General features: G+C 31.1%; 13 protein-coding genes, 1 non-coding gene and 1 pseudogene across 29 annotated transcripts; 2 read left to right on the top strand and 13 right to left on the bottom strand.

Annotated features, from left to right (window-relative positions):
- Positions 1-19787: 19787 nt before the first annotated feature.
- On the bottom strand, positions 19788-23834 carry LOC105768693 (GDSL esterase/lipase At3g27950). Its single transcript, XM_012588793.2, has 5 exons — positions 23474-23834; positions 23197-23397; positions 21748-21920; positions 21139-21406; positions 19788-20207 (listed from the first exon to the last, which is right to left on the bottom strand). The coding sequence occupies exons 1-5, from the start codon at positions 23721-23723 to the stop codon at positions 19957-19959; spliced, it is 1143 nt and encodes a 380-aa protein (XP_012444247.1). The 5' UTR covers positions 23724-23834; the 3' UTR covers positions 19788-19956.
- A 7460-nt stretch (positions 23835-31294) lies between these two features.
- On the bottom strand, positions 31295-35057 carry LOC105768697 (L-aspartate oxidase 2-a, chloroplastic). 7 transcript variants are annotated; one of them, XM_052633658.1, is made up of 9 exons: positions 34658-35056; positions 34475-34534; positions 34075-34219; positions 33558-33915; positions 33237-33479; positions 33088-33144; positions 32878-32958; positions 32734-32795; positions 31295-32537 (listed from the first exon to the last, which is right to left on the bottom strand). In XM_052633658.1, exons 3-9 carry the CDS (start codon positions 34206-34208, stop codon positions 31514-31516), a joined length of 1959 nt encoding a protein of 652 aa, XP_052489618.1. In that variant the 5' UTR covers positions 34209-34219; positions 34475-34534; positions 34658-35056; the 3' UTR covers positions 31295-31513. The 7 variants fall into 7 exon arrangements, with proteins under 7 accessions (XP_052489618.1, XP_052489619.1, XP_052489620.1 ...); XM_052633659.1 differs by having other exon boundaries at positions 33558-33925; positions 34475-35057; XM_052633660.1 differs by lacking the exon at positions 34475-34534 and having other exon boundaries at positions 33558-33925; positions 34658-35057.
- An 8239-nt stretch (positions 35058-43296) lies between these two features.
- LOC105768715 (hypothetical protein) lies at positions 43297-48907 on the top strand. 2 transcript variants are annotated; one of them, XM_012588832.2, is made up of 14 exons: positions 43297-43536; positions 43610-43754; positions 43860-43927; positions 44069-44122; positions 44213-44296; positions 44400-44485; positions 44642-44722; positions 45406-45536; positions 45947-45988; positions 46524-46600; positions 46669-46759; positions 46838-46919; positions 48183-48255; positions 48398-48907. In XM_012588832.2, exons 1-14 carry the CDS (start codon positions 43448-43450, stop codon positions 48564-48566), a joined length of 1272 nt encoding a protein of 423 aa, XP_012444286.1. In that variant the 5' UTR covers positions 43297-43447; the 3' UTR covers positions 48567-48907. The 2 variants fall into 2 exon arrangements, with proteins under 2 accessions (XP_012444286.1, XP_052489467.1); XM_052633507.1 differs by lacking the exon at positions 44069-44122.
- A 728-nt stretch (positions 48908-49635) lies between these two features.
- On the bottom strand, positions 49636-54698 carry LOC105768722 (carbonic anhydrase 2). The gene is made up of 10 exons (XM_012588845.2): positions 54627-54698; positions 54309-54538; positions 52829-52890; positions 51976-52113; positions 51731-51779; positions 51519-51635; positions 51343-51396; positions 50831-50916; positions 50643-50748; positions 49636-50000 (listed from the first exon to the last, which is right to left on the bottom strand). Exons 2-10 carry the CDS (start codon positions 54498-54500, stop codon positions 49836-49838), a joined length of 969 nt encoding a protein of 322 aa, XP_012444299.1. The 5' UTR covers positions 54501-54538; positions 54627-54698; the 3' UTR covers positions 49636-49835.
- Positions 54699-56992: 2294 nt separating this feature from the next.
- LOC105768748 (phosphoglucan phosphatase LSF1, chloroplastic) lies at positions 56993-61654 on the bottom strand. The gene is made up of 10 exons (XM_012588895.1): positions 61340-61654; positions 61142-61248; positions 60235-60691; positions 60015-60083; positions 59357-59478; positions 58908-59123; positions 58280-58388; positions 57846-57958; positions 57475-57619; positions 56993-57384 (listed from the first exon to the last, which is right to left on the bottom strand). Exons 1-10 carry the CDS (start codon positions 61601-61603, stop codon positions 57265-57267), a joined length of 1722 nt encoding a protein of 573 aa, XP_012444349.1. The 5' UTR covers positions 61604-61654; the 3' UTR covers positions 56993-57264.
- A 2239-nt stretch (positions 61655-63893) lies between these two features.
- On the bottom strand, positions 63894-64829 carry LOC105768754 (uncharacterized). The gene has a single exon (XM_012588910.2). It carries the CDS (start codon positions 64744-64746, stop codon positions 64042-64044), a length of 705 nt encoding a protein of 234 aa, XP_012444364.2. The 5' UTR covers positions 64747-64829; the 3' UTR covers positions 63894-64041.
- A 7244-nt stretch (positions 64830-72073) lies between these two features.
- Positions 72074-77862, bottom strand: LOC105768734 (probable phospholipid-transporting ATPase 8). Of its 3 annotated transcripts, none has more exons than XM_012588866.2 (11): positions 76973-77860; positions 75511-76835; positions 75251-75361; positions 74899-75175; positions 74599-74687; positions 74408-74510; positions 74130-74330; positions 73901-74026; positions 73611-73709; positions 73222-73413; positions 72074-72816 (listed from the first exon to the last, which is right to left on the bottom strand). In XM_012588866.2, exons 1-11 carry the CDS (start codon positions 77375-77377, stop codon positions 72325-72327), a joined length of 3420 nt encoding a protein of 1139 aa, XP_012444320.1. In that variant the 5' UTR covers positions 77378-77860; the 3' UTR covers positions 72074-72324. The 3 variants fall into 3 exon arrangements, 2 of the variants coding, with proteins under 2 accessions (XP_012444320.1, XP_052489867.1); XR_001125900.2 differs by having other exon boundaries at positions 72667-72816; positions 73597-73709; positions 76973-77862; XM_052633907.1 differs by lacking the exon at positions 73611-73709 and having other exon boundaries at positions 76973-77862.
- Positions 77863-93654: 15792 nt separating this feature from the next.
- Positions 93655-95666, bottom strand: LOC105768761 (uncharacterized). The gene is made up of 7 exons (XM_012588920.2): positions 95460-95666; positions 94925-94972; positions 94753-94799; positions 94542-94608; positions 94417-94460; positions 94201-94258; positions 93655-94081 (listed from the first exon to the last, which is right to left on the bottom strand). The coding sequence occupies exons 1-7, from the start codon at positions 95517-95519 to the stop codon at positions 94031-94033; spliced, it is 375 nt and encodes a 124-aa protein (XP_012444374.1). The 5' UTR covers positions 95520-95666; the 3' UTR covers positions 93655-94030.
- Positions 95667-96952: 1286 nt separating this feature from the next.
- Positions 96953-97726, bottom strand: LOC128042424 (photosystem I P700 chlorophyll a apoprotein A1-like; annotated as a pseudogene).
- An 851-nt stretch (positions 97727-98577) lies between these two features.
- LOC105768777 (universal stress protein A-like protein) lies at positions 98578-101291 on the top strand. Of its 2 annotated transcripts, none has more exons than XM_052633588.1 (4): positions 98578-98906; positions 100314-100435; positions 100525-100630; positions 100757-100798. In XM_052633588.1, the coding sequence occupies exons 1-4, from the start codon at positions 98714-98716 to the stop codon at positions 100774-100776; spliced, it is 441 nt and encodes a 146-aa protein (XP_052489548.1). In that variant the 5' UTR covers positions 98578-98713; the 3' UTR covers positions 100777-100798. The 2 variants fall into 2 exon arrangements, with proteins under 2 accessions (XP_052489548.1, XP_012444398.1); XM_012588944.2 differs by having other exon boundaries at positions 98593-98906; positions 100512-100630; positions 100757-101291.
- A 329-nt stretch (positions 101292-101620) lies between these two features.
- LOC105768770 (50S ribosomal protein L12, chloroplastic) lies at positions 101621-102441 on the bottom strand. The gene has a single exon (XM_012588933.2). It carries the CDS (start codon positions 102344-102346, stop codon positions 101777-101779), a length of 570 nt encoding a protein of 189 aa, XP_012444387.1. The 5' UTR covers positions 102347-102441; the 3' UTR covers positions 101621-101776.
- Positions 102442-102820: 379 nt separating this feature from the next.
- On the bottom strand, positions 102821-102892 carry TRNAP-UGG (transfer RNA proline (anticodon UGG)). Its single transcript has one exon. It is a non-coding gene; the product is annotated as a tRNA-Pro (tRNA).
- Positions 102893-116972: 14080 nt separating this feature from the next.
- LOC105768791 (MYB-like transcription factor EOBII) lies at positions 116973-119568 on the bottom strand. Its single transcript, XM_012588970.2, has 3 exons — positions 119320-119568; positions 118999-119128; positions 116973-117573 (listed from the first exon to the last, which is right to left on the bottom strand). Exons 1-3 carry the CDS (start codon positions 119453-119455, stop codon positions 117213-117215), a joined length of 627 nt encoding a protein of 208 aa, XP_012444424.1. The 5' UTR covers positions 119456-119568; the 3' UTR covers positions 116973-117212.
- A 5149-nt stretch (positions 119569-124717) lies between these two features.
- LOC105768803 (ADP-ribosylation factor) lies at positions 124718-127946 on the bottom strand. 5 transcript variants are annotated; one of them, XM_012589017.2, is made up of 7 exons: positions 127782-127945; positions 126962-127132; positions 125891-125961; positions 125446-125565; positions 125210-125328; positions 125025-125106; positions 124718-124900 (listed from the first exon to the last, which is right to left on the bottom strand). In XM_012589017.2, the coding sequence occupies exons 2-7, from the start codon at positions 127107-127109 to the stop codon at positions 124895-124897; spliced, it is 546 nt and encodes a 181-aa protein (XP_012444471.1). In that variant the 5' UTR covers positions 127110-127132; positions 127782-127945; the 3' UTR covers positions 124718-124894. The 5 variants fall into 5 exon arrangements, with proteins under 5 accessions (XP_012444471.1, XP_012444452.1, XP_052489718.1 ...); XM_012588998.2 differs by lacking the exon at positions 124718-124900 and having other exon boundaries at positions 125013-125106; positions 127782-127946; XM_052633758.1 differs by lacking the exon at positions 124718-124900 and having other exon boundaries at positions 125013-125106; positions 126962-127127; positions 127782-127936.
- Positions 127947-128776: 830 nt separating this feature from the next.
- LOC105768785 (polygalacturonase At1g48100) lies at positions 128777-131967 on the bottom strand. 2 transcript variants are annotated; one of them, XM_012588958.2, is made up of 6 exons: positions 131659-131967; positions 131024-131155; positions 130757-130942; positions 130356-130400; positions 130062-130269; positions 128777-129637 (listed from the first exon to the last, which is right to left on the bottom strand). In XM_012588958.2, the coding sequence occupies exons 1-6, from the start codon at positions 131896-131898 to the stop codon at positions 129054-129056; spliced, it is 1395 nt and encodes a 464-aa protein (XP_012444412.1). In that variant the 5' UTR covers positions 131899-131967; the 3' UTR covers positions 128777-129053. The 2 variants fall into 2 exon arrangements, with proteins under 2 accessions (XP_012444412.1, XP_052489735.1); XM_052633775.1 differs by lacking the exon at positions 130757-130942.
- Positions 131968-144179: the final 12212 nt, after the last annotated feature.

Here is a 144179-nt window from a genome sequence, read left to right as displayed (position 1 = left end):
ATGATCGCATGTTTCAATTACATGCCCTATACACAATCAAACTTTCACTTTTATACCCTACACTACTTCATTATAACCAAATATCACATAACATTTCAATTTAATCCATACTAGCCATATATGTCAAATTCACTAATTTTCTAAATTTGTTCACATATATAAATGGAATCAATGTAACACCCCTTGCCCGACCTGATCGCCAACATTAAACTCAATATATTTTCAAATCAACGTATGATTCCTGTCAGTCAAATGTAGTCCCGAATAATTTTGTCTCTATCTTCTGTCTCTCGCACCAAATTTGTTTTTGCTATCTTTCTTTCACCCAACTATGATCAACATAACAATGTTCAACATTTACGAACATATAAATCTTCTTAAGGTGCCATTTTGATGCTCAATTGGTAGCTATTGTTGTAGGAAAATTCAGCCAACAAGAAGAATCTTTCCCAATTTTCTTCAAATTCAATAACTCAACAACGCAGGTTGTCTTTAAGTTCTTGGATTACTAAATTCAGATTGAACATCAATAAGACCAAGAGAAGATCTATATGCCTAGAGTGAGATCAAAAGGAGAACCTAGGTGGTATCTTTTAGTCTAGAATGAGACCAAGAAGAGATTCTTAGCTAAGAGTGACAAACAATATAATCGACATAAGTTTATTAGCTTAGTTAGCGATTAACGAATCAATCAACCATCATTTTATCATTTTCATCGTCGAAAGCAATAAGGAAGAAAATTATATTAGTTAGTTTAATTGATAATTTAAATTTAGTTTATAAAAAAATATTTGAACTTACACTAATAATTTTGACTCAATTAGATTGGTAATTGTTTAACTTGTAATTAACTTGGTAAACACATTTACCAATTTGGAAATCTTTTGGGTTCGATCCTTGGAATACTCAAATTGTTCCATTGTAACACTTGTAAATATTACAACTGACCTGTCACACTTGCAACATACCGATATATATTTTGCATATTATGTTTCCTTTTAACTGTACACATATCTTTCAAAAACGTAGCATAAGACAGAACTTGTTTAATCCCATCCAAAAAGGAATATTAATCTTAACTTGTTTGAAATTTTCTAAAATTTTAGCATTTTGATTCAGATTCTTATTGGTTTCAATATTTTAGGAAAAGAAGCAGAAACCCCACATTTTCTTTGTCTAGGTTGTTAAAACTTTTAGGCCTACCATCACCCTCACCACTACTTTGTGAAGCGAGAGAGGGCTCTTGGGATTTGGAAGGAATGCTTTTAGCAATGACCTTCCCACTTTGAAGAGTCGTGATAGAGTTCACATCTTCTTTTTGAATTTTGTTGGGATAAGAAACATGACATTGAGTAGAAAGATTAGGTTGAGGTTGATCAGGAAATTTACATTTTTCTTGAATGCGTAATGAGGTTGTCAACATAAAAAGTGTGCTCTTGATTTCATTGATATCTTGTGAAGTCTGATTGTTGACATTTGTTTGTGTCTGCATGAATTCTTGCAATGTCTCATATAAACTTTTGACATGCGAGTGGATGGGTCATAATGGTGGGAGGTTTTTAGACTAAGTGAAGCGAGCACAATTATTATCCTACCAATTGAAGTTAGGATGGTTTCTCCATTAAGAGTTGTAAGTGTTTGAGTATTGAGTGAAAGGGGTTTTTTTGAATGTTTTCACAATAGTAGCTTGATCATGCAACATTTCTTTGAAAGTGAAATGTTTGGACATTCAAGAGTAGAATGTCCCATGATTTCACAAATATGAGAAATTTCTTTAGTTTTTACCAGTTTAATTTCTTGTACTTTCCGAAGCTCTATGGTTTCAACCTTTCTAGTTAAACTAGCCATCTTAGCACTTGATAGACAGTATATTAGCCTTTCAATCGATTTGCTACCTGGGATAAAAAAGACAGCTCGGTGTCGATTTTCGTGAATCTTGACATGTTTGAAAGTCAGAATCAATATATTTGATAGGAGTAAGATCTATTTCAAAATACACAAGAATATAATCTCTTGTTCTACGTAAATACTTAAGTATATACTTAATTGTTTATCAATCTCTTGGTCCTGGATTCGCCTTATATCGACTAACCAACCCCATTGCAAAACATATATCTAGGCGTGTGCATAACATAGCATACATGAGACTTCCTATTGCCAAAGCATAATAAACATTTCTTATGTTCTCTCTTTCTTCCGCTGTCTTAAGACAATCCTCCAAAGATAGATAAAATCTTGATACGAAGGGTTGATTCCCCTTCTTCAAATCGATTATTTCGTAACACTCCAATATCTTGTCAATATATGAATCATAATATAGTGCTATCACTTTGTTCTTTCAATCCCTTAGGATTTGAACGCCTAGAATAAAATTAGCTTCTCCTAAGTCCTTTATGCTAAACTATTGGGTTAACCACAGTTTAATCGATGATAATGTCCCTACATTATTCCCAATGAGTAGAATGTTATTGACATATAGAACGAGAAAAACCACATTTCCATCCCTAAACATTTATAAACCTGTTCAAAAACACTGTCTTAACATCCATTTGTTATATCTCGTAACCAAAATTCGCTGCAATGGATAGCAATATGTAGATTGACTTGAGCATGGAAACTGAAGAAAAAGTTTCTTCATAATTGATACATTCTTTTTTAGTATAACCTTTTGCTACAAGTCTGGCCTTAGAACTTCCCATTTTTCCATCCATATTTCTTTTCCTCTTGTAGATCCACTTACACCCTATGTGTCACATTCAAAGTCTGGTGAGTTCAACATTTAGGCATATTCTAGTAAAATAATCTATTTGGTGTAGTGTGATTCATCCAATTGTTTCTTTCGGCGCATATATGTGGGCGTATAGTAACCGCCATGTAAGCAAGTGAAGATTTTATTTCAGATTGTTTTTTATCTAAAGAGAAATATTCTATTAAATGGAAAGGTAATTATGGTATGAGTTAATGTCAAAGGTATAGTACGCCTTGTTTGTTTGAAGTATTGTGCTAGTTAGATTGTAAAGTGACTTGGTTAATAACCAACTGGATAGACTGATCTGATATCTATAATGCAGGATTCTCATTTATGTTTCACTCGGAAACTGTAGACCATTAAGAAAGACAAGTTCTAAAATTTGTGACACTTGTTAAATTTCACTAAGTAGGATGGGTCATATTTATATGTGTGAAAAGGGTTTTGTAAAAAGGTTCTTCTTTCTTGAATACGCTATTCTCTAATTATTTTCCTTAGTTCAATGACATCTTTTTCTCTTTAAGTTGGAAGCTAGGGTTTTTGGTTTAATCAGTGATCATTCCCTCTCTAGTTGTTACTGCTGGTTCGAGAAGGATGTTTGAGTTTGGAACTTGAACTACTTTAGGGGAGTATCAGGTGAGTCTCTAACCTGACTTTTATATATGAAATGTTCAAGTAGAGGTATGTATATATATAAAAGGTGATGATATCTATGAAAATTGCTAAGTGTATGAGTATAATAGTGATGAGATATGTGTTGTAATGATATGTTCAAATTTCTATTGAAAGGAATGATAATTGGTAAGCATGCAAGTAACATAATTTCATACTATGTCATGATATGTGTTGTAAAAAGTTTTTGAACCTGATCTTCCAACAATATTTTCATACTATGTCATGATATGCATGATCCTATATAAATCTTTTTTATTCTTCTCATATTTTACATTTTATTCAATTTAGTCTCGAGCTTAAGATAAACATAACTTTCAATTCCTAACTTTGGATTAAAATTTAATTTCACATATTCTCATTAAGGACCTTATATGTTCTATTTCTAACATAATTTCATGATAGATTTTACATTTATTAAATTTGGTCCTTAATGTAACAAAGTTAACAAACAAGTTAAATTAACTTTACAATCTAGTCCTTTTTCATAATGTAAGCTTAAAATCTATCAATTTCAAGCCTAATTCTTCAAATAATCAACAATGGCAACCTTCTAAAACTTTAACAGTTTATCAATTTGGTACATGGGCTAGCTAATTCAAGCTCTCATGATCATTAATCTATAAAATTTACAAGAAAAGAACTTGAATTCACTCACAAAATAAGCAGTCGAATGTTAAAAAATTTGCTTAAGTTTCTTCCTTCAAGGGACGGCAAGAAGAAGATGTCACCTTCCCCCACAAATTTAACTTATATAGTTTGATTAAGATTTAATTAATTTAGTTTTATTCACCTAATCATGGTTTAATTAATCTAATTTAATAATTAATCAAGTTTAGTGGAAAATGTCATCACCATCCACTATCTCCTATTCGAAAATGGTTTATTTATCATTTTGGACATTTAGTTAATTTTCATATAAGTCCTCAAGCCTTTTATCAATTAAAACTCTATAGCGATCGGACATTACAATTTAGTCCTTAAGCCTTATTTAACTATTAATTCGACAAAATTACTGGACAAATCTTCAATATATTTTTATAACAACTTTGTAAATATTCTTATTTTATATTTACGGCTCGTTTTGCAAAAATGGGGTTCCAAAATCGCATTTTTAGGTATCATTGAAAATCGAGTCGTTACATTCAATTTGTATTGTTGGATTTGGGGGAACTCAATTATAAATAGTGGCATTCCCCCTCATTTGTAATCATCCCATTGTATTTCATTCTTGAGTTAAAGAATATATTTGAGAGTATTTACTCAAACACTTTGTGTGCGTTGCTTTCTTCTGCCTTTTTCAATTCTCTTGCTGCTCTTTCGCTTTTGAGTTTCCTTCCGTTTTATTTTCAATACCTTAAAGAATTTTCAGGAGAATTCTCACTTTTCAAGAGTTAGGCTGACTTATGAAGATTTGAAGCAAAGAAATCGCCTAAAGCCGTGCGGTTTGGCAGGCTAAAGTTCTAACCCCAAGACACTAGTAAGTGGTTGATAGATAGAAATCTGTACAATTATTTAAAGGGCTAATTGAATTGATGTCGCCCATCAACCAAATTCCAATTGCAGTTGAAAAAAATACCAAAAACCATTCCTTTATTAAAATAACAAACATTACTATAAAAATATTTTTATCATTTTACATTTTAAATAAAATCTAAAAAAATAGATATAATGAAATTTCAAAACCTTTAATATTTGAACTTTACAATTGAAAAGAAATTCTGCCTTTTGCTACTTTTGTATAGTTTGAGTATGATAGAATATATCAAAATTAGATACAAATAGGCATCAACTTCGGCACCCTTTTTGTTCTTTTTGGTTCATGACATCAACTTCCTTTTTCCCATCCTATAAATATTCTCTTGTGATAAAATCATTTTATTTTTGGATCACTAAAACAAGTTACTTATTCACATTTATATTCATATTATTATAATGTAAAGAATTCAATTAATAAATTTATTAAAAGAAAATATTTTGACTTTTTTATTTTTAATAATTCAAAAAGATTGATTAAATTAATGTTACGAATAAATTAGAAATCAATAAAATTATTTCAAATTTTTAAATAAAATTTAATTTTCAAAATTATTATATCTTTTATTTAAAAAAATTGACTATCCACTATGAAACTACTTTTTTGTTCTTCTTGTTGGGAAAAGGAAAAGTTGTTTTTAGTATATACTTGGAAAAAGCAAGTGGTCATAACTCATCATGGAGCAATTGGTCAAATTGGAACAAATAAAAATCAGACTGAAATATTATATATTAGGAAAAAATAAAATTATTTTTTAATCTTTAAATAAAAAATAAAACGAGTTTAAATAAATAATGATAACCTTTTAATAAATAATTTTAATACAAAATTTGTAGAATATACTTCTACATGTCATCAAGATGTCTGATACATAAAATTTAATTCTGGAAATCAAATATCAAAAAGTAAAATTTGTTTAGCTATAAAGGTAATTTCAAACTTCTGAGAGGCCAAGACTAGTTTTTGCATGTAAGCCACATACTAGTTTTTGCATGTAAGCCACATTATTAGTCTATAGTTAAGTTCTCATTTTTGCCGCTTAATTAAAAAAAGTTACAATTTAATCATTGAACTATTTGGAATTTTTCATTTAAATCACTGAATTATTCAAAAGTTTTTATACAAGTCAATGGGCTGTTAAGTTTTTATTTTAAAAAGTTCTACTATAATGAGCTCCAATCAACGATTCGGCGAAACAAATACCCATCGACAAGTAGAAAAACATACATTAGATCCAAATCAATCTGACAGTTAGTATTTGAGATTAGAAACAAAAACCATTTGAATTTTGATTTGCAAATTCATGACATCCAAAGCTGTTTCATGAAAAACAAACCGTGAATTGTAAAAGAGAAAGGGAAAGAGAACTTCCGATTTGTGCAGACAATGCGAACAAAGAAAGTCATATAACATGGATTTCAATAGGCCGAAGACTTAAATGAAAACTTTTGAATAATTTAGTGACCAAAACAAAAACATACCCATAGTTTAGTGACTAATAGTATAGTTTACCCTTAAAAATGCCTTATACTTTTTGCAGTTTGATTACATCCGAAAGGTTTCAAAAGGAACTTTTCTTCGTTTCGAAATTGTGTATTTATGTTTTATGATTATTTTTCTTTTTCATGTGTTGCTTGACTATATTTTTTTTGTTAAATATTACTTTCTTTTTCTACTTTTTATGTCTATTTTACGGTCCATATTCTGGTTGTCCCTTTCAATAATATTGTCTTCAATAAGTTGTAATATGGAAGTCATATTTCCTTCCTCTCAACCGAATTTGGAAAAGAAAAGAGGAGATTAAAAAAAACCGAAAAACTTGAATTTTTGGTGGAATATATGAAGTTTTCGAGGTTGGAAACGGGAAAATCATGAGTTTTGTAGTGGGGAAAATCATCGATGTGTATTAAAATTATTTTAAATTATTTCATAGGTCCCTATAAATTTTTAAAGTATTCTATTGGGCCCTCTCGTTAAATATTAACTAGTATGGTTTCCACTACACTTTGCGTTGGGCCAATTAACTTTTTTGAACTAAATTATAAAGTAAAAATTTTGCACCTCAAAATATGCTCTAAGTTTCTACGCTCTTCGTACATTTTAAATTTAATATCAATACTTTTTTCAAAAATTTAATCTCTTTATTTTTATTGAATTTAAAATTTTAGGCTCGATTGTTAACACCATTAAAATTCATTTGTGAAATTTGCTAGTGTTACATTGAAATTTAAGAAAAACAATCACTCGGTAGCCCTTGTAACAAAAAGATGACAATCTAATAGACTAGAATTCAACAAAGAATTTTAACAGTGTTGGAAATTCTTAAGAATTTAAATCAACGTATTCAGACTAACTAATGACATTTAAAAAGTTGAAGTACTAAATTATATAAAATTGAAGTTGGACCATCCTTTTAAAATAAAATAATAATAAAAAGAAGCTTTGTTTGTTTATTTGGATAAAATTATATTTAAACTTTTAGCATATTATCTAAAATTGAAATTCGACCATTCTTTTTTCTTTAAAAAATTTTTGTTTTTTACATGTACCATCAATTAAAGAAAGGGTAAACTAAAAATAGTCCTTTATGTTTGTTTAAGTTTATATTTTAGTCACTAATATTTCAATTATACTATTTAATCATTATCGTTATCAATTTATAACAATTTTATTAAAGGTGTAACGGAATTCACAAATAACTGTTAAACACTGAGTTAGATGCCACGTGTTTAATATGTATACATATAATAATATTCTTTCATGCATGTGGGGCCCATACCACATTTTTTCTGTTTTAGTCTTTCCATTTTTTTTGTTTTCCTTTCTTCACTATTTTCTCAACAACTCAAATGCTTTCCCTTTTTCTTTACGGGAATAATTTATATTAGGATGATATTAAAATATATAATTTTTAGGTACCAATAATAAAATGTTACATTATCAATTTTTAAAATTAAAAATTTTAATAAATAAACGAACATGTTTTTTTTTAATTTTAGATCATTTTAGTTTTTTAATTTAATCGTCTTTTATTTCTTTGCATTCATATCGTGTTTTCTTTCCGTGCAGTCAATTTTTTACTTCTTTTAATTTCTAAGTAGGTATTTTTTTCCTTTTCTAATTTTAATTTTCTATTTATATTTTAAATTTTTAATCAAATTTTGAATTTGATAAAACCACCAATGGTGGTTATAATTTTCAAACTTTGATTTTTTTATCAGTTTTTTAATTATTGATTTAAGCATTTTCAAATTTTATTTATTTTTATTATGTTTTTTCCTGGCATATAGTTTCATCTTTTTCTCGGCTATTTTACCAAAAAAAACCTTTTTTTTCAAAATTTACCGAAATGGGCCGGTTTTTTAATTGTTTACCGGAATGGGCCATTTTCCGCGAAATCGCGTCCACGTAAGCGCGATGTCAGGGTACATGTCAGGACATCGCGTCCACGTCAGCGCGATTTGCTGACATGGACACAAATCGCGTCCTTGAGGGAGCGATTTGCTGACGTGGTATGAACAATTAATGTTTTAAGCTTGGAAAACTTTGAAAGGCCATAACTTTTGGCTCGGTTGTCCGATTGAGACAATTTTTTTTATTTCGAATAAATTTTCGAGATCTACGCGCTGACAAACTGCTTAGAGATGAATAGAGACTAATTTGTAAAGTATAATTTGTTAGTTACGAGTATAGGGACTAAAGTGTAATTATTTCAAAATTAGCATGAAATTTTTGTATTTAAGAATATTTGAATGTTTTGGAAGGATGAAATTGAATTTGAATTGAAAAACGAAGCTTAGATTTGAAAATATGACTATTTAGATTTTAGGGACTAAATTGAATAAAATTGAAAATTTTAGGGAACTTCTCAAAAGTGGAATGAGCTGACTTATACCTATAACAGGATGATATAAGACAATTCTGTAAAAAAATATCCGGTGTTTACTTCAAATAAATAAGGAAAATAATGATTTGAATGTTTCAAAATTCAATTTTAAACCGAAAAAATCAAAATTTAGGGGCAAAAAGGGATCTTTTTCGACGAAAACTATGGCAAATCGCGTAGATCTTGAAAAGTTATTCGAAATCAAAAAAAAATTCGTCTCAATCGGACAACCGAGCCAAAAGTTATGGCCTTTCAAAGTTTTCCAAGCTTAAAAACATAAACTGTTCATGCCACGTCAGCAAACCACGCCCTCAAGGACGCGATTTGTGTCCACGTAAGCAAATCGCGCTGACGTGGACACGATGTCCTGACAGTACCCTGACATCGCGCTGACGTGGACGCGATTTCGCGGAAAATGGCCCATTCCGGTAAATAGTTAAAAAACCGGCCCATTTCGGTAAATATTGAAAAAAATGGGCTTTTTTTGGTCATTTGCCCCTTTTTCTCTCCAAAATTTTAATTATTTTAATTAAAATTAAAGATGATATTTATATATCTTTAAAAATTAATTTAGGCTTTATACTGAAATGCAGCAAATGTTACCAACACAAGTTCCCCCAGCCACTGCACTATTTGGGTTGTTGAGAAAAATAATAATAATAATAATAAAAGAAAAGACTTGTGGTGCAGGCCCCACATGCATAAAAAAGAAAAATATATATTATTTATATTAAACACGTGGCATCCAACTCATCGTTTAGCAGTCATGTGTCATTTTCGTTACACCTTAAACAATAGATAACGACACAGTGATTAAATTATTATAAATCGATAATGTTAATGATTAAATTGTAATTATTAAAATATCAGTGATCAAAATATAAACTTAAACCAATATAAATGACTATTTTTGTAGTTATCCAAAAATTAAACTTCTTTTGTTTCTAGAAATATTTATAAGATTTAATGCTAAAAAATTCCCTAACTTTGGTATAAAAAAAATTAAGCTGTTCGTTAAAATTGTACTCAATTAAGTCCCTAAACTCTCAAATTCCATCAATTAAGTCCCTTAACTGATGTTTTCTATCTTTGAATGTTATGTTGTTAATGTGGTCATTAACGGTTGCAAATGTGACAGTGACATGTCTAAAAATTTAAAATTTTAAAAAATATATTTTAAAAAACTAAGTTCTTGTTCACATTCATTCTAAATATAAATTTTAAATTATAAAAATATTTAATTTTAAAAAATCATTAAACATTATATAAATATTAAATAAAATTCATAAAAAATTAAAATATATATATATTTAAAAATTTTGGTTAGTGGAATCCATAGAGGATCTCATCTATTTGAAATCTTGGTAGCCTAGTGAAACACTCTAGTCAAACTAAAATTACCAAGGTAAATAGGGTAAATCCTAAAGAGATAAGATTATATAGAATTTAAATCCCTTAAGACTCTCAATTGTAGATAGACTCTAATCTGTACTGTTGGTTTTGGGGGAGCTCAACTGTAAATAGAGGTTTTTTCCCTCATTTTGTGGTCATCTAATTATATTCAGTTATTCTTGAGTTAAGAATATATTGAAAGCAATTACTCAAACACTTGGTGTGCATTGTTTTCTTGTGGCTTTCAACTCTCATGTTGCTTTTTTCGTTTTGAGTTGCTTCCGCTATATTTTTTATGCCTTAGAGAATTTCTGAGAGAATTTTCATTTTTCGAGAGCTAGGCTGACTTCGGTGCATTTGAAGCAAAGAAATTGCCTAAGGCCACATGGATTGCAAGACTAAAGTTATAGCCACGTGATAGTTGGTATTCGAGCCAGTGTTTGAATGCGCCCTTTGATATGCCAAAATGAGTAGACGAGCAAGTTGAACCAATAAAGACCTAGAGGAGGGCCAAGAAAACAAACCAGTCGAGGGATATACTGTCAAATTTAGATGGTAGGGTGACCAAACTTGAGGGCTCCATGGGTGATGTGAAGGAGACCCTTAAGGAAGTTGATGGGCGTACTACAGAACTGGAATTGAGGCAAGATCAGGTCAAAGACCAAGCGGCAGAAGCCCTCAATGATAATATGGATGCGATGCAAGGGGCCTTTAATACCGTTATGGGTGAGTTGACTAACAAAGAGGATGCTCTCGAGGTTACGCTATTAGCCTTGAAAGAAAAGATTGAGGAACTCAAGGGGGAGCTCAATATCTGCAAAGTTGCTTTGGGTAATGGTGTGTTGGGTACGGCACCCAAGCCTAAAGTGGATATCTCGAATACGAAAGCGTTCAATGGGATTAGGTTAGCAATGATGTAGACAACTTCTTGTAGGGAATGGAGCAATACTTTCATGCCAAAGACATCATGGACGATGCTACCAAAGTAAATACTATTGTCATGTATTTTACCAATGTTGCTTTATTATGGTGGCGTCGTAAGTCCACAGATGAAAGACAAGGTGATACAGCTATTGGGACTTGGGAGGAGTTCCATAGTGAATTCAATGCACAGTTTTACCCAGAGTATGCCGAGGATGAGGCTTAGGCTAAGTTGCGCCGGCTTACCAACAACGCATAGTGAGGGAGTATGTGCAGGAGTTTAGTGAACTCATGCTTCATATTTTATATTTGGGTGAGAATGAGGCGTTTTCTCCTTCATAGATGGGCTAAAGTTGTGGGTGAAGTAAGAGTTGCAACACTAAGGGGTCCAAGAACTTTCCAAAGCTATGACCATAGCGAAGTCCTTATTTGAGTTTGTTCCAAGGAGAATTAAGTTCGAGCCTTCCGAGCCAAAGAAAGGGGAAATGGTGGAGGAGATGAATATGGACCAGTCGAGAATAACAACGACAATGATGGTAATGTGAAACCACCGAATAGGAAATAGAAGCCCAACAGTAAACCAAAGGGGTCGGTAAGGTGCTTCATTTGTGAAGGTCTGCATATTGTGAGGGACTGTCCGAAATGATTCATGCTATCTGCTATTGAAGGGGATGATGAACCAAATAGAGCATCAATGAGAATTGGTTCAATTGTGTGTTCTGTTGAAGCCAAGAGAGTTAAAGAGAACGAGAAAAAGTCAATGGAGTGTTTCTTGTGTTGTGGTCCGCATAGGACACAGGACAGTTGACCGCGTCCCGGCATGCGTGCACCTGGGATTGTCGAATTACTGCAAGTGTGACAGGTCAGTTGTAATATTTATAAGTGTACAATGGAACACTTCAAGTATTCCAAGGATCGAACCCAAGGGATTGTCAAATTGGTAAATGTGTTTATCAAGTTAATTACAAGTTAAACAATTACTAATCTAATCGAGTCAGAAATTATTAGTGCAAGTTCAAATAAAATAAGAATTGAGCTATATATAAATTAACAAATAAAAATATCGAACTAACTTTTTTCCTTTTTACTAGGAACAACGCAAATGGATTCAAATGATAGTTGAATGAGTCAAGGATTATTAACTAAGCTAATAAATCTATGATCATTATATTGATTGCTACTCCAAGCTAGGAATCTCCTCTCAGTCTCATCCTAAACTAAAAGATAGAACCTAAGCTCTTCTCTCGGTCTCATTTAGGCATATAGATCTCCTCTTGGTCTTACTATTCGGCACAAGTGTCTTAAAGTCCTACACAATAAAGTCTTCTCTCAGTTTCGTTTATCTAAATCTTCCACTAGAGACATCAATTCTAGTGTAATATGCAATTTAATACACTTAAACAAACAACCAATCAAGGAATTAATAATAACTTAGCTAAGTAACTCACTCATCAATCAACCAATAAAATGATCCAGCATATGATTAATTAAATTCCACACAAGCATTTTAACAAACACATAGTAGGCATAAAAAATAAAAGATAAAAGTTGAGAAAATGTTCATTAATAAATAAACATCCGATGAAGCACCAAAATTTAATACATCTCCATCCACAATGTTCCAGCAAAAATAAAGAAATAAAAATACTACAACAAAAAGGGGAAAAAAAGAAAAAGAAGAGAAAAAAATGAAAACCTAAACTAAGAACTATAAACCTAAGGAGAAAACGTTCAGCCAACAAAATTTGAAATCAAAAGCTTATAAAGTAGTAGTTATAGTCTATTAACATTTAACCTGACATTAACTATAACATCCCTAACCCGTATTCATCACCGGAACAAGGTTACTAAGTATTACCAGAGTTTACAGATTAAATTAACAGATATTTCATATCATATTACATTCACGTCAAAAACCAATCAAAATAAAACATATTATCCCTAATACGAGCCCTTGAGGCCCAAAATATGCATTAGAAACAAGGCGGGACTAAATCGGGTACTCAAAGAATTTTTCGAAAAATATTGAAAATTTTCAAAGTTGCAAGGGGCATATGGCCATGCGGCCAGGCCGTATGACTCGCACGGTCAGGAGACACGCCTGTGTCTCAGGCCGTGTGGGCATTCGAAATAGGGACACACAACTGTGTCCAGCCCATGTCCGTACCCGTGTAACTCTCTGACTTGGGTCATACGGCCAAGTCACACGTCCGTGTGCTAAGCCGTGTGAGCACACTGACTTGAGCAATTTAAAAGATACATGGGATACACGGCTGTGTCACATGACCGTGTGTCACACACGGCTGAGACACACGTCCGTGTCTCTGCCCGTGTGGACAAAAATAGGTCATTTTCCAAGCCACATTTCTCACCCAAATTGTTACCAATTTAACCTCAACAAATCACACATCATCAAACCATATCAAGACATTCAACACAAACTAAAATCATGTCTTAAACAATCATCATCACCACAATCAACCAATATGCTCTTAGACACCTCAAATGACAACTTATAAACATGTCAACCAAATATCCAAACTTACCTATTTAATCCATCAAACAATTCTACTAAGGCTCACCACAAAATAATTACATACAAGCATATATCATTCACACCAACATCACTAATATGTCTTATTCTCAAACCAATATATATATATATATATATAAGTTGGTTATACAAACAAAATATAATTCATAACATTTACACAAGTCAAACTTTGATCCAATCCATACAAAAGCATATACATGTCATATAAACCGTATTGAACATTTCAAAAACTACCGGAATAAGTTAGATAGTGTAACTTGAGTGTTGATCCGATCGTCCAACCTTCCAAAAATCTACAAGGACATTAAACAACTCAAATAAGTTTAATGAAGCTTAGTAAGTTCGACGGTGTAAATAAAAAAATCATATAGAACTAATTATAATAAATCAAATAATAAAATCATTTTCGATAATTCCCTATCAATCACATCTTCAATTGATAAATATATCCGTTTACAAATTGATACAAAAATAAATAACATATCTTTCAAAATTCGATAAATAAATCACCTTACCAAGACTTTCTCAAATCGAAGAACAACTTACGGATAAGAGTACATCTTTAACAGAAGCTCATAAGAGCTGGGCCTCCCAGATACGCCAACAGAAGCTCAAAAGCTGAACAGAAGCTCATAAGAGCTGAATAGAAACTCATAAAAGTTGAACAGAAGCTCGTAAGAGCTGAACAGAAGCCCCGAAAGAGCTAAATAGAAGCTCGAAAGAGCTAAACAGAAAGTAAAACACGAGAGTTTGCAAAATGCTAAACCTCGATTTACTTGGGTAATTTTCCAATATCTTCCTTCAATAGCGTCATACGTCAAATAATAAATGTACTCAAATCTCGCGTTCCATTCAACCTAAATATTCAATTCAATATTATAATTCCAACAATAATTCATTTTCAACAATAGAATAAATACATAATACCATTCATCAAATTTATATAAATATTAAATTTTAACTGTACAAATTTACTTGGATTGAATTGTAATAATTGTAGAAGTTTAGGGACTATTCTGCTATTTTTCTTTTTTACTAGTATCTCATGAGATCTTGATCTAAAATATAAAACTACTCAAACATTAGCATATATTTCAGTTCCAATTCATTTCACAATTAATACCCTTCAATTTTTCAAATTTACACAATAACCTCAAACTTTTATAACTTTTGCAATTTAATCCCTAAACTAGTTAATCTATCAAATTAACGAATTTTCCTCAATTAATAATTTATCTAAATATTCTAGGCCATCATACAGCCCTTAGTAAACCAAAATTTACTACCAAACCCTAATATTTTAACATTTTCTTAATTTGATCCTAAAATCAATATTTAACAAAATCACTTAAAATCATCATACAACAAAATTAAAGCTCTAAATCCATGTTATTCATCAAAAACATCTGGTATTCATCAATGGTAACTTCCAAAGTTTTTAATAAAATCAAAAACTAAGGTAAGATTTAGTTGAACCTAATTGTAACAATCTCAAAAACATAAAAATTACAATAAACGGGTTAGAATTGGACTCACATGAAGGAAAAAAATGAAAAACCAGCATAAACTCTCTCTCCCATGGCTGTTTGGCCGAAATTTTGAAGAAGAAAAGCCTAGAAAACCTTAAAATCCAATTTGTTTAATTTTAATTTCATAAAATTTACAAATTTGCCATTAAATGGCTTATTTTATTATTTTTTTCTTACTTATGCCTCCTCACCCTTTATTTTAGGCATATTTATTCCTTAAGTCCTCCCTTTTTTACTAATTAGGCCATTTAATCACTTATTTCTTATAATTAACAAGTTTTGCACATTTTTCAATTTAGTCTTTTTTAATTAATTAACTATCGAAACGTTAAAAATTTTCAACAAAACTTTATTACTACCTTAATGGCACTCCGTAAATATTTATAAAAATATTTACAGCTCAATTTATAGAAACGAGGTCTCGATACCTCATTTTCTAAAACCACTTGACCTAGGATTTTACCACTCGAACCTAATAATTCATTATAAAACATAAATTACCAATTCAAAAATATTTTTAAAACAACATTTGACTCGTAAATATTAAATAATAAAATTTATGAGCTTACTCGCCGGATTTGGTGGCCTCAAGCCACTGTTTCCGACACCATTGAAAAATCAAGTTGTTACATTGACCATTATGCTCTTAAATGAAAAAAAGACTTAAACTTGTTTGGACACAAAATTGCCCCTCCAGTTTTTCACATGTCAGTTAGAGGTATCGTGAAACCAAAAACAGTAGCTAAATTGGGGGTGTTGGGGTCTCGATATTGCGATACCCATTACTCGGTATCACGATATCACTAGAATTGGCCTAAATTTTCTTCACTTCAGCACTGTCAGAGGTATCACGACTTCCATGCCTCAGTATCGCAATACCCCCTTCTAAATGATGATTTTTTTTAAGTTCAGGTCATTATCAACTTTCTACACCACTCGGTCATATCGTTAGGTCCCCTATGGCGCGTGTGGCCAATTTGGGTCTCAAAAGGGTGTAAAATTACACAAAAACATTTATTAATGCTTAGAACTAAAAATCAACAAAAATATATATAAAACACTTAAATTACTTGAGAATAAGCTCCTCAAGTGTATTGGAAAGTCTAACTTGATGTATCAAATTACGCCAAATCAACTAACTAGAGCGATCCAAGACTTCTATGATCAGTAAAGAAGTGGAAGCAGAGCCAAAGAGTGAGTCTTTGAAGCTTAGGTCAACGATGTTCAATTCTACTAAAGCAAATAGGGATAACAAGCAAAAAGGGTTGATGTATGTGGACATCAACATCGCAGGTCAGAGGAAGAGTGCTCTTATTGATATGGGAGCATTAGACCTGTTCATATTAGAAAAATTCATGGGTAAACTTGATCTCTTAGTTATTGAATCAACTAAGAAGATCAAGACTTTTAATTCAAAAGAGGTCTCAACTATGGGAGTAGCACAAGGAGTTGAGCTACAGATCGGTTAATGGAAAGGCAATGAGACTTTGAGGTAATTCACTTAGATGATTATGAATTTGTTCTTGGCTTAGACTTCCTTGACTATATTAATGCTTTTTTGGTTCATTTTGCCGACTATATATGTATCATGGATACTCGACAACAACAATGCGTTGTGCCGATAAGTCAAGACATAAAGGGTAGAACAAATGTATTGTCGGCAATCCAACTAGATGATGATGTTCATAAGGGAAAGAACATTAACTCGGTAGATCGGAGAAGTGCTACGAAGACCCCAGTGGGAATGCTAGAGGGGCAACAAACTAATATGAAACCTGTTGAGTTATCAGTGGGGCTACCACCTAAGAGAGAGGTGGGTTGTGCGTCAGACTTTAGGGGAAAAATGGTGATGCAAACTAGACAGTTGAGACAAGTAAATGCAAGGAGTGAGGTACATCTCAAACACTTTGGTAGTGTTTTTCATTTTAACTTATTGGCTTGGCAAGGACACAGAGGCCCTTTCAAAGTTCTAAAACGGGTAAGCCAAGCGGCTTACAAACCAAAATTAGTAGGGAGACTCAAGGTTAAGCCAGTGTTCAATGTGAGTGTGTCGAAGCCTAATTGTGCAAATCAAAGGGATCCTAATCGAGGCAAGTCATAATGTAGGCAGGTAAGAGTGGTAGGCTCTTGCGAATGAAAAGTACAAAAGAGAGGAACGGTTCGAGTTAAAAGACAACAGAAGCCAAGGCAAATGTTCTGAGGGGTGAAACTACCTTATAGAGAGAATGATTGGGAATCGATTGAGGCATTGAGGCAGTTCTAAGATGAGTCCAACCAATGTCATTCCGAGAACGCAATAAGGGTGTTACGAGAACAGGTAGAGCAGAATGTCACGGGTCGCGGATCAAAGCCTGTAATCATTACACACAAAATGCCCTATAGAGGTCAACTTATTAAATGGGGCTCATTTGACTCGCTTAAATTGGCTCGACTCGTGGAATCCATAAAGAAGCCCATCTACTTGAAGCCTTTGTGGCCCAATGAAACACTCCAGTCAAACTAGAGTTAACAGGGTAAATCCTGAAGGGATAAGATTGTATAGAGTTTAAATCTCTTAGGACTCTCAATTGTAGATTGGCTTTAATCTTCACCATCGATGTAACTCAATATATACCATTGATTTTTGGGGAGCTCAACTATAAATAGAGACCTTCCCCCTCATTTGTGATCATCCCATTGTATTTAGTTATTCTTGAGTTAAGAATATATTGAGAGCATTTACTCAAACACTTAGTGTGCATTGCTTTCTTGTTGCTTTTCAACTCTCTTGTTGCTCTTTTCATTTCTAGTTACTTTCGCTATATTTTATGGAGCATCAAAGAATTTTCGGGAAAATTCTCATCTTTCAAGAGCTACGCTAACTTAGGTGCATTTAAAGCGAAGAAATCTCCTAAAGTCGCACGGATTGAGAGACTAAAGTTCTCACCCCATGACAGATGCATGTGCTAGTTGTATGTATTAATTAAAATATATTAATTTTTTTAAAAATTAAGTAATATTGTGAAAAATAAATTTATATTATTTCATAAAAATATTTTTATTTCAATTTATTTTAAATTTTTAAACAATATTTTTACATACCTAAAATACATCATAAAAACATTTTATTCTAATACTAAATAGTGTATAAATTTTGAAAACAATATTCTAAGGAAAAAGTCATTGTTTTTAATGATTGTTTAAAAATTATAATTTTTAAATATGTTACTAACTAAATTCTATTTTTAAAATTTTTAAATTCTATTATTTTTTTATATAATGCTTAGAACTATTCATAATCTCTTCCCAACTCTAAATAGGAGGATAAACTTATTTCAACAAATTTAAACTCATATTCTCTGTTCTAGCAACAACATCGATGTTAACTAAGTTAAGACTTAACTAAATTCTATTGTTAAAATTTAACTAAATATTTAGAAAATTAAATTAATTAGTTTTTAAGCCTCATTCTTAACCTAATGATTCTCTCTAAGTTAATTTAATTGAAAATTTTAAAATACCACTATTATTTATGAAATTCTAACATATTTTGAAAAATTATTATTAATTTTAGACATGTTATATAATTTTTTTATATTTTGAAGTTAAATTTTTAAACAGTTTTTCAAAAATAAGAGAATGTATCAAATAAACATACATATATTTAAAAATTATTACCAAATTTAAATTGTAAATAATTTATTTTTTAAAAGCATTTTAAGAAAAAATATTTTTAAAAAATTATAAACAGTTTCAAGTAATTTTATATTATGTTTAAATAGTTTTAAACAATTTTAATTTTTTGCATTTTTTAAAAATAATGTTACTAATTTTATTTTAATTTTAATATTAACAGTATAAGTTTTTAAACATATCTTAAATTAACTATTTTGATTCTAATTGGAAACCTAATTTTAACTATATTATTTAATAATTTAAATATGTTTTTATCATATTATAAACAATTTTAAAAATGTTTAAAACAATATTTATAAAGTGTTTTACCCTTTGTGTTAAGCAAATTTTTAAATAAGTTTGACTTTAATCAGTTTTTAATTTTAATTTTAATCTTAACAGTTATAAATTTTAACAATTTTTAAATAAGTTATTTCATTTCTAATTTAAAATATATAGTTCAATTTTACCTTTTAATGTATTAAATTATTATTTAAATTATGAGACCTACATTAATTTAATAAATAAAACGCAGACGTGTAAACAAACACATGTCATCATTTTATATTCATAACTTAGGATTATTTTAAGGATGTTGTAATATAATATGTATGATACATATGATATGATTCAATGCTTTGCTACTAAACAAAACCATTTATTACTACTAATTAAAAATTAAAAGATATATTTTAAAATAATTACTATTTATTTTTAAACAAATATTACTTCTAAAATGAGCTTGAATGAATTATTATCCAAGTTCATTTTAGACTTAAAACCTTTTAAATATATTATTTTTGTTTCTTTAAATTTTGCTGACATGATATTACCACATCAACAACTATAGTTTATATGAACCATCATCTCAACAGCCGTTACAACAAAAAACGTTGATCAAAAAATTGAATTGATGCAATTTGAGAGTTCAAAAATTTAATTGATGTGTTTTTGTCGCTTTTTTACCTTGTAAAATTACAAAACTCAAAATTTAATCTAATCATAAATCCGAAAACTTAGAAACTAACAAGGATTGTAGATATCATCGGTTCATCATCATCATCATATATCTGTTTGATGATGACAAGCATCTTGAATTGAAACAGGAGGATCAGATAAGGAGCCATTGAGAATGCGATTTGAAACCAACATACTAGCGGTCTCAGAGTAATGTATGCCATCCCAACTAATGTGGTTTGATGGATGATCACATGGGTTCCCATAAACTGTGCCATTCACTATCGCTTTTTTCCCACAATTTATATGGTATCCATAAAAGCTTCCACAGCAAAAATTAAATGGATCGACAAAACCTGCCCATATCAACAAATATTGCAGTAATATAGCAGCTGTCTACATAATACATATGTCCGACATGGGGTAAAAGTACAATGAGAATCATTTTACTAGAAGTTGGATTGCATTTTGCTTTTTTACTAAAAAATGAGGTAAATTAATTCATATACATTAGATCAAATCATTTCTGTTAAAAATTTCATCCATTTGTCCTGTGAAAAACTAACGTGGTTGACAAAATAATCAAACTGTGACATATGGCATGTCACTTGTACCTCATTCCGACGTACAAAGAGTAATTTGTAACAATAAAATTTTAACAGAATGACTAATTTGCTTTTTAATCTAACATACAAGGACAAATTTGTCAATTTTTTTAGTAGAGGGAACAAAATACAATCCGACTCCTAGTAGAATAACCTTCATAGTACATTTACCTCCAACATGGATATGTACAATTTCTTTTCAAGTTTATATGGGTGTTGAATAGATAAGAGTATCATGGAGATCCTGTACTAGAAGTCAGATTGCATTTCGCCTTCTCTACTAAAAAATTGAGCAAACTAGTCGATGTACTTTAGATCAAAGAGCTTAGTTAAAAATTTCATTCATTTGTACTGTTAAAAACTGACGTGACTAATAAAATGATCAGACAATGACAAGTGATGAGCCACATGTAGCTCGTACTGATATGCATAGTCTAATTTTTAACACTAGAAATGGATGGAATTTTTAACATAAGGGTCGATTTGATCTTTGAACTAACGTACAAAGATTAGTTTGCCCAATTTAGTAGATAGGGCAAAATACAATTCGACTCCCAATATAAGAGCCTCCATGATACTTTTACCGTGTTGAATTATACTTCAAGTAAAATGAAGAGTAAAAGTAATGCAACATATTCATATCCAACACTCGTATTTAAATCCAAATATGAGATGTTTTTACCTAGTTTCTTGGCGTTGCTAATAAGATCATATTTAGCTGAATAAACATCAACATAGGTGAATTTGGCAAAAGGAAGTTGAGTTCTTAACCATGTTATCTTGTTTTTAAGTTGCTTGTTGAACTCCATGGCTGCCTCATTTTGGGCCTTCACGCATCCGTTTTTGTCGACATTTCCGGGCTTTTTGCCATATATAACATTATATGGCAAACAACCAAGGGGACCTGTATTATGTATCCAAAAGAACCTTGCCCCTTCCTTGTATAGTATCTGAAACCAACACAGGTTATGGTTATTATTTGCTTCGACTATGCATTGTCCAATATACCTCAAAGCTGAGCTAAAGCAGTAATTAAGAAACGCAAGGATCAAAGTTTGAGTCGAGCTTTGATTGAGTTTGAGATAAAAATCAAACTGCTCTAGCTTGCTTGATAAAGCTATAGAGCCTATGTTATTCCAGCTTTCATTTTTCTTGGAGTATTAGTGTTTGATGCATGGATAAGGAGATATGACCCCTCCTAGGATCCTCCAAATGTATGGAAAAACTTAAAATTTGACCATAGTCATATCCAACATGCAAATCTATTTCAAACTGAAACTGAAAAACTTACATGAATAGCTTTGGACAACTCGCCTACGATATCGGGAATTGAATCTCGAACTTGTTTCTCCGACATGGTTTGGAAACCATGACCAAGATCATTTTGTCCAATATCAAATGTGTATAAAGCTTGTGAGAATTCTGCAGGCCTTGGTAGATTGCTAATGGATAAAGGGATTCTTCCTGATTACAGAATTCACCAAGAAAAATTAATTAAAAAAAAAAAAGAATTCAATTTCTAATAGAATCCGTGGAAATATTAAAGAATATATAACTTCATAAAAGTTGCACCCTTAAATATTCTACCACATAAAAATGATGTATAAAAATTAAGGGAATCCAGACTTAATCCAATTGGTTCCTAAGATACACCTTTATAAGTTGAGCATCCAGTACATTTGGGTTCCAATTTCACCATCCTATGTTAATCCCACTTATTTTAAAGTATTCATTTCAGCTTTATGCTTATATTTTATAAGGGTATAGGGATACCGCCCTTTAAAGAGACAGAAAAACATGAAAAAATAAACATGTATACTCAACACTCATATCCAAATATGGGGTTAAAGTATTACGGAGCTCCTTATATTAGTAATCAGATTACATCTGACCTCTCTCTATTAAAAATAAGCAAATTAATCCGCAAACGTTACATCAAAAAAGCAATTTAGTCTTTTGCGTTAAAAGTTTCATTCATTTGTACGGTTAAAAATTAACTGGTTGACGAAAAAACTAGACAATAGCACCTGTCGTGCCATGGGTAGATCATGATGGTGTGCAACTAGTTTCTAACAATAAAAATAGATGAAATTTTTAAAAGAAAAATTAATTTACTCTTTAATCTAACATATAAAGACTATTTTATCCATTTATTTAGTAGAAGCAAATTGCAATCCGACTCTTAGTACAATAACATCCATACTACTTTTACCCCAAATATGAGCAAATCATGTTTAAAGACTCATGCATTTCATATCAAATGTAACACTTCGTTATACATAAATATGTTCTATACCTTACAACCACCCTGCACATAATAGCGAATCAGATCCCTATACATACCTAAAAATGCCGAGGAAAAGGGGTCTCCTCTCCCACCTTTTTCCATCTCATTCTCCACGGCAAAACCCCATCTTTTGAGATTTCACTCATCCTCTTCTCCCCCATTCTCTATCATACTTCAAACCTCCTTCCTATAGTAGAACCCTATTCTTTTGAGATTTCACTCATCCTCTTCTCCCCCATTCTCTATCATACTTCAAACCCCGGTCTTACGGCTCTTTGCTCATCCTTACACTAGACCGGGGTGAACCGTTCCCAAGCTCCAAACCCAAAGCTTAAAAGAAAAGTTAATATACGGCATTGCCATATAACATCCATGATGTATCAGTATTACCTGTTTCAAAATTATGGTCTCTTTGAGCAAAAAAAGCAAACAGATGGAAGGCATAAAACTTACTATTGAGGCTGAGCTGATTATAGAGAGTAGTGGTACGAGCTTTGAATTGAATGAATTGTGAAATCTGAATCCCAAGATTGAATGGACTAAAACCAGGTGGTCTAACTGATGAACCACCGGTTGCAAAATTAGCACCATGCCTGAAATTTGTCCCGATTGAGTCCATATATGCACTAAGATATGGTAACTTAATACCCTCAGCTGCAAAAAGAAACAAAAACAAAATGATGTAAATTCGAAGAAGCCATAGATATTTCTTGAGTAAAAGAAAACTTGCCTATGAAATCTATAATGAGTCGGCCATCGGAGGCTCTGCCGGCGGGATGTCCAAAGAAGGTTTCACCGTTTGGTGGTAGAATTTCATTTAAGGTCGCGGAGATTCCACCAGTGTCTGAATTTGAATCCCCAAAGTTATATATGGCTGGAAACCCACATGAGATTGAACCATCAGCATTGCTTTTCACTGCAAATCCTAAAGCCAAAATCCCAATCACATAAACCAGTTTCCAGTGCTCCTCCATTATCATCTTACTTGCTTAAAACTCTAGCTTTTTTTTTTAGTGTGAAGGGTGAAAATGAGATGTTTGTGATGGTTTTAATTTTGGGTTTCAGCCATTGATTAGAAAAAGACAAAATCTATCACCATTTCTTTGAACTTTAAAGCATCAGCCATGGTGGTGGTCCATATGGCCCATTAGCTTTTTCTTTGAAATTTGAAAGAACTGTTGTTTACTTTACTTTCTGCTATAGGTGACATTAATAGACTGGTCTATCTACATTTTCCAAAGATAATTATTTTTAAATAATTTTAGAAAATTTTTATTTAAGTCATTAAATTATTTAAAAAATTATTCACGTGATTAGTTAAATTATTTTTCAAAAATTTAATTAGTAAGCTTCAAGCTAGAATTCAGCAATACATACATTATATTCAAGTCGATTTAATAAGCAGTATTGGAGAACAAAGAAAAAAGCTTTTGAGATTTTTGTTCATAAATTCACGGTGTTATAAAGTTGTTTCCTGAAAAAACAAAAAAGAACTATAAAAGAGAAGTGAAATTAGAACTTTCAATGGTACATGCATTACAAATAGGGCAAGGCCATACAAAAATAATTTTAATTGCTAATAACTTAAATGAAATTTTTTGAATAATTTAGTCATCATTTTATAAAATTTTAAAGCTAAACGATAAAAATATAAATTTACTAATAATTTAATTAACTCGATGCTTACCGCCACATGTTGGCTGGCATCCTCCCCCTTATTTAAGGGGAAAAAGACTAGAAAAAGATCACCGAATGACTTGTTCTCAATGGTGTAATTCTATCAAGCTAAGACTAAGTTATAAAAAATTTGAATTCTAGACTTAAAAGTTGGATTTAAACTAATTTCAGTTTTTTTATAATTAAAAAAATGAAAGTTTTGATAATTCATATTTGTATTTCATTTTTTATATTTGATTTAAGTTTATTAAATTTTATTTTTAATGTTTTGACTTAAATGAAGTGGTGATCAAAGTTTTTGTTAGATGTTCATTTGGCACGAGTTTGAACAGTGTTGGCCCCATTCTTTACCCCTAGTATTATATAAAAAAAAGTTTCACTTGTAGTTGTAATACCCCCTACCCGTATTCGTCGTCGAAATAGAGTATGAGGCATTACCAGATTTTACCGAATTTTTTTTTCAAGATAGATTTATCATATTCATAAGATAATTTCATCACATACCAAAACCAAAATTTGTTAGCCACACCAATGGCTAACCATACATTCATTTCACATTAACATCTAATTTACTAGCTTATACATGCCATTGATTTCCAAAATAAAGTTCCTTTATGTACCAAGATCTCGAGATTGATAGTGTGATGTGTCTCCGACCAAACTGACTTCCGAGCTCTTAACTCTACAAACAGGGGAAAAAAAGCAGGTAAGCACTTTGTGCTTAGTAAGTTCATGCAACAGAATTATACTTACCATACTTATACATCCATCATTTAATAACACAAGCACACATCCAATTCACATAAACATATACCTATCACATACAAACTCAACCTCATACAAATTCATTACAAAGATAAATGATTGATGAGCTCATCAATTCCATGATTTCCATTTCCTTGTTATTTTTCCATATTTATCCCGTTGAACTACTTGGAATTTGATGGATATTCGAGGTACACCTAAGTGTACAAATCCAGTCCGTCAATTCATATTCATATGCACATTTCCATTTCAGAGAGCACACTCCATGAACCTCATCCTTACAATGGGATTACGGTCGAGCTAAATCACTGTAATATAAACTCACGAGTATTGTCGGGATTACCGGTCCAGGCTAAATCCCGCAAGCGACAATTACTCTAATGAGCTTGGATCTGAATTACCAGTCAGGCTAAATTGAGACCTAATTGGATTACCGTCCGGGCTAAATCCATTTTCCACATATTCTTGGAGGGCTATATCAGATAGGATCACCCGTCCGGCTAGATCCTTTTACCGTCAATTCCTTTTCGAGATCCATCGAATTTTCCTTTCATTCAACCGGGATTTATTTTCTCTTTTCATCAAGTATATCAATACTTCAACCATTATCATACAATAAACATACAACTCATTTTCACAACAATAACAAACATTTCAAGCATTTAAGAATATAATTCAAGTTACACGAACTTACCTCGACACTTGTTCGTAACCAAAAATCTACTAATCCCGAACTTTTTCTTTTCCTCGATCTTGCTTCGTATTTGAATTTTCCGGATCTAAATAAATAAATTTAATCATTAATCTAATACATTTCATGTTCATGTGTAACTTTCTCTACAATTCCATTATTATTTATAGTGCATTCAAAGCTGCCTCACTGAGTCACAGTCACTAAATTATTTATATCTTGAGATACAGAACTCCAAATTAAGATCCGTTAATTTTCCCTAAAACTAGACTCACATATCTTCTTACCATAAAAATTTCAGAATTTTTGGTTTAGCCAATAAGTACAGTTTATTCCTTAAAGTTTCCCCTGTTTCACTGTATGACAGTTCTGACCCCTCTTCACTAAAAATTAATTATCTCATTGTACAGAATTAGGATGATGCTTCCCTTTATTTATTCAGAAAATAGATTCATTAAGGATTCTAAGAATATAAATTATAACCCATAATCATTTTTTTACAATTTTTAATGATTTTCCAAAGTCAGAACAGGGGAACCCGAATTCATTCTGACCTTATCTCACAAAATCTATTATATCTCATGATTTACAATTCTATTGCTTACACCGTTTCTTTTATAAGAAACTAGACTCAATAAGCTTTAATTTCATATTTTATTCATCATCTAATTAGATCTCTACAATTTTTGGTGAATTTTCAAAGTCAGAGTACTGCTGCTGTCCAAAACTGTTTTAGTGCATGGTGTTAATTACCATTTTTCCCTTAAACTTTCAACAATGATAATTTCGTCCCTGCTCAAATTAACCTCTCAATTGAGCTGATTTTTCTCAATCAACACTTTATTATACCACTTTAAACTACCTTATAACCTTTGGAAATCAGAATTTCAGCACTAAACTTTAATTCCAAACTTTTCACAATTAGGTCCTACAAATCAATTTCTATTGGAATTACCTAATAAAATCATCTCATAAACAAATTAAAGCATCAATTTCATCCTATTTCCTCATAAACTTCCAGCACATGTTCATATCAACTTTCAATATCATTCATAAAATCAAAACTAATGAATTTAGTAATAGGACCTAGTTGTAAAAGTCTTAGAAACACAAAATTACAAGAAAAGGCAAGAATTAACTCACTTGGTGCAAAAATTATGAAAAACCAGCTTGAAGAAACCCTTAGGACGTTTTTTGGCTGATGAGAGTGCAGAAAAATAAAGAGAAATCTAGATAATTCCACTTTAGTCCTAACTTTTAAAGCAAATTTTGTAATATTCCAATTTTACCATTATTTCTTCAATTCTCCTGATTTTTCTCAGCGTATGCCGCCCAAAATATCTCCTTTTGGGGTTATTTTCAATTTATGTCCCTCCTCATTTCACAATACTAACACTTCATCAATATTTATAAAAATATTTTTGACTCGGTTTTACGAGATCGAAGTCTCGATATCTTATTTTTACCTAATTTCTTCAATAATTTCTTTTTCTAACTAACCGCTTAATCAGTAAAATTTTTCTATCGATATTTTCATACGATTTTTCCTATCATATCAATATTCATGCAAAAATATTAAAATAAATTTCTCTTTAAATCGGATTTGTGGTTACGAAACCACTATTCCGATAATTTTGAATTTGGGCCATTACAGTAGTAGTATCTTTTGTTGGCAAAATTAGATATAAATGTCGAATTTGAGAAAATAAAAGGGAAATATGTCTGTTTTTCGGTTATTTAAGAAAATAGGTTGATTTTGATTTGGCATACCGACACGTGACAAAAGTGCGTCTAGCAGAGAGTGACTTCTGTTGATGTAGTGCCTACAGGGCAAAATTATGCAATGTAAGGCATGCTTTCATTATAAAACGTGTCATGGAGGGCATGCTTTTTGCCCTGCGGGATGCCACAACAACATCTACCATCGTTTAAGGTTGAAGGTTTTTTAATTTGAGTTGCTTGATCAATTTTTTTAAAGCAAAAAATACAGTTGTTGGATTGAAATCTGAAAATTTGAGAAAATTTGATGGTTTTTATCCTCAAGAATCTTAAGATAATTTTTCAATAAAATGTTTTTTTTTTGTTAAAGTGTTTTTTGTCGGAAATTTCAAACATAATTTTTCAAAAAAATAGTCATGTTCAATATTTTCCAACATTTTAAAATATATTTCATATCCAATAGTACAAACTAGAGATGATATGGAGAAGTTTTTCAGGGTTAAATTTGAAGGCTGAGGAGAAGAGTATTAATGTTAAAATTTTAAAGTTGTTTTAGTCATTTGCTTGAACAAAATTCGTAATTGCTGCAGCATAAGTTAAAATCTCAAGCTAATAACCTAATTTAGTTCAAGTAGATAATTACTTTGTTTATAAATTTTGGTTGAGAAATTTGATATTATATATTTATATGTTAGTAATTTATGCTGTAACAATATATTGGAATAATAATGATTTTTTTTTTGTATGTGTTAAGCGGATTTTGTTTCAGAAGATAAGTGAAAGAATTAGAGCCGGTAGTTATTATAACGTTCAAATTCGTGACATTGAAATCAGAATCATTTTTGTATCTGCCCAATCCATAGATTTGACTTTCAGTAAGAGCGTCAAACTGAATGAACTTCTATCAAGAATCAAAAGATAAATTCCAACTTCAAGCTGTAGGAGAATTTCGAGCTTGATATATGAATTTGTATTTGTATGCACACATAGTCACTTTTATATTTTTTGCAACTTAATACTCTTAAAGGAATTATTATCCTCGAATTGTTTGCAATACCCGACTACTAGTGGAGCAAATTATCAATCTACTCCAACATAGAATTATTGGCCTAATCGAAAGAAAATCATTATCAGTATATTAAGACACTTAAGAGAACTCTAAACACTAACAAAACACTCTCAATTAATATTTTTTTTTCAACAAGCTATGATAGTGATTGATATATCCACCTAACAACTATGGAGTGGAATTTTAAATTGATTCAACATACAGTTATTAGCCCTAAATCTCCACGATCTCTTAACTCACTTCGAATCTTAAGGTTTACCATTCTATTGCAACTCTGGCCTCTAGATTCAACATATATCGAATTTCTCGATTCTGATACAGTTGATTGACTTAATTCCGATTAATTTCCGTCTTTAATTTTCCCTAACCTAAATGCATGTTTTAAGTTGAGAAGGAAAAACATGTTAAGCTCATCAACCAAGTCAATCAACCAAACATCTCATCAGTTTAACATTGACAACCCAACCATAGACATGAAAACTAAAGCAATTTGATCTACATTCATCATCATGATTTCACAATTAACAACAAGAATTAAAAGTAAACTAAAGAGAAAGATCCTTCATAAAAACTTGAAATTCAGCAAAGTTTAACTTCATTCCATGGATCAACTTGAAGTTCCAGCATACATTCAGAGTTTGAACATCAAACGTGCGAAATGATCAAAGTCGCCTTCATTAATTTGTCAGTTGCATGCACCATCACAACTTCATCTTCGAAACCTCGCGAATTAGTTTTGATTTTCCACTCTTTACCCTTGAGTAACTGTTAGGGCTCTAATAGTTGGTGTTGAAACATCGCGACATCAAGTGATCCACGTCGTGACATGGTCACTACAATGCCTCTCTTTGGCCTCTAGACTTCACGACATTGCAACATTAGTTGCATCCATGGCGTGACTTCAGCTATTGGGTTGTCACTCCTTATTCCACCTTCATGAACCACGTCGTAACTTAACCTTAGTTTCATTACAACGTTGACCACTGATTGACTCCTACTTAAACAGGGACAATTTGTCTGAATGCTAAAATACTAAAAATCATCACCAAACAACTATATTAACTACACTGCAACCTAAACCCTAAAATCTTAGTATAACACTAAATCACAAGCAATTTCACTTCAAAATAAGCTGAAGCTGAGGTGGAAAAGGACTGAAAATGTATAACAAGTAGGCACTTATCAACTACCCACACTTAGCTCTTTATTCGCCTTCAAGCAAAACCTCTTAACTCACAATCAACATGCATAAAAAAGATTACTAGAACCAAGAAGTTTAATATGAAGGATAAAATGCAAATTGTTTTGAAAATGTTAATGAGAGCTAGATATCCGAAGCAAGGGCGTAGATAAGGAGGACATGCAGTGGTCTCGGTCCTCAAAAATGGTAAATATACCTTTTAATTCCTTGAAAGTTTATGAAATTATAAATTAATATAATGATAAAACTATAATTTGACCCCCAAAAATTTATCATTCATCTCTACCCTAAAATAATATTCTAGATTCACCCTCAGCAACTTACAGAACTGGTTGTTCAAGACTCGATAGAAGGCTGAACTCAGAATATGGTCTCTAGAATGTGTACAGAAATCTATCCTTTCCTTGGCCAGATAAATTGTTTTTTTTTTTTCTTTGACACGATGCAAAAATAGGCCTTGTTTAATACATGTGTTGGATTTGTTCCATAAATTTCTGTACACATTTTCCCAGGTTCTGTATTCTTATCCATACGGTTTGGGGACATGATCTTTCCAGGAACAGATTCCTGACATTGTAACATGTTCTTGCCTGAAAACCAGGTAATTATGTTTTCTGGCATTGAGAACAGAAGAGTTGTCGCCTCTTCAACGTAAAGAGACCAATTGTCTAATCAAGATAACGATGCTGATATTGGATAGCACCCAACATTTTACTAGAAATTGAAAATGTACCCTATTCTAACACTCACCACTGTCCGAGTAACATAAGTAAAAAAAGGAGGCAGGTATACGAATCTCAAAATTAGCTTACCAATTAAGATAATGCATTGGAAATTTACAACAATAAAAGTTTGAAGCACCTTTAAGCAACAGGAACAAGAAGATTATCCTTACCTTGATACCCTTTGAATATCTTCTAAATATAACTATTCTACTCAGATTTAAGTGTGATAGATACAAGTATGTATTTAATATATATGTTCAATTTTTCTATATTTCTTCATATATTTAGAAGATATTAGTGGGTACCAATATATGTACAAGATGGATGTCATACACATACACAGATACGTTAAAAAATATGAAAAGTTGGAGCAATATAGATAACAATGGCTAATATGAAATCTGATAAGATGCGGTTATTATGAAAGTTTTGTACTATGAATTAATTATATTTTATCCCTTTTACTCAAAAAATAGGCAAATTAATCCATGCATCTCATATCAAAGAGCAAATTAATCTTTTTTTTGTTAAAAATTTCATTTATTTGTACGGTTAAAAACTAGAATAGCTAATAGAATGTGTGCCTCATACTAATATAAAAGAGGCAAAATGCAATTTGACTCCTAATATAGGGGATTTCATGATACTTTTACCGTAGCAATCATTGGTTTGCAGGTATAAAGCATGATATGATCATTTTAAGATGAATGAAACACTTTTCTTTATTTCCATAGGAATGAATCGTAGGCAGTTAAGATGGGTGAAAGAAAAACAAAGACAACCTTAGCTTTTCTTTGAAGTTGTCCTAAATATGCCATAAAGGCAGATCTATTTCCTTGCCAAAGGTTTTTCAATGCAAGTTATGAAATAATTGATAAACTATAATGTGATAAATACAAGATTTTTGGAAGATGAATAGAGAATCAGACCATGGAATTAACTATAGGCTGCTGGTGTAGTTGTCGTGAACTCCATGTGCCGGTTGTATGGGAACTCGGGAATATCACTGTGGGTAGCCTCTTGCTTTCCTCCAAATGAGGAAAATCGGTCATGTAGTGAAGTCCACGACTCTCGTGCCTAGCAAGGGCACTGCTCACCACTAGCTTTGCGCAACAAAAGAGGTTTCTCATTTCACAAGCCTCGAGGGCAACCATTGTTTGCTGCCACCCGTGCTCAAATAAGTATGTTTCCCATTTGGCTTCCAACTTACCAATCTTTTGCTCGGCTTCTTGTAGTCTTGAAGTTGATCGAACAATCCCAACGTACTTCCACATGATCGATTGTAGTTCTTTCCTCACTTCCTTTGTTATCCTTAATATTTTGTGCATTACATCACTCCCTAGTGATTTTGGGACAAGTGGACAGGTCCATAAGCTCGAAGCGCTAAGATCAAGACTAGAACTCTTCATGTGATTGATAGAGGGCTGGACAGCTCTTCGTGCGAAAACCAAAGCCTCAAGTAATGAGTTGCTAGCGAGTCTATTTGCTCCATGCAAACCTGTGCATGCAACCTCACCAGCTACATACAAGCCATGCACGTTCGTCTCTCCTTGGAGCCCAGCACGCACGCCACCACACATGTAATGAGCAGCAGGAACCACGGGAATTGGCTGCTGAGTTATATCAAGGCCATGTTGGAGGCATTCATTAGCTATGTTCGGGAAGTGGGAGAGGATCTTTTCTCTCGGTTTATGACTTATATCAAGCAACACATACTTCTCATTACGCTTTTTGAGTTGATCATCAATACTTCTTGCCACGACATCTCTAGGAGCAAGCTCAGCTCTCTCATCGTACAAAGGCATAAACCGTTCCATGCTTAAATTGTAAAGGATGCCTCCATCACCTCTTACAGCTTCGGTAATAAGAAATGAGTTTTCTCGAGTTTTCTTTGGCTTGATAGGAAGACCTTCATCAGCCAAGGCTGTTGGATGAAATTGCACGAACCTGAGAAACAATAGTTCCATGAAAACAGTCAAAGAAACTCCAACAACCCAAATCCATTTGTATATCATAAACCAAAAGATGATCTCATCTAATACAAAGAATCAAAAACAACTCCATTACGTATTATGAACTACATTGTATCTTTTATATCAAAATTCAGAAAAACAAATTAATCACATAGATGATTATGACTCACTCCATGTTGGAAATCACAGCTTGAGCTCGATGTGCCATAGCCATCCCGTCCCCGGTCGCCACCTATATAAGCACTAGTTTGAGTGATAAAGCAACAAACAAGGGAAACAATGAAATGAAGGGAAAACTCGAAACAACAGAGTACCAGAGGATTTGTTGTTGAAGGATAGATATGTCCTGCACCACCGGATGCGAGTAAAGTTACCTTTGAAATGAAGCGGACAACCTGCAAGAGCCAGTGGAAAGAAAAGAAAACAAAAAACAATTATTTTCGAGTTATATACATGAAATATATTCAGAAAATAATACTAAATGAAAGTAGAAAAAGATTATTAAGATAAAACCATGTTTTCACCTCTTGCGTTTCAGTATTTAAAGCATCAATGCCATGACAAACCGTGTCGGAACCATCCTGCAAACCATCAAGGCTTTCGTTTTAGCACAATGTTATACAAGTCTCAATATAGGTTATAGTTATCGACACCAAATGGGGCGGATATGAACCTGGGAAGTAAGCAAATCGATTGCGAAATGGTGTTTGAACACAGAAATATTAGGATCATTGACAACTGCCTCGAGTAAAGCCCGTTCAATCTCTCGTCCAGTCATATCGGCAGCATGAACAATTCGGTGATGAGAATGACCCCCTTCCCTTGCCAGATGCAAATTTCCATCATCACCATGGTCAAACGAAGCACCCATTGCAATCAATTCTCGGATTCTATCAGGTCCTTCAGTACAGACAACCTGAACAAATAGACCAGAACCTCAGTCAGGATCGATGACGAAAACCTGCTAATTAAAAGAAAGAATCCCGGAACTAACTTTGACAGTCTCCTCATCGCAAAGATAAGCTCCTGCTACAATTGTATCCTGCATGTGACTCTCTACAGAATCAGATGGACACAGGACTGCACTAACACCACCTTGTGCATAGTTCGTATTACTCTCATGAGGCTCAGCCTTAGTGATAATCGCAACAGATCCATGTTTCGCAACTTCAAGAGCGTAACGAAGACCTGCAACACCGCTACCAATGACAGCAAAATCGAAATACTTTGTTGAACCATCTCTTAAGTAAGCAGAAGTGATGACTGTCCCAAAGGACTTCCAATTCTCATTCGTTCGAGATTGAAACAAATTACACTTACGGATCTGCAGAAACTTGGATACACCACATGACCTGGAAAAATCTCCCAAAAAGAATCCATAGATATAAATAAGAAGCTTTGTTGAAAACTTAAAACTCTACAATAAAAATAAGATTCTTCACAAAAGCACCAATCATACATAGATATAATTAGAAACTAAATAGACTAAAATTGAGATTCTTAACAAATACCATGAGAGTTCTCTTTGTAGGCATCCATTGAATGTCACACTAGGGGCCCAAATAGCTTGTTTATAACTTTGCCCCATGCAAAAGTTCACCCCATATTGCAAATGACCACCTACATAAGCTATACTAGCAGCCATTATAATCCCCTCTGCAATATCAAGAAGCAATGAAAAACAAAGATAATCAGGCCAACTGACCAAACTTTTTAATGCATCTAATCCTTTAATTTCTTCTTAAAAAACTCATTTTGGATCCAAGTTTTGCATTAAAATAATTCAGAAACCAAAAGAAATACGTATATATATATGAACATTTTCATCTCTACTCATGGCAAAACAAAACCCAAATCACAGAGAATTAAACTAAAAAAACAATAAGAAAAAAGGAACATTTCAATACTCACAACAAAATACAGCAAAATCTGAATCTGGGTTCTTCTCTTTTTGGTGTTTAAAACGTGAAACTGACCATAACCAAATGAATCAATGAATAGAAAGCAAAAAACAAAAAATGGGTATTGGTTTTTTTCCCCTTTTAAACTAGAGAATTCAAGGAAAATTTTAAGAAGAAGAGAGAATTCCCCCACAACGTCGAGACGCCACACCAACTGTTTATTGATTGCTCTTTCCACTAAAGAACCCACCCTCGAAATTTGGCGCCTCCGTTTGCTGCGCGGACCCTTGTTTTTCTTTTTTGGCTCTTCTGTCTTTTAATTGTAGTGTTAAAGATTATAGGTTTTTAACCATATTTAGTGCAATTTCCTATTTAATCTCCTCAAAAGTGTTGAAAAGTAAATCAAAATCTCTCAAATCATGGAAAATTAAGAAGCAAACAGGAGTTTGTCGATTCAAAAATGGAGGAGGTAGCCAACTCAAAAAAGGGTTTGGATTCTCCAATTCATACAACCATATTTTCAATAAATTTTCTCTAAAGAAAAAGTTGACTATGAATGTGGCCACTCGTACTAGAATAAGGCAATGAATATATACACGAATATAGGGAAAAAAAATTTTAAAAAGTGGCGCATATTCTTGTGGAAAAAGAAGAGCCAAAAATATTTATATATTATAGTTTAAAGGTTATTGAAAAAGCAAAGTCCAAGGCAACCCAAGTGGACAAAAATAGTAGTGGTGGTGGGAGCATGGAAAAGGCTTGTTAGCTTTCTTCTTTTTGGGGTCCATTTCTTCATGAGAACTTGTGGCCCTAATTATGGGGGTGCCCATGAAAATCCCATGCCTCGTACCACTCTTGCGTATATGAATCAACTCCACCTATTTCTCATGGTATACCCACTTTCATATATATTGCATGAATTATAATAAAAGATGTGTAAGTTGTTTGCGTTTTGTTTTTGTATATTTGGCAGTGAATTGGACTTGGGTTCATGTGTTTTTTTCCTTGTAAGGCAATGGTAAGTTAAGGAGTACCGAAACGGGAAGCTTTGTAATAAAGAATGTAAGATAGTAGAGAATATGAGATTAAATGAACTGAGATGAACCTCTATGAAGAGATTGATATATGTGACACTTATGATTGGTCCCTAAGGTTGTTTTTTGATTGATCTGCAACACTTGCTCCTCATTTGGGTACAAGGATGGTTATAGATGGGCTTGGTAAAGGCATGCGTCAAAATGTTTGTTAGATGTGATACTTTGGTCGTTTAAGCATCTTTTGATAGATGATCTACTAGAGTTATTCATATGATGTATATGCATCCTTTGAGGAATTTGGCTCTATCAATTATAAGAGAGCAAAGCTATGGAAGTCAAGTCGTTCGACTTGGTTGTATCTATTAAGTGATACTAGTTATTGTTAAGGGTCTTTTTTTTTTATTGGTGAGGATGTCTTGCATTGTCTTTTGAGTTTGTTGCTTCCATTGACATCTTTTAGGAATGAGGTTCCCTATAAATTTATCAATAATTTTTGTTGCTAGACTAAGTAGTGCACTTTCTAGGGTACATATCACATTTGTTCTCATGGACCAAAAGACTTCTAGTACTTTTTTCTAACTAAGTTCTCGTTGTAGTATCTAATTCGGTTAGGTTACACATGTCGAAAATTTCATTTGTTGATTGAGTCATAATAATCAACGAAGGCATATGTAAAATGTTCTACAATAATAGAGCAATCATTATTTTCTAAAAGATTCAAGTTATTCTTGGAGCACACGAGGAAAGATAAATTGTGGCTTGCTTTTGTACCAAGTTTAGCTAACGTCGTTATTGCTTGACAGCTAGCATATATAATTAGTATTCTGGTGTACCACTTGTTTCCTCTTAGGTCTAAGACAAGTTATAAAGTGACCTATTGAATGCATGCTTGTAACAATCCGTTTCTCAGTGGTGTCGAAAACAGTAATTTCGGAACCACAAATCCGACAAGTGAGTCTGTAATGATTATTATTTAATATTTACAAGTCAAATATTGTATTATATTTGATTTCGATATGGTAAATTATGTTATTTGAATGAATAAGTAAGTTTAAGTCGTGTGTCCCTAAAGTCAATTGGATTTAGAAAATGAGGTATCGAGACCTCGTTTCTATAAACAGAGCCAGTAAATATTTTATTAAATATTTTAACAAAATATTTACTGGAGTTCTATTAGGGTCATATTAAAATTTGGTTAAGAAATTTTAATGTTTAGATAGTTAATTAATTGAAAAAGACTAAATCGTAAAAGATACAAAAGTTGAATTCTATATGTTAAAGGGGTCAAATGACTATGAAATATTAATTAAAGGACTTAGTGGGTTATTATACCATATACATTAGTAGTGGACAATTATGGGCATATTTTTGTCATTTTATAAGTTAATGACATAAGGGCAAAATGGTAATTAGGTGATAAATTATGTTAAACAAAAGATGAAATAGTGTCATCTTCTCCAATTTGTTATTTTTACCAGCCGAATGTATTTTGGGAGAAAAATTGAAGCCTCGGTCTGAATTCCTCCTTGCATGTGAGTGATTTTAGTTTCTGTTTTTAGTTATTTTTATGTTTTTTAGCTCGTATAAGCTTAATCTAGCTAACCTGGGGGTCAAATTGTAAAAATTTTCAATGTTATAAACTATGCCATGGGTGAATTTGATATGTTTTTGAATTTTTTGGTAGATTGTTAAGGTTGGTTGTTAAATAGACATATTTTGTTATGTTTTTGATGATTTTAAGGTTTGTGGACTTATTTATGAAAATGGTAAAATTCAAGGAAAATATTGTAAATTGATGATAAATATGGGTTGTTGTATGATTAGATGAAAATCGGCTAGCATGATTTATGGTTTAAAATGGTGATATTGCAAGTTTCAAGTTTAGGGACTAAATTGCATAAAAGGTAAATTTTGAGGGCAATTTCATGAATTTTTATTATCAAGGGATATAAGTTAAATTGATTATTTTAAATGCTGAAATGGAGTTAATTGAATAAAAATATTTATCTAGGTCAAGAAATAACTTGAACAGACACAAATTGCGAAAAAGTCAAAGTAGCAGAATAATGGTCTGATTGTGTTAGAAGTTGTTATGAGTTCAAGTAAGTTTATATATTGAATCATTCATTAATGGTAAAATTGTTAATTGCTATTAAATAATTAAGGTAAGTGAATTGATTATCATGTATTACATGGTTAATTGAATTTAATGATTAAAATGAGTTAGTGATGAATTTAGGAACATGTAAATTTCATGAATGGTTATATGAGATACTATATTGAAAAGAGAATTAAAGTTAAGTATGGAAAATGTGAATTTCATGAAAAAATATTGAAATGCTAATGTGAAAATGAAGGTCACGGATAAGGATATGGAAAGAGACTCGTTTGAACCTTATGAACACTTAGGATACAAATGATATGTCATTAGGGATTATATGTTTTAGGTGCTGGTCCTGGATGTCTTACCGATGGCTGAGGTCCTACATTTGTTATGGATTCTCTACAGCTTTTGTGAGTAGCATCATGTAGCTAACATCCCGACCCATAGCTCGTGTGAGCAAGCCCATTTCACAGCTCGTGTGAGCATTATTGAAAAGGTTATGGTTATATGGAAAGGTGTTCCGGAGTATCCAATGTGATTCTATACGGTTCAACGGGTAAGTAAAGGTTAATGGAAAGACATGTATAAAAACTTAATGTTACTAATGTTCATATGAAATGGAATGATGGATATGCAAATATGAAATGAAAATGATGAAAATTTATCATGTGATGGGTTAAAATTTGCATGGAATTTATTTCTTAATATATGTTATGTTCCATAAAAGTTATGTTTACTTATCATCTACTAACTATGTGGATTCAAATTAGAAGAATGTATAATGGATATATATATGTGACGGATGATATAGAAAGCTTAAATGCTTATTATATATATGCCATGATTTACTTGGAACTTACATGTAATGTTATACTTACTAACTTTATGAGGTGGTGTATATAGGAAAGGAAGTTTGGCATATGACATGATGAAAATAGGTTTGGTTTTTTAATTTAAATTGTTCGGTAAGTTTAAGTTTCCTTTATACGAGCTTACTAAGCACTAGTTGCTTATATAGTTATTTGCCTTGTTTTGTAGATCATTAGAAGGCTCGACCGATTGGAATCTTCGTCGGAGCACAACCACACTATCCATTGACTATTTTGGTATCTTTTGAATAAGTTGAGCTAATGGTTATAAATGGCATGTATAGGGTTATATGTTAGTTTGTTATGTTTTGAGCCTATGCCTAACCTACTTGCGTATATTTATATATATATATATATATATATATATGTTTTGAAATAAGTGGTATATGCTTGTGTTAATAAGTGAGTTTGGTCTCTTGTGTGTGCCTTGTGAAGGAATGTGACTAAGTGGTATAATTTGAGAATGAAGTAGCTAAATGGTGAGCGTGTGATGTGTGTTTGGCATGTATAAGGCTCATATGTAATAGGTGTCATGAATATGTTACTTGGTCCACTTGGTTTGGTCATATCTTTTGGAGATTATGTTTTGTGGTGGACTTATAAAACTTTGTAAATAAGTGTTTTTTTTTGTCACTTTAATACGCATTTAAGCTTTCTATATCATCCATCACATATATATATATCCATTAATAACCATTTTAAGGTGAACACGACTTGGGCTATTCCACACGGCCTGACCACATGGTCATGTGACACACACGGGCATGTGTCTTATAAATTTTTAGGTGCAGGATTTTTCACACGATCACAGTTAGTTACATGGTCTAATCATACGGGCGTGTGGGGAAGCTACACAACCATGTGTGAAGCCACACAGCTTAGGTTATTCCACACAGCCGTGTGACCCCTATTTTTAATTTTTTTAAATATTTACTTATTTTTCTATTTCGATTCAAATTAGTCCAAGATTGTTCCCAAACTATTTTTAGGGCTCCTTAAGCTCGATTTAAGGCCCATAAAGGTATCTTTACCCTAATTTTTATAAGCTATTGAATGTTATCATTTATTTTATATTTTTATTTCTATTTGATGATAATTGTCCTGATTTGTACTGTAACACTCCGTAACCCCAATCTGGCAACAAAGATAGGTTAGGGGTGTTACAATGCTCTATGTAAGAGTATCGTAAATCCTACTGTTAAAGTAGGATTTTGAGTCGATCCACTTATTGGATAGTTATGAAAAACATTAGATATTTATGTTCATGACCAAGTTTAAGCTAAGTTATATTTTGTAGGGATTGGTTTGTTGGCAAAATTGTAGCCCTTGAACAATTATTGTGAAAGTCAATTTGTTTGGCTTAATAGTATCCCTTAAAGGAGTTTTATGGAAGCCAATTTGTTTGACGTAATAGTATCCCTTGAAGTAATTTTGTGAAATCCAAGTTGTATAATATGATTGCATCTCTTAATAGGTTGGACATTATAAATTATATGGGAGAAAATATTTGGAAGTCAAACTATCTAACTTAATTGCATCTCTTGGAGGATTAGGCTTTATCGATTAAGTGGGAGCATATCTATGGAAGTAATTATACCAGGGTAGGGTTTTATTGCTAGAGAGAAAGAGTATGGAGTACATGAAGCAATACTTTGTTACTAAAGAGAATAGGTATGGACTATACAAAGCGATAGTTTGTTATTAAAGAGTATGAGTATAAACTGTATGAAACACGATTTTGCTAATGAAGAAGGAGAGTTTTTTTTGCCAAAGAGAATAAGTTTACTACAAAAATAGGAGATCTGTTCTCATAGAGGAGAATTTTTATGCCAAGGAGTAAAAGTTTTTTTTTTCCAATGAGGAGTTTATTGTTTAAGAGGAAAAGTTTGTTGCCAAAGAATATTTATTTTTAAGAGAAGAAGCATGCTGCTAAGTAGCATAAGTATGACACTATAGAGGTTGCGATAATGAAACCTAAAATGCATAAAACTATATAGGCAAGAATCGAGCCCTGTATACCTAAAAATAAAACATTTATAGGATTTGGGCCTTTTAGGCTATTGATTATCTTGGGCTTAAAGCCTAAATTCTTAGTTGGTACAACAATATGCCCCCTAAGGCCCGACATAGGTTATAAAGTGACCTAGTAAGGACCTATTGGTGACAAAAGATTGTGCTTCTAAAAGATATTCAAATTATGGACTAGTCATCACTGAAAGTGCACGATTGACATCATAGTAATATATTTACAATAAAATACTCCAATGTGGATGTAACATCCCTAACACCCATTGAGAGAGAATAGTGTTATTTCAGAACTTGCACGTGTTAGAATTTTTGAAGTAAATGAAATAGGAATCATGAGTATTAGTAGAAAAGGTATTTGGAAATTGTAGAGAATTAAAAGATTTTTGTATTGAGAGAAATTAATTTGAGTTATTGACTAAATCATAATAGTGAAAAAGTGTTGGGGCAAAAGTGTGAGTATTAAAATAAGAATGATTGAATTAGATTGATGGAAAAAAGGATGAATTAGAAGCGTAATTAAACTAAGAGAGTGTTATAAATTGTGGATGAGATTGAAATTAAATGTAGGCCATTAGATGTGTACGATGATGTTTAGATTTTTTAAATTAAATATTATTAACAACTTAAAATATTAAATTAAATAGATTTTTAATATATAAATATGTAGAAAAATCTCCCCATCTTCATCTCTTTTCTTTTCATGTCACCCTCTACCTTCTTTTTAGCCAATTTTCATTTTCTTTCATTTTAGTCCTTTCCACCATTTTCCAACCACATCAAGCTCAAAAACTTCAAATTTCTTTCATGGATTTTTAGTGAAATCAATAAAGCAACCTCATAGCAAGCTAAGTTTCTAGTAAAGTTAGCTAGTGTTCACATTCGAGGAGAGAGAAAGAGGATATGATCTTAAATATTATATATGTGTGTTATGCTAATGAAGAGAAAGCGGACAAAGGTAATCAACAGGGGCTTGATAAGGGGAAAAAAATAGCAAAAGAGTGAAGGAAGAAGAAAAAAGCTCATCCAAGCACTTGATTGTAAGTACTTCAATAAATTTATTTTACGTAATAAACTTAACTGAGTACTTGTTAAATTGGTTATAGTAATATTTATGGGATTAATTGATATAAGAAAATGTTGATGTGTATTGTGAATTTTATTTTAAAGTAAAGGTGTTAGAAGGTGAATTTAGATAACAAAGTGAATAGCTTATGTGTAGTGTATTTGAAGTAAAAGGACTAAATTGCAAAGTGTATAAAAATTAGGTAAGTGAAATAAAATAATTAGATAAAGAACTTAAACGAAGTGTTAAATAATAGTAAATTAAATGTCAAGTAATATTTTGTTGATTGTTGACTTTTATATAAATAAGGATTAAATCGTAAAAAATTTAAACTTTAAATTACGTTTAATTGTTAAGTGAATGTAATGAATTTAAGTGTTAAATGTCCATATAGACAAAATGGGAACTAGTAGGATATATATGGCATGTCATTAATAAATTTTTATATGGGCTAGTGATAATGATATTTTGTTGCAATTCAGTGGTTTCGCACTTCGGTGTTAGTGATAGTGGCACTTTGGTGTAGCTTGTTAACTTTACACTTCGGTGTATTTAATTTGCAGATAAATTGTTGCCATCGAGAAAGCAAATGCAATCTTGGCTCAAGTCAAAGATGAAGAAAATGATTTCTAAACAACACCCCAACCATAAGAGAGCCAAAAATATAAAATAAAAATGAAGGTTCATATCGCATGTCTAAGTTGCTAATATAAATAATTATAATAAGATTTTGTGTTGTGTCTATCGTATTTACTCAGTTTATGATTGTCACTTTTAATAATATTTCAAACTTGTATTATCTCTTTAAACATATAATATGTTTTACCACTTATTGTTGTTGGTTGTAAATTGGGCTCAAATAGCCTTTTGGGCCAATGATTAGAAAGAAGAAGAAGAAGAAGAAGGATGTCATCCAATTTTTAAGGCATTTATATTTTGGTAACTAAAATGAAAAATTTGCAAATTGGTTATCTAACTTTTAGGGCACTTTCATTTTAGTCACACAAACATTAAATCTCTAACAGTGGTTAACTATACACTTCACATCATGTTTTAGGTTGCTTTCATTTTGGTCACCCCCAAAATGTCTTTTTAAGTAATGATTGGGGTAAAAAAATTAAGGGTTAAAGTGAAAAAGCAAGAGAAACTAAAATAATAGACAAAAATTATCAAATTGTACTTATTTATCACATTGCCAAAAATTCTAAATTTGAGTTTTGAAATATAAATTCTTAAATATTAAGATTCAAAATTATAGTAGCAAATCGGTTGAAATTATCAATGGATAAAAATTTTCAACAATTTATTTAATTTATTTTGATGTTTTGAAATTATTTGTTAAAATTATCGGTGAAAATTATTATCTTTAATAGTTGTCTACAAAACTCAAATTTCTTTTGATTATTTGATATTGAATCTTTAATGCTAATCTAAAAGTAAAGAAAAGCATTGCAATTAATTAATTAATTAATTTTATCTTCCATTCAAGATATGATGTGGCGTATGCAGTTAATTGTCGTTAGAGATTTAACGCTTGAGTGACTAAAATGAAAGCACCCTAAAAGATAAGTGACAAAATTGCAAAAATTTCATTTTGGTCACTCAAAATGAAAGCACCCTAAAATTAAGTGACCAACTAGGTAGTTTACCCAAAAGAGAATTAAACTTTTTTGATAATTTTAAATTTATTTTTGGAATTTTGATATACTGCCACGTCATAATGATGTTTTCGGCTGAAACCGTCTAAAATCCTAAAAGACCGAGATGCGCGGGCGATTTTGCTTCAGTTCTTCTTCTTCCTCAAAACTCACTCTATTTTCACTTCTCAAACAAAAATCAAAGCGAAAAATTTTAAAACCCTAGAATCTTTCTCAGCAAAAAAATGGGGAATTATTTTAATAAAGAACCGCCGCCGCCGGTGGTTCTCGTTCCTCCTCTCTTCGATTTTCCTCCTCTCGCCGCCCGTACCAGGTTCACTTCAATCTCCGCACTCAAAACTTGTTCTTTTGTTAATTTAAGGAAAAATTTGAAAATTTTCTTGCAGGATGTTGGAAAGTTCTTATAATATGTTGTTTGGGAAGCTAGGTTTGAAATGTTTGTTCGAAGATTATTTTGAAGAAGCTAGACATTTTAATACTATTTTCATGCTGAAACCAATCGATGATCCTAATGTTGATATGATGGCAACCGTATCCTTTTAATTATTGAATTGAAAAAAAAAAGAGATTTAAAGAATTGATGATCGTAATAAGAAGCAATATTCCTTTTTCTTTTTAATTCCTTAACATGATTAGCTTTCAGGTCCATTTAATCATAAACCTGAAGAGAGAATTGCTGGAAATGCGTCATTTCGCTGGCAAAAGTAAGTTTCAACTTTCTTTTTCCTTTTTACTTGATTTTAGCAAATGCCTTTGTAATATTCTTCAGTTGCTTCTCTTATGCGATGTAGTAAAGAATTTTGAACAAACTTGTTTTAAATAATATTTTTATATTATATGAGCAGTGATGTGGATGATCCTCATACATTCATGGACCTTTTTGTATCAAATTCTGATCCGTAAGGCATTTCAGTTTGAAGTATAAAGTTTCACTTTCTTTCCACATTTCTTCTGGTTTTTGCATAATTCATGGTGAGCTTTCGCTTCAGTGTTTTACGGATGAGGTCCTGCACTTACTTTCCGAGATATGGTTTTGGGGTATTTGGCATTTTGCCATTGCTGTTAAAGAAAAGGTAAATCATATTTTTTAAGCACACCTTCATGGTATTTCCTGCTACCACTTTTGTCACATTTGTCACATTGGTTCTGCTGATGAAATCTATAACTCCCTGGCAGAGTAACTGCTGAAGACTACGGTGTCATGGGATTGAGATATGGATCAGGATGGTTATCAGCTGGAGTCACAGTTATGCCCTTTGCCAGTATGTGTTTTGGATTCATTGTAATAACTAATAAATCCCTGCTTTTAAATTTGGATTGTTATTATCAGTCAAGGTTCCTTATGTTATGAGTTTCTACATAAGGAATGCAAGTGTATGGAAACAAACTTATATTTAAAAAATTTCTATCATCTGCAGTTAAAGATCAATTGCCAAGGAGTGCATGGCTCGTAAGCAAGTTGGGAAGGTTGACTTTTGGGGTTCAGTACGAGCCACAATGTAAGTTGCTCATAATCATATGCATTTTGCAAATTGAGGGCTTAGCTCATAAAAACTTATGATGCACTGCTAAATCACTCCTTGAATTTGAGAACTTGTGTGCTTGTTTGTCTTTTTGATAAACTTTAACTAATGTATATCAGGTTTTCTTCTGCATAACTAGTTTTCAAATAAAAGAAGTTAAGGGGTTCAAACAGGTAAAAGTCAGGGGAGTATTGATTGCTAGATTTAGTGAGATGTAAAATCTCTTACTAGGGAGTTAAAATTGGGAAGGCTGCAGTTTTTACTTATACTGACAAAATCTGGACATCAGCCATTAGTATCTACTGTACTTTGCAGCCATGAGAATTTGGAAGGATTTAACATGTCCTTTATATGAAAAAAATCTGTAACTTCTTGCTATCATCTATGAGAATGCTTTAAGTAGTGTGGTCGTTTTACACTCTAACTATGGAAATCGGAGACCATAATCATTTAAGGGTAGTTAAAGTAGAATATTCCTTACACTGAAGAGTACATCCCTTGTAATTATTTTGTGGGTTTTCTATGTTGCATATTACTTATAAATTTGTTCCGAATATGTTGATTCTTGAATGTCAGCATGTGTTTCTTCTTTTGCATAATTCATGTGTGATTATATTATAAATGAAACTAAATGTTACTTTTTATTCTTCTATATTCAGATGGAAGTGAAGATGAGATGAAATATAAAAATAAATTAAACTGGAGCTGTGCCATTGGTTATGGAGTAGGATCAGGCTGTCCCTTGAGTCCATCATTTACTTTTGGCCTTGAACTTGCCAAAAGTTCTCAGGTTTGTTCACAGTTTAATATTCTGACAGATGTCTTTCATGGAGAACTGGCAATTGCTTCATTCCCTAGAGCTTTTAGATTACTAATTAGGGTGGAAGGCCTTTTGATGACTTGTTTTGTAAATTTAGTCAGATTTAAAACATTAGTAGCTACAGGATTTCTTTTTCTTTTTTTAGAGCCAAGGTTGCTGCACATCCAATCACTTTGGTCATATTATTGGAACTTAAACCTTCAAACCATTTCATTGTAAAACTGTTTGATCAGTAAGGATACTGCTTTGTAAATTGTTGTACATGCAGCTTATGGTGTCTGATTTCTTATCCCCTTAAGTGCGTCTACAGGTGATTTCTTCTGTTTCTAACTTGTATTCTGTGCTGATTTTTTTTAATCTTTTATAATCCTCAACTGCAGTTCATTGCATCGTTCTATCAACATGCGGTGGTCCAAAGGAGGGTATGTTTCCCTGTCTGTTTCTCCTATTTATTAAATTGATCTGTTCTTTCAACTATCAAGCTCTGTTTATCTCCTTTCAACCTGAAATTACAAATGGAGTTCATTGTTTTTTCAATTTTCCAAGTTGCAATCTACTTTGCATCTGGCTAAACATGCATTCCAGATTCAAAGCTGATCATACCTACAATAAGCTGATATGAATCATGGTCTTATCATTTTGTGAGCATAGGCATTTTATTTGGGATCCAAGCTTTGAATTTGAAGGCTTTATACTAAATTATATGCCTCAAGTAGAAATTGACTTACATATGGGAAGAAAGACCTTGTTCAGATTCTGTTGTTATGCCAATTTTGGTGCATAAAAGATATTTTGGAGTACAATCTGCAATACAATGGCCCCCGTTTCTCTTTTTTCTTTTTCTTTTTTTTGGTGGAAAAGCATGTGTGTTCTATCTGTTCTATTAGTTCACTTTGTTTTTATTTTCTGGACACCAGTTTGTGGCATGATACTGACAAAAGTGATTCAATGAAACAGGTGAAGAATCCCTTTGAAGAAAGTGAAGTTGTTGGAATAACTAATTACATTGACTTTGGATTTGAATTACAAACAAGGTATTCCAGTCACAGAAGTTAACATGTGATCAATATACCGAATATCTGACTTTGTAATACTTTTAAAGGATGGATGATGCCAAAATATCAAACAACATACCTGATTCCACCATTCAATTAGCTGCGTCCTGGCAAGCCAATAAAAACTTCTTACTGAAGGTAATATTTGCTGTGTAATCTTGTCTTCCCTATTGATAACTGTAACTCCAAAAGACGCATGCATTCTGTTTTTTGTAGGGAAAGTTGGGACCTCTCAGCTCATCACTAGCTGTGGCTGTCAAGTCATGGTGGAAACCTTCGTTCACTTTCAGCATTTCAGGTATTCCCTTTTACATGCTAGAATTCAATATATAAGTAATCATAGGTGGTTATTTATTAGGTTTATGTCAGGATTTGGCATCTGAACTATATCCATTTTTCCACGGTGATGCTCAACTTTTTTTTTTTCATTTTTTGTACTTAAACTATCATTTCGTTATAGTTTTTGGTCCAACAACCAACCAATGAGAATGTTTCAAGTGGTGTTCTTTTACATATAGCAATTGGTGATGTGTCATACTGTCATTCATTAAAAATATTCAAATTTAAAAAAAATATATAAAAATATTAAATAAAAAATGTAAGTTTTAATAATATATAAATTTAAAATATATAAAAATATTACTAATTTATTAAATCTAAAAAAGTCAATTTTTTATATCATATCAATTATATAAAATAAAAAAAATATTAAACATTATATAAAATAAAAACGATTCATTAACAAAGGAAATTCTATAGATTCTAAAATTTTTAAAAATATATATTAAAAAGGTCAATGTCGATCAAAGGCCAATCAACATTGGTAAACCTCGGTCAAGGGTCAGCGGCCACGTTATCAGTCAATGGTCTCATCATTGACGATAACATGTCAAAACGTTAGAAGCGTGACGCGTTTTCATTGGTTAGGTGTGTCACTTTTTTTTAATACTATTAACGTTTTGAACAAAAATGTTCAAAAATATAATGGAGGAATAGTTTAAGTACCAAAATGGGATAAAAAATTTAGGTACCAAAATAAGAAAATGGGTATGATTTGGAGGTCAAATTGTAATATATGCCTATTTATTACCATTAGGGGTGATAATGGTTCATATCAGATTGGTTTGAAAAACAGGTTGCAGTTAATGTGAAGTATTTTGTTTTTTAAAATTCAAACCGAAACTGAGCTGATTACCAAAGATAACTAAACTTAGTTGAATCGCTTCAATTCATTGGTTTCTAAAATTTTTAAAAGTAACTTATTATTAATATTTTGAATTTATTTTCACTAATTTAATTTCAAATATTTACTTTTATATTAAAATTTAAAATTAAATAAAAATTAGCATTCGGTTCGGTTCAAATAATTGTAGATTTTTTACTTGTAAACTAAAAACCAAATCAAATAGAATCGAATACAATTAAGTAATAACCAAACCAAACTGGTATGATTTTAGATTAGAACAAATCAAACACTAAAGTACGAGTCTGTCTCAGTTTTCTTGTTCAGCTCTAATTACTATATGGTTTTTAGCACTTACATATTTTATGCAATTTGTAGCAAATAGGGATCGCATTTCTGGAACTACTGCATATGGATTGGGCCTCCGCATAGAAAATTTAAGAGAAGCCAGGTTCATTTGTTTCTTTCCTTTGTTCAATTAAGTGTACTACCTTGTTATATATTGATGAGAACAGTCTACTCAGTGATCTATATGTATGTGATTAATACTAGCATGTCTGTAAGTAATGATATATCTTTCTCTTTTTTTTCAGCTATCAAAGAGCCGATCCAAATTTCGTAATGCTGACACCGAACAAGGAGCACCTAGCAGAGGGCACTGTTTGGAAGACTGGAAACAGGCCAATGCTAGAGGCAGATGTAAATGCCGGAAATTTTGATCGTTTACCCAAGGAATTGAGACCCCAAGGAAGAATTTTGTAGATATTAGTTCTGCTATTTCCACACCTCAAGTAGGGTATTACACTCTTTTCTCTCTCTCTTTCTATTAAAAGTCTTTTTAAGAGTTAATCATTTGTGAGAAGAGTAGATGCATTAGTGAGATTAGAATCCCGGAATTCTTTGAAAAAAGACAAGGGAAACCTAGGCGAGGAATACTTCCTGTTGCAGTTGTCTGTGGTAATAAGAATAGGTGATTTTGGAACCGATTGCCATCTTGTTACGTATAGAGGAGGTTCATGTTTATGGTTGGAGTAACCTTTTGGAACTTCTCATTTTACTATTGGCTTATTCCCAAAGAGCAAGAACTCTATTCTAATTAGGCACTTTTGTGTTCCTTTTCTTTGACAATAACACAACTAATAACGCCAACCGGTAATCTGATCTGGGTTGATTCATTTTAATTTGAATAAAATATGGATCTTAATTTGTGAATCGTATGCAGTTCGACTCATTTTAGAATTAACTTGGAGTCTAGTCATTTCAAGTTGAACTTTAGATCATTTTGGATTTGGATTTAGGATTGCAGATTCAAATATTTTTGTTTAAAACATGCCATAAGTCCTTGTACTCTCCACAATCCACATTTTTGGAATTTAGTCCATGTACTTCTATTTTTAAGAATTTAGTCCCTTTATTTTTTTGATTCCAAAATTCAAGTTCAACTGTTGACACTTTTAAAATTATTTTGTTAAATTTAAGTTCATTGCAACGTCATTGTTTTAGTTACATTGCTGCTATCGAGTATTTATTTTATTTCAAAATGTCACACCACCAAATTTAACAGTGTTTGACAGTTGGGCGTGAATTTTAAAATCTGAAAAGTAGAGGAACTAAATTCTTAGAAATAAAAGTACAGGGACTGAATTTCAAATTTGTGAAGAGTGTAGGTACTTATGATATATTTTAACCAATATTTTAAAAAAATAATTGTGAACCATTTTAGATTGAGGTCATTTATTCTTTAATTAATTTGAATCCAAATTCAAGCCCTATTGAAACTAAACTAAATTAATAAGGGTTAATACAACCTTCTACACATCCTTCAAAGAACTTAGAGAAAATAGAACAAGTCTATGGAACATAGTTTATTAGTAAAGGAAATGTAATGGAGAATGTACAGTAATCTCCATCATGAACAAAGATGGTAGTAGAAACAAAGAGATGCAGAAATAAGGAAGAAAGAGGGTGTCATTGATTTAAGTGGATGAAGTTTGCATGTTCTTCTCTCATATATTATGTTAAAAATACAGATCATAGTGCGAGAGAGGAACTGAGCTGGAAGTCAATAGTCCAGAGCTGGAAATTTCCTTTGATGAAATCATAGTATCCGCCCCTTAGAGTTAGGGTGTTGTTGACCAGCCCATTTCTCACAAATGGATAACTTAGCAGGTTTCCAAGCGATACATTCACTGCTTCCTGCAATATCAACCATTTTCATGCACACATACGTCTATATCTATATAATCTTAGCAAAGACTAAGACTTGGTTCCTTGAATATCCTGGGACTTATGGATCTCTAGTCTCATCATGTATTAGTTTGATAGATCAATTGGTTTAAGTTCGGATTATTCTAATTTTCAGTCCGTTTGTGTTTTGTGTTGATTTGGTTATATTTTGTAGTTGTTTTAACTTATGTTAAAAAATTAAATTAATTTTTTAATATTTGTAAGGAGCTAAAAATATAAAATTTGGACTAAGTTCCTTTGCTGAAACCACGTAAATTGTAGTGTCAGTTTTTTGCAATATTGTTTAAACCGGATCGGTTTGGACCGATTAGTCAAACAGTTGCGCTTGGAATTGGTCCAGTTAGAGGGATTAGACTGTTTGACCTATGGATTGGATGGACCAATTGAGCAAGGTTAGGTTTCTCTATTTTCTAATCTTTTTCTTTATTTTTATGGATGTTTTTATGATTTATTTAAGCAAAACCAGGAACAGATGGTTTGACCAGTTTCACTGTCAGGCTTGGTTTTAAAACCTCTTAATATTGTTATTATTTCCCTATATGGATTAACAGCATTATTTAATTGTAGAGATTTTAAATTTAAGATGAATACCTTCTCACAAAAGGTGCATTGAAGCCCCAGGGGCTCCCCACGATTTTCTGCATGAACCTTCTTCCTTGCAGGCATCCCAATTTTAACCCAATCTTCTATGAAATCACTGCATTATTCTCATTCATAATACTTAATTAAAATCCACCATTTTCACAACTCATTAATGCATATTTAGGGTTAGGGCTTACGTTGAAGTGGTTCCGTCGTACGGGAATGACATCAGCCCCTTGATTCCACCGCAGGCACTGTGTCCGATGACCACGATCTCTTTCACCTGAAAACAGGTCCATCAAATCGTGTTGGGTATCCAATTTTAGTGCATGCTCGAATTCAACTAATACTGATCTCTAAGTACATGAAAAAATGTAAAACAAATTGAACATAGTCGTCTTAGATACAGTAAAAGTACCATTGAAATTATTGCATTAGAAATTAAACTATAAAAACTAGTCAAATTAGTTTTTGTATATTAAACGAAAGAGTAAATTGGTTATTGCTACTAAAATCAAAGTCATGTACACTGATCTTGAAAATTTTAACAACAAGGCTAAATTATTTTTTATTTAATATACATGGATTAATTTGTTTGTTTTTTGAGGAGTATAATACAATATGATTTTTAGTACAAGGGCCACTAGATATGTCTAAATATGTGAAGTCTACACCCAAATTCAAATAAGAGAAGTTTAGAAGTGTTCACCTTGAGATGCAAAACTGCGTATTCGATAGCAGATCCGGTTCCAGAGTACTTATTCTGTCATAACATAAACAATGAGTTGACAAAATGGTTGAAATAAGTTTCAGTTTACAATTCTCAGTTCTACTTGTCATTAGCATTTACCGCAATTGAGCACAAATAGACAAAGAAAAGAGAACCTGATCATATGGTGGCACCATATTGGCGACATTGCGGACCACGAAAGCTTCACCTGGTTGTATGTTTAGAACATGAGAGGGGCACACCCTTGAGTCCGAGCATGCCACTATCATATACTGCATGCAATCATTTATTCATATTCCAAATTAACTCAATCTTTTTCCCAGTGGAACCTCCAAATCAATAAAACAAGGTTGAAAATATATATTACCGTTGGGCTTTGACCCTTGGCAAGCTCACCATACAGAGCAGGATTCTTTCTGCAAAAAAGTTTGAATTTGAGCTAGAAGACATTAGGTACAGACGGGGGTATATCCGAGTTGAGTCTAGCACAAGTTGTGAATACCTTGAGCTTGAACTCAGACTTAAGTTGTAACTACCCGATTAATATTCGAACTCGACTTGGAAGGAAAATATAAAAGCAAAGAAGGGAAATGGGGGGATGAGAAGACAAACTCGTATTTTTCAGTCTTGAAGTAAATGAAGCCTTGTTTCAAGCGGTCAACAGACTCATCGGAGGAAGCAGCAGTCTTCAACTCAGCTGTCACTTGCTCTACCTTTGCCGTCGCTGCACTCTTCAATTCTCCTTTCTCACTGCATTCCACAAATTCCCTCCCTTGCTTTAACTATTTCGTTTCTCACCAATCAAATTAAATATTATCCCCCCCTAAACATCAGTACCTAAATATATCATCCCAAATATTAATTATGTTCATCAGTCAGATTGTAGCTCTTTTTTTTTTCTTCTCTTCGCCTGGGCTTATTTTTGGTCCCAAAGTTATTCGATTAAAATATTAAAATAACATTTTTATTAATATTTATATATTTATAATTAAATTTAAATAAAATATATTTTTATAAATAAATAATTATTTAAACTAGACCTGATTTTGAAAGGCTAATTGTACCTTATCTACGGCTAAATAAATATGCTTAAGTTGAATGTTTGAAAAACTTTACAGTACTGTGATTAGATCGTTAAAGGTGAAACTTATCAAAAGGTAAAATTATTTAATAACTGAGTCGGAGATTAATATATTTACCATATAGATTATATCAATGAATCATCTTCAAGTCAAATTATTTTAATTATATTGAAAGAAAATTGAACAGTAATGCAGTTTTTCTATATAATTATTATTATTACTTAGAAATATTTAAATGCACTTAATTCACGGGACCACAACAACACTGGCTAAACTAAAACTCAAATCCCAACATTAATATAAATTTAATAATGAAAAAAAACAGAAAGCAATTAAAAATTAAATATGAAAATAAAACATTCAGTATTTTTGGTTTTAATTACTTGAGCAGTTTCTTGAGAGCTTCAATGGCTTCCTCGTATGACGGGTCTCCCATGGTTTCTTTCTGCAAGTTTTCAAAAACCCAATAAAGTTCAGACTTCAAACACATTTTGTAACTTTTACTTGGTACTGCTAATGAAAACATAATTATCCAATTATGTCTCTACATTAATTCAATTCAAAAATATATAAAAAATATAAAACAAAATTAATACATTTTTGGCAATCTATATATATATATATATTAGTCGATTTAAATCAATACATAACACTATTTGTTTTATATGTTATGTCAATAAATAATTTAAAATTTTAAAAATATATAAAAAATCATAAATTTTCAAAAATAAAAATAAAATACAAGTAGATTGTCATATTTTAAAATTTAACATTAATTAATATTTTTGTTAAAAAATAACAACTGGACTCTTTTGAAAAATTAATGATCAAATTCAACTCTTTTAAAAGACTAGAAGTTCAAATTTAACTAATAAAATAATATGAATTAACTAGATAAAAATATAAATATTAAAGACTAAATTTATAATAAAAAAATTTAAAGAATCACAAGTATAATTATAAATGAATACTAAATCTGGACATAATACATACATAGAGGAGCCTAACGAGATTCAGAATAAAAAGAGAAGAAAATCCACGTGTAATTTGGGTTAATCACGACCACACACGTATCATCAGACCAGTAGGGAGCTTATGTGAGCAATTAGGACCATTGATAAGGTACCACGTGGTGCGCAAATTAAAAAAAACAAACATAAAGTAAGGCAATCGACGTCTTCAAGCCATGCATAAATTTTCATGGGGAAACTCACTTATTGCCCACATTAAGAGTTCCTTTTTATGTTATTTTATTTTTTTTAATTCTAAAAAACCAAGACTTAATCTCAGTTAAAATTCTATCTAATATACAGTTAAAATATATCTGAGGTCCTTGTACTCTTCATAATTATTTTTAGGTATTTAGTCTTTCCACTTTTTAAATTTCAAAATTCGAATTCAATTGTTAATATATTATCTTTCTTTTAAATTGTTGGTGTAATTTTTGAAATAAAATAAAACTCACTTGGTAGTAATATAAATAAAAAATAACACTGTAATGAACTTAAATTTAACAAATAATTTTTATAGTGTTAACAATAAAGATTTGAACTTTGAAATTAGAAGTATAGAAATTAAATTTTTAAAATAAAGGTATAGATTAAAAGTACTAATGACACATTTTAACTCTAATATACACAAGGAAACAAACTTGTTCATGCAAAATTGTAATCGTATTTTGGTTAATATTTATGTTACTCTGGTTCTATATTTTCTCTTAATTATGTGTCTATTGTTGAAACCTATTTGATATGGCTGCGAAAATATGATTTTTCAAATAGGAAAAAAAATATAAATGTCTATATCAAACGCATTGGCACCCGACATTTGAACTTACAGGTATGAAAAGAGAGAGAAAGATACCCAATTGGAAGGAGTGAGCAAAGGAGTAGGTGCTGCGAAAACTGGTTGATTTCGGATGAGTGTAGGAGGAGAAGTGGAAGAGTTGAGGTTGGCGACGATAGAGGGCCGCCGCAATGTGGGTTGCCGGAGTGAGTTAGAAGGAGAGGTGGTATTGGAAGAGAGGCAGAAGCCGGAGACCGAAGCCGTGGACATTATTGCCGCCAAGGGATCACATTCATATATAGAAAACACTAGATTTTATACCATACTTTTATTATCAAACAATTCCTTATAGGATATAATATTGAAAGCGAAAGCTTAGTGAATGAGAGCTTCTACCTTTGTAGATGAGGTTTCAACGTTGGAGATCAATTTTTGCTCTCTTTCTCCCTTCATCAGTTTAGCTTACACCTTTAAAAAGGAAAAATAAAATAAAATTGTTCATCATCTTAATATATATATATATATATATATTTTATTATGCCTGTTGGGACATGCACATAATTAGTAACCATAGTCTATATATATATATGAAACAAGCAAGAATAATACCACCTATTTATATATCAAGGTTTCGTTTAAAGTATAAAAGAACTTGCAAACCTAAGAATAAGATAATAAATTGAAGATGTTAACATTCAAGTTTTAAATTTATATAGTAATTAAAACTAAGTTTAAAAAGTAATTTTTGTATATGGTCTGGTGGCTAAGGGATGTTCATCCATAGAATCCGCCTTAGTTGCAAGTGGTTTACCTTTTATTTAAGCAGCTCCCTTTGGACGTAGTGTTCAGTATATAGAGAAATCACATTTCTTATTTAAGTTTCCGAATAATAGTATATATTACTTTGTATAAATTCAAACCATTATTATATTCTTTACCCTTTACTTTTAATAGACAAATACAATATATGAGCAAGTACTCCAACCATAGATTTTTATTTTGTTATAATGAACACCGCTATACACATATATGAACCAAATCCAAATTCAAACCCACACAACCCTCTCTTTTTCTCTCGCAACACCTCACTAAAAATGATCGGTTTTGGTATTTGTTTTAAGATTCTTTTTGTAATGTGATATCATCTGATTCACTAATAGTGCATAGATGTATATGCTATTGGTGCATCAAATACAAACCCCAAAAATAAAAATTGGTGTTTGGACTAAGGGTCGGATAATCTTGAATGAAAGGGAAAAAAAAAATCAATGGTGTAGGAAGAAGGGACATGATAGGTGAATAAGATTTAGAGTGATGGGTAGTTTCATGGAGAATTGGAGATAAGACCCTATCTCTAAAACATGGCTGTTGGCTCATCTGTCTGCTACAAATTAACTGTGTCTGGCTCTGCTTCTCTTTCAAATATTTTGGATGTCAACATTCTAGCTAGGGTCTCTATTTGCAACCACATTTTTCACTATCCCTAATCCAGTGGGGTCTCACTATACCTTTTCCTTTCTCTAAATCTATTGTGATATGTGAAAGAAAAGTAACTTTCTAAATTTTTCATCTTCTGAAATTTAGTTTTATCGTTTAGTTTAACAGAAAAAAATTAGCCAAGGGTATATAAAAACTCCTTAATTCAGTTTGGTTTATATAATTACCTTTAAGAGATCTTAGATAGCTTGGAAATTCAAATCTCAATATCTGCAACTCTTACTTCTGTCCTCAAGTTGTCCTCGTGTTATGACCTCCCTTGTTTAAAAAAAAAATGGACATTATCCCTTTGATAGGAGAAAAATAATAAAAATCTAATGATTCAACTACAAAATAATAACTTAATAAGCTGCTATGTATCTCAACCATTAAATTAAACAATGTTCTTTACCAAACACAGCATAAAAGTTAGATTTGTTAAGAATAAAACCAATAATCTACTGATTTCGAGCTTACCGAATCATGTTCCTTGAAGGTTAAATTATTGATCATCTGATGCGATGCCCGATAATCAAACATAGAGGCAGAGCAGGAAGAAAGACCACCTTCAGTTACATCGTTGTGGGTTGCCTAGCGAAATAGCAATAGAGCTTCTTCAGACAATTTTAAGTCACAATTCAACCCAATGAGTCGGCCGAGGATGGCTTAACCCATCTCCCCCTACAAAGAAACCACTAGAGCTGCATTATAAATTTTCCTAGTTGAGTACTTGAAGTCTAACATTGCGAGTACACAAACTTTCTTTCCAAGAAAATGATGGGTCTTTTATTATTAGAAAAGTTAGATTTTCTTATATATATGTGTCATATGGTTTTGCAATAATGTCAACATTATAAAGCAATGAAAACTGTTAGGCCAACATCTTTGTTGTCATCTTTTCAACTTGTCTAAAACACAAAAGAGGGAGATGAATGCGGTTAGACCTAGAAATATATGCTTACCTGCTGTCACATACCTCATAATGTTGTCATGTAATTGCCATGCCCTTGGGGGTCCATAGGTGACTATGGGCTGAAGAACAAAATGCACCACTCCAAGTTGGTCAGGTTCTTTTGAGCCCAAAGTTTAGCTCAGTTGGCTACCACCCCTTGCATCTAGCAGATCCAAACTCCGAATGAAAACATCTACAACCTTCCCCTATTATTAGGCAGTGGCATCTTTTGTACAAAAACATAAAAGGCAGTTACATGTTTTATAACAGTTCTTAGAATTCAAAACAACAAAATCTATTGAAGCAGTTAGCTTGTGCGAAAATCACCCAGACATTTAACAAGTACTTTGACTATATATTAATTGATAAAACTCTATATAACAATCACTTGGATATGCTGTAAGAGTAGCAGTTGAGCTTTCTATTCACAGATAGACCAATTAAATGTATACAAACAAAATTCAGCCGTAAGAATTACATTGGACAGATCTCTTCATACCGAAGGGCTAAGACTATTTTGCACAAGGATTTGGCATGTGCTAATGTATTTGAGATTCAAGGAGAGACCAAAGCACATTCCACTTGGTGGAATTGCAATGACAAAAACTACTTGGGGACTAGTCTGATTGGACAGACAGAGAATGCAATGCAACGAGCTGCCTTGGCCAGCATGAATCTTTCATTCTCTGTCAAGGGCCTCTCTATCACCTTTATAAGATTGGCATCCTAAGACATCAAAGGCAAACAATAGTCAGCAACGATATATAGAAACCTTTCCCCCCCTGAAGTTACTGGAAAATGTTAACAGAGACTAACCTTCTGTTGTGGTTGAATTGTGGGCCTCACACTTGCAGTGTCACCAATCATAATCACATTGTTAATGTTCCCTCTTTCATCCCTTTCTGTTGGTGAAGACGTTGAATGCCGCCAGTTCCCGTTAATAATATACTTGTAGTAATATCTGAAGTTAATAGAGACACCTTGTTTTAGTGTATACATAACATATTAACCAATTGCATGATGAGCAGCAGTGTTTGAAAATTCTTTAACCATGCATACTTAATATTAACAATGAAAAGCAATAAATTTTGTAGATAATCGACCATATAGGTTTTCATTCCCAGGTAATAATAATTTTTATAGTAAGGAGCACTAGGGAAAACAGTTATAGAACGAAGACCACTTACTTTCCTTGGGGAAGTCTGATTTCAACTTCATATCTAGCTCCACCTTTATGGGTTGCCTTTATTGGTTCTTTCCAGTTTCCTGTAAAATCTCCAACTAGGCAGACATCCTCCCCCTGCATGACAAAGACAAGAACTTCCTGAAAAGCTTCACAAAGACCAGTCATCTATGCACACTCCCAACTTTAGAACAACCATGGCTTAAAATCTTGGATGCCTCAGAATTCTGACTACATTATAGAGTAAGTCCTAGATTTACTTGGAAAAGCCTTTGGGACTGAAAAATTGCAGGAAGAGGATGGTGCCATTATGGCTAATAGGATGAGGAATTCAAAATTCCTTACCCATCAGTGAAGGAAAACCATCTTGCCTATTCCTTCCTGTTGTGTAGCATTGCTGAACACAGAAACAAAAAGAGACAAGCTTTAACAAATTACCTCATTATGGCCATTCCACACAAAGGTCAAAGCATGTGTCGCAGGTCCATCATGTCTACCACTTTCTACCATAGCTATTAGATCCCATGTTGCCCAAGCTATTGCAGGCCTACATGACGAACACAATGCACCAAATATTAGCAAAAGACGCACATATTTAGTTCCCAAAGGTGTACCAATGTAATTATAATAAAACATTAAGAGATCCAAAAAAATTCCTTCATATTTCAGAATGAAAAATGTATCCACTTATTCAAAATACTAGTAAGTTTTTCTTTCATCTTTTAGAAGTTTCTCTTTCCATTTTGGACAGAAAATATTAAGAAATACACTAGACTCAATGAAATAAGAAATATAAGACCAGGAAATTGAATGCAGAAGCAAGGGTTATATCTCACGCTAAACACTAATCATATTCATTAATACGTATCTATCATATATGACATATGAGAATCTATGCAGCAGTCAAGCATGAACGGAAGAGTGCTGAAAGAGTGGAGATAAAGCTGTGATTAAGCAAATGAATCTCTATAATAGTGAATCAAAACAATGAATATGAAAAGTCACAAGAAAAGCTCATTGATAAGTCAAGCATAATCATATGCACTAGAACGCTATAACAAAGTACCTGTCCGGCTTGCATGTATGCAGTCCAGTGACAAAATTATGAGCTGCATGAAGTGGAGTATCAGTCATCCAGTGAAGATATGCAATCACACAAGCCGGGGATCGGTCAAAACCAGTGGTGCAAGTAACAAAGACGCGGTGGTTCTTTTTCAACAAGCGTAATAAAAGCCCAACAGAGAACGGTAATCTCTTCCTCAGATCAAAGGAATCTCCATCCCTGTAGAAGGAATATGGGTAAATTAATCAGCTATATCTGGCTAATATGATGTAATGCTGACAATGTATATGCTGGATCATTATGAATTCCTGCAACCATTTCCCTCTTAGCACAGAATACATATTCACAAGTTTAAGGCACATGAGAATATTGAAAAATATAGTAAAAGATGAAATGTTGCACGGAGAATCTCTCAGAAATAAACAGAACATTACACCACCCCTTTTGCTTACTTAATAGGATAATTGATCATTAGGACATTCAATCTTTGGCATGACTCATTGATTGACTTGGAATTGATTTCCCAGTTTTCTGCTTCAACCCCGCTCTGAAAATTTAATACAGCAGTGATTCCCTGGTGCCAAATTCCAAGTTATTAAATGGGAGGGGCATAGAATGGAAAATAAAAGAATTTGATGCTATGAAAACTCAATTGACTTAAAACCCCCCATCAGGGCTCAGGCCAAGAAGAAAGGGAAAAATACAGAAATTTGATGCAACAGTAACAGCCTCTTTCCAAGATATCTTTTAATGTGAAGCGGGAAAATAACTGATCATCAGACAATCATCTACATTCACTAATCAAAAGCAAATACAGCGGAGGCAATTGTATAGTATAGAGTAATGCTCATGATTCGTTGTCATTGAGACCTATTTTTAGTGTTTGGTTCCCATAATTCCAGAACAAGTGAAGAAATGATGTGCCAAGCATATCGTTTTCTTTATGAAGTTTGTTTAAAAACTCTTAACAAAATATATAACTTATTAATCAGTAGAATCAGTCTCAAAATGAAAGCATCATAAATCAAGAAGTTGGTAAGATAAATAATCTAATATCAGACATTTAAGAGGAAATGATTCTTCTCAAATAACAGGTTTCTACGCACTCACCGCATCAGACAGAGTTTTGACATCAGCATCTGTCTGTATACATGACCCCACATAAATCTGCTCTGTAATCTAAATACAAAGAGTAGTGGTTCAAGAGGAAGTTAATGAAAACAGGGGGAGAAAATAAGAATTGTGTGCGAGAGAGCAGTGCATTGTGAGATGGTCAATAAAACTCATTCCTTCAAAATGCTATCAAACATTGGAGAGATGTACACTGTACCTTGCTGTAACGCATTCCAAGAGAGTGGTTATAGTAAAGCTCGCCTTTAGAACGTTCGAGTGCCTTAATATATTCCTCCAAAGGGAAGCTTCCATGAGCCCATTCTCCATCTCCAGGCTCTTTCTCGGAAAAAATACAAACAAGTTGGCTAACTGGTGAAGAAAGAATGTTCTTCTGCAATCCGGAACCAACATGTCCATTTCGATCATTCAAGAACTTTAAACCTGGTGATGCTAGAAACTTTGAGGAAAATACTACAAAACCAGAATTTCCCCCACCCTCAGTAGTTTGTAAATTAGATGCCAATAAAGCTTTGTTCCAAGTGGCAACTGGCATACGACCTCTATTAAACAAAATGTCAAGATCACTCAATTGATGCAATTCATGAATCGGAAAAGGCGAGAAGGGTCTCTCAAGGACAAGGCTAAAAGATCCTGTTTCCTCCGTCAGCATCTCCCTAAAGAAACCAAAACCAAAAACTAACGAATGATGTATCATAATTAACTTCTTTATTGATCTTTTGATCAAACCAAGCAGATTGCACAGATTAATTATAACTGGCTTTTGATCTTTAATGTTAATCAAAAGTTAGCTTAAACAAAAGATATATGGCAAGGGACAATCAACAAAATTTAAATTAAAAAATTAGCAGAAATGAACCAAACTATCAAATCTATTCATTTCAAACATTTTTCACATTCAAACGAAGTTCATGCTCATAATTCACGAACTAAAAGAGAGAATAATTTCAGTAATTCCATTGAGATTTCCTAAAAACAAAAGCAAAATTGTATGATATGAAGAAAAAATATATATTTAGCATCCAAATAAACTTAAAGATATTTAGCCATTAAAAACTGATAACAAAGCATCAAAGAAACCTAAACAATTTTCAAATATCTCTTACTGAGCATCGCCGAAATTCTTGATCTCAGTAAAGCTTCCACCAGACGAATCGCTCGTCTTCTTCAACGTATCTCCTACCATTATTATTCTCGATTTCTCCGCATTACTCTGTAAAAGAAAAATATTTTATCACAAAAAAAAAGTACCACTAAAATAGCAACTGATTTTTCATAAAAAAGGAAAAAAATAATTGCATTACTCCGCGTTTGAGAGCATGAACAAAGATTCTTCCATCGAGCGATAAACCGAAACGAATACCCAAAGGTTTCTGTAAAGTAACCATATACTCATTCAAGTTCATCTTCAACGTTGAATTATCACTCGACATTGCTAAAACCTTGAGCTGATTCTTCTTCTTCCTCGTCATCCTCGTTTTAATAAAAACTCCATTAATGAAGCTCGAATCCCTGCTGTGAAAATCCTGAGCTGCTCTGCAACTGATGAGTTGCAGGGGAAACGACATCGTTTGGAAGGAAAAAAGAAAACGAAAATGACGATTGAAGATAGAAGAGATGAAATAATGAAGAAGAAATAAAAAATAAAACTAAAAAAAGGCAAATCAGGCACGTGGTCGATTGTGGGCCCGGTTTGCATGAGGATCGTGAAACTTTTTTATAAGCTAAGCTGCCACGTGGAGATTTTATATTTGGTTTGATAAAAAATCTTTTTGGGTCTTTGGATGTCCTTAAGAAATTGACTTATAGCTATTTAGGGACTGACACGTATGCTGTTTTTCTTGCTTTTGTATTTTGTTAAATGTTTTCCTCCCTATAATTATTGTAGGCAACTTGAAGAATTGATAGATGGGATTATGGAAAATCAAATATAGGGCATTAGATTTAAACATTATATTTTAATTAGGGTAAATTACATTAATGTTATTAAATTATTAATAAATTTACGTTTTGGTCACTCAACTTCGAAAAGTTACAACATAATTGTTGAATTATTCAAAACTTTTCATTTAAGTCATTAGGCTGTTAAAATTGTTTTTGTATGGCTTTTTTGTTCGCACCTTCCGCACTAATTGAACATCATGATTTTGTGAATTAGAATTCAAACAATTTTATTCTTTAATTTCTGACATTGACTATTAAGTCGGCTTAGATTTAAGGTATGCTTTTCTACTCGTCAATGAGGACTGATCCAGGGTATCAATCGTTGAATTATCACTTAGAACTCGCTAGTTAAACTTAAAAAAAAAACCTTAATAATCAGTTACTTAAAAAAAATTAAACTTAAACAAAAACTTTCGAATTATGTAATAACTATTTTATAATTTTTTAAAATTCAATATACTAAATAAATTGAAATGCAAAATTGGTCAGATTTGACATGATCCTTGTATCTCGGATCAGGAGGGATGACATTAAGCTTCACGGCTACTCTAAAGAATTGATTTTGAGGCCACAAAAAAGGGTAAAAAGAGAATTAATTAGTGGTATTGGGCCAAAACCCTAAAGTCAAAAGTCTTATCATAAGATGACAAAATATTTCTCCATCGTGGCCCAAAAGTCCAAGGCTAGACCTAGAGTTTACTTTTTGGGCTTCTTTTTTTTCCTTGAACAAGAGAGGAAGGTTTAACATGTTCCCATTCTTATGTTGGAATAGCTACATTAATTTAAAATTTGAAAATCAAATTAGATATATATTATAACGCAATGTAAAAATTAAAATAATTTTACATATTTTTATATTAAAATTAATGATTCAATAGTTGAATTTATGGATATAATTTTTGAACTGATTCGATATTTCTATCTATCAATTTAAAATACTCTATATATTAATATATCTTCAACGGTTAAATTTATATCAAATTTAATATGTATGATCTACATGAATAGGCAATAAAATATAATAGTTGAATCGTTAAAATATTAATCATATTAATAGTTATGGAAGTATGTAAAACTACTTTAATTTTTACATTGTGTAATTAGATACTCCGCTTTAATAATTATACAAGACAAATATATAATCTAATCAAATTTGTATCATATGAACTTTCTTTTTCTTTTTAACGATACGACCACCTAATTAAAAAGGATGGAGAGCGGAATTGTTGGAAAAATTTAGTAGAAAATTTTGATAGTGTTAATCATTCTTAAAAACTCATAAAATCATTTTAATTAAATAAAATATTCAGATCATGAATATTTTAATTTTAATAATTTTCCACAATTACCGATTAGATTAAAAAACTAAATACTATAATGAGATTGTTAAAAAAATTATTTTCCACAATTATTTCTTCCTTACTAAGTTAGAGCCTTGACCAAAAGGGTGTTTATTAATATATAAAATTTATAGTCAATGTTCCTAATTTATAATTTCCACCTAAACTTGTTATTATATTTAGATATTTTAGTTAAAATGTGAAGCAATAATTGAGTATTCTTTGATTATCTTAGAATATTAATTATAAGTAATTAAACTAATCTTAGTGGTAAAAATCATGAGGATCTACTCCTTATTAGTTAGGTAGAAACTTTGGTGGGAATGAAAAATAAATAAATTATTCAAAAGAAAATATAAGATAATTGTTTCCATAAAAGTTAAAAATTTAAAATTTCATAATGGATTAAAAAATTCAAAATTTAAATTGAATTGAATTTATTGAAATGATGGGAAGATAAAATTGGTTGTGATCTGACGTATTGATAAATGTAAAATGTTTTTCATAGACATATTGATATTAATTATTAATAAAAATTAAAAAATAAATTTATTTATTATAAATTATATTAAAATTTATATATAATTATTCATTTTATTCTTCTCTAAATCCAAAAATAAAAGTTAATATAATATTTACATTCGAATAATCTGACTTTTTCTTCTCCTTTTTTTTTTTACAGATATGATCTTATTTTTCTTAAGAAGAAGTGGAATTTCTACTTAAACCTTAATATTAGCAAAAATTCCAACCAAGTCCTGCCTGTACGGCAGATACGACCGTCGTTTATCTCCTTCCTTCAACACCTTATTGCCGACGTAGAAACTTTTAGCCGCCAGCGATTTCTCATCTCTCTTCACCTTCGTCGTCGCCTTTGCTGTTTTTTCATTTACTTTTTCCTCGTTTTTATCTAAATTCAAAAACGAAAATGACGAAGAAGACGAGACGTTGCCTGTGCTGTTACTTCTCTTAAGCAAATCCTTTATGAAACGCCACCGTTTCGAAGAAGATGATGATCCCGCCGATGTACTCTTCTTACAACTGTTCGGTGATGATTCCGGCAATTGTTTCGGTTTCCAAACGCAGTAGGTATCAGCTGGCAATCCTTCAAGCTCATCCGCCTCCGACGAAGACGACGACGATGAAAACGGAATATCTCTGTCGCCGATGAAAAGATCTCTCAACGGAATCCGGATAGCTTGTTCCACGTTATCACCATCCCTGCGGTTGAAGATTGGAAACGACGAAGAGGACATTTCAGGATTCTCGGAAAGAGTATTAACGAACTCGAATTCTTCATCTTCGGAAACGGCGTCGTTTTTGAAATCCCGGCTAACGGTATCGGCGATATCAACGAGATTATTGTTATCGGAGGAATAGATGTTAAAGCTGGGACAAAGCGACAATTCCGAGCTGCCGTTCTGCATCTGAAGCTTTCTGATAATAAATAAATAAATAAAAGAGGTAAAGCCTAAAAAGAAATTTCAATTTTTTGAAGTTTCTTTGAGAAGCGTGTGAACCTATTTATATCCGAGAGAGACAATGAATTATTAAAAAAGAAAAAAAGAAAAAGGAAACAAGGGTAATATTTACAATCTTCAAAATTATTATTTTTATTAAATAATATTAGTATTATTAGATTTAATTGCATTAGACATCCCTAAATTATAATCCACCTTTTAAATTCGTTTTAAACTTTAAAATATTCTAATGACATTCTTAAATTGTCGATGTTATATTAATTAAGTCTTTTATTATCGAAATTGTCAATTTAACCATCAAGTGACACGTAAAATCTTATATAACATAATTTAAAATAAAATTTTTAAAAGAAAATAAAATATTTTATAACTTTTAAAACTAAAAATAAAATAAAATCGAAAAAGAGAGTGAATGGTAATTTTGTAAAATTTGAAAACCTTAAATTCAACATCCATTTTAAAATATTTATTTTTCTTTAAGATTTTCATTTTAAAGTATGTTGCATAAGATTTGGTGCCTCATTAATTGTTAAATTAACGATTTTAGTAATTGCGGGATTTTATGAGTACAACCAGGGGCGTAGCTGGGGGTGGAAGGGGCCCAGCCCCCTCTAAAATGGAAAACTTTTCATTTAGGTAATTTAAAATTTAAATTAGTAAAACTAAAATTACATTTTGTCTCCTAAAAATGATAAAAATTTGATTTAATCCTTTAAAATTATAAAGATATAAGCTATTAAAAGGTGAAATTGCATTTTACTATCATAAAAATTACAATTTAATTTTGTTCCTTTAAAAAAATTTTGGCTTTGCCCTAGGTATAATAATGATAGTTTGATAATGTAATTAGAATGTTTTAAAATTTGAGGATGAATTTAAAACGAGTACCATAATATAGAATGTTTGGTGTAATTAACTATTATTATTATTTATTCACGCGTGTGATAGAATATGAAAAGCTACGTTGGATTAAAAATAATATTTAAAATTTAAAATTTAATTCAAAATAAAAATTAAATTATAAAATTTATTTGATTAGATATTTATTTATCTAGCAAAAACGAATTCAGAATCTAAAATTCAATTATTTGTATTTGAATTCTTGCAAAAATAATATAAATTTATTAATTAAAAATTCAATTAAGCTTTTATATTATTTTAATAGATTAAACCATTCTAAAATTATGATAAAGGTCTCTTTATTATAATGATTTATCAAATTAGTCCTCTACTATTAAATGAATCAATTTAATCTTTATATTATTAAAAAGAATCAAATAAGATCAAATTGGAATAGAGTTAATCTTGGCTATTTAAAAAGTATCAATTATCGTTTAATAGGATTAATATTTTTAAAGTTTTTATGGTTACGTAAATGGAATCTTTTGTTTGGAATTGAACTGTAATTAAAAAATAATTTCAAGATATTTTTATACAATAAATGTTAGCTCTATTACAATTTGGAGTTATTTGATTCTTTTAAATAGTATAGGGACTAAAATGATTTATTTAATAATCAAAGAACAAATTTGATACTATTCTTATAATACAGGGACCTCCCAATATATTAATCGATTTTTTTTGTTCTAGAGAAAAGAATTACCGTAGACTTTCTAGAATGTAAGGCATTGCTTAAGGAAGCTAAGGCATGCCGTTTGGTTAAGTGGAAAACATATAAAAAAATAAAAGAAACATGTTCAAGATCAAGAAGCAAAGGCAAGTTGGCCTCAAATTTTGGGAATCAATTTTTTTTAAAATATATAATAAGGTTGCAAAAATTCTTATATTAAGGGATTATGTTTGATTTATTTTGTTTAATAAATCGAATTTTGAAATAGACTGTATTATTGGTATAATAAAAAAATTAAATTTAAATTACCGATATAGTGATAATTCAGTTGGTATTGTTATTGTTGTAATAATGAAAAGATGTAAATTTAAATACATTTAAACATATATTATCATCTAAATTATAAGTGAGAGTAATTACGAGTAATTTAATTAAAATATTTGAGATTATTTTTTAAATAATTCCTACAATGTATTTTTTTAAATAAACTATTTGAGTTGTAATTTCTAGATGGCTTTGAGTGTGACTTATTTTCTACCTTATAATTTGTTTTCCACAAATCAACACCCATTGGTGCACTATATTGTGGAGGATGCATGAACTTGTTGATTTTGAAGAACCTAATGAATTTCTCAAAAATTAAGAAAAGGTAATCATTAGAAAATTTAGATTTTTCAAAGATTAAATTCTTCATTTAAATTTAAAATCTAATTTGATATTTAAATGTAAATAAATATTATTTAAGAATTTTATTGAGCCGGTATCATTTATCGATCGAGTTTAACTTAGTTATGAAATTACTAATCACATTATTTTTACAAAACAAAAAAATTATTTTGAAGATATTTTTATCATTTAATATAAAATTTAGAAAAATGCATAAAGACGAGGATTTAAACCCACACCATCAATCAAACCCATACTTAATATTTATATACTTTTTTTCTATAAACTCGTTACATATTTTTTTGTTGTACCATAATCTAAATTTATAAAGTTATATTCAATATTCAAAACTTTAAAAGAAAAATTAATCATACTTATATAGAATATAGGCTTTATTAACAAATTGTCCCATAAAACATATCTTAATCATTAAATTCGCATATAATATCTAAAAAATAATGAGTCTAATAAGAACGTACCTTATGTCACATTGTTGGTATTGAATTTTTTAGTAAAGAGTAACAAAATTGATATTTTTTATACAATACAAATTTAAATTTACACTCTCACGTAGTATATAGATAAACCTACATATCAAACTTTAGTTTCAGGTATGAATGAACTCATTTCAACCAAAGTTTAACAGATTCGATATACTTGGTATAATTTAATAAAAGGTAAAATATAAAATAGAAAGCCAAAATAAAATGGAAAAAGAAAGCCTTTCACATCCCACCCCGAATAACATAAATGAAGTTTGTTTTAAAGCAAATTAATAGGTAGCTAGCTAGGTGTCATTTTCAGGGTTGTTATCAGTTTAGGGTATCAGGGTGGAGCACGCAGGTAATGGGAAATAAACGAAGGTTCATGCATCCATGAACATATTAGCCATCAGATGTTGGTAGTGGTTTTGGATAAAAACCATATAATTGGATCCACCAATAACATAAGAGTAAGTGTCATTCCATGTCGACTTTGGCAATAACTCAAAAACAAATGGAACCGGGGACAGTTGTATTTATGCTTATACAACAGCAACAACACTTTGTTCGATGTAGTGGACCAAATAATAAGGGGGATGATTTGTTGGACGTTACTTCCTTCTTTTTAAGGATATAGAAGAGCAGGTGTAAATGTTATCTTTACTTTTTCAAGATGTATTTTGATAAATAATTTTAAAATTTTAGCATATTTTTTTATAATATTAACGTTTTAAAATTCAAGAATTTTAAATAATGGCAATCATAAATGTATTTATGGATAAATTTTTGTTGAGGTAAGTTTTTAAAGTGGTTGACGATAGTGGTTATTACGACTATCATTGTGACATACTCTATTACTCATCATATTTAAAGTTGACAATTTCTGAAACAAAACCTTTGGGCTTTGAATAATGTTGATATTGTGGAAGTATGCAAATTCGTCTTTAAAGATCAATCCATTATGAGCAACTTACCTCGAAGATTGGATTGGATTGAATCAAGCAATTGGATCCCTTGAATTGTGGAGATTGGATCAAGATAGCATTGAAGATATATCTCTAACAATTTGCTTTACATTTGTCTTTATTATTATATCATATCTTGCTATTTTAGATGTTGGTTTGATAGGGAAAATTGATTGTAATTGGTTTAGTATGTTAGCAAGTCTTGAAACTTTTATATATTTAAAAGACTTGTATTAGGTTTCTACTGAGTATTTTGGGGTACACTTTTGTTCATTGTGAAATGCATTTTTGAGAGTTCATTTGAGAGAGAACAAATTTTGTTTATTGCCTAAGTTCTACGGGAGAGAACTTAGAGGTGAGTGATCTATTTCTTTAGGTATAAAAGTGAGGTAGTTATACCAGGGCGTGATAGAATTTGAATCACTTATTGTACTGGGTTCAAAGATAGTAAATTTAGGCTTTGAAAACGTAGCGAAACTAAATTGTGTAAACAATTTATTCTGTTCTTATTGCAGTGCCACATTTAGTGGTCACTACAGCCATCACTTCCATTCAACACTCTGTTTTTTTTAGCATTTTTCTACTATTCATTCCAACCATTGATATTAAAGCCTCCCACTTAACATACCTTGTGATGCTTTTTGGTGTTGTTAATTGCAAGACATGGAAGAACCTTCAGTTGCTCGTCATCCTATGTTGAAGGGTTCCAACTATGCTTTTTGTAAGGCAAGAATGAAAGCCTTCATCAAGTTCAGTGCTGAGAAAGTTTGGTGCTTTGTTCTCATTGGATAGCAACCACTTATGAGTGATACGGAAGCATGAAGAAATCATAAATTTGAGTTAGCTTACACCATTGATGAAGAATGACTTGCAACTTTCTAAAGCTTTCTATACTATATTTTGTGGTGTCGATGCATAAGAGTTTAAGAGGATTCCAAAGTGTATAACTGTTAAGGAGATATGAAACATCTTTGAAATTGTTCATGAAAGAACTAGCACAATAAAATGATCTAAGATACAGATGTTAACTACTAAATTCAAGAACCTAGGAATGTAGGATTCAGAAATTATTGGTGAATTTTATTCAAAGCTTTGGGGTCTGTTTAAATCGAGCATTTGCTGTTGAAGAAGAATAATCCAACTCAAATTGATTAGAAAGGTGTTGAGATTGATGAACTAATTGGATTGTTGCAAACCTTTGAAATAAACCTAGAAGAAGTCAAATGAAACAAAGGCAAAGGAGAAAGAAGTAGTTCTTTGCAAGTGACAGATGCAATGCCTACTGCCAACTCCATTTGCCCTGCTTACACAAATCTTCAACAAAGCCTTTAAGAAGCAATCCAGAAGATCTAAGAAGTTTGAACCCACTAAAACCATTCCCAAGAATAAAACCAAAGGTGTGGTTATCAAAGAAGAGGTTGAGAGAGAGAATAAGAAAGGAATCTAGTCCATGAGTGTTACGAATTTGGACATACCCATGTTGATTGTGTTAACATCCTGAAGAAAAAGAAGAAATTATTGTGTGTAACCTGGAGTGATGAAGATTCCTCCAACAATTCTGAATTATAGCAATAAACTATAATCGAAAAGCACCTATGTTTTGTGCGAAATAAATTCAAGTCGATCTTGACTTTCAATCAATACCTGAATTACGTCAAGTGTGGACTCGAACAACACAACACGAACCTAACATAGAAAAAGAAACGGTGTGATTACTTTCAGTATGAAAGTAATTTCTCTCTAATAGAAACCGATGAATATCGTAATTCTCATAAAATAGAATTTATTCTTAGATAATAAATTTTCACTATTTTCTCGTAGAATAACGGTGTATGAAATTTATGATTGTAGGTCAATTGTAAAATAATATTATTTAAATAGAAAACACGACCTTACACACGCTAGTAAATATTACTAGTATTTATTTTCTATTTCTCAAAATAAATATTATCCATTCAATTACTTAAACTAACTAAATTAATTTCACATTTAAATATTTTCTCAATCCAATTCTAATTCCGTTAAAGTCATGACAACTTTAATGTAAAAGAATTTATGAGAAAATATATTTAATTTCCTTATTCAATAGATTTATAATGACTAATTTATTTTATTTTATTTTTGAACTTTAGTTATTTAATTATAATTAATCAAATAATAATTCAAAAAATCTTAAATTAATTCTCAAGTCATTTCTATACTTCGTAAAAAAACATATTCATTTGTGAAAGCGTCTCATTTCTCTAACTTTATCATTTTCATTCATTTATGTTCTTTTCTATCCATTTGGTTTTACATGCAATTCATTTCTGGGTTTAACGAACCAGTGGAGGAACCGATCAGACATAGATAATTAGAACTCAAATAATTTATAATTAAGTCCCAACTTTTTATCTATTAATTATAAAATTATTTAGTCACGAAGTCATTCCACTATAATATCGTAACTAAAGCCTCTTTAATTACATACCATTACGAAAGCTACTTAATAAGTGCTCGTCTAATGACTTTTTCATAAGTGTGTTGCCCTCATAAGATATCTTTAATTTTTAGGAGTCATTCGCTCCGATGCTCAAGACAAAACATCTCCCCAATTGGACTTGGTAGATGACATATTAGTCTTTCAATCGATTTGTTTATTTCCAATTAGATTAAGGACATATTTAGATTAAATGCAAGTTATCCTTACTTATTACGATTCAACCACATAATATTGCTTTAGTATTAACTAAATATTAGATAATCAGTGAGCCAATATTTGCTTCTATTTTGCTTTGCATACAAAATCGTTTAAGGAGAGTATATAAAGAATATTAATGTAATCAATGAATATTTTATTAAATCAATTTATTCGAAAAATACATGTGTATATAGACAAAAATACTACACATACGTAAAAATGTTAATATCCTTAGGAAACGAACACTTAAAGTTCCTGGAGTGCCAAATTCGAAGAATGTTTTTCTTGTAGATGGACTAAAAGTAAAACTAGATAAGTATTAGTCAATTGTGTGATTAAGGTATACTTGTCAATTTCATCAAAAAAGTGTTTGGTTTCATCAAAGTCCAGTGGGAAGATAATGAAAGGCACACTCACTTTTTACAACTGCAGCAAAACAGTTCAATCTATTGTGTGGAACAAAGCTAAGGTTTCTGGCTTGGAGTTGTGGCATGAGAAACTTGGTCACATTCATTACAAATGACTTTAAAGATTAGTTAGATATGATGCAGAGAGGGAATCCTAAAGTTCAGTGATACCATTCCTAAAGTTTGCGTATCCAGTGTAAGATATCACTTGATGTAGATGTTGAGATTCGAATCCGTACTTAAGAATATAAAGAAATGGCTTGAGGGATGCTAAAATTCAAACTCTGACTTGTTGGATATTGGGTTTCAATGGTTGAGGAGAATGAACCCTAACATACTAAATCTCATCTTTTTTAGGTTGATACTAGCATTTGAAATCTGTATGCCCTTTCCTAAAGATAATTGCATGAAGGTTCTACATAAGCTTTTCCTTAGCAAATTTCAAGTCCTTGTATGAAATCTACTATAATTGGACTACATTTCATTTTGATTGTTGAAAAAAATTTAAGAATTCATCATCGCCTTCATTTAACATTTAAAAGTTAAGCTTATGAAAAAATAAATCAAATGTTGGGGTTCCATTTCATCTGATCTTCATGCTCTCATATTGACCTATACTTAAAACCAACACCGAGAAAAAAAGTAACCCTAATCCTTACCTTCAGACTCTGATCTGAATCTGTCAAGGCAAAGCCGGTACCTATGCTTTCCGACAATCTTGTTTCAGCCATATCATGCTCAATCCTTACGATCTTCATGTTTGTATACAATCACGCACCATAGATCGAAACCGAGTCTGAAAAGCCCTATAGGAAAACCAAGGTAGTAGTGTAGCAATAACAACGAGGATGATGGTGAGCCAATATTGAATGCTTGGAGCGCAAGCTTCGATGAAAACCTTGTATGCCGTTGTAGATAATGTCGGTGGAATCGAACCGTAAACCAACAAGAATTTAAACCACAAGGTAATACTGCCCCATATGAAGAGGTGCTGGATCCATGTGAAGTAATTGATGCAGAGTGCCATTTGGCAATTTACCGCCAAAACAACACATGTATACATCGTCAGCCCGAGAACCGAATAATCGGCAACTTGACCGTCTTTGCGGAATGCTTGACCAGTTATTGAGTTTGCAGTTAAGAAGAATATAATTACGGAACTAAGAACTCCATTAAACATCCAGCCGAGTATGTGGGTCCAGCGGAAGAGGACATCGTCTATGCCCTCTTTGTATAATGAAGGATACTGCAAAAGAAAAATGAAATGATTGTCAGTCCAAGTGAAATAACATTTACATATAGATAGAAGAATAGTAAATAATGGTATTCGGTTGACATGCCATGTATTCCTACGAATGTACTAAATTGATCCGAGATATAGAACAATTCTAAGCCAACAGATTGACACGGTTTAATTTTTCTGAAGCAGAAAAACATAGTTCAAATCAAAATCCTGGTTTAAATTTTGAGAAGAGCAATGGTCAGATTGATAAAGAAAACTACCATTGTTTCACAACTATGTCGTTACGTGTAACTCGTGGTTAAAACTGAGTTAGGGTTTCATTTTAAGGCCCCCAACTTCCTTTCTAATTGTCAATGTGTAACAAATTTATCTTCAAGGAATAAAGAAAGAATAGAAAGAATTGTTTACCTCAAGGCAGTGTCGGGCTGAAAAATCCTGGTCGAAAACACCAAGAGCAATTACCGGAAGTGAAGTGAATAAGACATTGTAGCTTGACATGTACCAATCATTATAAGCTGGCTGAGCGGAGAAAGAAGAGTAGGCCTCGAACCAAAACAAAGTAAATCCAAAAGTGATGTTCTTGTAGAAAAAGTAGCATATCTGCAGTATACAAGAAAAAATAAACTTAGATGTATGCACGCATAGTTTGTATTCTTAAACGTTTGCCTAATAAGTCCCCGAAACATGGAACAGAACAGCAAACAATATCATTCTCTAGAGTCAAGATACAAAAATCATAAGACTATCTCAGTTTAGTTTCAGAGAGAGAGATGAGAGCAGGACCGACTAGCTTTTACCATCATGGTTATTCGCCTGTAACACCAATGGCCATGAACTAATAATAAACGTTCCAGGAAACGAAATTGTGCAATCGAAAAATCACTTGACATCGCAGCCTGCAATTTGCAGTAGTCATTAAACATAAAATCAGAAATCTAGACAGTTACGGTTCATAACAGATCGTGTTGTATCATTGAATTGTTCGAATAACATGGATGAACTATCAAGCATTGGCCACAAATTGACACCGAAACCGGGATACTAAAGCCTACCAAAATGAAATATGTATATATATATATATATTTACCTGCATCCCTTCGACACCAGTGATGCCAACTCCAATATCAGCCTCTTGAATCATGCCAACATCGTTTGCACCATCACCAATTGCTAGTGTCGTTCTACCTGTTACTGATTTCACCCATCTAGTAACCTGCATATCTTCTAAATTTCTATCAGATTATTTTCATGCCAAAGCTTGATAATCTTCATGAAACTCTGATAGTTTACTTGATTATCCTAAACACCACACTTACAATAGCTTTTTGTTTCGGGGAAGATCGACAGCATATAACAGTAGCACATTTCATTGCTAGCTCCATAAAGCGCATTATGAGCTTCTTGTCCAGAGCAAAAATCAAGGACTGGCCATCGATAATCAAACCAAACTGGGTGCTGCTTCCGCCAGTTACTTGAGATATTCCTTCGTCTATTTGCTTTTCTACAATTTCAGAAGCCTAAGAAAAATTATATATTCAGATTTTCCCCATGAAAGATTGCATCAACATCACTTTAAGACAAATGTGAATTATACCTTTGCAAAGTCTTCCGTATCCCTTTCGACGGCTGCAATTCCGGGATTTTCAAGTATGACCAAAATCTCTTTCATTCCATGTCTTAGCAGACTGCATGCATACCTGTAGAAATATAGCATCTATATCATTTATGTTTATACGCATTATTAATACTGGAAAAGTTGAATCCAACTTGCCGGCATTGGCATACCCGATATTAATAGCAGTTCCCTTCTTGTCACCGGTCAATACCCATATATTTATTCCAGCCTGTGCAAGCTTGTCAATACAGTCTGGGACCTACATAACAGAGGAATATAGCTGTTCATACAAATCTTATCTACATACATAGGTTACAACCATGTAACTTGAACCCCAGTGTTATTGTACGGATATATAACATGAGTATATTCGTTTTTTTTTTTTAAGTTGGTGCATATTTGCAAATATGAATTGGACACGACTGTCGGACACAAGTACTTCAAGGAAAACGAAGACTACTGTAACTGACCCCCTTTTGTAGTTTGTCTTCAATAGCTGTAGCACCAAGAAGAATTAAATCCCTTTCAATCAACTCAGCCATCACATCCAGCAAATCATCTCTATTGGCACTTACAGAAGTTTTGGCCTTCACATATTCTTGTTCCCACCTTTTATACTCATCATCATCAAGCTCACGATAAGCGACTGCCAAAGTTCGTAATCCTGCCTCAGAATACCTTTCGATATGCTCTTTGGTCTCCGCCTCGAACATCCGTCCTTGTTCTGACAGCCTTTCAAATATCACACTGAATAACATAGCGATAAATCAAGTTCAACATCAAATATGTCTGAATGCAGATTTATGGATTACGAGTTCTGACCTGTCTGCCCCCTTAGCAAGGAGCAATAACTGTCTTTCTGGGTTCCTTACTATTACGGACATCCTTCTACGAGTGCTACTGAACTCCAACACATGAAGAAGCTCGTATACTCTGAAATGCAGAAACTTATTCGTTCATATGCAATGTAAACCAAAGTTCAAATAGCAGATCCCGGAAAAAAATATAAAAGTAGGAGAAACTGAAAAGCAACATACAGCTGGTTTGACTAAGAATATAATCGAAGGTTCCGAAAAGTTTACCTGTCAACTATTTCCCCACTACTACGATCCAGTTCACGCAGTTGTATGCTGGTTTGATTCCTTTTGACAAACTGAAAACCGACTTCTCGTGCAGCAATGACGAATGCTGCTTCATCTGGCGACTCAGCCTCATAAAAAATCTTACCGGGGTCTAGTACTTCAGGAACGGCTGTATGGCAAAGTGCTAAGACCCTAAAGAACTTCTCTATGTAATCTCGATAAGGTTCGTGCACCCATTTCCGGTTCATAATGCGTCCATCTCGGAAGTTGAAACCCTTAACAGGTTCTCTAGATTCCACTGTATCAATATCCCTTTGTTCATCCAATGTCTCACCTCTTTTCCTAGCCAATGCAATTTCAACCTCAGTCATGCCACAACCATAGGCAGTGCCAGCAATCGAGCATTTCACAAACTCCATCTTGTTACATGTCAAAGTTCCGGTTTTGTCAGAGAGTATAGTGAAGACCTGACCAAGTTCCTCGTTCAAATTAGATGTCCGTGCATGTGCCGACCTCTTGGTTTCCTCATCATACATAGCCTGGTCTTGGTTAATGAAAATGCTTTGTAAAACCTTGCAAATCTCGATGGAAACATACAATGATATTGGTATCAAATACCCATACAACATCAGACCTGTCAAGAAATGCAAAAAAGCAGCCACTGAAGGTCTCCTCGGGTCAAAGAATACAGTCGTGATATCCGGTCGGAGATACCACCTTCCGTAATCGCCACCATCTTTTTTAGTTTCAATTCCGAAAAGTAGAGACCCTATGAATGATACCAAAATCAAAGCACTGAAAAGGACATAAATTATTTTATCCATCCTTCTCTCTATCCTTGTCCTCTTCGAAGGAGGGTCCATAGCATTCTGCATTACTTTCGTATCGTGTCCAGTGAAGATAACCACACCATTGATATAATCAGGACCTTTCAGTTTAGTACCTCTCAAAAGGATTTGTTGCGGTGAAAGTGCATATTGTTGACATTCGTAGTACAATGTTCCAACGAATTTGTAAAGATGTTCATTTGGATCCTCACACTTAATCACCGCTCTAAATCCCTTAACAGTCTCTACATCACGAATCAAAGATGTTACCTCTAACGGATGCTTTGACTTTAAATTAGTCTCTCCATCGAGGTTCATCGTCTCAACATAACAAACACCGTCTTCATAGTCCGAAGAAAGTAAGAGTAGATCAGCCGGAAAATATTCATCCTTATGCACCTTAACAATGTCACCGACACGGAGATTCTTCCATTTGGTTTCGTTGAAAGAACTATTTCCGTCATAAACTTCAACTGTCCGATTGTTTGCCTCTACATCCTGAAACCGAGGAAAAGCTACTTCAGATATGTTACATAAACCGACAGAAAAAGAAAAAAATATATATTAAGAACAAAATAAGGAGCCGAGTATCAATAAAAAAATGGTGGAAATCCAAAGAAGGGCACAAGCATGACCTGCTGTTTTCGCCGATAATCTTCGATGCCTTCTTTAGCCATTGTAGCTCCAATCACCACGATTAACGGCACAAGAACGCTCGGTGCAGAATAAGGTGCCAACGGACTAAACGAAACACAAGCAACAACAAGAAAGTATATGTTTGCAACCCTCCTAAATTGCTCAAACAAAGACTTTGGGATAAAATTAGCTGCTGTATACTTAGTAGTGGAAACATAATTTCTCCTATACTTTAAACGAATTTGCTCTTCACAATCAGGTTCATTACAATACACCACTCTTGAGTACCCTTTTTGACCGATTCTGTCATATTCATCGGTCGAACTCGGTTGACTCGGTCGACGACAACACGAAAAGGAACAGAGTTTGCTTAAATGTATATTCCTTTTCCTTACTCTAGCCATTTCCCCAGAGCTTAAAATGCAAATGGCGTTTCTCTAATTTGTCAATAAGATTACAAAATCACCCAAATTTCCCTTTTCAATCCCCATTAAAGATTCCAACTTTAACCACTATTTTTCAACAAAAATAAACCCAGTAACTCCAACAAATTCCTATCTTTGAACCACCTTTGAACGCCTGAGCTAAAAGTCCAACACCAAAAGTACATGAACTAGCATTAAAAAAATAAAGAACTCAACTTTCATTGTTTAAAATCATAAGAAAACATGAAAAGATAATTTAAACAATTTTAAGACAAACCCAACAAATGAAACTGTCCTAAAAAGAGAAATAAAATGGTTATATAATATAGCATGAACATGTTTTTCATGAAAAGAAAAAGTTGCTTGCTTTGAGTTGAAGTTGCAGAGATGTCTTTCTTGCTGTCTGAAAGATGCAAACTTTAATGAAGTGTGAAAACCACAATATGCAAAAATAAAAAAGTGAAGAGCTTTGCATCAGTGTGTATGTGAGAGAGTAGTTAGCTTTTGCCGCTTTTATAAGCAATACTTATTTATTCTAGTTAAAATACGTTATAAGTCCCTATACTTTTCTTAAATTTGAAATTTAGTTTATATACTTTTAATTTTTAGAAATTCGGTCTGTTTATTTTTCAGATTTCAAAATTCAGGTTTATTTGTTAGCATTGTTAAAATTATTTTATTAAATTAAAGTTCATTACAATGTTATTTTTAATTACATGGTTGTTGAGGGTGTATTTTTTATTTTAAAATGTCATAATAACAAATTTATTAATGTTAACAACTAGACTTAAATTTTAAAATCTAAAAATAAAGGATTAAATTCTTAAAAATAAAAGTAGAATAACTAAATTCCAAATTTGAGAAGAGTATAAGGGCTTATATCATATTTTAACTATTTTATTATATTTTGAAATTTTATTATTATGTTATATTCCATTCCATTGATATAGAAATAGCAATATTTTATTTGCGTATCTTTTAATACTATTTATTTAGAATAAATTCAGGTAATTCGGTGTTAAAATTCATATATTTGTTATTTTTTCTTACTATTGTCTATTTATGTTTGTGTATGACTGTTGGCTCTTTTAGAACAAAGACAGAAGGTTTTAGGTACCAAAGATAAAATTCATAGAAGAAATAGATTGTCTATACAAAGATAAAATTCGCAATCATGCCATGCATATTGACTCTAAAAATGAAAACAATATTTCAGCTCGAGTAAAGGTTTTAATAGTTTAATGAATATTACTTCTATGTATTTTCATAAATTATATGATAAAGTAAGTAAAATAGAGCAACAAGTAAATAATTTAAGTGAAGTTACATAATTAGATTTGAACAACGTATCTAAAGAAATCTTATCGATGTTAATAATAAATTAGAACAAGTTCTTATTAATCAAAATATAGAACAAGAAATAGATTTAAAACATTCATATTATGGAAATAGTAATATAAGATTAACTTTGTCGGAAGAAGAAGATACTTCCTCGGAAGAATCATCTTCTACAAATAAAAGAAATAAAAACACGAAAAACAAAAAAAATACTATCAATAAAAATATGATTTCCAATCCTATAAACAACTTATAGAACATTGGACAAATAAATTTATTAAGACATCGATAAAAATGAAAGAACAGAATATCTAAAACTAATAGAACAACTTTATGAAAAATATAAAGATTTGTTTACATTATTTAATTATCATTATATGTTAAATTATGGTACTATAGACAATAGTAGTAGTTCTAATAATTCTATCGGTTTAGAATATATAAATGTTACGGTTATAATTACGATGAAGAAAATACTTCAACAAATGAGAAAGAAAATATAGAAATACAGAACCTATGGATCTTGATAAAAGCAGATCATTATGGAAAAAGAAAAATAGAGCCGGTCTTCAAATAGATGACTATCTAAGATCTTTTAATAAAGATTATGAAAAGTTGAAAATACAACTAGAATTTTTGGTAATCAAATCAAAAACATTGCTACAAATGAAATAAAATCTAAAATTTAGGAGAATCATCTACTCATCCAGGTCCCACATAGAATAGATGATCAAAACAAAAGAAATGTTGCTCAAGAAGGAATATACTTAAATCTAACTAATGTTCCTATAGCAGACTATGAAAAAATCATAGATGATTGAGCATAATCTATGACTATTGTTGTTAATAGCAACAACAATATGTACGGGTCAAAAGAAAATTTTCTAAACTATTTTGTTGGAACATCTCAATGAGATGTTCTACAATTTCTAAGAAGATGGGAAGAATCTGAGAAAGGTAAAGAACAAAAAGGGCAGTTAATTAACTAGTTTGGAACTCCCAGAGATCTTTTAAAAGGATTAACGTTTATTCTAAAAATAGAATTTTGTGGCTATACTGATAAAAAAGATCAGGATTGTCAGTCTAATTATATATTGTCAAAAATAAATTATGTGACATTAGATATTTAGAAGAATTTTGTAAAAATTTCTTCATGAATATCAAAACTAAAAAATGAAAATATAGAATTTTAGAAAACCAATATTTTCATAAATTACCACCATCATGGGATGAGATTTGTATAAAAAATACAATTCTTATTTAAAAAGCATAGCAAAATAACTGGAGTAAAACCGAAAACATAGATTATATAGGAAATAGAATTAATTTTGCAAAAGAAATAATAACTTTATTTTGTCTACAAAGTAAGGCTTCTAAACAAATTAAGCATAAATTAAGTAATAAGTATTGTACATAAATTTTAAAAATGAATGAGAATTTGGATGTAAACACATACGTTTTAATACTTATAAAAAACATAAAAAGAAAAATAGAAGATATAACCTAGTTAGATGGAAACCAGAAATAAAAAATACTGGTTATAATAAAAGAAAATATTTGTCGGAAGAAAAACTTCTAAAAACCTAAAAGAACAAATATGTAAATGTTTTATATGTGATGAAGAATGACATATAGCACCAAATTGTCCTAATAAAGGAAAAAGTGCAAGAAAAATTATTAAAACTCTTGAAGAACAAGATTTAGAAATATGTTCGGAAGAGGAAATAAATCCGAGGAAATATTATATAAATTAATATCGAAATAGATTTTGATACGAGATAAAGAAGAATATATATTTATGTTTAATACAGGAAGCAATTCTAATAATCAATTAGAAGAAATTCCTAAGAATGAACAAAAGATATAAAATTAGGAAATATAATCGGAGAAGAAAAGACTTTTCGATGAAATGATAGAAAAATTAATAAAAATCATATTTCTAAAGAAGAAATTTATAAAATATCTAAATATAATATATGGAGTCAAAGACCTATAGAAAAAATAAGTGGTAATACACTAGCTAAAGATACTAGAGGTGGATTAAAGAAATTCCACTTTTAATAAAGATAAAATTAAGAAGATTAAAAGAAATAACCTCAAGTTAGATATATACATTTAAGAATAATAATGATAACTATAAGAGTTTTGTTTAGAAAATGTCATGATATATCAATAATAGCAGCTTTATTAGATAAAAGATTTGAAAATTCAATAAAAGCACTTATTGGAGGAATTCAATCAAATTTACGTAGGAGTAATAGAATTTAAAGTTAAACCAAATTATTTTATATCTATTACAGATCCTTTTGAGAAGAATGTTTATGCCTTAGAATTCGAGACAAAAATTCTGAAATTAATGATTTAGCGAAGATCTAACAATCGGTTGGACTTCTATTAATGAATATACTAATACAGAAGTAGAAATCAAAGAAATTAATAACAAAATTATAGAACTCTTTGAACCTAATAAATTCACTCTTGAAATACAACTAAAATTATTAAATTTAAGAGATTTATCAATAGCAATAGATTGGATGATAGAAAGGATAATTAGTACCAGTACTTATAAACTTGTAAGTACAATAGAATATATATTATCGATGATAAATTATATTTTAAAAATACAGCTATAACAAATACAAATGATAATTTAGTTTTACCTCAAATACTCAAATAGAGGAAGAAGAGGAAAATAAAAGTACAAGTTCTATGCCTTCAACACCAATAGGAATGAAAACAATTCATATTCCTATTTTCCTACAGAACCAAGTAGAAATTCTAGAAACACTAGAATAGAAGAAATACAAACTTCAATAATTATCTAACAAATGAAACTTGGAACAAGAGATATAATTACATTTTCAAATTTTCAATTAGGAAATATTATACATATATTGAAATTACATTTCAATTTAGAGAATATAAAACATATTCTTTGCATGCTTTGTTAAATCTTGGCGCTACAACTAGTAGTTGCAGAAAAAATGTCATTCTTTTAGAAAAATGGAAACCTATGAAACATCCAATAAAAGCTAGAAATATATCACTCTACATAAATAATGTAAGATTTGTAATACCTAAAATATTATGATTTCTGCAATACATGGAGAATATTATTAGGAAATAATTTTATATGCCAACATTTACCATTTTCTATTGATAAAAATTTAATTATGTTATCGTAGAAAAACTTTTGTAAAAATACCATTAGTAGAAAATCATAAATTTGTTTGTGATAAAATTTTACACCATCAAGAAAAGAACAAATTAAATAACTTGAAACAAGTCATTGGTTATTTAAAATATTAGAAAATAATTTGAGTGAAAAACCATTAAAATTATGACAAAATAGTCCTAGATATTGTGAAATTAAATTGGAAAATCCCAATAAAACTATTAGAGTTAAACCAATGATCGATACTAAACAAGATATAAATGAATTTGATATACAAATAAAAGAATTATTAAAAAAGATTAATAGAAATAATTAATAGTCCACATTCTAGTCCAACCTTCTTTGTAAGAAATCATGCTGAAATAAAAAGAGAAAAAGCTAGAATGGTTATTAATTATAAAAGATTAAATCAAAATATTATTTTGATGGATATTTTATTCCAAGAAAGGATGTTTTAATTAATCAAGCTAAACAAGCAAGATATTTTAGTAAATTTGACTGTAAATCAGGATTCTGGCAAATCATGCTAACAAAATAATCCAAGCTTTTGACAGCTTTTAATGCACCTAATGGACATTATCAATGGAAAGTAATGCCACTTGGATTATGTAATACACCACAAATCTTTCAAAGATGGATGGATTCTATATTTAATAAATATAAAAAAATTTGTGTAGCCTATATAGATGATATTTTAATATTTTCAGATACATTAGAAAAACATAGAAAACATTTAAATATCATTTCTCAAGAATTCATAAAACATGGAACCATACTAAGTCCTCGTAAAATAGAACTGAAAAAAAGAAATAGAATTCTTAGGATTAAAATTATCGCAAATCTTAAACTATAAGATCATATTATAGTAAAAATAAAAGAATTTCCTAAAAACATTGAAAATAAAAAGCGACTTCAACATTTTTTGGTAATTGTTAATTATGGAAGAAATTTCTTTCCTAACTTATCTGAAAAAATAGGTAAGTTATATGAAAAACTAAAATAGGATAAACCTTTTATTTGGTCTAAAATAGACTCGAAAATCATAAAAGATTTAAAATCTGAAATAAATTATATTCCAAAAGTTTTTTACCTAAACATGGTGATAAATTAATTTTAGAAACAGATGCCTCACAAAACTATTGGGGTTGTATTTTAAAAGCCAAAACAATAAAAAAATGAAGAATTAATATATGGATATAGTTCAGGAAAATTTAAACCAAATGGAATTAATTATGTTATATATGAAAAGAATTATTAACAATAAAGAAATGAATAAAAACTTTCTCATATATTTAGCACCTGAAAATTTTATTATAAAATTGATAATCGAGCGTTAAACATTTCCTTACTAATAAAAGTTTGGAAACAAGTACCGGAAGAATTAGGTGATACAATGAATTATGTACTTTTAATTTTAAAGTATTATATGTAAAATGAACTAACAATATTATTGTTGATTATCTTAGTAGGTCATATGGATAGAGGTAAAAAAACCTCTAGAAAAAGTTGGTGAATGGGTTAATGTCCATAAAAGACCCAACAAAGGGAAAATAACAAATCTTAATCAAAGATTTGTGACGATACACGCACAAGCATCTTTTTATCCTAATCAAGGATATTATATTAATTATCCAATAGTAAGACAACCAGTTGAAACTTATTTATCATTTACACCAAAAACGATAAGTCAATACCCTTGGTCCCAAGATCCAAACTCAGTATACCAAGCCAGTTATGTTAAAATAATAAAAGGAGCAGAAAAGTTTTGTTCATCAGAAAATTTGTTGAAACAACAACAAATTCAGGAAATATAATATTTTTATAATCTAGGCTTACCACTAGAATTATATAATTTTATTAATGAAATATGGAAAACTCATATTTCTCAACAAATAGCTAATTTCGAAAAGCTCTTACTAAGCTTTCACAATTTTTAGTTGAAAAAACAACTAAAGAAAATAAAGCTCATGATTTATTATTAAAATCTATTTTATATAGAGATTGGAAAGAATTAGAAATTAATTATTTAAATATTAAGGAGAAAAATAATCTTCTTGATATATTTCAATATTTTATTAATAAAGGAACAGCTAGCCCTATTATAAATAAAATGTTTAGGAATGCGTTTATATAATAAGGCTAGAAATATTTTACCTAATAAAATATTTACAAAAATAATGGAGTTATATGTAAGCAACAAGCTCGATTTCAAATAGTTTTTTCGAATACTTTTACAAGCCTATGTTTTTACAAATGATTTAAATGAAAAATTCCTACTATAAAATTTAGGCTTGAGCATGAACCATTTGATATAAGCGGTATTGAATGTGATTTTGTTAAAGAAATAACAGTTCAAAATTTCTCTTTTCATTTATTAAAAGATTTTTCGCATTTATCAAAACGATATTATTACGTATGGTATATGAAGATGATTTTATTATTATTTTCATCTTAACATTAGTAGTCTTATTAGTATAGCTGAAAAAGAAAAATTCTATCAGCCATATCAAAATTGGATTCTTCAAAAAATTATTGGAGGACCCAAACTTTCTGCAGCAAGAGAAGGAAAAAGACATTTGACAAAAAATATTGACAAGTGTTATAATAATCCTAGCTATTATCAAATCCAAGCAGGAATAGATTTAATGATTAAAGCTCAATATTTACTTCAACAAAAAACTTATAATCTCTGGACTGATGGAAGAAGAATATTGGCATACGATACTGGAAACACCCAGGAAGGTAGAGGCAAAGAATCCGTGCAACTATTGAAAATGATAGCTGACATGGAGATTGATGATTTTCCTTCACATATAATAGAAGAAATCAAGAACACGTGGGAGAATTGGAACTCACTAGGATTGTCAATAGATTCATTACATCTAGATGAAATAGAGGAAATGAATTTAGATAATATCCAAGAATGATAAAGTCAAAAAAGGAAGCCATGTGGGAAAATGACAACCAAGTAAGCAACTTGAGAAAACAAACATTCAAGTATGGACAAAATAGGAGGCAACTTAAAGAAAACGGCATCCAGATTAGAGGTGTCCATGGGCCGGGCCCAAAAAAAAAATTTTGGCCCGCCTCCTAGGCCTGGGCCCAGCCCAAAATAAGGGCTTGAAATTTTGTCCATGCCCGACCCAGGAATAAAATCCTAAGCCCGAGCTCAACCCAGCCCAGCCCATTTTTTAATAAACACCAAAATAATATTTTAAAAATAAAAAAATAAAAAAGTATTTTAAAAATATTTTAAAATTAAAAAATAAAAATAAAAAATATATATTTATTAAATTCGGGCCGAGTCGGGCCGGGCCAGGCCCGAGCCAAAAAAGTGGTGCCCGAGGCCTGGCCCATTTTCTAAATGGGCCTCGTTTTTTGCCCAAACCCATATTTAGGGCCTATATTTTTACCCGAACCCTCCCATATTTCGGGCAGACCGTCGGGCCGGGCCAGGCCACCCAGCCCATGGACACCTCTAATCCAGATGCAAACAAAAAATGTTGCAACGTGGAAGCAAATCAATGATTTGACAAGACAAAAAAGAAAGAAACGTGGAAGCAACCATGTCAATAATGGGATGTTATCCTTATCAGAAAAACTATGCGGGATTCAGAGAAAATTAAATAGAACTCAAGAATTCTCCTATAAAAGGGGAAGAAAGGAAGCCTAAAAGGGGCATCAAAAAAAGTTTAGAAAATCTCTCTCCATTCACCTCTCATCCACCATTCTCTTTACTTTTATCCACTATCTTTCCTTTCTTTGTAAAAACCTTTTCCTTTCTACTAATCTTATGTTGTAAATTTGTAATATTATCTACTATCCCATGTATCTGTTGTAATTGGTATCAGAGCTTTGATGTAAAGATTTTGGAGAAATAATATCGCAGTACTCATTGTAAGTTATTATCTTTTATTTACAATTCAATTTATTTCATGCTTATTATATTGTCAATGTTTTTTGTTAAGTATCTTTTTCTTTTTTTAGTCAGCAGAAAGTTTGGGTCCTCCAATCATTTTTGAAGAATCCAAATTTGACATGGTTGATAGAATTTTTATTTTTCAGCTATACCAATAAGACTACTAATGTTAAGATGAAAATAATAATAATAATCATCTTCATATACCATACGTAATAATATGGTTTTGATAAATGCGAAAAATTTTCAATAAATGAAAAGAGAAATTTTGAACTGTTATTTCTTTAACAAAATCTCATTCAATATTGATTATATCAAATGGTTCATGATTAAGTCTAAATTTTATATTGGGAAATTTTCTACTAAAATGTTAAGGAAAAATATTAGATTTAAAAATGAACTTTGTCAAATAAAAATTAAACTATTTAAAACGTGGATCGAGTTCAAACTTGAACATTTAATACTCAAGCTCGGCCTAGCTCATTTTTGTAAGTTCATCATGTTTTATATTATGTAATTTATAATACATAAAAATTAAATATATAGTAGTATAATACTATTATAGTGTAAACATTAAAAAATGTTAAGGTGACTATACATAAAATTTTAATAAATAAAAAATATTAAAAATAATATAAGTATATTTTTATTTTTTTAAAAACAATATGCCTAAGCCTAAATGGGCTTGTGTTATCTATTTACAAATATGAACGGACTTAAGCAAAATTTTAGACTCATATTTCGAGTTGGGCCAGGCTTGACCAAGTATAAAATGTGTTAATATCGTATCTAAGCCCGACCTAGCTCATGAATAGACTTGATCATGGATCGGGTCAGGTTTGAGTTGGGTCGATGCAAAATTTTAGGCTTGACCCAGATAAAAAATGTTAAACCCGAGCCCGGTCCGTCCGTATTAATTTTTTATATAAAAATAAATTTTAAAAATATAATATATCAAATACACTAAAAACATTAAAATAAATGTTTCTCAACAAATTAAAAATACATTATAAATTCGGGCCAAGCTGGGCCTGGGCCAAAAAATCTTACCCGATGCCTGACCCATTTAGAAAATGAGTCTTATTTTTTGTTCAACCCCTATTTTTGAACCAATATTTTTATTCAAACCTCTCACTTTTCGGATGAGTGACTAACCCATGATCAAATCTACTCATCAACACCTCTATTTAGTATTCATCTAGTCCAAATTCTTGCTAAATATTTATTATATTTTACATATTTAGTGGCACTTAATTTTATAACAAATTAAATAGTTTTATTTTTCTTAATACATAATTAAATAGTTTTATATATTTTAGTTTATTATTATTAAGTAGTTATTTTATTTGGATATTTATTATATCATGTGTGAATTTAAATAAGATTCAATTGATTTTGATGGTAAATTTTCCTTTTTTTCTAACTTCAGTATTTTATCTAAAATTATATGGGAAATTTTAGGTAGTGCTTAGAAATCTATCTAGTAATTGTTTGTAATTACATAAGGGCGACATGTTTGGATAACCATTATAATCCCCGAATTGTGTGTAATTGAAGCACTTCAATTATATTTTTCAATTCTTGGGAAAATATAAGAATTGGAGTAATTATGCAGTACTTACATCAAAATCTAATTACACTATGGCTTGTCAAACACTCATAATTGATTTAACTTAAAAAAATCATTTATAATTTAAACTTGTATAAAAATAATTTTTTAAAGTTATAAAAAATTAAAAAGTACAATATCCTGTTTTAGAGGATGTTGTCGGACATAGACATGAGAGAGAGCTCGTGGATTTTTCAATTTGAGATATTTAAAGTTTCGAAATATGGGTGAGACGACATTTGTTATTTTAAAAAAATTCTCATTTTAACATCACCTCAATATAGATTAAAAATAGTTGGATTGTACTAGTTTGTTGCATTGCATACTTCATAACTTCATTCATTTGTAGAATTGTGATGATTCATACTTTGAACAATACATAAAAAAATCTTTATAATCTTTAATTATCTGATTCAGGTTTAGATGATAAAATGAGTATATGTTAAAAGTTAAAAGGAATAACCCGGCAAATATGAAATACTAGTGCAATTAGATAAAATTACGTATAATATATATTTTTCTTGTTATTTTTATTAGTAATCGTATAACCGACTACTTTCTTGGACTAACATATTACATATGATGATTCGATTTCAATTATTGTTCCTTATTTTTATATATATATTTTTGTATTGATACTTTTTATAGTAATTAATATTTAAATACATATAAATTATGTATTTACACTTTAAGAGTCAAACATATCTAGAGAAATATAATTATTTGTCATTATAAGATAGTGTAATTATGTAACATCTCGATTTCGGACCTAGTCGGAACAGTGATTTTGGGACCACAAATCTAATGAGGAAAAAAATTATTTTATTATATTTTTATTGTCTACAAATAGAAATTAGACCATTGGTTAAATTGTGGACAAAAATGGATATGAGATAAGTGAAATAGGATATTTTTAAGCGAAGGGTATTTTAGTTATTTAATAATAAAAAAGAATTAAAAAGGGGAAAAGATGGCAAAATATGCTCATCTTCTTCATTTAGCCGAATTTAGCAAAGGGGAAGCCATAGTTAGGGTTTTCAAGCTTCCAAGCTCCGTAATTAAGAAGAACGAAATCCGAAGTTAGAACGGGAAAAGAAAAAGGTTGAAGACTAAAGTGCTAGATTTGATCATATTTTGTACCAAGGTAAGTTTACGGTAAATAAATGCAATATTTTGATAATTATTATTAATGCTGCTATTTTTCAACAATTATGTATTTATTTCATGAAAATATCTAATGTTGACTTAAGTATGAGATGACAGATAATCAGTGATAAAAGCCCCGTTGAAACATTGGTAATGTATTGGATACAAATGTCATGACATTAAAGGAATGAGATCTCATGTAAGACCATGTCTGGGACATGGCATTGACATCATTGAGATTATGAAATGTCCCATGTAAGACCATGTATGGGACATGGCATTGGCACCGATATAAGAACTCTTATGTAAGACCATATCTGGGACATGACATGGGCACCGATATGAGAACTCCCATGTAAGACCATATCTGGGATATGGCATTGGCAGTACAGAAAACATCCCATGTAAGACTATGTCTGGGACATAACTTTGGCATGTATTATCAGACAGGAGTCCCGAGTATCCTTAGTATTCCAAATGATTCAACGGGCTAATAAATAGACCATGTTACATGAAAGTTCAGATAAAAGCATAATAATAAATTTAGGTGGGTTATAAGGATTGAGAATATCTCAGTTATCAGTTGAGAAAAAAATTCAGCAAGGGAGGAGTAAGTTATAATCATGAGTTATTTAAGTAAGCAAGTAAGTAAACAAGTAAGTAAAGAAGCGAGTAAAGATTCTAATGTTTGATGAAATTTATGAGTATGATTATTTATGATAAATGTTATTATTTATTTACTTGTAAACTTACTAAGTTTTATGCTTACTTTCTTTATTTTTCTTATTTTTATAGTATCGCTAAGTCAATTCGAGGATCACAAGGACATCGAAGTTCGTCTCACACTATCTACAGACATCTCGGTATTATGTGATTTCGAAATGTGTAAAGCTATGGCATGTAATTTTGAGTGTTTTTATATGATATGGCTAATGGTTAGCTATTGAAATGGCAAAGTAAGAACATGTTTGGTGTTATGGATGCCTAAATGATAGTAAATACAAAGAAATTATAAAAGAGTAAAAATTTGCAATGGAACAGTTTTTGGACAGCAGCAGTGATGTGATTTTGAAAAATCACCAAGGATAGTAGAAATGAAATTAGAGAGGGAATGAGACATAGAATTAAAGCTTATCGAGAATATTTTCACACGAAAGAAACGATGTAAGCAAAGGAATTTTATATTAGGAGATATTTTAATTTTAGTGAGACAGGGTCAGAGTTGTTTTTAAAGTCCCCTGTTCTGACTTTAGAAAATCATTAAAAATTGTACAGAAATAATTATGATTCATAATTTATATATCTAGAATCCTTAGTGAGTCTATTTTCAAAAGAAACAAACTAGAACATTATATGAATTCTGTACAATGAGATAACTGATTTTTAGTATAGAGAGGTCAGAACTGTCGAATAGAGAAACATGGGAGAATTTAACTAATAAACTTTACTAATTGGCTAATCCAAAAATTCTGAAAATTTTATATTAAGAAGATATTTGATTCTAGTTTCAGGGAAAATTTACGGATCTAAATTTTGAGTTTCGTAACTCGAGTTATAATTAAATTAGTGACTGTCGCGCGAGTGGACAGCTTTACTGTAAATAGTGATATAAGTTATTTTTTATTTGTTTAAGTATTCAGAAAATTTTTAATGTTTCCGGTTTGGATCCAAATCATTTTTGTTGCATGTTTTTTAGGGTCTCGAGGGTTATTTTTAGGGACATATTGATTGAACGTGAGCGAATTAATTTTAAAAGCAAATTTTTATTCTCTGAACTGGTAAGTTAAATCAGATAATACCTCGTACTCGACTCCGGCAACAATCTCAGATAAGGGGTGTTACAAATTATGTATAGTACAAACACAAATAATACATAACCAAATAACTACAATAAAAATCAATCGAGTACAAAGTATAGTGATTTGAAAATCGGAATATACTAAATCTAGATAAATCCAACTTAAAATCAAAATAAAATTTAAATTTAAAATCTACTTATCATATAACTTAAACATGAACACTGAATACATCAAACTTGTTAAACACAAGTGATGTTTGATTGCCAGGAAATTCATAATTTGGGATAGGACAGGATGCACTGAATCAAGATACTCCATATAGGTTTCGAACATCCTAGTCTTTTATGGGGAGAAGACAGTAAAGGATGTAAACCGAGAGAGACCATCAATGGCGGAGCCGCTAAGAGACTTATTGCTCCCTTAAAATAATAAATTTTTAATTTAGATCTTTTATAATTTATAAAATTTTAAATTAGTAATGGTAATATTATATTTTAATCCTCTAAAAAATAATAAAAATTTGATTTAACTTTTTAAAGATTATAAAGATATAGACTATTAAACTAATAAATTTAATTTCGACTAACTCAACCACTTGGACCATGGATTTTAGTTGTAATAGAGATAACATGGTTTAACGTTTTCCTTTGATGTAGTTGTTTCTTCTTCCGCTACTCTTTTCTATAAATGGAACCCACACACACACAACTGTTTCATCTTTTGACATAGATTGATTGCCTTTCACATAGCAATGCCAAAGCCAATTAATCAAACTAATTTACATTTAATTAGTATTATCGAGCTTAAATTCAATTCAACTTGAACTTTAAAAGTAAAATTTGTTTCAACCCTAAACACTAAACCCTAAACCTTAAAATTTGTTTCACTTAACGTTGAATTATGTATCCTAATTAACCAATTATACGTTTTGGAGAAATTAATTATTACAATAATATTTTTATTTAATTGAAACTATTTCCCAAAAATAATAATTAAATTTAAATTTTAATATTTTACTAACAAGCGATATAATCAATTACCACATTTGATGAATATCAAATTATGACTTATTGACCAAGTGTTTATTTACCCACGAATAACATCATTGTACGAAAATTACCACATTTGATGAAAAATATTATTATAAAGATAATGTTATCTAACTTTAAAGAATACCCATTTGGCACGGGTTCGAATCGTGTTACCCCATCCTTTACCTTAATATTGTATCAAAAGAAACTATCAATTACTGCATTTAATAAAAAATACTTCTCAAAAATACAATTTTATAGTGTACCCAAAATACTTGTCAACAATTTTTTTCTCAATTTTATATTTAACAATAATTTTTAAAAATAATTATAGGAATATTTGTTGAAAAATTTGCATTTTGTGGGAACTTTGAGGCATATTTTCAATAGGTAAAACTAGATAGTTGAATCATAATTTTATGGTTTCATATTCTAATCCATGAGACATTTACAACGGTATATCATATGCCTCGAAGTAAGCTACTTGGAAATATTGTTGAGAAAAAATAAAAAGCTTAGATCCCACATTGGTTAAATACCAAGTGAGGGGATTTGTTTATATATGTGAACTTTCTTAAAAATTAATTGAATGACTAAACTTGTAACCTTGTCTTATGTGCAAGGGGGTGTTAGTCCTCCCCATACGGGGTTGGGTCGGTGCACTTGCAAGATGTAGGCAACGTGAAATATTTGTCTATTTTAGACCAACACAAATTTACTTTCCAATAAATCTATTTATATTTTTTATTTAATGGCAAATTTTAGTGATATTTTTCTATAATTACAAAATTCTACATGCCTATAAAATGTCATGATTCTTAATGGTTTTTTTGCACACTTTCATACTCTCTAAGAATTTCTCTTGCCGAAAATTTGTTATTCTCAAAATTCTCTTTTTCCATCTTTCGTGTTTTATAAATATTATGGTGATAGAAAAATGCATTGTTCGTTCGATTGATCACGGTAGATGTGCTACTACTTTGATCACTGCTTTTGATCCTGGGAGACTTTCGACCAACGTTACTTCAAGTAACGTAGGAGCGGCCAAATTTGTCTTAAGGAAACCGTGTTTCACAAGCCTCAACGATTCATAAAATCTCAATTCTCATTTATTTCAATTGTTTATTATGGTTTTATTTTATTTCCATATTTGATAAATTAACTATAAATAATTTTGTTCATATTTTATTTTATATTTTTTTTGTTATAGTTATTTTTTTTTTGTTCGCTAACCTGTTTTGTGTAATAATATTTTATATTACTATAAAAATTAATTTTTGGTGAAAAAATTATTCACAAGGTTTATTCTTTACTTGGCAAAGCCTTTTATGCCTTACCAACTAAGAGAAGTTGCATTGATTCATTGTTTTTACGTGTGTACCAAAAAGACTTAGAGGTAAACTACACTCAAAGTTATTAAACTATTAATAAGTTTACGTTTTGGTCGTTCAACTTTAAAAAATTACAAAATAATCATAAAATTATTTGAAAGTTTTCATTTAAATCACTAAACTATTTGAAAACTTTTATTCAAGTCACTAGTTACTTGGATGTTAAGTTTTCTTTTTCTTCTTTTAAAGTCCAACTAGCGAGCTCTAAGTCACGATTTGTATGATGAATTAATACCCATCAACAAATAGAAGAATATATCTTAAATCCAAGTCCATCTAACAGTTAATGTCAAAAATCGAAAAAGAATACCATTTGGATTTTAGTTCACAAATTTATGAAGTTTAAAAGTTGTTTTATGAAAAACCAAACAGTAGAAAAAAAGGGAAATAAAACTTTTGATTAGTGCGAGATAGTGCGAATAAAGAATGCTATACAACAATAATTTTAACAACTTAGTGACTTAAATTAAAACTTTCAAATAATTCAATGATCATTTTATAATTTAAAATTGAGTGCAGTATACTCGAAATTTTTAACAAGAAAATTTATTATTAGAAACCCAACGTATTTCTAAAATGAACACGATCCATTCATTCACCATGTGAAATATTTTATGGTTTTATATATGCTTTTACATGATAATCACATCATCTGTTATCTGTTGTTTGCAAGATTGCTTGCTCAAATGATTAGAAGTAAAATTTTAGATTATGCAATTAAATATTTAAATGCATATTAAATTATTTTAAACTTTAAAATTATAAAATCAGTTCACCGATCTGATTGGCCCAATTATAAAATTATTAAAAATTAAAAAATATTAAAAAAGTTAAAAACCCGGTTCAACTGATTTAATCACCGGTTCAATTAGTCGGTATCGTTTCCCAATCTAACTGGTTCAAAACCATTCTCTAGACCGATACCCCGACCAGTCCGACCTGGTCCAATTCAAACATCATTGTCCTTGAGGGAGGTACGGCCAATATTTAACAATCCAGCCTTAGTCTACCAAGTTAGCAAAAACTAGGATAATTTTAGGGTCCATAACCATTCCAATAACAAAATTACATCAAGTTCATTTCCCATTTAAGGTTTCAAGCTGAAATATTCACCTGTGATTCGACCGACTTGCGTTATATGATGCCCGGTTTAGTTTAATCGTGAAGAATGAAAACAATCGAGCACCCAAGCACAAAAAGATGAGAAACTTTAACATTGATGCATTACCAGAGACGGTTCTCAATCACAGCCGAAACAATGCCCTTCAAGGTGTCCTGCATAAAACCGGGTATCGTATGAATTTCACTATTTTGTCTACTTTGTTGGATATGCAAAACATTCATATAACATATGAAGCAAAAGCGAATTACAAACTTGTGTTATAGAACAGTACCATGCTATGGTCTTTGAGACCGAGAGAAAGAACTAAAGGCATAGACGACCCCGAGGAACTGCAAATACGAACCAAGATATAAAGCAAAGAGATATCTGAGTTCAAACTGTTGACAGATTTGTAAGTTTATTGTATTACATTCAATGGACAAAACTAGAAGTAGAATCCTAATTTACGTCGTCTAAAAAATGTCGATTTAATAGAAAATAAACAGACCTTATGTGTTCGATAAGCTGACGGGTAATTGCCGGTAGCATTGGCTGCAAATCATGCATTCATTCAAGATTCAGGACAGGTATGAACAACCAAGATAACATATACAACAGAACTATCTGGCTTACCTCGTCTCGTTTGCCAAATATTACGGACACATTGAAAGTTGGCTGGACCGTAAAACCTTCCTCCTTTCTGGCAACCGACAATATACATGCTCAGATGCATTTCAGATTATGATTATCATCATAATAATTTGAATAACTCAAAGAATAACTCGATAATAAAAAAATCACAGATCTTCCCCTTTTGTAACGAAAGAAAAAGTACGAGGCGAACCTTGCTTGTAGTATTGTTCCCATAGTTCCAATCTGGGTAGCCATAACCTGAGAAATCATTAGCATATTACAAGTTATGGATACCACCCTCGACATCACACAAATACGCATAAATGCAATACCAAAACCCAAAGTTTGATCGGAAAAAAGGAAGTGGAAAGGCTTGTACTCACAAGAAAATGATCGTCGTAACGGCAAACGACTAGATCGGTTTTGTTCCCCTACCAAGCAAAAGGTATGAAATTGAGAATGTATAAATGACAAGACATTTACAAAGAAATTTGGACATATTAATGAATTCAGAAACCAAATCCAGAGCAACAAAATTCACTTCTGAATATGCAAAGCTCATTAGCAATAATAAAAGCCTGGATTTTTTTACAACAGCAAAAGGAATATAATCCAATCCAACAAATCAAATTCCTATCAATCATATACTTCATCATATTTTGTTCAAATTAATTTAAAAAATGCAGTATAATAAAACAAAAAAATGGGGAAAAATTCAAATCATAATAAAGAAAGAACACCAATTATTCATGAAATTGTCAGTAAGAATATAAAACAACCATCTTAAACAAACCCAGTAATCAAAATCTTTAAAACCCTTGGTAATTCATGCTTTGTTATGCTATTATAAATAAAATCGTTAAACCCCCAGAAAAAGCCAATAAGATTCTGAGAAAGAACGAAGAACCCTTTTTTTACCTTGATTTCGACTGAGAGATTCTTGTAAGGAACAGGAAAACGTTGTTCTAAGCCACCCATTTTTTTTTTCTTTTCCTCTATAGAAACTCTTTGAGAATTTGAGAAGAAATCTTATTTCATTACAAAGTGCATCTCTATAGGGTAGTCTTCTGTATTTCGTGCCTTTTTCTTCTTTCTTTTCCTCTTATTTGTTAGGGATGCTATAATTATTGGAGACTGAAGTTCCTAAACTTGGAAGCTATAATTAGTGTAAAAATAGCGGTAGCGATAAGATTAGATATTGTAATAATATTATAGTGTGGGACAAAAAATAAGCTTAACGTACCGTACCGTACTTAATCACCTATCCAAACCCACCTTTACTCAAATAAAAGGAGCTAAATCGATTGAATTAAAAATATTTCAAAATTAGTAAAAAAAAATTACAAGGAGTAACTTTTTAAAAAAATTATAAATATTTATTTAATTATTATTGATATATCACTTCAATCGATTAAATTACTAGTTCGATTATTAGAATATCGTATATCAGGGGTGAGATCAGAGGTTGGTAGGTGTTCCGACTCCCCCTAAAATAAAAAGTTTTCTATTTAGATCCTTTGAAATTTTTAAAATTTTAAATTAATAAAGGTAAAATTGCAGTTTACCTCATAAAAAAATTTCTGGCTTTGCCTCTGTCGTATATGACACTTTAAATTGTACCACATCATAACAGAAAAATTTATATATACTTTTTTGTTTTTAAGTAAGAATGTAATACAATCTCATTCTACCACATCATGAAAATTTTGTATTTTCTAAATTTAGAAATCAAGATAAATTTATTTGTGAAATTTAAATACCAAAATGAATAAAAATAAACCTCAGTTATATTATAAAAATTTCTTTGAGAAACAATACAAATAAGAGAAAGCGTATAATTACAGGATTTATAGCCCAAAAGCCCAACAGGTTGGGCTGTATTAGGTTAACAATTAATTAACTCTAAAAAAATAAAATATAATGTTAAATTGTAAAAATATTTACTCCTCTTAAAAAATAGTCAATTAGTACGTTTATGTATGTGAAAATTACAAATTTGAAATATTGGAGTGTGTTTAAAATAATATATAATAAAAATTTAGTCAAATTTTACTATTTATTATGAGTTGTAAATTTAGTTATCTACTCTAATTTGATCAATTTTAATTTTTTTTATTTTAATTTTTTTCTAAATGCTTTTTGTATTAAATCTCACTAAGTGTGAGTCATATTTAAATTTATAACTAAAATGCCAAAAAATGCCTTTTTTTTAATTATGAAAATAGGTCTAAATTTTGAAAATTTACAAGAATAAGTCGATATAAGTAAAACACTTCTAGACGCTTTCAACTGGAAGCGCTTTTTGCACAAGTGACCGCACCTTTTTTTTTTGTGTGTGTCATCCATTCTCGTAAATTTTCAAAAATTTGACCTATTTCCATAATTTTTCTTAAATGGTATTTTCTGGAATTCTAATCTAAATTTATTTTGAGTTTAAATTTGAGTATTTTCCAACTATTCAAGATAAATTCATATAGAAGTGAGATCTCTTTTGGGTCTACTCCAGCATTTAGAAATTGGTTTATCGGTAAAGACACATGCACTTGATGCCCCGCCCGAGAAAGGGACCCAAGCCTTAGTAGCCCTGCTAAATGGTGATTCAACATAGATTCTACATATTGGAACCAAGCCAATTTTGGGGCCGCTTTGTGATAATGGAACCAACCGGCAAAAAGCATTAAGGCTGCAAAGACTAATGCACCGATTGCAGTACAATAGAGTTGTACTTCACTAGTTATTCTAAATGATCGCCAAATCTGAAAAAAACCAGAGGTTATTTGTATTCCTCGGAAACCCCTACCCACATCGCCATTCAAGATTTCTTGGCCCACTATTGGCCAAACCACTTGGGTGCTAGGTCCAATGTGAGTAGGATCACTAAGCCATGCTTCATAATTGGAAAAATGAGCACCGTGGAAATACATGCTTCACAACCATAGAAAGATGATGGAGAGTTGACTGAAATGTGCACTAAATATTTAGTGAGAGATCTCCTCCAAATCACTGGTATGGCTATCAAAATAGTGAGCATCAATATATAGGTTCCAGATCCAAGTGGTAGTATCGGATCCCTTAGCTATTGTTATTGAGAAATGGCTCAACCTAGCTTATTTCTCGTAAGAATTTTTTATGGGATCCCTATCTACCAAAATTTTTACTTCTAGTTCCGGTGAACGAATAATCATTGAGTCCTCCTCTTTTCGGACATATCTATTATATTTAATATTGATTGATTTTAATTATATACATTTGGATGTTGCAACTTCAAAAAATAAAACACATAAAAAGACAATTTTTTTTTGAGATTCCCACTTTTCAATAACATTTAAAAGGGAAAAAAAAAATCTCTATCCTGTTTAAATTTGGGCTCCATTCTCTTCTGTTTCTTTTTTCAACATACCTATCAAAATTTCTAAAACGGGTATTTTGATAACTTTACACTAAAAAAATAACACTATTTTTGAATTAACATTAATAGAGGAAATGAAATAAAAGTAAAAGTAAAAGTAAAAATTGTAAATAAATATTAAAATCCTAAAATCTAACCCGATTCTGAGATCATAGATATTAAATTTAAGATTCGAGAGTTATTAATATTTATAATTAATATTTATTTACATGTCGCCTATAATTTTTTATTTTATTTACTGATAGGTATAGGATACTCATTCATTGACCGTGCATCAAATTTTATTCTATGTATATATATTTTATATTAAAATCACATCAAATTAAAATTAACGTAATTTATTAAAATATATATTTATAGTAAAAAATTAAATCTGTCGTACTAAAACAATAATTTTACAATATAAATATCAAAATTTTATAATATTTTCATATTTTTAGTTTTTTATTTTATTTTTTAAATATTTTTCTAACATTGAGGGAAAATAAGGGGAAAAAAAGGCAGACAAAAGTACGACCCGCCATTTTCAGTGAAAACTCACGGGTTAATTATAACTGCCAAAGCGCACAATAGCAATTCCTTCTTACTAATATTTACCGTACACCATTTGTGAATGGCGCACTCTTCCACGCTTTTAAGCTCTCCCTCCCAGAGCCTTCTTTTTGATTTGAGTCTCGAAAAACTAGAGAGTTCCAAGAAAAAGCTTAGACACAAACAGAGCCACAAAAAAGTTATTAAACTCAGTGAGTAGAGGCGTGTAAAGATGGAGACAACTGAGCCTGAGGCAAACGTAACTCGGATAATGTTAGCAGTGAACGAGTCAAGTATCAAAGGTTACCCTCACGCTTCCATAAGTAGCAGAGGAGCTTTCGAATGGACTATTCAGAAGATCGTTCGATCCAATACTTCCGGTTTCAAGCTTCTCTTCCTCCATGTTCAAGCTCCTCATGAAGACGGTTCTTTCTCTTTTCTTTCTCTCTCTGCGCTCTTTTTCTACTTTCTTCACATAATTTTGAATTTACACGACTGCGCTTTCTGTACGGGCGTGGTTGTGTTAGGGTTTCGTAGGGTGTGTGTGAGAATTCTATTGCTGTTTTTATGATTGAAATTCGTTGAAACTGCATTGATTTTCCGATTTATGATGTTATGAAAGATGTTAAGTTTGATTTATCATTTCTTCAATCGGTTTGGCTACTGATTAATAGAAGGTTAAATTCTGCTATTAGTCCCTGTACTTTATGAAAGTTCTGTTTTACTCCCTGTACTTTTTGAATTGGTCAATTTTAGTACAAGTTGCAGATAAATCCGATTAGTTAAATTCAATTGCTACTCTGTACTATGCATACCATTATAGATTTAGTTCATATTCTCCCCTGGGATCATTCTAGGTTTCTATTCTTCTCGAATTTTGAAATTTTAGTCTTAACATAAATCACAATCATTAAACAATTAACTGGATTTTTAGTGCGTTAACATATGATAATATGTTTGTCCCATCAAATTTTGGAAATAGTAGAACATAAATTAATGAATTTAATAGTTATTGCTTGGTGACTGAAATTTTAAAATTTGAAAAGTGTAGGGACTAAATTCACAACTTTTGTGAAGTACAGGGACTAATATAATAATTTAAGCTAAAAAGAAAATTAGCAATGTGATAGTTTATTCAATGATGCTAAAAGCCTGCCCTTGAAACTTGAATCCTTTTATAATTGGCTGTATAAAGTAGCAGGATTGATGTTGATATTGAATTTTTACTTGAATTGGACCGTAGCATTTTGGATACAAGTTTTATGTATAGCTGAATGCTTTACTTAGTAGAGTGGAGAAAAAATTGGATAGATGAAAAATTGAAGGGTAGAAAAATAAAATATGTAAAATAAATTTTTTGTAGGAAAAATTAAAAGAAAAAGTAAATTTCTTTTGATCCACTGACTGCATGTTAAGAGTTAAAAATGAAAGGAAAGAAAATAAAAATTTTGAAAAATGTAGAATTTTGAATTAACATACACTTTATCATTTTCTCTTCTCTTATCATTTAAATTTGGAATGATTTGTTTTTATGTATGAAAATGATCATCTCTCTTATTTTCTTTCTTTTCACTTTTCTTACTTACCAAGCACACTCAAAATTTATGTTCTTCCCAGTTTTCCATTCTCTATTTCCATTCCTCCATTTTTCCACCCAACCAAATACATTCTAAATGTTTAAGCTTTGGATCAGAAACTATGAACTCCCATGTACACAGTGGTTTTAGGGACGGATATTGTAATGCTTCATTGAAGCTTTTGGGTGCTATGAAATCAGCCAATGCCAGGTGATTGACGTGATGGCTTCTTCTTTGAATATGTCTTTCCTTTAGGATTCGAGGACATGGACAGCATATATGCCTTTCCTGAGGATTTCAAGACCATGAAGCACAGGGACCAAACAAGAGGGCTTCATTTGCTGGAATATTTTGTCACAAGGTGTCATGAGATTGGGGTAATCAATTCATTCTTAAGTGAACTTAGCATTTTAATATGCATTTTCCCATATAATGAAATTTTGTTGACTGTAGGTTGCTTGTGAAGCTTGGGTCAAGGAAGGTGATCCAAAGGAAGTTATCTGTCGACAAGCGAAGAGGATGCGGCCCGATCTCCTTGTTGTCGGGAACAGAGGACTTGGTCCTTTCCAACGGTAGGCTTTACTCCCATATGCCTCCGGTATTCAACACTTGTCTTCTCATTGCAATCTCTAGGATGAACTTAAGTTGGTTTTTAGGGAAGTGCTTAATTTTTTGCTTTTGAAAATTTGTTTGTCCAGGGTTATTGCTGGAACTGTGAGTGAATTCTGTGTGAAGCATGCTGAGTGCCCTGTGGTAAGCATCAAACGCAGTCCAGGTGAAACACCACGGGACCCTGTTGATGACTAAATTTGTTTCAATGGCTGTGGATTTTCTCATTGTCTTACAGGTGAAGAAACTCCATATTACCCTTTTGATGACATAAATTTAATTTTAAGCCTGTGGATGTGTTTTTTCACGGTCTTGGTAGACTTGACTATGTCTGTGCATTTTTTCTCATTGTGATAATAGACTTGAAACTGTAGAGTTACTATTTCATTTATCTGCGGGGGATGACAAATGAATTGCTTTTGTGTTGGGAAAATTACCCTGTGGATATGATTGATGTACGAATAAGGCATTAGTTTCTTTATCCAATACATTGAACTTAGCATGATCATCAAATCATCTAGTCTTTATAGTGGTAGTTTTGAGTTGATGAAACTGTATAATCCTTGTAATGTTTTATGAAAGCTTATACAAGACCATAGAGCCTGTGTTGATTTGTTGCTTTAGCATATGCAAATGGCTAGTAACGCACCTTACCCATATCCATATAAGATTTTTTTACAAAATATAATCTCAAACTCTCTCACACACTACACCATCACACACAAGCGAGTTCAGATATCGATCGAACTTTGATTTGGAGTATGGATGAACTCCCTGAGTCTAGTGCTTGAATTCGTGTAGCAACAAATTTCAAACTCCCTAACAAGTAATGTTAGAACCCCAATTTGTCCAATATTTTGTTATGTCCTGATTTAAGATGAAAATGCCATTTGAGGTTCTTGATATCTAGATCTAATCTATATATGGATAGGTTTCATAGAACATTGTACTAATTTGAAAAACAAGCTGGAATTTGCAACCTTATCCAATAAAAAAGCTCAAACTTTAGACACCCAAAAATGTCCTATTATCATTATCCGTACAGGAGGAAATTCAGTTGAGCATTTCAACAAATAGAATCGAGGAACCCATGAAAGAAAATGTTAAATCTAAGCAATAGAAACTTTAGCACCAGCTTCTTCAAGCTGTTTCTTGGCATCGTCAGCTTCCTCTTTAGAAACTCCTTCTTTAAATTTCTTAGGCAGCCCTTCAATCAATTCCTTAGCTTCTTTCAATGCCAAACTAGTCAGACCCCTCACAGCCTTAATCACCGCTATCCTCGCATTGCTAGGAACTTCCTCAATCACCACATCAAACTCCGTCTTCTCCTCAACAACTGGAGCTGCGGCACCACCGGCATCTGGTGCTGCGACGGCGACGGCGGCAGGGGCAAATGCAGCGGCGGAGACACCGAGTTTGTCCTGGAGGTAGTCGACGAGTGTTCGGGCTTCTTCGAGGGTTAAGTTGGAGATTTCAGTGCCGAGGTTTTCGATTTTTTCGGGTGCCGCGGTGGCGTTGAGAGGACGGAGGAATGTGGTACGGTGGGTGAGGGTAGTAGTGGCGGTGGAACGGAGAGGGAATTGAAGAGAAGGGGTTTTGAAAAAATGGGCTGTAGTAGTAGTGGGTGAAGGATAAGAAGGGGAACGGAGAGAGAGAGTTGAGAGTGTTGAGGAAGCCATTTTTTCTTGCTAATGCTTTCTTTTCTTCCTCTGTTTGGATTGAGAGAAAATGAGAGAGGATAAGGTGAAAGGAAAGGAGAGGAGATGGGTGTATACGGTGAATAAATATATATTGAAACCTGTTGTTGTCCTCAAAGAAAAAATGAAAAAGGTTAAAATATGTTTTTAGTCCTTGTACTTTGATTAATTTTGAGATTTAATCTCTATACTAAAAAATTAGAAATTAAGGTTTTCAATTGTATTTATTTTAAAAACTTAGTCTAATCATTAAAATTGTAAGTTTTTCTGTTAAAGTTGTTGTATCATGATTGATAAAATAATAAGTTAAACAAATTTTGACAGAAATGTCATAAGATTATATATTTTTTGTAAATTTGAAATTTAGCCCTTATAGGGATTAAATCTCAAAGTTTATAGAAGTTTAGGGACTAACAGCACATTTTAACCAAAGTAAAAGTAGGTGAGGAAAAAGGAGGGGCGTTCCGAGAATCGAACTCGGGACCTCTCGCACCCAAAGCGAGAATCATACCACTAGACCAAACGCCCAATTTGATACGTTCCTTAGTAAACAAATTTTTACCCACGAGAACAGTTTTAAGTAGGCTAACAAAACAATAATCATAAATCATATTTAAGGTTTTTCTATACTTTTATAAATTTTAAAATGATAATAATCTATGATATAAATTTTGATATATTGATTAAATAAATTGTGTGTTTTGTGTTATGTTCTTTTAAATAATATTAGTGTCATACTTCAAATTATTAACTCTAAAGTAGAAACAAAATAACATAAATATAGAGAAAGAATAGATACAGAATGGTAATACGAATCCATAGGAATTTAATTATAAATTACTGAAACATTAAAATATATTTTGAATTTTTGGGAAGGGTGGAGTACAATTTTATTGTTTATTAATGAAAGAATTGGATTGAAGATTTTCCATTTTGGATGAGGTTAAGACCCTTATTTGCACCCTCAAAATTCGCCTCTGTCACAAGAATTATGATTAAAAAAATATTAACTTTGAATTTTCAATTTAATGACAAATAAAGTATTTTCACATTCATTTTCGATGTATTATATGCGAATCTAATCCTTCAAATATCACACTAATATGGGGCACAGGTTTTGGAGAGTGAGTGGTTTAGTTTTATGTTTGAGTTAGTATCGGATGCGAGATAATGCAGATTTGGGTAGTTACAAATCTTCAACTTATTTTTAACCAATTCAAGTATTGAATATTTTAAATCCCATTTTTAATGTATTCAAAGCGAATGTAATAAACTAGATTATCAATATTATTTATTATGTTATTTTTTTTAAATGCATACATCATATTCAAAATTAAAACCTCTTTTAATAAAATTATAATTTTTAATTACAATAAATTAAAAATTAAACTATTGAGGTTATATGAATAAGGTCCTTTCATTATTAAAATTGTTATTTAACCACTAGATGAGACATCAAATCTTATGTGGCATAATTTAAGATGAAAATTTTAAATTTGTAAAAAGGGTGTCATTAAAATATTGATTTTAAGGTTCTTGAAGCTTTTACATTAGCTTTTATCAAAAACTAGATTTTTTGTACTTTTAAAAGTTATGCAGAACGTTTTATTTTTCTTTAAAATTTTATTTTAAATTATACCGCATAAGATTTGACGTATCTTTTAATGGTTAAATAACAATTTAATAATGAAAGGACCTGATTGATATAACATTGATAGATTGGAGATTTTATTAGAATGTTTTGAAGTTTAGGGACCAATTTAAAATGAGGGTCATAGTTTAGGGATGTTTGGTGCAATTAACTCTATAATAGTCTGATTAATGTGTTGGAAGATGAGTTGGGTAAGTTGAAGTTTTTAGTTTAATTGATACAGTATGGGCCATTTCAAACTAAAAGAAAACCTAATAACAGGTCATTTTGATTTAGGGTTTAGTTCTTTTGATCCAGGCCCAGTTTAAGCCTAAAAAGAAGCCTGACCCATCTTTTTAATAATACTAATAATTAAATAAATAAATGAAATGTCAACACAATTGTAATGAGATTTCAAATTCCTTTTATTTTTAATTTTCTTTATTATACTTTAAAGTGTAATATTATTGTGTTAATTCGATAATGTGAGTTCTAAAAACTCTACAATTATATCGATGGTGGGCCGAGTTGGGTCATATTCGTAACGGATCTATGTATGGCACTAATATATTTTATGTTTGTCTAAATTTGGTGCAGCTCGAAATATGGGTTCAAAATTTTGCTCAAGCCCGTCCATATTTGTAAATGTTTAATTAAAACCCGTTTTACGCCTGTCCTTATTATTTTTCAAAAAAAAACTATTTCTAATTTAATATTAAATATTTTAGATGGTTTTTTTAGGGCATGTTTGGACAACATAGAGTAATTGGAAGTAGCAATTACACTCTATTATAATTGCAAAGAATTGTAATTCTCTAGACATGTTTGGACGATAGAATGCCTTATGTCATATTTGGTAGTACAAATAGAATGCCATTACATCGTAATTCCTTATGTCATGTTTGGTAGTACAAATTGTAATTACACAGTTACATAGTTAATAGTTTTAAAAAGTTATAAACGAGTAACAAAAATTGAAATCAAATCATCATATGTAATATGTTGGTCCAAGAAAGTAATCGATAATACGATTACTAATGAAAACAACAAGAAAAATAAACATCGTATGTAATTTTATTTACTTGCTTCGACATTCCATATTGTTGGGCTATCATCCTTTAACATTTAACATATACTCCATTACTCATCATCATCATCATCATCTAAATCTAAATCTAAATCGTGTATGTGTCATTAAAATTATTAAGATCTCCTTTCATGTGCTCTTCAAAGTATGGATCCTCTCAGTTTCACCTACGAATGATGTTATGAGGTATGCAACATGTTAGCACGATCCAATCTTATTTTTATACTATATTAAGATGATGTTGTTAATATGAGAAATATTTTTTCTAGAACAACAAATATCCTTTCAATCACATTTCGAAGCTTTGAATGCCTCAAATTAAAGATTTTGAGAGCCATCTCCGGTGCTTGTGCATGACTCCATTATTTCAAATGGTATCGTACCCCACGGCATGGTGAGAGAAAACTTTTTGTATTTAACATAACTAGCATCTACCACATAATACTTGAGAAAGGTGCAAACAATCTGTAGTTTTGATTATAAAAACTTATAAATCTAATTTAAAGAAAGATTTATGCTAGGTTATAACCTTTTTATAGTGTATAATTTTTATAACATTTCTTATAAATAATATAAAATTTTATCCTAGTTTTAAAATTTATTTATTTTATAAATAAGTTATGGTAAAAACTGATAAGATATTTTTTTATAAATAAATATATTGTTTTTATAATATATAGTATGAAAATGTAAATAACTTGTATCCATATTTTTTGTCATAACTTTATATAAATTTAAATTAATATTTATAAACAAGGCAAAATTTAAGTTTAATAGTTATAAACAATATAGGTCAGTCTAATTCATCAACATTTCTAACTTGATTCATTTAATTATTTATTTTGCTAATATTAAGTATAATTTTGAGAATAAAAGTAAAATTTAAATAAAATGTTAATATTTTTAAGCAGAAAAAAGTGAGTCGAATATATATTCTTTTAACAATAGTAACTCCTTTATCAGATCTACGTTTATTTTAATTGTTTGATTGAGTTGGTGTCATGAGATGAACACAACACCAATTTAATTATGAAATTATTAAAACATGTTAAATTTTTAGGAAAATATTGTTAAAAAAAAAGGATTTAGGGAAAGGTAGAAAGAGGCATGAGAAGCAAGTAAAACCCTCAAACTACAAAACAACACTTTTATCTTTCTCAAGCTTTATACAGAGGCACGTGCAATTGAAGATGAGAAGAAAACAAATTGCAAGTCCTTTCCACACATGTCATAAATAAGCACTTTATAATTATTTTAATTCTCAATATTTTAAGGATTTCAATATTATCTATCAATCTGATCAATTGAGAAATTATAAAATTTTTTTTTGTTATTTTCTTAAAAAAATGCATATTATTTTAAATATATTTTAATAAATACGTATAAATTATGGTTTTTATTTTCTCTATATATGACATCATGGTCAGCTTGTCACTTTCCATTTGACATTTTCTTGATGATATCTGACTTAGATTACTTGTCGACACCGCAGCTTTCTTATTACAAAACTGCCATTGACAATTACCCTTATCCATATCCAAAACGCAAAACCCTTCTATTTCTTTTGAGTTTGAATCTCAACACTAAATATTTTTATGTCATTATATTAATTAATGATTAGTTGATATTTATTTATCTATCTATTTATGTGTTTTTGTTGAGTGGGTGTCATCTTTTTTAATTTTATGAGGTAACAAATGTTATTTTGAAGATAATATCACTTTTTTTTTTTTTGTTTCATATATAAAAATATACATGTAAGATGGGATTTGAACTTAAAATCCCATTGTATTCGTACATTCAATTTGATCCTTTTGGTATAATTTTTTATTTATTTTTAATGAAGTAGAAAATGGTGATTATACTTTAGTTGATTTGAAAGGTTGTTAAGTAATGATGACTGATGAAAGCATTTGTTTGATTTGGAAAGCAAATATTTGAAGAATGGCCGACCAATCATGTGAAAAATTTTCCTTGTTCTTTCACATGGAGGTTTTCCCTTTTGCTCGTATGGTGATTTATTGCATATAAAACATGTGATCAAATGAAACGAGTGGCTCGAATTTCGAAATGTTTTTGGCAAGCAATTGAAAGCTGGTGTTGTCTTTAATTTTATTTTTCTTTTCCCACATAAGACACTGCAAAACCCCAGTGAATGGTGTGTTGGAATCGCCTTCTTTAACCCTTAATTTGGATAAAAGGTTGGGTGCTAAAGTGTTAGAAGTTCGGCACATTGCGATTTCTCATCCATTCAATTTCATTCCAATGACCTAACTCCATCTACTCCAATGTCATACTTTATATATATATATATATATATATATATATATATATTAAGTTTTAATTTACTAAGTGTGAAGATGTAATGGTGTAATGGTAATGTATATTGCACTCCCAGATAGAAAGTTCAAGTCCGAACCTTTAAAATGACATTATTATGAGAGGCAACCTCGGACTTCAAAAAGATTAGTTTTCATAAACCAAAGACAAATATAAAAGGTAACTTGATTATACTAATAAGGTATAGATAATATAATTAATGCCATCTCTTACTGATATAACTGTATGAACTAGTTATGCTGAACTCAATTTTATGATTATATATACTTTTATTTTTGTTTTTAGTTTTGATAAAAGGATGCTCGAATTTTACATGTAATAACATGAATCAATTGTGCTAAACCTCGACCTCAATAATTATATGTATTTAACTATAAATCGATAAATATCAATAAATTAAGGGAGTTTATTGTACATGCATGTACTCAATGGGGTGTTAGGTATAGGATAATTACTACTCAAGGTGGTAGGAAAACAACTTAAATGAAAAGAAAAAACTTCGTTTGTTGATATATCAATTAAGTTTGAATATTATATATACAACCATGTGGTAACATGTTGATAAATTGTGGATGGATGGTGAATATTATATATATTGAAATAGGCATGTGAGGGTTTCCTTGCGGCCATTTCAAGAGTTAGGCAATCGTCGGCCTTCTAGTTTGCATGGCCATGCACATAATTGGAAACAGATGGAAAGCAAAATTAAAGATTTCTATTTTGTATTCCATATCCAATACACGTGTCTGTCTTTGTATGGCTCAAGTTAGGCCAGTCATATGTATGGATCATAGATCTAAACTGCGATGGAGGAAGAAGTTAAGAATTTTGTGATTGTGATAGGTGATTGGGATTGTATTATAAACCATAGTAAGTCTTATCCATATGTTTAACATTCATTGAGGTAGTGGTTTGTTTTTTTAAAAATTACATGATTTATAGTAAACATAATATTATATTATGATTATACAAATAATTTTTGAAACAGTTTATGATATTTTTTGGTAGGATTTGAACCTTGGGCACTTAGCAACTTACACATCTTTTTGTTATCACACTAATGGCTTCTTGCGGATTTTTGATTTATTTATAAAATAAATTATTTATAACCTACTTCACACGCTTAATACGTTGTGCCTTAGGCTTAGAATATCTTGTAAAATGAAAGGTAAATGCGGGTGTTGAAGCTTGTGTTCTTAATTGTTCTTTGATGCTTAAGTCAGATGAGAATGGATGTAATGAAGGTTATACAAGGAATTCTACATAGTAATGGTAGGAGTGGTGAGAGAAGATTAACGAAAATATAACTGGGCCTTTATGTAAAGATCTCCACTTACCTTAAACTTGTCACTTGCGTGAGACTGTAAACTCCAAGCATTTCTCTAAAAGATTCAAATTTGCTCCTCGGCAAAACTTCGGTAAATATATATGCTAATTAAAGATCAATCTTGCAGTACTTTAATTCAACTAAACTTTCCTTTTGCACATCTCTGAAAAAGAATAATTTGATATTGAAACACTTGGTTTTCCCATGAAAAACGAAAATATTTGAGATAGCATTAGTCACTTGATTATCTACAAACACTTCTGTGCATTTTGTTTTTTTTTTCCCTTTTATGGTATGATTCTTCCTCTTACTAACTCCGTTCTGTTGTGGAGTATATGGAGCAGTGAGTTGGTGTTCAATCCTAGCTTCTTCACAAAACAGACTGAATTGATTAGATGTGTACTTCTTGCCATTATCAGACCTTAAAGCTTGAATCTTATGGCTTCTAAATATCACAAGAAAACACTTTTGCACGAAAGAAATTAACTCCCAGAGTTGAAAATTTTATTAATGAATGAATTGATTGATTTTATCCTTTAATGAACAATGAAGAGGCTTTTGTATAGGTTAGCTAATTACATCCAAATAAAACCTTCAATTATAATAAAACTCTAACTAATCTAAAAGAAGTAGTTTTAGTAGAACTAAATTTTCTTATTACTAAAAAACATAAAACTCTTAAACAACTTTAAATAAAAAATATCCTAAAATTCGAAATAAATAATTAATAAAACCTAATAAATACAATATTGGGGTCATATATAATAAAAATTAAGCCTAAAAATTGAACCCAATATGATTAAAACTCGAATTAAGGCCCAAAACTCGTAATTTCCCGTAATATTCCCGTTCAAAAATTCTACTCACACAGTCTTCAGAAAAATGGTCATAACTTGAGCTCCCGGACTTGTAATTGAGTGATTCAAAGTGTGTTTCGAAGTTAAGAGATAGCTCTTCAAAAGCTATGCAAACATCTCAGCCCAAAAATTCCTGGATTCCATCCAAAAATTCATCACAAGTCTATTGATCTTCCAAACTTGAAAATTGGCAACTTGGTTGAATTAACTTTTATAAATTTCATCCCATTCGTGCATGTATCTTAAATCCAACACAACCTAGTATAGTCATCAATGAAAAATATGTAATACTTACTCTCTTTAAGTGACAAGAGTTTTTTGGGGTCCAACTAGGTTTACAATATGGTATATTAGCTTCAAGGTGAGGTAGCCTCTGAACCAAATCCTTCTTTTGTAGGTTTATTACAGCAGCATGATTGAAATTCCTAAGCCTTTTGTGCCATACTTTTGTATTGATCCTAGTTGCAGCATAGGCTTTTTGCTCCTACTCTAAAGAATCCAGAGTAAAGCTCTTTCCCTTCATTATTACTTTGAATACATCTTTGCCTTTTGCATTCTTGATTTGACAATGATCAGTTTCAAAGACAACTTTGAAGCCTTTTTCAGGCAACTAGATAACACTTAACAAATTTTAATTTATATTAAGTACAAATAACACATCATTGATTAGCTTTGTACTTGAAAGGCATCTAGTTGCCATAATGCCTTTGCCTTTAACAACAATATAGTCTCAATTACCAATTATACTTTGGAAATTATCGAAGTATATAGCTCATTGAAGAAATCATGATCAAATGGCATATGGTTTGTGCAACCACTATCAATAAGTCACTTGTCATTAGAGTTGCTAATTGCAAAACAAGTTGCTACAAAGAGTTGCTCCTCCTCTTATTGATCAGCTATTTGTGCAACTTATTTTTTTATGAAAGTTGCTTTTGCAAATCTTTTAATGATGTCCCATATTCTAACATTTCTCACATTACTGGTCTGGCATTTTCCAACATTTGAATAGTGGATGACCTTTCTTTCCACAATGCTTGTAAGGAGAAAAAACAAATATTGTTTCCCCGTTGATTTTTGGAGAATAAAAACCTTAGTTTTCATTTTTTTATTCTTTCCTTTGTCTCCCTGATTTAAATGAACTCTTGCAAGCAGTGCACATTTGACAGACCCTTCAGACCTCAAAAGTCTTCTCTGCTCTTATGCCTGTAAAGCATTCAATAATTCTTCCAAACTAATTTTTGATAGATCTTTAGCATTTTCCAGTGAGGAAATAGTTGCATCAAATCTTTCAGGGATTGTTACAAGATTTTTTTGAACCAATCTAGAATCAAGAAACTTAGAGCCAAGTAACATTACTTTGTTGGCAATGTTGACTTATCTGTCAGAATACTCTTTAATTGTTATAGAGTCTTTTATCTTTTGAAGTTCAAATTCTCTAATCAAATTGAGAATGTACATCCCATTGATCCTTTCATCTCTTTCATATTCTTCATTTAGGAAATTACAGACTTCAAATGCCAATTTCTTTGTCATAATTCTGACAAAGATTTCTGGTGAGACTGTAGTAAATAATCAGATTTGCAAGCAAGGGAGAAACTTTCTATTCCTCATCAATAGCTTTTCAGAGATCATTTACCTCCAAATGAACCTCCATCTTTGTCACCTAGACATGATAGCCTTCTTCATTGAAAATAGGTGGTGCAAGTGTAGTGAAAGGGGTTTTGAATTCATAGAAGAAAAAAAAATTCTCACAATGGTAGGTCCCTTAAGAAGATGAATCAGATACCAAACTGTTGGAGTTTTCGAGAAAACCTGCTGTAAAAAAAAACAAAAGAAGATAAGAATAAAGTACAAATAATTTGGATGGAAAGAGTATGTTTCATTGAAATGAAAAACTAATGCTTATATGGGGAAAAAGTTCAACAACCAATGACTAAAAATAAGCAAATAAAAAGTGGTAAGCTCTATTATGGTAAGTCCAACCAAAATACAAAGCTAGATAACCAAAGCAAAGGTTGCAATAATATAATTGTAACACCCCATACCTAACCCGATCGCCAAGTCCGAGCTATGGAATGCCACATTTGTTGCTGGAGAAACTACAATAAATTACAATTCAATTTAACAATTCATACATGCTATTAATTTCATAATACGTTCATAACATGTTTTACAATCATAACTGGGTTCTATACGAGCTTACGAAAGCTTTTTTGATAACCCGAGATCAAATAAAGACTAAAATACAAATTTTCAAAATTATCAAGTTGACATCGCCACTTCAAAGGATCATGGTCGCGATGTCACTCACTGTCGATTTCTCGTTGTGACATTAATGGTTTGATGTCGTGATGTCACTCACTGTTTTCGAAATATCTATATGGTACCAATTCACAACAACCTACACCAATGGCCATTTGCCTATTTCAACCATTTAACATTTTATATACTAAACACAATCCATATGCCATCATTTAACTAACATTTTTTATTAAGAATACTAATTTAACTATTTACATTTCTTGACCAATTCAACAAATATGATTATTTGCAATTTTAGCCATTTCATCTACTTAAATCAACCCCATGTATGCGTCTAAGTATTCATATACATTAGACTCAAACTTTCATTACTAGTTCAGGATTTCAAAATGACTGTTACGATACAAAATTGACCCAATCTTTAGATACATGCCATAAACCAAAACGTGAAGGAACTATACAAACATTGAGTCGAGAGTTGTAGATCGAATTGTAACACCCTTTACTCGGTCCGGTCATCAAACTCGAGTTACATGATGCTACTACAGTTACTGGAACATTCTAACACAATTTATAAAATTTAATCAAATTTTAAATCATTAATTACTCTAAATGCATGCATAATAGAAGTTATGAATACAACATGATTTAAATCGAGCATACAAATATTGATTAATAGAATCGAGCATGAGTTAAGGACCAACTTAGAAATTTTCAAAACTTTGAACTAGGTATCGACACTTAAGAAATAAGTATCGATATTTTTATGATAAGTAAAATCATTATCGTTACCATTTTGGCATTATACTAAATTCGAAAAGTTAAAATCAAAACCTTTTTATCGATACTCTAAAAAAGTATCGATCTTTATAAATAAATATCGATACCTATTATAAGTATCAATACCAAATTGACATTCTGTCCATTTTGAAAACTGTTCATTTGGTAAAGTATCGATACCTTGGTCCTTATTATCGATACTTTTACCCAGAAGGTTAAAAATCAAGTTTTAAAACACTTATCATGCCCAAAACTATAGTTCAATACATTGGTGCATCAAGCACTCAAACAACCTGCATAATTATCATTCAAAGCATTCCAAAACACCACAAATCCAAGCCAAAACATATTACAATACATCCTAATAATGTCTAACCTATATGCCATTTTAGCACCATCACAAGCAAAACAAAGTTGCAGAACAAATGAACAAAATGATCATGAAGAAGGTTCGATGTATGTTTTCGAATGCTAATTTATCGAAGTCGTTTTAGGCTGAAGCAGCATCCACTGCATGTTTTTTTGATCAATCGATCTCCATTCGTTGTCATTGAGAAAAAGACTCTACAAGAGATATGGTCTGGTAAGCCTGCTGATTATTTCGATTTAAAGATTTTTGAGTGTCCTACATATGCTCATATTGATAATGGAAAATTAGAACCGAGATCTATTAAATGTGTTTTTCTTGGTTATAAGATTGGGGTAAAAGGGTATAAGTTATGGTGACCTGAAAATAGAAAAGTTGTAATTAGTAGAGATGTTGGTTTTCAAGAAATTGTTATGCTACCTAACTTATCTCTTAAAGAATCTTCAAATAAAGAACATCAAAAGCAAGTGGAGCTTCAGATTGATCTAGTATCTATAACAGAGTCGACTCTTCAAGTTAGTACAGAAAATCAGAACACTATTACTTCTTCACTATAATATTCTATTGCCAAAAACATAATTAGAAGAGAAATTAAACCTCCAAAGAGGTATGCCAAGTTTGATCTAGTTGCTTATGCTTTAAATGTGGCTGAAGATATAGATGGAAATCAAGAGTCATCTACTTATTCCGAGGTAGTTAGTTGTGAAGATTCAGAAAAGTGGATGTTTACTATGCAAGAAGAGATAGAGTCACTCTACAAGAACAGAACATGGGATCTTGTGAAGCTTTCTAAAGGTAAGAAGATTGTTCATTGTAAATGGGTGTTCAAGAGGAAAGAATGGACTCCAGGAGTTGAAGAACCCATATATAAAGTAAGGCTTGTTGCAATGGGTTATAGTTAAATTCCAAGTGTGAACTTCACAAATGTGTTTTCTCTAGTTGTGAAGCACAGTTTGATTTGAGCCTTACATGGTATTGTGGTCATGTTTGATTTGAAGTTCGAATAGTTAGATCTAAAAATAGCGTTCTTGTATGGAGAACTTGAGGAGGAAATTTACATGCAACAACCAGAGGGCTTTACAGTCTCAGAAAAAAAGGATTTTGTTTGCTTGTTGAAAAAGTCCGTTTATGGCTTGAAGCAATCACCAAGGCAGTGGTATAAGAGGTTTGATTCTTTTATGACTTCTCATGATTTTAAAAGAAGTAACTTTGACAGTTGTGTTTATTTTAAGAAGAACAGTGATGGTTCTTTTGTGTATCTACTTCTCTATGTTAATGACATGTTAATAGCAGCGAAAGATAAATGAGAGATAAGAAAGGTCAAAGCCCAGCTTAGTGAAGAATTTGAGATTAAGGATTTAGGAGCAGCAAAGAAATTACTTGGTATGAAGATTCTCAGAGATAGAAAAATAAGTAAATTGTACCTAATTCAGAAAGGGTACATTGAGAAAGTTCTTTGCAGGTTCAATATGCAGAGTGTTAAGCCTATTACTACTCTTTTAGCGACCCATTTTAGACTTTTATCAACTTTGTCTTCACAATTAGCCGATGAGATTGACTACATGTAAAATGTTCCATATTCTAGTACAGTGGGATCTCTTAGGTATGCTATGATTTGTTCATATCCAGATTTATCATATGCAGTCAATGTAGTTAGTAGATTCATGGTGAATCCCGATAAAAAACACTGGAAAGTAGTTCGATGGATTTTGAGATACTTTCGAGGCACTACTGATGTTTGCTTACAGTTTAGAAGAAATAGAGATGAAGTAATTGGGTATGTTAATGCTGATTTTGCTGGAGACTTGATAAAAGAAGATCTCTCATAGGTTATGTCTTTACAATTGGGGGTTTGCAATCAGTTGGAAAGTCACCTTGCAAACTATTGTCGCTTTGTCTACCATTGAATCTGAGTACATGGTGATTACTGAGGCTTGTAAAGAAGTTATTTGGTTAAATGGGCTCTTTAGTGAATTGAATGAAGACCTTCAAACCAGTACAATATTTTGTGACAATCAAAGTGCCATCTTCCTTACGAAAGATCAAATATTTCATGAGAGAACAAAGCACATTGATGTTCAGTATCATTTTGTTCGTGATATTATTGTTCGTGGTGATATTGTTGTGAGCAAGATTAGTATTCATGATAATCCTGCAGATATGATGACTAAGTCACTTCCTATAACCAAGTTTGAGCATTGTTTAGGCTTGGTTGGTGTTCATTGTTGAAGATAAACCCTTAAGGGGTTTCATGGAAAAGGTGGAGAACTTGTTCATTGAGAATCCGTGTCAAGGTGGAGATTGTTAGAGTTGTGACCCAAATTCTTATTAAAATAAAATACAAGTGGCAAGAAAGAGGGATCCACGAGGGCGAAGGACAGGGGCACAAGAAGAATCCGTATAGAAGTTTACTTCTTCTGTTTGATATTGATTTGAATAAGGTGTTTCAACCTTACTGCATTAGTTGTATTAGATGTTGATTAGAATAAGATTTTCTAAACCTATAGATAGACGTAGACTATACTCCTTATAAATTATTCGAATTCGACATAATAAATTTTTTTCTCCTCTGCCTGTGATTTTTCCCCAAAAAGGGTTTCCACGTAAAATCTGTGTGTTCTACTTTGCTCTCTTTTTTCTTGCCATTGTCGACATTTTATTTTTACAATACGCTTGACAACAGCTAAATTTTTCTGAAAGAAATAAACAAAATGGGTTTTGTATAAACTATCTTTGCTAGAATCGGAAGGATTTTCAAAAGGTTAAGTAAAGTAGTTTTACAAATGGTTGATGTAACCTCCAAGATTATGCCATAATGTCTAGGCCGAGTTTGGGTGTTATAAGATCGACTTTCGGGTCGGGTGTAGGGCGTTACATTATCCTAAAAGAAAACAATTATAAAATAGGTTACAGGGTTTCACCAAAGCATTCTTTAGGTCTTCAACGTTTTTGGATGTAGACAATGCTATCATGAATCCACGCGAACTCTTCTAATCTTCATTAGAAACCCATTTTCATGATAAACCAAATGTTTATGCAAACTGTTGACTTTGGACTTTACAGAACTCTAGTATTGAATTGAAAACCTTAATTTGTGGTGTCTACAAAACATATGACTCTCACGGTTAAAACCAAATTCAAACGACTTTAATAATTCATATCAAAATAGACTCATCTCCAATCCTCATAATCGAAGTTTAATTTCAAATTCTACTAAAAAAAGGTTGAGTTTCAAAAGGGGTCCAAAAATCAAAATCTTAGTGTCAAATCCTAAAAATCAACTTTTTGAAACCTTAAAGGAAGTTAACTTTTGTCATTCTTAAAGGAAGTTGACTTTTGTTCATAATATTTGGTATTTTGGTCATATGAAAAACCTAAAGTTTTTGCATAAAAAAAATTCTAATAACCCGACCAAACTACATGGGATCTTTGGGTATAAACTAGCGTAGAGATTTCAAATATTAAAATTTCCACCTAATTACAAAAATATTTGAATTCCTCTCTTATATTAAATTTTGTAGACAAAAACTATTGCACTTATTAACGTGATTATTAAGTTAGTGTCACACTAAATTTAAAAAATTACTTAAAAACCGATTTTAATAATTTATTAACTATGAATCACATATTAAATAATTTTTAATAATTACCTTCTGAGCGTTACAAAATGTGGCATAAAAATATATATTGTGGAAGACACAATGAATACGAAGTTATTCTAATACTATATAAAGTATAGACATTTCCATGTTTGTTTGCCATCAAACATTTGTCCTTTTGCTAGGTTATAGAATATCTCACAAAATACTACATTATATTTCTAGTTTAATTATTTTATACATATCACAATTAATGAAACTAGAAGTTTTTTTAAAGGAGCTGAAATTAAATTATAATTTTTAAAGGATTAAATCAAATTTTTATATTTTTAGGGAGTAAAGTACAATTTTACCTTTATAAAAGATATTGCTTATTTATCCACATCTCAAAGGGTATTTACAATAGCTAATTATCATTGAAAATTCTCATATATATGTATATATATATATATATATATATATATATATATATTATAGTACTACAATGTTTCCTATTACAAGCCATACTTAATCCAAAATATTATATAAGTTCACAAAACCCTAACATTAATCATCCAAATTTAGCTCAATTAATTTGGACGGACATCGATATTTATTTAATTACCATTAAGTATCTGCATGGACCATATATCCTCCATGTTCCAATAATTATCTTCTTGGTTCGATGGCGATTGGAGCATTATTTGTTGTTGTTGTTGTTGTCCCGAAAATGCTTCAATGTTGTTGTAATAGTCAAACGATGACAAGGGAGAATATGATGTTCCCATGAAATCTGCATTTGTTGTATTTGTAGGCAATTGGCTTGAGCTTGCTTGCTGATCTAGTAACTCACAATCACTTTGATTTGAATAGCAGACCTCAGCTGGTTTGTTCATGTGTTTCTGAATCCTTGTTCTCCAATAGTTCTTTATTTCGTTATCCGTTCTTCCAGGCAAATGCTTCGCTATTTTCGACCATCTGCACCAAACAACTCTTTAGCATCAAATCCTTTTACGAATCCTGTTTAGGTGACATTTATTAGATCCGAAATTCAAATCCCAACAAAAACCCTATTTGGCTCAAATATCTCCTTTAATTCAAACACAACTTTTTGGTCCTTCATTTTCTTGAGAAAAAATAGTGAATCATTTCAGAACATGAAATGAAGACAAGGGAAATCTGGAAACTTGGGTTCTTAATTTAAATCTGGAAACTTGAAATAAAAAAACAAGGGAAAATGTTTGAAACTCTTAAGTCAAATGCTACCTTTTGGTAGATAGATAGATGCGCATTAAGTAAGTAAAAACAGACATTTTGCTTTTCTTCTTTGGTACCACATGCTTATTTGAATTATTTTATATGATAGAATATTATATTCATATCCGAACATGTGTTGGACACGAATATTTAAAAAAAAAATTCGAAAAATTTCGGATAACAATCATATATATATTGAATGAAGAGGGGCCAACCATGTCTTAAAAGCATCCAAAATATAAGGTTTGTGTCTATTTCAACCAAGTAAAAGAATGCTTCTTTTTTCTTCCTAAAAGAACACTTAAACATGTGTCCAATTGGAAAAAGGTTGTGCTTAAAATGGAAACCTTTTACTGTCAATCTGTTCTCATTAGCTGTACATCTTTTATATTTATTTGACACACTAATCATTATACATATCATTACAATATTTCTTTCTTCTAATATTAGTATGAAATAATAATAAAGTAAATTAAATCATAACCATTTTATAATCAAATGAAAAAAATTATAATCTTAAGGATGATTAACAAAAAAGAAAAAAAAAAAGAGAATATAATTCGAAAATAAAACAATATGGTCCTTTAGAAGAAATTTGTTGGATTGTTAATTAGAAATTAAAAAGAATATTGGAAGAGATCATTGAAGAGCACTTTATTCTTAATTTGGAGATCTTTCATGTAAAATCTATGAAGGGTAGGTCCAATTTTTATGAAACATAAACAAGAAAGGTAAGAAAAATAAAATGAAATCCAATTCAATGTAGTACAATTTCCACATGGACCTTCATAAATTTGGTAGCCATGAAAAATTCAAGAAATAAAATGGAACAAATTTGATGTCCACAAATATTGATGAGAAGAGAATCCCATGTGTTTGAAAATCAAATTGGTGGCTTAAACGATTGAAACCCCACATTTTGAAATCCTCAAGAAAAAAAGTGCAAAAGGTGGGGGGAAGTTTGGATTTGATGAACAAGTATATAGGCCTTGTAGAAGTGCATTCTTTTGGTCCACTTGAATTCAGAACTATGAAGTCATCATAATACCCAATGAAGAGTGAAGAATATGAAAGGGTAAACAAATAGTTATATTATCATATAATTTGTTTTTCCTTTGAGAATAATTAGATATGAACAATATTAACCTGTTTCCCCACTTAGTATGCAGTTCCATGATCAAGAATTGTTCCTCCGGTGTGATATTGCCTCTCCGAACGTCCGGTCGAAGATAGTTTAACCATCGGAGCCGGCAACTCTTCCCGGTACGTTTCAACCCTAAAAGAATTTTTGTCATTAGGGTTACCATATCTCAATATCAAACCATCACTACTATATATTGAATGAAAATTTTAAAATAAAAAAAAAATCTCTTTATGATCCAAAAATATTGTTTATTCATAAATTTTTTTGAAAACTCAAAATATAAAGTAGCTATTATGCAATATATGTATAGAATAAGGAATTACCTGCAGCTTTAGCAAGAGAATTCCAAACACCTTCACCATGGTTGGCAATATAGTTGATGAGAATCAAATCTTCTTCCATAGTCCATGGACCTTTTCTCACTTCAACCTCTTGGGATTTGCATGGTTTTTTATCCATTTTTCTCTCTCTTTTTTTTTTTTGAAAAAAGAGAAGGATAGCAAAGAGGATAGAGAGAGAGAGAGAAAACTAAATTAATATTAAAAAAAAAAAGAAGATGAAAAGAGAGGGAGAGAATGTGAAAGAAAAAGAAGGTAGATATGGGGATTTTATAGAGAAAAATAAAGAAGAGTTGGTTTTTTTTTTTTTTTGCTTAGTAATTGTTGATATTAAATTGAATGCTATAGAGTAAGAGCTTTTAACCTAATTATAGTGTTAATGATAGGAAAGGCATGCATGCATGGTCAGTTCCTGCTGCATGCATGTCCACATATTATATTTATATATATTGTTTGGTTTATATGTTTCACTATTTATTCTTTCTCTTGCTCATGCATGTGAGAATTTTCTTTACGTACCAGGTCTTTTCTTAATATATATTTTTATAAAATAATATATAAATTAAAGGAATTTATATTCAAAAATGAAGTAAATTAAAAGAATATTTTTCTTGGCAGATATTTTCTAAAAGTTTGTCATGCAAAAAGAAAAAGGAACAAATAAATTAGAATTAGCTAAAAGATACAATTAATTAATTAACTTCATCAATTTTACAAATATGTAAAAATAAACAACAAAATTAATTAATTAATTATAGTGGATAGAAAAAAGATTGTTCCACTATATATACATATATGTGTGTGTGAAGGAAAGCAAATATATATATAAATCATTTGTAGCCTTCCAAGTGTTGATGGGTAGGTCGGGTTTAAGCATGATATTAAAAAGATGTTTTTTAAACTTGACTTAAAATTTTGTTTAAGTCTATCCATAATTGGTTAATCTAAGTCCATTTTAGATTTGTCCATATTATTTTTTAAAATATTTATATAATTTTTTATTTTTAATTTAATATTTTTATGTTTTTTCATTTAAGAAAATTTTATATGTAGGGTCCTTAACTTTTTTTTAATATTTACATTATAGTATTAAATATTACTATTGATTTAATTTTTTAGTTATAAATTACATAACATATAAAAATAACATGATATAATATATTATCAACATTGAAAACGGGTCGGGTCGGGCTCAGGTCTTGAATATTCAAGCCCGATCCCAACCCATATTTTAAATGGATTTTTTTTTGCCCAAGTCCATTTTTCAAACCTAATATTTTTGTCAAAATCCTCCCGAATTTTGAGCAGGCCTTCAAGCTTAGGCGGGTAACCCGATCCATGAACATACTTTCAATTCAATTCCGTTTTAATTGAAAATATTTTTTTGTTTTAAGTTGAGAGTTTTCATTCAAATCAATTACTACAAATAGAGAATCGTTTGTACATAATGAGGCTCGAACTTGAAATTTTAAAATTTTTTAAGATTTTAACATTGCTCTTAAGGTAAAACTTTATTGGCTAAAATAGTTTCTTTTAATTTTTTAATGTGAAAAAGTATTGTTTAATATAAATACCCTCAGTTCCCTTTGAAATTGAAAAATTAATCCCTTTAAACCAAGAGTAATTTAGTCCCTATAATATTTGAAAGTGAGCAAATAAGACAATCAATAAAATATTTATTATTTTTGTTAATATATGACGTGTGTCGAAATATATTTTACAAAAATAAAATGAAAAAATATAATTTAAAAAATCTAAAAATCATAAAGAATTCAACGAAAATTCAAATTTAAAAATATCTTACAAAATTAGAAATTATTTCAAAAATATTAAAATTGTTTTTTTAAATTGCCAATACTATTTAAAATTCATAACAAAATTTTAAAAAATTGATAAAAATAGAAAATAATTCAAAATTAATTATAAAAATTCTAAAGATTCATTTAAGATTATAAAAAATTCAAAAACATATTAAATAATACTCATTAATAATTTTTCTAATAATAAATTATAATCATTAAGAGTTCATTAAAGAAAATATTGTTTTGACTATTTTTTTTTGTAAATGGTATAATATTTCTTTTAAATTTTAATAATTTTTATAAAAAACCAACAAATCTTAAAAATAGACTGAAATATCCAAAATTATAAATTTTAAAATAAAGAAACTGAAATTTTGATAAAACATATTAAAAGATTAATAAATCATAATTAATTAAACTTTCAATTTTAATTATTTTATGAATTTTAATCTCTTTTATCGAAATTTTTATTTTTTTGAATTTTTAATCATAAGAAATCCTTTTAATTTTTTATGACTTTTATCAAATTTAAGTGATATTATATCATTAATTACTTACTTTTTCAAAATATCTTTTCATTAAAGAGTTTTTTATGAATAATAATATAATATTTTAAAAAATCATATCATTTAATAAATATTTGGAATTTTTGTATTTTTATTTTAAAATTTTAAATAATTATTTTTTGAATTTTTATTTTTATTTTATTTTTTAAATCAACCAACCACGCTAATAAAAATAGAAAGGAATAAACGAATTGAGTTAATGAATTTACCTAAGTCACGTTATGAATTAATACATGTTAATTATAAGGGCAATGCACGAGAAATCATATCATACATAAAAAATCGAATCTCCCAACTCCCACATAACATAAAGTGCTCGAAAAATGGTTGAAATAGTTTAATAAGAGAATTGCATATTAACACAAATAATCTCATATTTAAAATTGACAGACTAAATTTCTTTTTTTTTTAACTTCTTTTTTTAAAGGTATCAATTTTTAAATTAATAAGGATGTAAGAGCTATTACACATTTTTAAATTAAAATGGTTGAAAGTTTTTTAATATTAATAATCATATTAAAATTAATATAAAGTTTTAGTTGAATTAATGTTAATACGATGAGTTTAAATCTCACTATATGTAAGCTTTTTAATTGATTTTATTAAAATTATATAAAAGTCAAAAGTACCCTCATAATCATATAATTTTTCAACTGAGTTGTGTTCAGTTAACTTGTGACACTAACTAAATTAACGATTTAATGTACGATGTGGGTACCTTGATTGAAATTTTATTGATGTTGGTGCCATGTGTTTAAATCATACCATATGTAATTTTTTTATTAATTTTATTAAAAATATAAAAGTCAAAAATACTATCGTAATAATATAATTTATTTTAAATATGTAAGGGTATTTTAAAATTTCCTCCTCTAATAGAAAATATAAGAGATATAAAATTTCATAAATCTCTACTAAAAGTATTAATTCCTAACTAATTAATCATTGAAAGAAATTATAGCAAACAAAGACTTTTATTGATTGCTATATGCATCAATAACTCCATTGTGTTTGAAAAGCAAAATTTGTTTGAATTTTTATAAATTTTGGTAAAATTAACCATGTTTTAATTCAGTACTTTTATATTTTATATTTTATATTTTTTATTTAAAAGTAATTTTTAATATTATTTTAAAATAAAAATATATTATCAATGTATCAAATACTTACTTGAATGTATTTTATTTATTATTATTTTGAAGTAATTTATTATTGTTTTTATTATTCATGAATTTATATGTTTTTTAATACATAATACTTTGAATATTTGGCTATGCTAACTTTGTGCATGATAGATAAATTTTAAAACAAGGAAAATAATTTTAAAATTTAATATATAGTCATTTGGTCTTTGAATTTAGTAACTAGATTCATTTTGGCCTGTAAATATGGATTTCATCAAGATTTGATGATGTGACCTGTTTTGTCAAAATAAGACTAGATCGAACGGATTGAGAACTGATTGTTGTAATTGTCCGAACAAAGAGGTTGTATCAATTGAGTTAGAAACTGCTTGAAATCAATAAAAATAGAAAACCGAGACAAAATTGGTAGTTGAATTGGTTTAATATTTTTTTTATATTTTTATGAAATTTTAATTAATGGTTTGGCGGTCGAATCAATCGAACTAGTTGAATCAAGAACTGGTGGCATAACATGTTTAACCACCAATCCAATTATTAAAGCATTGATTGTAACACTCTGAGATTGTACTACATCATTATCTGAAAATTTATATAAATTTGTAAATTTTCAAGTGATGGTATGGCACAATCCTAGAGTGTCATATCATCAAACTTCTACATTTTTTTAAGTCCGGGGATCAAAATGGACTCAATTGTCAAGTTTAAGTGCCAAAGTAGAAAAAACATACAGGTACCAAAGTGAATTTAGTTGCCAAGTTGAAAGGCTAAAAATGATATTATCCCTTAATTATATTAAGGGTGAAAATCAAGAATTTAATGTGAATTGTTAGGGCTAAGACAGCAAATTACAAAAATGGGAGGGGGCCATTTCCTAATTTAGAAACAAAAGATTAGGTTTGCTTTCCTAATTAAGGAAAACGGATAATGTGGTTCGTGAACAGCAATCAACTTTGATTTAGAGCCATAATAAAAAGGTTGTGGCTAATATTTTGGATTAGGCTGTCTTCAACTATGGGAAAGTTGATGGACAGCCACCTTAATCATGCCTCACAACCTCCTTTTAATTTAAATCATAAACTATGTTCATCTATATTTTTTTTAATTTTCTTTTATTCAAAAAATAACTTAACATAATTTTTAACCTAATATAAACTTAAAAAATGAGTTGAGTTGAGGTTGGGTCTTCAATATTAAAGGTAAAACTCAACCTATATTCTAAACCAATTTTTTCTCTTTCTTTTTTCCTTTTGCCACTCAACCGGCATGTCCAAATAAATTCTTTTAATTGTATTAAATTAGTTTTGAACATTTAAAATAAAATGGGTAAATTTCGAGAAATTAATCAAATTTTATTTCGTTTTCTCACTTATATATACAAACATGTAACTCCTTCCATGTGCACTTAACTTGACGAATAAGAACACCAAATACTAGTGATAACACAGCTAGATTTCGAGTTAATCAAATTAAATTATTTAATTCTTTCAAGTTAAATTAAATAAATATTTTGAATTCAAATTAAATCATATAATTTGAATAATTTAAATAATAAATTATTGTAAATACCTCTTTAATCTCTTTTAATTTTAAAATGAATAAATTAATCACTTTCAACAAAATTACAAAAACAATTCAAAATATTTATAATTTTAAAACCAATTAACAATTCAAATATTTTATTCTTTTTTCTTCAATTTTTTCCAAATATATATAATTTTAAATTTATATAATGAAATTAATATATTGTAACAAGATTTTAATTTGACATGTTTAATTTTTTAATTTAACTCGAGCAATCTCACTCAACTCGACTCAATTCAAAAAATTTATAAATCGAGTTAGGATGATAAAATAAAACATATCAACTTGATTCAGTCGAAATATTTTCACTCCCATTTCCGAAAGTCACGGGTATAGTTGAGGTTAAACAAAGCGCATATCGCAATATCATATCTAATAAACATTCCGTCGTTACGAAAAAGTTTCGGTATAGCAGAGGAAGCTATCCTGGCCAGAGTTGAGCTAACAATCAAACACCCATCCTCCCTCATGCCTGCAAAAGAAAGCAAATTATGACTTCTATCTAAACCCAATCTGACCGATGCTTTCAATTCCGTGTTTATTATTCTATGATGGTACATGCTTTTCTACTTGAACGTTGTGGTTTAAGCACTTGCCTTGCTAGCAATGTTGTTGGAAAGCCAATCGAGTCCCTCGTAAAGGCCTTCTCCAGAAGTTGCACATGTACTCTGGATATACCTGTAACCGACACGACACCAAATCAAAACGGAAAATATCACAAATAATGTGAGCCTAAATCATGAGGGTGGGGAAAAAGGCAAAAACGAAAGGTAATATTTACCAGTGGCGCTGGCGGAGAGAATGAAGACCAAGCTTATCAGTTATTTCAGCAGCATTCATTGCATTGGGAAGATCTTGTTTGTTGGCAAATACGAGCAAAACGGCATCTCTCAATTCATCCTGAAAGGGGAAAAAACAGGTTAGCATATGTGTATATATATATATATATATATGTCCATGTAAGATAAAAAGGAAAAATATTTCATTGGATTTTCCGTATTTGACTACGCAACATACCTCATTCAACATCCTGTGCAGTTCATCCCTTGCTTCAACAACACGGTCCCTGTCATTGCTATCCACCACGAAAATGAGACCTTGAGTGTTTTGGAAATAGTGCCTCCACAAAGGACGGATCTGCACACGAAAGATAGAAAGTGACTATGTAGAGATCCAAATAAATATAGTAGAAAGAAGAATTTCCACCAAGAATGCGGCTTCTAGGTCCAGCGTATCAACAACACAAATGCCAAAAAGGATTCTTTTCACAAATGACAATCAGCATGCATTATCGGAAAGTTTTATGCCCCTGGATCCCTATGCAAGAATTCTTGAAAATAATGCTTCGTGATTTATCATCTAAACATCACAATACTGACATGTGGGATGAATCTGAGTAAATGTCACAATACATTTTACATATGAACCTCGTTCCATTGGTTTTTTTATTAATATGTGTTACCTTGTCTTGGCCACCGACATCCCAAACAGTGAAGCTGATGTTCTTGTATTCCACTGTCTCGACATTGAATCCTTCAAAAAAAAATACGAATAGACCTTTAACATGGTAAACCACCAAAATCCATCTCATTATAAAAATCAATCTGTAAAAACTACCACTCAACTAATCAAAGAATTATATTTAATAAACCTTTCTTCTTCAAAACTATAATGATACCGCTAAAAGTTCAAATAAAACAAGCAGTAAATCTGACTTTTCTTCCAAATCTACGAATCATATGAGTTCCTTTACAAATAAAGATAAAACTACATTGTTCACAAACCGACTGACAATAACATAAGAACCAAGACCGACAATCACGGTCGGTTATCAATAAGGTAATAAGATTCACATACAACAGGAAAGCCGAATCAGACTTATTTGATTCACAAACCGACTGAGGTCCAAGGACACAATCATGGTCAGTTATCAATGAGACAATAAGATTCACATATAAGCACTTCAATCGGACTTATTTGGTTCAGAGACCAACTGACAATAACATAAAGATTCGAGGGGTAAAAGTATCATACGAGCTCCTATACTAGGAGTCAAATTACATTTTCCCCCTTTACTCAAAAAAGGGAAAATAAGTCCCTGTATGTTAAATCAAAGACAAAACTGGCATTTCTGTTAAAAAAATTCATCCATTTCTACTGTTACTGACAAAATAATCAAAAAGTTACACATGGCCATGTGTACCTCATTCTGACATACAAAGACCAGTTTTTAAAAGTAAATGGATGAAATTTTTAATAGAATGACCAATTTGTTCTTTGATTTAATGTACAAAGATTAATTTGTCCATTTCTTGAGTAAAAAAGGCAAAATGCAATCCGACTCTTGGTACAAGAGTCTCCATGATACTTTTACCAAAATCCAGGCCAAAATCATAGTCAGTTATCAATAAGATTCAAACACAACAAGCAGTTGAATCAAACTCAAATTATAAAGCAAAACGAAGTCTTTCGAACCATTTCTTTCAATTCGTAATTACAATACAGGGGAAATGTGAATCTTCCATAAACTCACCGATGGTTGGGATAGTGGTGACGATTTCACCGAGCTTGAGCTTGTATAAAATAGTGGTTTTACCAGCTGCATCAAGACCCACCATTAAAATACGCATCTCCTTCTTGGCGAAAAGCCGGCTGAAGAGCTTTGTAAAAGACAACCCCATCTCTCTCTTTTTTTCCCCCTTTTCTAGCTCGCAACATCGAATTTTCACATAAAGAGTTAGCAAATCAAACATTAAAAACCCAGAAAAACACTAATAAATTTCGAAACCCGAATAAATTCAAGACAAAAAACATCAACTTGATAGAAAATATAAAAAATTATTCAACCCAAAAATCTAAAAGCAAAAAGGAAAGGCACAAAGAATCATCAAATATAACATCTACAAAAAAAAAAGAAAAGAAGACCCAAACCAATAAAATTCAATACTAAATTCAAAAACAATGAAATAAACCCAGAAAACTTAAAACATAAACAGATATATACATGAACTTGATAGAAAATATCAAAATTATTTAACCCAAAAATCTAAAGAAAAGGAAAAAAAGCAAAGGCATAAGAATAATCATATACATACACAAAAGAAAAACCCAAAGCGTTAAAATGAATCCTAAATTCAGAAAAATAACATAAACCCAGAAAAATTAAAATAAATAATAATAACAAAAGCAGATATATCAAACAAGCCCTGAATAAAAACGAGTTAAATGAAAAGGGTTAAAACTTTGAAAAAATCATTGAAAATAAACGGTTTTTTACCTGCTTTGATCTCGATAAAAGAACTTAGATTTCAGGGGGAAAATAAAAGGAGAAAAAGGAATTTTAATTAGGTTACCTTTGTGGAGAGCTTAGAAGGAGGATCTGATATTATTTCTCCTCAGAGTCTCTCCGTTTATGTCTCAGCTTATTTTATTCTTTTATTTAATCAGTGGCATCTAAAAACAATCTGCTCAAATAATTTCATTCCAGGGTAGTTCCTGGAATTCCAAAGTTCCCCAGGGGCTTAACATGAATTTTATTTAAAGAAAAAAGGTAAACTATATCATTAGTCACTAAAATATGAGTAAGTTTTTATTTTGGTCACTTAATTAAAAAAATTTACTATTTGGTCACTGAACTATTCAAAAGTTTTCATTTAAATTATTAGATTGTTAAAATCAATACTATATGGCTTTCTCTGTTTACACTGTCTATGAAAGCTCTTTTTCTCTTTCTCTTCTATAGTTTAGTTTTTTTTCATGAAACAACTTCGAACGTCACAGATCTGCGCACCAAAATTCAAACAGCTTTTTTCACCAATCTCCGACAGTGGCTGATAGATCAACTTGGAGCTAAGGTATGTTCTTTCTCGTTGATGGATATTAATCCACCATACCAATCGTCAAATTATTGCTTGAAGCTCACTAGCAGAACTTTAAAAAGAAAAAAAACAATTAAGTGACTTAAATATAAATTTTTTTGAATAATTCGATGACTTAAATGAAAACTTTCGAATAATTTAGTTATTAAATTATAACTTTTTTTAGTTAAGTGACTAAAACAAAAAATTACCCATAATTTAATGACTAAGGGTGCAAATCACCCTTAAAAAATAATACTAAATTTTGTTTGAATCGCCAGGGTGTTCATCGCCTTATGTGTGACCTGGGTCGCCTTAGCTTTATCCTTCCCTTGAAATTCATCAAAAAATAAATATAAGAAAGGCAAATAAATTAAAGGGTAAACTACACTCTACATCACTAAACTATTAGAAATTTACGTTTTAGTCACTCAATATAATTAAAAATTATTTTATTTTACGTAAAATGATTCATCCACAAGTAAGATATATGTACTAAATTCATGTTTGAATAGATGTGGAATAGAAATATTGGATTACAAATAGCAAACCAAACCAAATACCTTTTACTTGTATATGATAAATTTTGCATTGCACACCCATACTAAATATGGCCACAAACTAAACTAAATCCTTTTACCTACATTGCCCTGCAGGCAACAAATTACAATACACTTGGTACCAATTTGAAACATGTTGTAACTAAAAGCCCCAAACCGTATATTTCTACTAATCATATAACTGGTGCGTACTGATATCGGGTATTCATCAACAAGAATCGGAACTGGATTGAGTTCCAGCGTTGGATGGTTTCCCACTCTCCAAACAACTAATTGGTGGTTCAGTTGATGTTTTGAGCTCACCATATGTTTCCCAACAGAAAGGTCCACTGAGAGGATGGTTTTCTTTAACTGATTGCAGCTCGATGGTACTTAACGATACCCCACTGCACGGCAAGCTATCGCTGCACGCGAAGTGGACCGGTTGAACTGTATAGGTTCCTCGTATGTTTACGTAGTTTATCTCCGATACTTCTACAGCCGAAGATTGATTCGAGCAGTGGCCTTTGTCACAATAAAATTGATCGATCATTATTGGAGTTTCAACTTCTGATACTTGTATGTCTGAGAATGTCACTTGTTTCACTGAACCAGAACCTCCCTGCCATGTCTTGATTCGGACACCAGTTAATGTGTTTTGTAAATTGACATCTCGAACAGTAATGTTGGAAACACAGGCTTTGGTTCTGTCTTTTCCAAGTCCTCCGATGCTGATTCCATGGCCTGGTCCACATTTCACATCGTGGATATATACATTTGAGCACCCTGTTTGTATCGACACACAATCATCCCCTACACAAGCCAAAAGCAATCTCTTGGTTAGTAACTTGTTCATTTAGATACATGTGTACAAATATTTTAATATGAACATGTAATATTACTTTTCATGTAACCTTTAAATATATAGAAGATTTTAAAAGAATTTAAACGTATCTATATCTATCTGAGTCTAGGAGCGAAGTCAGAAATTTTTTTTTGGGAAGGGTGAAATTAAGTTATATATATTTTATGATAGTCAAATTACTATTTCACAATTTTAATAATTTATATCTTTGTAGGCCAAAACTTATACTTAAGTTTGAATAAGAGCTAAGCTGCTTCAAGTATTCATTTTTCTTGAAATATTGGTATTTGATTCCAGAATCCGATACATATTCAGTCATATTACGAGTGTATAACTCTTCAAATATGTAGAAAAACTTGAAAAACAAATTACCACAAGCAAGAGTAGCGGCGGAGATGACGACATCTTGGGAGTTCTGGAGGTGAATGCCATCGGTGTTGGGGCTGTCACTGGGGGACGAAGCAACGAAGTTGGAAATCTGAACGCCGGTGCAGTCATCGAATTTCAAGTGTGTTTGGGGGCTGTTTTGTATCGTTATCCCACTCACTGTTACACCATTACTTCCATAGAATCTTAATGCCTGCATGCATGCGTTGCCAATACCACATCATCATCATCAATCAAGTCAGCTTGTAAAAGATGGAGTTTTAAACAAGGATGACTTACTGTTGGTTTGGTGCTTGGCATTTTTCCATCCAGCTCGCCACTGATCTGCCTCCACACACAAGCAAATAAAAAACAATTAAGATTAAAATTCATTTTTGAGTAAAACTATTTAGGAGGGGAGGGGAGTTGTAATTTTTCCCTTCTATTAAAAAAATGGATAATTTAGTCCTTATCAAAGAGCAAATTATTTTTTCTATCAAAAAAATTCATCTATATTTACAATTAAAAACCAGTTTTTGTGCTTTAGCATGAAGTATATTTCCGTGTAGAGATGGATGATTTATTTTCTAACAAAAAAGGGTTAGTTTACTCTTTAATTTAATATGCATTAATTAATTGGTCCCAAATTAACTCACGATACAGGGGCCTTGATGACAAATTTACCATTTTTAGTAGCTTACCGTGTGATTAGTTGTGGAATCTTGTGGTTGAGCAGTGGGTGAGTCATTCCACCACACAGAACCTCGACCATCAATGGTACCTTTGCCTTTAATTGTAATCCCCTTAAGTTTTATAAATTCAATCCATTGCAAGAGGCCCGACCCCCAAGCTTTGGAACTTGTTGGAGCTATAATCTTCCCATCCAACTACATCATTTTTTTTAATGCATTAGTCTCTTGGTATGCGGAAGTATTGGAATATTAAACTTACTCAATTGATTTATTTACCTGAAAGACGATATTGGGTTGACAATTGGGGCCTGAGAAAGAAACTGGTCCAACAAGGAATGTTGAACCCGATGGAACCATCACTGTTGATGCCTCAACTTTACAAGCATCAGCCCATGCGGCTTCCAGTGCCTGGTTTTGCAATCAACCACATCTTTATTTCTTTGGAGATCAAATTTAATGAGATCTGAATCGGATCAAATCGTAAATGGTTTATATATATATGATATCATTAACTTAAAAGTGTGGAAGCCTGTCTGATTTGGTGAGTTCAAGGCTTAGAAAATATGGGTTTTATTTATTTATTTTTAATTAAATAATTAAATATATTTTTTATATGCATAATAATAAATTTGATTCTTAAGGTTTTTATTAATTTAGTTCTTCTTTTAATATCATTAATATTTTTAAAAAATTAAATCGGTTTTTAATGAAAATCTTTACTAAAACATAATCTTCTAAATGATATTGGTGTTGTAACTAGCGTGGCAATCTATATGTACTTAATGCTAACATAATACTATTTTTTATATGTTACGTCAACAAATAATTTTAAAAATAAAATTTTAAAAGATATGATATTATGTTTTTTTTAATTTTATATGTTTTTTTTTATGTAGTAGTAACACACGCACCTTGGAGTCATCTGTGCGTCCATCACCTTTGGCACCGTATTCCAACACATTAAAGGTGGTAGTGGCGTCGGCTACGAGGTCAGAGTTTCCTCCCTCCGCCATTAGACGGCGGAAACCACCAGCTATGCTCTGCTTCCTCCACTGTTTGCCTTCCCTAGCACTGTACGTCACCTCAAAGCTCGAAAACCAAAACAGCAAAACACTAAGAAATGCGATAATTGTCGAATTAACCCTACACATCTTGAACTTGAAAAAAAAAAAGAAAAAGAAAAGACAGGTTTTGGACAGTTATAAAATGCTTCTTTTATGTTTATGTGATTCGTGGAGATATTGGATTAGTTAGCTGATATATATATATATATATATATAGGAAGGTATAAGCAGTTCACGTGCTATACAGTTTAATGAAATACAAGACTTAGGAAATAATTCAAGCTTATTGGATCAGATTCATCGGATCAGGAATCAATCAAGGTATTGATATGGAGAAGAACATTGAATCGTTTAAACCGGATTTTCAATTTTTTAAATATTTTTTTATGAAATTTTTAATAATTTATTTAATTGAACCGGTTAAATAGGTAAACCAGTGGCTTGATCGGTTTGACCACCAATTTGATTCTAAAAATCGGGCTTGAAATATTGTATGCATTAGTACTCATTACACTTAATACATGATTTGATATCTGAATTTGGCTTCTTTTTTTTTCTAATTTGGTACCTATGTTATTTTTTTGGTCAAATATGGTATTTGTATCTTTCGTACCTAAAGGTAACAATGTAAAACTTTTAATGTTTAATTTGGATTTTAGAATTGATTTGATGAAAATTCATTATTAGCTAATAAGATTAAAATTAACTTTAATCAAATCAATCCTAAAACTCAAATAAAATCACATCTATTGAACAGTTTTGATAAATTAAAAGCAAAATTAAACAAATTCACAATCTACACAAAATTTATTCTATTAACAAAGTCATGAAAAGTTCAAATCTAATAGTTACAGCAATTAATTTTCACCACATCAACTTTAAAACCTGAATTAAACATTAAAAGTTAACATTGTTACATTTGGATACCAAAATATATAATTTTATCAAGTACTGCGTACAGATTCGATCCCCAAAAATATAAGTACCACATTAGAAAAAAGTGTCAACTTCTACTGCCAAATGATATATTAAGCTTATTTGTTAATCAACAAATGTTAAATGCAATACACTTTCGCAAGAAAAATTAATTAAAAACTGAAACTCTAAAAATAATTGTCTTTAAAATCATTAAATCTAAAATTTCACATGAGAAAATGGCGTATTGTTTACTTTCATTTTTCAAACAAATAATTCTTATTGTTTTTATTTTTCCTTTAAATAATGCAATGATTTAATTAAGTCAATGTTTACTTTTATCTCGCCGTAATTAAATCTGTCTAATGGGTCAAATATATGATCACCTGAACTTTAATCTTCTTATTTGAGTTCAGACTAAAAATCGCTTTTATTATTTTCTTTTTAAAAATTATACAATATTAAGGATAGGGATGAAGTAACACTGTTCAAATCAGATTAAACGAGTATCTGACTAAATTTTTGACCATCGTTCCATTCAAATCAAGACATTTAAAAAAATATTTTTTTATTAATATGTATATTGTTTTATAATTAAGTTTGTAATTCAAACTCAATTGAATTAATTCAAAAATTCAAATATGTATATAGATTTTACCACACCCGCAATGTGGGTGGATGAAAATATTTTCTATTTATAAAAAAAGTTGAAACACTGTCTTTGGTTGATTTTGGGGTCGGGACGAATTTTATGGGTTTGAATAGTGGTATTGGCAACACAACGAAGAAGGTAAGGCAGCACACAGATTTGCCTCAAGATTTGAATGACCCAACCGTGGATGAGAATGGGCAGGCGATTCAGATTGAAAATGTGGCAAATAATTCATATAAGACAAAGTTATTGAGTGCCTTATCGGGACAAAATTCAACTGTTAATATGGAGAAGGATTTTGAATTACAATATGGGGATGTGGTTACGGAGGTGGTGGATGGAGTCTCATCAATTACTTTTTCCGATCGCATACATCAATTCATTCAGCGGAAGGTGGCTTGGACAATTGTTATTAAACTATTAGGGAAGAAAATAAGATTTAATGCTTTACTCAATAAGGTGTCATCATTATGGAAACTTGGGAATCGGTTTCAACTAATGGATCTGGAAAATGACTTCTATCTTATCAGATTTCATGACAAGGATGATTTTGACAAGGTATTGGTGGGTGGCCCGTGGGTAATCTTTGGATATTATTTAACAGTGAAACCTTGGTCCGTCTAAGTTTTCGACAACTAACAATGAGGTGGATACCCAAGTAGTTTGGATAGTACCTAGGTTATCGGAAGGTTATTATTTAAAAAATTACTTCGGGTTACCGACCAAGTGATTGGTCCTGTGGTTAAAATCAATGAGCACACAAACACAACAGTAAGAGGATGTTTTGCTAGGTTGGCAGTGTGTGTGGATTTGAAGAAGCCGTTGATTTCCAAAGTCAGAATCAATCGTAGAATGCAGAGGGTTGAATATGAGTCTTTGCCAAATGTATGCTTTACGTGTGGGTTATACGAGTATAGTTCAACCCTATGTTTACGGAGTAAGTTAACCATGGTGGAGAATAGTACTGGTTGTAGCGAACCAGCGGTGGAGAAATCTAATCTACATACTCGGGTTGAGGAGGAACCGTTTGATCCGTGGATGCTAGTGTAAACGCCGATGGAAGGGGAAAGAGAGAGGTCTATCAGTAGCAAAGGTCGATGGAGTTGACAATTGCTTCGGTGGCTTGTGTTTCTTCATCCTAGAGACGGCTGGAGTTGAGATTGGATTCGAAAATCACTCCGATCATAATGGGAAACAAGAAGCAAAGTTTGAATTGGAGGTGGATTTGATGAGATTTGTGGGTGGGAAAGGTTTAAATGCAGTTGGAGAGGCTGGTAGTGGTAAAAAATGAGAGGCTAGGGTTAAGGGGAAAGAGATTTATGTAGGTAATGGGCCTAAAACGGGCATGCAAAAATTAAATCCTATTAATTGTTGTTATAGGCATAATTTTTAAAAGGGTATTGGCGAGTTTGAAGATGGATCTAAGAATGGCCTATTGGGTTATGATGGAAAAATGGATCAAGTACAGGTCTAGGCAGTGTCTCTTAAGTTGAATTTGGACTAAGTAAAATATAAGGCTTTTCGGGTTACTAAACCTCAAAGGACGAGAGTTGGAAAAAAAATGGTGTGTTCCGCTTTGGTGTTACCAGAAAAGAAAGCATAGAACACGGAATTGGTATTGCATCGAATGGGGAGTTTTAACGGAAGAAACCGCCTGATGTTGGGTCGAAGATTCATGGCCAGTCCACAGTAGATATATTGGAGGCCATAGAGGGAATAGTAAAAGAAATTAAGTGGTCTTAGACGTAGGCCATTTTGGAGGGTTCTTCACCGTCTGTGGTAGAAGTTATGGATGTGAAATCGAATCGGGAAGCGAAGGTATGTTGTTGACCATTGCGAATTTGAGGTTGTTTATGGTTTGTTTGTCTCTTTTTTTCTAGCCATTTTGTTTATGGATTCAAAACTTATATTTTTTAATTTTTAGGGAACCAGGTCCTCCGTTTCCACAAAATGGTTGTTAAATATAGAAATTAATTTAATCAGGATGTTTTTCTTGTTTGTTTGAAACCTGAGTTAGTGGTTTTTGTGCTGGTGGAATTATTGGCAAAATTAGTTTCCTAAATTATTGTAGAATTGAAACAGTTGGTTTTGCTAGGGGGATTTGAGCACTTTAGAATGACACTGTTACTGTTGATATCTTAGGTTTACACTTTCAAGCGATCCACATGAGGATTCATAGTGGTCATAACTTGTCAGGTTTTCTTTGTTCAGCGGTGTATACTAGCCCCCAACCGACTAAAAGGAGGTTGTTTTGGCATTACTTATGTTCTCTGGCATGTCTGATTAATAAGCCATGAGTCATTGCTGGTGAGTCCAATTTAATTTTTGATGCTTCAGAACAAATAGGTGGTGCGGTTACAACACGAAATTGGTGTGTATTTTCAAGAGTTTTTGTTTAATAATTGTCTTCAAGATTTAGGTTGTTGTGGGTCACAGTTTACATGGAGTAGAGGGGGTTATCTCAACGGTTGGATCAATTAGTGGGTAATGCAGCCTGTGACTCCTTTGCACTAGAATGCTTGGTACGCAACCTTCAACGGCTGAAGTCTGATCATTGTTTGATTTTAGTATCCTTAAGACTAGTTCAAAATAAAGGGTACAAGCCATTTTTTTACCTAGATAGTTGGATGCTCCGTGCTGAGTTTAAGGCTCTGGTTCCTAGTAATTGGATAGCTGATGATCCAGAAGGTGATAATTTAGAACAATTTGATATAGAGGTCTAGGAATATAATAAATATGTGTATGGAAATTTTTTTGTCTAGAAACGCCAGTTAATTTTGGAACTTAAACAGGTGCAAAGGATATTGGAGTTGAGGGCATCTTCTAGGCTTTGTAATCATGAAATAGAGTTGAGGCAGGAAGTTGAGGAGATTTTAAAGCATGAGAAGCTGTTGTGGCTTCAAAAATCCCAGTCTACTTGGCTTATTAATGGAGATAGAAACACGAAGTATTTTCATAGTCGAACACTTGCTAGACGCCAAAGAAATAGAATTGAGGGCTTAAAGGTTGAGGGTGACGATTGTTGTTTTGATTCTGCATTATAGCAACAACATGTAGTAGGGTTTTTCAAGAATCTCTATGTAACAGACTATTTAGTTAGTAGAGTTCTTTCGTGCCGGGGGAAATTTTCTAGTTTGTTACAGGTTGATTAAATGCCAAAGTTACATATTTTATGTAATTAAATTGGTTAATTTATGAGAGTGCACCACTAATTTTTCCATTTTTTTGTTGAATTTTGTGCAGGGGTGCAATTTGGGGCTAAATAGAAGAAAAATGAAACAATTGGGCTAGATTGAAGAAAGAAGCAAAGAAGGAGGGCCAAAGCAGAATTTTTCCAAGAATAATTAGCTGAAATTGTTGACTTAGTGGGAGATTATTTTGGGATTTTTTTTTTATCATGAAATATTTTTCCTTGATTTTCTATACTAGTTGGCTCTTAATTTAGCAAGGCCACTAGTATAAATAGAGGCTACATTGTTCATTTTAATCATCAATCAAGTTATAAATCAAGCTCTCATATTTGAAAGCAATCTTTTCTTAAATTCTCACGTAGCATTTTGTTGTCTTTAGTTTCTTTTCCTTCAATTTATTAATTTCCAGTAGCCAACCACTTATTTACCTTTACTTTCAACTATTCACGAATTTATTTATTGTCTTTAGTTTCTTTTACTTTCAATTCCTAAATTTCCAGCTTGTTACCACTTACCATTTACAACTTCTTTTTCAAATTCCCTTTTCATTTCCAATAGTCAACCACCCCACTTTAATATATTTTTCCAGTCCCCATACTCAATCACGTTACCCATCCTTTCACCCATTTTACCTTATTTAATTTATCCAATACCAACATGTCCCAAACCTTAGCCAACTAAATCCATTTTCAACTTTAGGTCAGAATTAGCCTCGTCAAAACTCGTGAGTTACGAACCCGAGCAAATTAACTCATAAATTCCAGTACTTATTATTTCTCCGGATTAAGAGTATGATTTTGTCAGCTCATAAAGTCAGATCAACACTAAGTCAAAAAAGACGTCGTTTGATTTAGTGTGGTTAGACGTACAGTTGGAATTCCGAAAGGAACGTTTCTAATCGATTTTCTGTGAACACATTGGCGTGCCAACTGGAGATAGATGTTTGGTTCCTTCAAGGGAAGTAGTAACCAGATTTAAATGTCCTACGCGGTTGAAGACATTGGTTCGAGCTAAGCTCTTCTAGAACGCAAAGCTGCCAGACTTCTAAATCACGAACGTTTCGTGGTTGTTCGATCGGTAAGGGCTAGTTATTGGACATTCCATAACTAATTTACACAAGGAAGAGTTGGTGTCCGAGGCGTCCTTGGTAGCTATAACTAGCTTATTGGAAAAGAGATGTTCATCTAATTTCGAGGATCGGTTCAAAGACGAGGAAAAACTCGTGCCTAAAGTTAAGCTTATTCTAATTAATTTTTCTTCATATTTATTTAACTGTTTTTATTATTCTATTTTCAACTTTTACTTTTCACGCATTTTATTTATTTATTTCAGGTCTTCAAATTTTATCCCCCCGAACTTCTTGGGCACGACAATTTCCCCGACATAAATCTGGTCAAGAGAGCAACAATTCGCAGTAAACCCAGTCTCTGAGGGATCGACCCTACTCCCTATACTGCTTAAATTTGCAAAATTAGATGTAGGTTTATACTGGTGGATTCGACACCCATCACAGGTTAAGAAAGATGGTCTGGAAAGGGTGGTGTCGTATGGGGAAGTTCGTAAGGTAGTGTTTGGTATGGCTCCCCTTAAAGCACCGAGAGTTGATAGATTTCATACAAAATTTTATCAATCGCAGTGAGATGTTGTCATCGGTATGTTTGTTGGTACAACATGTGATGGAAGGGTAACTTTTGGATACTATGATAACTAGAACCTTTCTTGTTTTGCTTCCCAAGGTTCATGGTTCGGAAATGATTACGCAATTTTGGCCAATTAGTCTATGTACAATGCTATACAAGATTATCACGAAGACAATCGTTAATAGGTTACAACCATTGATGGTGAAGCTTACTAAACAGAATCATGCCAGTTTTGTGATGGGCATAAATATTTCGAATAATATCATTATCGCTTAGGAGGCAGTACATTCTATGATAAACTTCAGGGGCATGAAATTTGGGATGGTTTTAAAAATTGATCTTGAAAAAGCTTATAATCGGATCAGATGGGATTTCTTAGAATATATGCTTTCAGAAGCAAGTATTCTAGCTATGCTAAATAAGGTTATTCTAAATTGTGTGTCATCATCATCATTTTAGGTACTTTGGAATGGCGTGGTTACAGAGGATTTTAAGCCATCACAAGGTGTACGACAATGAGATCCTCTACCGCCTTATTTGTTTGTGCTTTGTATAGAGAGGTTGGGTCATTTAATTGAGGAAGCTGTTACTCAAGAGAGGTGGAAACCTTTGTGATTGTTTAGGAGAGGTCCAACTTTGTCTCATATGTTTTTTACGGATGACTTAATGCTATTTTGTGAGGTTGATCTGGGGCAAGTAGATATTGTTAAGGGTATCCTAAATACGTTCTGTTACTACTCGGGGCAGAAGGTGAATAGGAGTAAGTCCCAAGTCTTTTTCTCACCTAATGTACCGAAAGATTTAACTAATGCTATTTGTAGAAAAGTGGGATTTGTTCATGCTAATGATCTTGGGAAGTATCTTGGCTTGCCAATTTTGCATAAGAGATTTGGAGTAAGTACATTTGAGTTTGTGGTTAATAAAGTCTGAAACAGACTGAATGGGTAGAAAGCAAAAACATTATCTTTGGCCGACAAGATAACGTTAGCAAAACCAATTCTTTTAGCTATACTAAACTATTTCATAGCCACGATTCGTATGCCTATCTCGTTATGTGGTGAGATTAAGAAATTGGCTTAAAATTTCATTTGGAGAACCATTATTGAAGCTAGAGTGTTCCATATAAGGTCAGCGCAACTGGATAACATGTTACGTGTTTATGATGTGGTGGATGAATATGGTAATTGGGATTGGGATCGTTTAAGGAGTTTTCTTCCAGACCACATTGTTTTGCAGATAGCAGTTATGTTACCACCTTCAATTGATGCTGGACCAGATCGTCTATCATGGAGATGGGCGACAAGGGAGGCTTTCTCTTTGGCTGAAACTTATAGGGGTATTCATCAATTTGACTCTGTTGATACTTCTAGTGTTTAGAAGTTGATCTGGAAAGCCAAGGTTCCTCAAAGGGTTAGGATGTTCATTTGAATTTTGTGGAAGGATAAATTATTGGCTAATGGAGAGAGAGAGCAAGGAGACATATGGAGAATGAAAGCCATTGTCTGAGATGCAGCAACGTCAACGAATCGGGGATCCATGCAATTCGTGAGTACACATTTTCAAAGGCGGTGTGGTGTTCGGTTGTGCCGATCCACAATCAAGTAAATTTTTTTCTCTATGCCACTTGATGAATGGATTTTATGGAATATGCAGAACATAGGGTATTGCAGTAGTCACGAGATAGAATGGAGAACTTTTTTTCCAATAGTGTGCTGGTTGCTATGGAAAAATAGGAAGATGTATGTGTTTTCTAGTAGCCATAGTTGTGCTCAAGAAATTGTGGATATGGGTACAAGTTAGACAATGAGTTATGTCAAGATGAATGCATTTTTGTCTATGTTAATCCTATGGTTACTGCTAAGAAGTGGTCAGCCCTAAATAGAGGATGGGTTAAGCTAAATACAGATAGAGTGGTATCGCTAAACGAATCTTTTGCTGCCATTAAGGAAGTGTTAAGAGATGTTGATGTAAATTGACTATGTGGATTTTTTATGTTGCTAAGTAAGGACACGATTTTTAAAATTGAAGCGAGAGCTATTTTAAAAGGTCTACGCTTCGCATGGAAAAAAGGGTTCCAACAGTTGGAGCTTGAATGTGATAATGTCCTTTTGGTAGAGACGATTTTAGCTGGTGGAACTGTTGATAGTAATATGATGGAATTGTGCCTTATTCATCGTTTGTTACATCGGAACCAGAAGGTCTATATCGCCATATTCCGAGAACTCAAAATACAGTTGCTGACCATATGGCTAAGTCTACGGCTACAAATTTCACAGGAATCCAATTGTTTGAAGAACCTCCACACTCGGTACGGGAGTTAGCTCAGATGAACTATTTCGATTCTATGAGGAGTTAATGTAATTTTATAGTTTTCGCTTAAAGCTGTTTTATCCTACCAAAAAAATTATAAATATTTTTCAGCTATTTTATTTGAAAATTATATAAAAGTATGAAAATATGAAAATACATTTATAATAATAATAATAATAATGATATTTTAATAATTTCACAATTAAGTAATATTAAGTTGACTCATAACCATTTCATAGATAATATAAATATATGTAGAGATGATATACATCTTCAAAGTTTAGACTTTAAACCAAAAAGAAAAATTGAATTATGGGTAAGATTTAAATATAAAATATAAAAATAACTCAAACCCAAATCTACTTATACCTTAATGGCCTAGCATGGAATTATGGCTCAAAACATTACTTTTTAAACCCCTTAAAACCGGGTAAAGCACATGCAAAATGTTTGAAAAAAGTTAAACCCTAATGACTATATGGCTAAAAGAACAAAATAGAAGCAAAGGAGATATTGACAAATTAACGTACCTAGTAGGATGGCATTGCTCTAGGGATGAGAATAATTATGACTTTTAATGAATACCATACGCAATACATTTGTACCTTTATCTTTTGATGACGTTATATACTGTTGTATGTGTGTGTTTTGTTGTGCTCTGTATGTATTATTGACAAAGATTTTATTAGGTTATTTGTGGTAATAAAAAAGAAATGTCTCCAAATCTTTTCCATGGTGTTGGCACTTAAATGGACAAACCAGAAAGGTGGGCTACATGTCTATTATTATAAAAAAAAATTGTCGTGATAATTGAAAAATGAAGAGTAGACATGCATTGTTTAAAGCTTGTACATAAAGGCAGGTGAAGACCAACATGAACCTAAGTCACCGCTGATGAGAGCAAAGATAGCAGCAAATTAAGTTTAAAAGTTGAAGCAACAATCCGTGATGTGAAAATGAAATGATACACTGATTACGGCTTTGGATAGCCATGCATGCATATCTATATATTATAATCTAATGTGTTCTCATCATAAAAAATTGACATATGGTATGGTGAGTAAAATTGCTGCTTTTATTATATAATTTTTATTGGTGTTTTGCAAGTTAGATTTTCATAATAAGTCCTTTCAATTTGTTTATATTTAATAATTTAACTTACAATTTTATATGATGAGCCACTGTAAATTTTAAAACCGACTAAAAGAAGTTTTGAGTTTTTCATTATTTTTACAAATTAAATACATTATTAAAATTCAAATTGATATAATTTTACAATAAATCATTTAGTGTGTCACAATATTTAAATTCAATTAACAATTTACATTCGATGATTAATAATTAAAATTTATAAGTTAAAAGCTATATATAAAAATAGAATTTCACGCAAACTAACTATTATATTATTAATATTTTAAAATAATTTCAAAATATGGTTTATTTATGTTATAATAAAAGGCGATAATAGCAGTAGAATGATTACAAAATAATAAGAAAAGAAAAATTAAGAACACCCAGATTTTAAATGGAAAACCCTTTTGGGAAAAGCCACGGGCAGAGGAGGAGAAAATTCACTAATGTTGAAAATCGAATGATACAAGAGGAGTTTCGACTATATCTATTTAAGGGTTGAAAAAACCTATTCTAATCAAAGTCAAATAGTACAAGTATAATTCTGTACGGACTTAACTTGTGTGGTATGATCTATTATTTTGCCACTGTATTTATTTCTTCAACAAGTGACGTGATCGGGGTCGCACAAACTCTAACAATTTAAATAATTTCAAAGTATATTCTTATGTTTTAATTTCATAACCATATTATTAACAAGACATTACAAAATTTTAAAAAAAAATCAAATATAATTTAATTAACACATACAATCAACCCGTAAAGAAAGCTATAGTATATATATTATTGGATCAATTATTATTAGAGATAAATATTAAATGTATATGTGAATTTTGACGAAATGTATAATTTAATAGGCTAAGTTTAATTTGGTATAATTTCGCAAATGAAAATTTGATTTTTATTCAATAGTACAAATAAAATTTGATTTTAACGATGGATTAATACAATTTTTGTATACATAAAATATCGTTATTAGTTTATGAAAATGAATTAAAATAAAATTTTATGTATACTGATTACATTAAATAAAAATTAATGTAACACATTGGACATTAAACCAAAGTTCATTTATAGTTTTATAATTTATCTTTTATTATCTATACTATATATTAATTCGCCCAACTAACTTGATGTCACGAGTTAACTAGGTACCCAGGGTCAAGCCAGAACAATTTTTTAGGGGGGCTGAATGAAATTTTAATTTTTTATAGTCTATATATTTATAATTTTTAAAGGATTAAATTAAATTTTTATAATTTTAGGGGGTTCAAAGTATAATTTTACCATTATTAATTTAAAATTTTAAAAAAAATTAAAGGGTCTAAATAGTAATTTTCTATTTTAGGGAGGCCGAGGCCCTTGCCAGCCTCCCTAAACTCACCTATGTGGGTACCGAACTCAATTGGGATTATTTTAAAGGTGTATTTTTTTATTTTTTAATATATGTTATATAAATTTAAAAAAATACATACACATAATTAAATTTAAACTTAAAACACTGTAATTTTTAAATCTCAGTTTTCTCATTTAAACTAAAACCTCATCTAATTTATTTTATTAAAGTATAATCCAATTAAAGGCAAATCAGTGGTGTGCTAATGAGAGAAGAGGCAGCTAATTAAGTTTGAAAATTCAAGCAACAATCCGTGATAATGTAAGATACACTAATTGCGGCTCTTATATTATATTATATTATATATTTTAAAGTTTGTAACTTGACATCAACAAATACATTGCTTCATGTCCAAATTTTCTCAACTTGAGCTTATACTAATTACTATTACCATGTGAGTTTCAAATTTTTAGTACCTCACTTTATTTTCTTTTAATAATTTCTTTTACACAATGTCTAAAACTATCCATAGCCCCTCCATAACCCATAAATAGTAGGATAATACGCTTCAGCGCACTCGAACCCACGTATTTCTGCATTGGCAACAATACCCATACAAATCAAGTTAAGACTCAATCAGCTGTATATAACATCTTTATTTTAAATGTTTAATGAAAAATTAATATATAATAAAAAATTTTAACAATCTTATTATAGGTTCTGATCATCTTTATTCTTTTTGACACAATGCCTAGAACGAATCATAGCTCCTTCCCAACCCAAAAATAGGAGAATAATGCACTTCAATGCGCTCGAACCCACCTCCTCCTGTATTAACTACAATACCCATGCTAATCAAACTAAGACTCAATCGACTAGTATATAATAATTTTTAAATGTGTACTAAGACACACATATATATATATGATGAAATAAAATTCATATACGCACCCTATTAATTTTAATATATTTAGAAATGAAATTACATGCGTACAACTTATATCTTTAAATTTGGTCTATGATTATATATATATTACGGGAATCAATAATCATATATATATTATGGGGATTAATTATTATATATATAGTTTTTAAAAGATTCTGTATCTTCTTCATACAAACAAATAGATTGTTTGTGTGATTGTGTCCAAATTGTCCAAGATTTTATCAAGTTGAGTGTACCACTATTAGAA

This window comes from Gossypium raimondii, chromosome 7 (genome assembly GCF_025698545.1).
Source record: "Gossypium raimondii isolate GPD5lz chromosome 7, ASM2569854v1, whole genome shotgun sequence".
Taxonomy (NCBI): Eukaryota; Viridiplantae; Streptophyta; class Magnoliopsida; order Malvales; family Malvaceae; genus Gossypium; species Gossypium raimondii.
Note: the sequence above shows the minus strand (reverse complement) of the source record. Positions and strands in the feature narration are given on the sequence as shown.

Coding starts and splice junctions, on each gene's coding strand:
- LOC105768777 (XM_012588944.2), top strand. CDS start 98,714: ATGGAGACAACTGAGCCTGAGGCAAACGTAACTCGGATAATGTTAGCA. Junction 98,907..100,313: donor TCAAGCTCCTCATGAAGACG/GTTCTTTCTCTT, acceptor TCTTTCCTTTAG/GATTCGAGGACATGGACAGC. Junction 100,631..100,756: donor GGACTTGGTCCTTTCCAACG/GTAGGCTTTACT, acceptor TTGTTTGTCCAG/GGTTATTGCTGGAACTGTGA.
- LOC105768761 (XM_012588920.2), bottom strand. CDS start 95,519: ATGGGTGGCTTAGAACAACGTTTTCCTGTTCCTTACAAGAATCTCTCA. Junction 94,461..94,541: donor TATTTGGCAAACGAGACGAG/GTAAGCCAGATA, acceptor CATGATTTGCAG/CCAATGCTACCGGCAATTAC. Junction 94,082..94,200: donor GTCTCAAAGACCATAGCATG/GTACTGTTCTAT, acceptor GGTTTTATGCAG/GACACCTTGAAGGGCATTGT.
- LOC105768715 (XM_012588832.2), top strand. CDS start 43,448: ATGGGGAATTATTTTAATAAAGAACCGCCGCCGCCGGTGGTTCTCGTT. Junction 43,928..44,068: donor GCGTCATTTCGCTGGCAAAA/GTAAGTTTCAAC, acceptor TTATATGAGCAG/TGATGTGGATGATCCTCATA. Junction 44,723..45,405: donor GGTTCAGTACGAGCCACAAT/GTAAGTTGCTCA, acceptor TTCTATATTCAG/ATGGAAGTGAAGATGAGATG.
- LOC105768734 (XM_012588866.2), bottom strand. CDS start 77,377: ATGGCTAGAGTAAGGAAAAGGAATATACATTTAAGCAAACTCTGTTCC. Junction 74,688..74,898: donor AAGACAAACTACAAAAGGGG/GTCAGTTACAGT, acceptor TCTGTTATGTAG/GTCCCAGACTGTATTGACAA. Junction 74,331..74,407: donor ATACGGAAGACTTTGCAAAG/GTATAATTCACA, acceptor AATTTTTCTTAG/GCTTCTGAAATTGTAGAAAA.
- LOC105768785 (XM_012588958.2), bottom strand. CDS start 131,898: ATGTGTAGGGTTAATTCGACAATTATCGCATTTCTTAGTGTTTTGCTG. Junction 131,156..131,658: donor GACGCACAGATGACTCCAAG/GTGCGTGTGTTA, acceptor TTGCAAAACCAG/GCACTGGAAGCCGCATGGGC. Junction 130,943..131,023: donor AACCCAATATCGTCTTTCAG/GTAAATAAATCA, acceptor AAAATGATGTAG/TTGGATGGGAAGATTATAGC.
- LOC105768803 (XM_012588998.2), bottom strand. CDS start 127,109: ATGGGGTTGTCTTTTACAAAGCTCTTCAGCCGGCTTTTCGCCAAGAAG. Junction 125,566..125,890: donor ATGTCGGTGGCCAAGACAAG/GTAACACATATT, acceptor TTTCGTGTGCAG/ATCCGTCCTTTGTGGAGGCA. Junction 125,107..125,209: donor TCTCTCCGCCAGCGCCACTG/GTAAATATTACC, acceptor TGTCGGTTACAG/GTATATCCAGAGTACATGTG.
- LOC105768722 (XM_012588845.2), bottom strand. CDS start 54,500: ATGTCCACGGCTTCGGTCTCCGGCTTCTGCCTCTCTTCCAATACCACC. Junction 51,780..51,975: donor TTCAAGACTGAAAAATACGA/GTTTGTCTTCTC, acceptor ACTTTTTTGCAG/AAAGAATCCTGCTCTGTATG. Junction 50,917..51,342: donor ACGCAGTTTTGCATCTCAAG/GTGAACACTTCT, acceptor ACCTGTTTTCAG/GTGAAAGAGATCGTGGTCAT.
- LOC105768693 (XM_012588793.2), bottom strand. CDS start 23,723: ATGATAATGGAGGAGCACTGGAAACTGGTTTATGTGATTGGGATTTTG. Junction 23,398..23,473: donor ACTCATTATAGATTTCATAG/GCAAGTTTTCTT, acceptor TTCTTTTTGCAG/CTGAGGGTATTAAGTTACCA. Junction 21,407..21,747: donor AGTTGTCCAAAGCTATTCAT/GTAAGTTTTTCA, acceptor TGTTGGTTTCAG/ATACTATACAAGGAAGGGGC.
- LOC105768697 (XM_012588805.2), bottom strand. CDS start 34,208: ATGGCTGCTAGTATAGCTTATGTAGGTGGTCATTTGCAATATGGGGTG. Junction 33,480..33,557: donor GCGATGAGGAGACTGTCAAA/GTTAGTTCCGGG, acceptor CTATTTGTTCAG/GTTGTCTGTACTGAAGGACC. Junction 32,959..33,087: donor TAAATACTGAAACGCAAGAG/GTGAAAACATGG, acceptor TGGCTCTTGCAG/GTTGTCCGCTTCATTTCAAA.
- LOC105768791 (XM_012588970.2), bottom strand. CDS start 119,455: ATGGATAAAAAACCATGCAAATCCCAAGAGGTTGAAGTGAGAAAAGGT. Junction 119,129..119,319: donor TTCTCTTGCTAAAGCTGCAG/GTAATTCCTTAT, acceptor AAATTCTTTTAG/GGTTGAAACGTACCGGGAAG. Junction 117,574..118,998: donor CATACTAAGTGGGGAAACAG/GTTAATATTGTT, acceptor TGTTTGGTGCAG/ATGGTCGAAAATAGCGAAGC.
- LOC105768770 (XM_012588933.2), bottom strand. CDS start 102,346: ATGGCTTCCTCAACACTCTCAACTCTCTCTCTCCGTTCCCCTTCTTAT.
- LOC105768754 (XM_012588910.2), bottom strand. CDS start 64,746: ATGCAGAACGGCAGCTCGGAATTGTCGCTTTGTCCCAGCTTTAACATC.
- LOC105768748 (XM_012588895.1), bottom strand. CDS start 61,603: ATGTCGTTTCCCCTGCAACTCATCAGTTGCAGAGCAGCTCAGGATTTT. Junction 57,959..58,279: donor TGTGGAATGGCCATAATGAG/GTAATTTGTTAA, acceptor TTTGTCATGCAG/GGGGAGGATGTCTGCCTAGT. Junction 57,385..57,474: donor CAATTCAACCACAACAGAAG/GTTAGTCTCTGT, acceptor TTGATGTCTTAG/GATGCCAATCTTATAAAGGT.